Source organism: Mugil cephalus, chromosome 1 (genome assembly GCF_022458985.1).
Source record: "Mugil cephalus isolate CIBA_MC_2020 chromosome 1, CIBA_Mcephalus_1.1, whole genome shotgun sequence".
Lineage (NCBI taxonomy): Eukaryota > Metazoa > Chordata > Actinopteri > Mugiliformes > Mugilidae > Mugil > Mugil cephalus.
The window spans coordinates 18,961,636-19,104,748 of record NC_061770.1 but is presented as its reverse complement, the minus strand read 5'-3'; the positions used below and the strand labels follow the sequence as shown (position 1 = coordinate 19,104,748).

At 42.1% G+C, this 143,113-nt stretch overlaps 3 protein-coding genes across 9 annotated transcripts in view; 2 read left to right on the top strand and 1 right to left on the bottom strand.

The window, feature by feature from the left end:
• Positions 1-34,243: 34,243 nt before the first annotated feature.
• LOC125021372 (neural cell adhesion molecule L1-like protein) lies at positions 34,244-82,678 on the bottom strand. 7 transcript variants are annotated; one of them, XM_047607439.1, is made up of 28 exons: positions 66,765-67,048; positions 64,726-64,896; positions 64,318-64,426; positions 63,993-64,180; positions 63,771-63,893; positions 61,576-61,746; positions 60,980-61,091; positions 60,719-60,900; positions 60,455-60,589; positions 59,361-59,501; positions 56,734-56,845; positions 55,776-55,942; positions 55,041-55,206; positions 54,605-54,729; positions 54,380-54,484; positions 53,415-53,612; positions 52,985-53,055; positions 52,382-52,604; positions 51,591-51,706; positions 50,186-50,390; positions 49,880-50,002; positions 48,147-48,329; positions 41,079-41,192; positions 40,684-40,845; positions 40,182-40,361; positions 39,320-39,392; positions 39,033-39,102; positions 34,912-35,044 (listed from the first exon to the last, which is right to left on the bottom strand). In XM_047607439.1, the coding sequence occupies exons 2-27, from the start codon at positions 64,856-64,858 to the stop codon at positions 39,033-39,035; spliced, it is 3,687 nt and encodes a 1,228-aa protein (XP_047463395.1). In that variant the 5' UTR covers positions 64,859-64,896; positions 66,765-67,048; the 3' UTR covers positions 34,912-35,044. The 7 variants fall into 7 exon arrangements, with proteins under 7 accessions (XP_047463377.1, XP_047463367.1, XP_047463386.1 ...); XM_047607448.1 differs by having other exon boundaries at positions 40,230-40,361; XM_047607421.1 differs by lacking the exons at positions 39,033-39,102; positions 66,765-67,048 and adding an exon at positions 82,442-82,678 and having other exon boundaries at positions 34,244-35,044.
• Positions 82,679-99,428: 16,750 nt separating this feature from the next.
• Positions 99,429-136,217, top strand: LOC125003441 (contactin-3-like). Its single transcript, XM_047577398.1, has 24 exons — positions 99,429-100,336; positions 100,566-100,686; positions 102,923-103,040; positions 103,541-103,676; positions 106,358-106,533; positions 107,944-108,039; positions 109,306-109,509; positions 110,361-110,463; positions 110,834-111,018; positions 113,015-113,151; positions 114,747-114,876; positions 115,368-115,518; positions 116,465-116,592; positions 118,013-118,182; positions 119,329-119,446; positions 123,764-123,922; positions 127,253-127,402; positions 127,511-127,581; positions 128,237-128,471; positions 128,946-129,055; positions 130,420-130,606; positions 131,662-131,774; positions 131,932-132,100; positions 135,013-136,217. Exons 3-24 carry the CDS (start codon positions 102,986-102,988, stop codon positions 135,108-135,110), a joined length of 3,081 nt encoding a protein of 1,026 aa, XP_047433354.1. The 5' UTR covers positions 99,429-100,336; positions 100,566-100,686; positions 102,923-102,985; the 3' UTR covers positions 135,111-136,217.
• A 4,851-nt stretch (positions 136,218-141,068) lies between these two features.
• Positions 141,069-143,113, top strand: part of exosc10 (exosome component 10) — a 10,079-nt gene continuing 8,034 nt past the window's right edge. The window contains exons 1-4 of the mRNA XM_047571778.1: positions 141,069-141,253; positions 142,212-142,348; positions 142,721-142,844; positions 142,930-143,034. Of these exons, the coding sequence (XP_047427734.1) occupies positions 141,131-141,253; positions 142,212-142,348; positions 142,721-142,844; positions 142,930-143,034 (489 nt within the window). The 5' untranslated portion in view covers positions 141,069-141,130. The remainder of the gene's footprint in view (positions 141,254-142,211; positions 142,349-142,720; positions 142,845-142,929; positions 143,035-143,113) is intronic.

Here is a 143,113-nt window from a genome sequence, read left to right as displayed (position 1 = left end):
TGCTATCTGGGAGATGGTATAAGACTAGTGAACAGTTTGCTGCCGGGCATGGTTTTGGCCCTGTCAGTTAGATTCAGCCCAGTTGTAATAATAGATAGTGATGCAGCGGATGCAGCCTATGAGGTAACAGAAGAATGTATAAAAGTTGCCAAGTATAGCCTGTGTTGAGCATCCTTAGCCAGTATGGGAAAATCAGCCTGTTAATTAGCTGCCTTGATGGCAGTGCTCAAGAAAGGCACCAAACCAAACTAGCTTCTATCACTTCAGTCCTATTGATCGATTTCAGAGTGCGTTCTGCTCCTTGCTACTTTTGTGATCCTTGATTTTGACAATTTAAAGATGATCGTTGTCACAACACTTGGTCACGTAGCACGGGAGATTCAGTGTGGAGGAAGTGATGGTGTCCATGTGCACAGCATGGCATTTTTAACCAGTTATGAACTCCAGGATCGAGCTGCACAAGGAGTTGAGTTCCAGCAGTTTTGTGCTCATATCCCAACACATGAAAACGTACTATAAGGTGTTTAAGTACAAGAGGCAGGCTAACCGCTCCTGTGAGCTATGTTTTTATTTTTTAAGTGACTCAGAGTGAAATGGCTGTTCAGTTATTAATCATTCAAGGCAAAGCGGGCTGACAAAGGAAGAAAATGAAAAAGAAGAAAAATTTGTGTGAAACATTTATAGAAAATAGATCACACGTCTCACCACTTTACTGAGAATGCCATTAATAATAATAGGTTAGACTGTGCAGAAGTCTTCATTTTCCTTCTTATATAATTAGACATAAAGCTAGCAAAATCATCCATTTCCGATCATTTTTCCACAAAACGTGTTAAAAATATATTTTAACTAAACCAAAAATCTGCCCCTAAATTTGACATACACTCAACAACAGTTTCTGCAACAAAGGAAATTATATACTGTTATAAAAAGTATATATTTTTTAAATGTCATTATTTAAGGATAAAAAGAATTTGTTATATGGTTTCAGAGTGTGAAAGTGTGAAAGTCTCACCAAAACAGTAATGAACAGCAGTTCTACATGTCCTGAAATAAGTCTGGATAATAGCATTAATTGGATTGGAAGCATTATGCATAAACAGATAAATAAAATACTCCCCCAAACTATGGCGAGTACCTTGCAGTGAACTTATCGCCGCGCTTTTAGCATGTTTATGAGCTTCTGAATCAAGTGGAGGCTAAAGCTTCGAAAAGGGAATGTTTTATGCCGGATTACGGAGGGGAGGAGGCGGTGGCGCAGAAGTGTGAAAAGTTATGTTGTCGGTGAGGAGAACAATGGGAAAGGACGAGGGAGGCACGGAATAGAAGAAGGAGGGGTGAAAAGCCTCATCTGTTTGTCAGGATGCCTTGCTGTAATACAAATCGGTGAACACAAATTTTCTTCTACACAGAACCGGTTCTTTCTCTCTTTCTATCCGGACATTCACAGCAATGTCAAAAAGAAAAAAAAATGCTAATTATTGCTTATTGAAAGCTAGACTGTAAATGTGCACAACGCTGATTTAGTACCCAGGTCAGCCTAAGCTTTACCCACAACAGCCATCATTAAAACCTCCGACCAGCCCCACATGAGACCACTTGGGCTGGATTGAAGTGGTGATGTCAGTTTTGGTTTCAAGGGAGGATGTCTTGACTTCGTAGAGGGCAAATTGATGTCAGGAATGGTAGGGAGTAGGACGGAGGAGGTGGGGGGGGGGGGGGGGGGGGGTCTCCAGATGCATGCTAAAGTGGCAGTGAGTGGACTGGCATCAATTATTTATCTCCCCTACCCACCATTAAGCCTGTAATGAGCAGGTTTAATTCACTGGGCAAACAGGCTTACAGCAGTCATGTATCAATAAATGTTAATTATCCCGGCTCCTGGTCGTGTCTCGGAGTGCCCCAAACACTCCCGTCCTGGTCTGATTGCTCCAGCGTGGAATCCAATATGTTAGATGTCAGTGCTGCATCCACCGAGGAATGTGTGCGTTGTTTAGACAATTAGGGCCGTCCTCCCCTGGTCTTGGGCTTTGCATAATGGAGCACGCCCTCAGTTGCTCATCTGAATGCTCCGTCAGTAAAACGTACGATACAGATGTTTTTTGTCCCATATAATGAATGCAAGTGAAACAATTGGGAAAATGTGTAAACCCATGCACGTGAGCGTTTCTAAAAATTGGGGAATCTTGGGAGTTTGGTTCATCTACAGTGTCCGGAGTCGTGACATACAGTAGTAGATGTGTGGATTACATTAACAAGTGCTTCTGACAAAATCACATTATGAGTGGACCACTGATTAGTAGATTTAAGCAGAGCAGCGCCCCCCATGCTGATCAAACAACAGTTCAACCAGTGTCAGACATGGAGCAGATTCTTCTGAGAATTTGACTCTCTTTGTCAGAAATGAAAATAAATTAAATGATACAGCTGTTTTAATTCAATTCAACTGAGCTGCTAAAAAAAAAAAAAAGAGAGAGAGAGAGAGAGGGAATGAGTTAGAAAGCGCACGCGTGGGCGGTTGAGAGATTGAGCGTGCAGGAGCACAAACAGAGGGGGGTGAAACTAAACTTTTATCTGTTAAATTCTTTCATGTATTTCCATGTGATACTGCGGTTTATCAATGAAGTGTGGTGAACTACAGCATAGAGTCTCTGATAACACGCAGGGCGGCAGATCCATTAAAGTATTAATCTTGAAGATTTTAATTAAATTAATCGTCTAAGTTACTATCGCAGATGAGTTACACAAAAGTGACTGAGCCTGTGGACTGCTAATGGCCCTGTATTTATATATTCACATTTTTATGACGCATTCCTGGAACAAATATATACATATTGCGTTGCTGCTAATTTAATAAAATAGAATGATATCTGAATATTAAAGCAGAAGGCGAAAATGTCACCATCAGAAAAAGAATCAAGTGTGTTGTTAAGAAATACAATTTTTCCACTGTTACAGATGCACATTAAAAGCATTTAAATGTCAAAGCAGAAGCTGACTTATTGTGAAGTCTCTCAGCAAACACAGTTTGGTTGTCAGTGAGCTTAGTGAAGACTACATTAAGGAATATTTGTCTTATTTTGATGACGGATTAGTTTGAAATATAGCAGGGAGTGAACAAAAAACAGAGCAGCCACAGTGAGCTGTTAGATGAAGAGCTGCAGGCAACAGACCGCAAACCTCCAACTTCTCAGCAAGGTAACCAGCGCCTCTCAGTGCGTCCTGCCCTCTGCAGACTCATGCTGTGTTCAAGCACAAAATCAGATCATTGTTACATACAGAATGATGGAGGAAGCTCAATCATTGCCTGATTGTTTATTAAAATGACAAGATTTCGTTTGTTGTCACATCTGGTATTAAAATGTATTTTCTGTTACCAACTCTGGGAGTTTAGAGCCAGAGAATGCGCAGTACAGTCTGGATTCGACCACACTTCCTCCAGACTCTCGTACTTTGCTCATCTTAGTTTAATTAATACTACGCTTTGCTCTACCTCCACCACTTACAGGGATTTTTTTTTGTTTTACCCCACCTCTCGCCTGATGACAGCTGGAATAGGCTCCAGCCCCCCCAAGAAAATTCCTCAACCTTCAAAATCAGAAATTTGCAAATACAAATACACATAAGATGAGCAGCCCGATAAGATGATGCTTTTGATTTCTACATCTAACGCTCAGAAAGTATGTGTATTGTCTCAGATGATAAACCAGTCCTTTAATACGTACGATACAGGCCCTACAATCTACAGTCCAGGCCCTACAATCTTTCTCACTTTTTAAACTGATCAAAAGACCAAGTAGACAGTTTGTAATTTTCTTCTGTCCATAAAACAACACCACGGAGAGACAGAACAATAACCTCAAGTGTGGAAACCAATAAATCTACCTCCCACTATAGTCCAGGGAGAGGACTCAGCTCTAAAGATTTACAGCTCAGGCCCCCACAGATCACATGCCTCCAATTGATTCTGGTGCATGTCATTCAGTTGAAAAAGAACAATGTCTTCTGTGATTTTTCTCACTTTTCTGTTTCCGAATAGAAAACAGAATGTGATGTATCTGCGCCCACCTTGCCGCTGTCGATTTGAATCAGCGAGGCTGGCTGCGGAGAACGACAGCACGCGCACAAAATAAAACGTCTGGGATTAAGCGTACACATCAGAGGGAATAACATTACTGAAAGGCGAACATATCCTTTCGGACAGCATTGCCGGTTGAGCCACCAGCACTCCACTTTGCTGTAATCGCTCTCTCTTTTGCACACACGCATGCAAACGCACGCACGATTTTCTTAAGACTGGATTTGATTCAACTGCTCCGGCTGCTTTCTTTCCAGTTCAGCTGCAGTTCAGTTCTCTGATCCTCCTCAGCGATCTCTGGGGTTCATCCAGTGGGGGACACAAGTTATGATTAATGGGACACAGAGGTGGCTGATGGGAGAAAAGGACGAGGTGAAACCAGAAACATAAGGATTTTTTTTTTTTTTTTTTACTGAGGGCAGTGTTATAGAATAGCCAAACTGGATCGGCAGGTGCATCCTGTTTTGAAAGTGAATGATGTCTGAACAAGCTGCAGGATGAGTTTGGAGATGCTCTCCACTATTGTGACAAGTTGAGAGCTTTGTTGTTTTCGCACCTTTATGTTGTAAAGTGTTGCTGCAATGTAACCCTCTAGCTCCAGTATGTTAAAGGGGACACAGAGGTGGCTGATGGGAGAAAACGAGGTGAAACCACAAACATTAGGAGTTTTTTTTGTGTTTTTTTACTGAGGGTGCAATGTAAATGAACAGACAGAAAGTCAGCATAGGTGAAAAGCGTCTCTCAGTATATTCAGTGTGATCGCCTGTGGGAACGACAGCTTGAGGCTACATTTGCCTCTACTAACACAACACACTCTAATCTCCAACTGTCTGCATTTTATCTGTGTTGTGGGCAACGTAGGTGCCAAAATTATGTCTCAGGTTCTGCTGCATGGACTTCTATCATTTTAAACATTGGCAGTGTTATAGAATAGCCCTACTGGATCTTCAGGTGGATTAGGGCTGAGCTACGAATGTTTGTTGAGGCAGGGATAAGTGAACTTAGATTCTTGCAGGTCAGTGATGACGGGTTGGGTCTATAGGATGAGTTTGGAGATGCTCTCTGCCTTTAAGAGAAGTTGAAAGCCATTGTTGGTTTGGACTTTTCTCTTTTATGATGTTGCTACAGTTTGACTTTTATCATTGTATGCACCTAACCCTAAGCATAACCCTAACCCTAAATTGTCAGCATTATAGAATTGCCCAAGTTCACCTGGCACCTGGCAGGTGGATTAGAGCTGAGGTATAAAAGATAGATTCTTGCAGGTCAATGATGACGGGTTCAACTCTAGTTTTCTGCAGGAAAATTCAGAGACGCAGTGCTGTCAACGCGATGCAATGTGTCAAACCGGGGCACACTGCATCCTGTTTTGAAACTGAATGATGTTTGAATAGGCTATGGAGATACCCTCTGCCATTAAGAGAAGTTGAAAGCTTCGCTGGTTTGCGACCTTTCTCTTCTATAATGTTGCTGCAATTTGACTTCTATCATTTTAAACTTTGACTGTGTTACAGAATAGCCCAACTTGATGGGCAGTGTTTAGGGCTGAGCTACGAATGTTGATTGAGGCAGGGAAAAGCTTGCATTTATGTGAACATAGATTCTTTCAGGTCAACGATAACGGGTTCAACACTGGTCTTCTGCAGGAAAAGTCAGACACGCAACACTGTCAGCACGATGCAATATGTCAAACTCAGACACATTGCATCCTGTTTTGAAAGTGAATGATGTCTGAACAGGCTGCAGGATGAGTTTGGAGATGCTCTCCGCTATTGTGACAAGTTGAGAGCTTTGTTGTTTTTGCACCTTTATGTTGTAAAGTGTTGCTGCAATGTAACCCTGTAGCTCCAATACACATTAGTAGCACTCACATTGACAAAGTTAGGGAAATGCAATGCTAAATTGGTAGAGGAAGGTACAATTGTGCTGAGCTATGAATGTCGGTTGAGGCAGGGAAAACTGTGCATTTACGTGAACATAGATTCTTCCAGGTCAGTGATGACAGGGTGGACTCTGATTTTCTGTACTGTCTTACACCAAACTCAGGCACATTGCAACCCTTTTTGAAACTGCATGATGTCTGAACAGGCTACATGATGACCTTTCTGTTCTTATAATCTTGCTGCCGTCTAACACCATTGCTCCAGCACATAGTAGTAGGTCTATTAACAGTGAACCTTGATGTATATTCGTTGTCAGGAATACCATGAAATGTCATATTGTATCCGAGTCTCCTGTAACAGGCCAAACCAAACAACAACAGGCAGGTATAATGGTGGAACTGAAGTTATAGGTAATTTCACCTACCTGTCGATGCTGCATTGCTCACACTGATGTGTCACCGCTGTGTTATGTGTGTGCGCGCTGGTGTGTGTTATATGACAGGGAGAAGGAGACAAGGGTAGACAAAATGTGCCCCTCTAGCCTTTGTAATTATCTGCCAATTTTCTCCCCGTCAGTTGCCTTTATCATCCCTTTCAGATCTCACCTAGGGGTCGGAGCCTGTCACACCGCGGCACCTCCATCTCTCAACATGTGCCGGATGAAATGTAGAAGTCCTCCCGTTGACCTCTGCCTGCCAGCTCCCGCTTCCCTCTCCCCTTATTTGTTTCCTTGTAACAGGAGACATTTGGAGATAAGGATAATTATCAATCAGCAATCTCGGCAGCTATTTATGCAGCCGCCACAGAGGAGGCGGTGGATGGGTGTTACTTTCTGATGCACTCTCAAGAACAGAGTGCTGGATATTTAGATTGTACTTACTTTTCACGTTAAAATATGCGCTGTAATTGCAAGTTGAAGTGACTGAACTGGTGTGAAACGTGCAAATCTTTGGCTAATGCTTTTCAAAACAGTTTCACAGCAGTCTGTGAAATAGTCACGGAACAGATTCTGTTTATTTGTACATGTGTACAAGAGGCAGACAGTCAACTGGCAGTGAAATAACCACAATCTGTCATCAAATCATTTATGTAAAGGCACACAAATGTCCTCTTTTGTTTCCATAGTGCTGACCATGCGTGACGTTTCAGGGCCGACAGGTAAAAAGATCAAGAAAAGTCCTTCTGCAGGACTTTGTGTCGCACGCGTTTTTCTTTTTTTTTAATTTCTTTTTTGTGTCAGTCTTTTCTCTTGATTGGTGAGATTTAGGTTTAGTCTACAAATGCCCGTTATGGGTATAGATAAAAGTTACCAGCTTGGGCTAAAATACATCCTTTCAAATACCTTGTGAAGACAAAAAAAAAAGTTAATACAGATTCAAATATGTTGCACAAAATATAATTATTATAATTATTTTTATATCTCAGTTTTCAAGGTGTATTCTTTATATCTCCAGTAAACCTTTAGTAGGCAAAACCTTGGGTCAAAATTGATGTCAGCTGCATGGTGCGCACTCACATGACCAACTTTCTTAAACACTTCTTAACAAATGAAATACTAATCTATCTAACGTTCTGGCAAAGCGAAATATGACATGTGAGACGAGAATCTGGAGCATATTACTGGTCTTTCCAACGTTTCCAACGTCCATCCAAGTTAAGGTCACACACAAGGAGGTAGTCCCACTGCAGGCCTTAATTGTCTAACATCCCTCATCTGAAAATGTCACAACTTTGTCGCTCATAGAGCCTTTCTGGTGGCCTGAGGTGATCCGGCATAATTAGAAAATATGTTCAAGCCCAGGAAAACATGACTGAGCTAAGATCCCCCTCAAGATTTAGAGCATCTTTTTCTCTGAGATGCATTACAAGGAACATTATGCTTGAAACTGCAGGGACTTTCAGCAAGGCACGCTGTTATCTCAGCTGGTTTATGTATATATATATGTACCTTTTAAACATGCAGGCAATTCATAACCCAGAGGCTTTGTCTCAGGTTGAAAAGGACCAAATACCAGTTTCCCCACTTACGGACACTGACGCACTATTTAAATCAACCTCACTTAATGGTCAACAAAATGGATCCCAGCTGTCCCTCTGAAACAGATTGATTCCTGTTTTAGCTGAGTAGAATAACCAGCTGTTTTACACATTGTTGTTTCACTCTAAAGGCAGTGATTAACGTCTGCTGTAACCCACCATTCTAATCGCTTTAAATCTAGCAGAGTAAAATATCCTAAATAGTAAAACTGTCTGTTTTGATCTTTTGATTCGGCGGCGTGGAAAAGCGGCTATTTACTTGTGCCTACAGTATTTATCACGCAGCGAAATGTCAGCTGATCTCTGCGACGCCTGGCATTTAATAAACTTTCAAACAAAGTGTCGCGCTTCTGACAGTTTTGTTTTGTTGTCGTCTAACTTTGTGAATTTTCCCCCCAGCCCCGACCCTCCAACTTCCCCCGTACGAGTCAAATGCTTGAATAGCCAGGCTTAAATGGAAGAGGTTATTAAAAAGCTCGGTGCCTTTCAGGTAGAAATGCCGCTCTTGTCAGCGAATCTCAGCCTGCAGGACTTCTGACAGTTTGGATTACAACGGGTAGGAGTAGTCCGTGCACAGAGAGGTGTTATTACAGCCAAAGTTGGAGCCACATCCACCTACTGCATTTCAAGTCAAACTGGCAATAGGCTCAGCCCCGACGCCAGAATTCTGCTTTTTAATTTAGAGTGCATGTATAGGTAATTGAGGGAAAACTGCTTCCTCATTTTTGTAGCTTCGGTAACTTAGATTTTATTAATTTTGCAAGGACACACAAGAGCTGTCTGAACGTCTTGTTATTCCTTTGTTGTTCCATGAATAAATAAAAAGAATAAAACAGAAATATGCCACTGCCTTAATTGCTGTTTCAATGTGCTCTATGGCATTTTATTGAGTTTGCTTTTATTTTCTGAACAACTAGTAAACAATCATCAAATTCCACAATTTTAGTCTGCATCTCAAAATGAAATAAATCAGTGAAGTAAAGCTGTTGTTAAACTACAACTACAAGCCTGAACTCAGCGTGTCCGTTTTAATCGTAATGCTGTGAACCTGTTGCATAGCTACAGCTTAAAGACCTCTGTTGTCTCCGCATTGTGTCACCACCATCTGCTTTTGCATCTGGATCCCCAACTCCCCGCAGAAAAGCTGTCGAACATTATCTCATCTATATTTAGCGGGGCTAATATCAACTGGTGTTGACATTCCCTTCTCTCATTACACTGTTATCGCAACCTTGCAACCTCTGAATTAATTAGTTGCTGCAAGTCAATTAGCCTCCCCGGCAAATGCACCCTGCCTGTCAAAACAGCCTTCAAACCTCCAGTCTCCGAAGAGTTTAAAATAAGGAGGGTCGTTTTTTAAGACTAGAAATTGTTTGAAATTGTCAGCTGAGCCCACAACAAATAAAGTATTTACAGTTTGTTGGCGTTTGATTAAACCACGGAGGAAATCGACATTGAATATGATTTAAATAGAAAATCAGAATCAACATTGGTGTTGCTGTGCCGGCTGTATTTTGGTGGACCTTGCCTTTAAAATTCTCCCACCGCTACAGCGTGATATCATCCCAAACAGAGCACGAGAGCGAATGCTTTATTACTCGCAGTTCTGGCGGGGATCAGCAGGGTGCTGCATACATGGTGCAGCTTCATATGTTGATATGCATCCACGGGTTTCCGAGAAAGCTCCTGCAGTGACCATTCCACCTCATTGTGCAGCTGCTCCTTCGGTGAACTTTCACCCGAGGGGGACTCCGTTTCAGGTTTTCCGTCTGCATTTCAAGTCACTCAGAATGAAAACAGAGCACTGCGTTGACACGATTTCTACAGCAGGAATGAAAAAAATAAAGTGAGGTTTATTCCTTCCCCCAACAACTGTGATTTACAGTGCGCGTAAACAGTGAATATCTTTGAGAAGGTTTCCGGTGAGAGATGGCATCATTTATAAATATAACTGTGTCAAGGACATGCTTCCTTTGTGCTTGGCTTTTTTTTTTTTTTTCCTTTGAACAGTTCTTATTTATTATTTATTTCGTACATGGGTGTTTTAAAAATCTCTAACTGGGTCGTAAGAGTCATGAGGTGACTTCTGTGCAGTGAACCTGCACTCGCTTGAATTAAATGGTTTCTATGCAATTAGCAAGCGGCAAACACTGGGACTGAAAAATTAAGTCAAAGCAGAAGCTCATCTTAGGAAAACGCATGTGAAAAGATAACACACATGCAAAGTAAGGACACGTCCTAATCAACTCAGTGGTGACTTGACGCTAATACAGCAACCCGCTGCAAGTAGCACAAACAACAAGTGGACCCCCAAAACAATGAAAAGGGTCAGAATAAAAGTAAAGCATCATTAATGTAGCCAACCTGCGAATAAAGTGTGTGCTGAGATTATTTAAATTGACAAGCTACTAAAAAAAGCTCAAAAAGGTTTGGCCTTATGACCGTTAGTCAGGAGGATTCAGGCTGAGGCAAACTGGTGACGGCCCGAGACACTGACGCTGAACTATAAAATCCCTCTTTAGAACTCCGTTTTGTGACGAGCTCGCAGGGTTTGTCCATCCTCATGTGCGATCAATGGCAATTTGTGATCAGAATCCTTAAAGCTTGTGCTTATGGTGTGTGAAAAACAAACCCAAGCAGAGAAGTGAAACTCATACAGTAAGCTCCAAAAGCAAGTTCCTCCCAGATCTTTTTTTTTTTTTTTTTGTAGGGGCAGTGAATGGCTGCTCTGGGTTTCAGGTCATGCATGGAATGGATTTTCCCGGCTGTTACAGTCACGAAGAACACGTCTTTGCTGCCGAGAGGTGGATGAGAAATGGTGCCGTTAGACCTACCACGGCATAAAACAACTATTTATATCACCTCTGGTTTCACGGCTGGGATTTATGATTCTTTTAACCTGTCTCTCCAAAAGGCAGCGCTGTCTGAAGCTCAGACGTTGTAAAAACATGCTACTGGGTTCTCTAAAGTCAGGGGTGAGATCACAAAAAACTGTATATACGGCAGCTGTCCTTATCAGTCCACTTTTGTACTGTATATTACTGGATAATTCAGGGCGAATTCATTATCAGATTTATATTTATGAAAAACTTATAACATTTTAATGTCACTAAGAACTCCTGGACTTCGTGGGAGTCTTTTAATGTCTTTTTTTTTATTGAGCTCTGCAAATCTCATTAACAAGAACCTGATTTATATTGAGTCCTTTAACCCCGCAACATATCATATATTTGATGCCATAAATATTAATTTCTCTTCTCTGACTCTTTGCTGTTTTATATTCCATTTTATTATATGCCATTGTTTGAATTTTGTTTGAGTTTCAAAGCTTTAAAGCGCTTTAATTTCCCTCTGTGCTAGAGGTGTTCCACTAACAAAGCTGCCTTGATGAATATGTAGTTTTTCCACTTAGAGTGAGGAGAAAATATAGCGTGCAAACAGTTAGAGGTATTGATACACTTTCCAGCAAGAGCTGCAATAAATCTTGACCCGGTGTCTAGTTGTCTTTCCTCTGACATGCACTTTCGCTGAGATTCATAGCGATAAAGACATGGAATTCAATTTAAGCCAAACTGTTGGCTTTTGTTTGAGCAAATTCAGTTTTTGTGTGATGTTCTACTTGGGGGGGCTTTTCATCAGTTAGCTCCCCGGCCCGACTGGAGTTGCCCATGGTGCGTGTGTGTAGGTTGCATTTTTGTTCTCGAGCGCACACCTCACACTGCTTTTAATCAAACACATTGTCGTATACAGGATTCATATCCACACTACACCACTGGGTGCAAACGTCTCCTTTGTATAAACAGCAAATCTTTATCCTGGAATGTAGATGAAAATGGGGGGAAATGCAAAAGCGCGTGGATGAAAGAAATGGCAGGGGGAAGAGATAGATTTAGCCATGAATTTGAATAAGTGTAAAGGGGGAATGGCACAGGTTAATAACAGGGATAAATCATATCTTTGTCACAGCTTGAGGCAGCGGCTTGTCGATCCTTTTGTGTCGTTAGTCATCCGGTCTCAAAGACCTGACGGAAATACAAATGCATAAACAGAGGCGACGGAAATCTCTGGCAGCGGTTCTGACCTTGCTTCTCGGGAAAATCAAACGAACAAAGCGACTTACATTCAAATGCAGGCAGAGCAAAGGCATTCGTGCTCGTATCTTCAGACCAGTTTTATCTATTCTCGGAACATATTTTCTGTATAGCTGTTTCAAAACGGCAGAGTAATAGTACTCACAATAAATATAAGACGCTCTGTATTTTAAAGATAAAAGTCATATTCATGAGAGATTTCTATTTTTGTGACACAAATTGAGCCTGATACACACTGATCAGGCATAACATTATGACCACATTCCTAATATTGTCTAAGTCTCCCTTGTGCCTCCAAAACATTTGTGACTCATTGGAGAATGGACATGAACCTTCTGAGGGTGTCCTGTGGTGTCTGGTAACAGGATGTTGTCAGCAGGGGCCTTTGGGTCCTATGTGTTGAGGGGAGTGTTCACTAAGGGGTGGGGGTGTCTGGTCTGGTCTCAGTGGGTGGTACGTGTCTGAGTAACATCCACATGAATGCCATAAGTTTCCCAGCAGAACACTGTATGGTCACAATACGGTCAATGTTATTTACTTCTTCAGTCAGTGGTTTTAATGTTGTGGCTGAACGGTGTGCCTACAAATATACCTGTAGATGTAAACACATGTTTACATTCAGTGTGATTTCATTTCATGTTCCAAAGTACTGCTGCCTACTGTAGGTCAATACTCGACTCGCCTATTAATTTTTCATGGCCAACGATTCACAGGTAGCAAATTTCACAGCTCATCATTGCAAAGATTGTGTTTCAAGGCGTTCGCTGGAAACACAATATCTCTGAGGACACGCGATCTCCTCTGGGGTAAGCCGAGGTTAATAATGATGATAGGCAGCGGCTTTCTTGGGTCCTGGGGTCAGGCTTTGCGTTCTCACGTTGGCACAATTCTGCTAAACAGATTCATAACCCAGATGAAAGCTGCATGATTTATGCGGGCATCTAGCCAATAACTCTCCCATGACTGAGGATCGTGTGCTGTTGCGCAAAAAGCTTGATTTGCCAATAAACATCCAGGCACCCTATGGGCAATATATAAGACCGCCTAACGATTTTTGGTTTGGCTTGATTCAGCGTCAGACACATCAGAGTGCTCCAACCATTGAGGTTTCTTTGCCCTGCAGTGAGCAGAAAACTTTCCAGCACTCTATATGTCAGGTTTTTTTTCCCCACACAAGGATGAGATGTTGTTATCTGTAAATGTGTTAGATAGCATTAAAAGGCTGCATCCACACTCATCCATGTTTCACAACTGTGTTATAAAACAACAGCAAACCTCAGCCGGTCCAGAGGTGTCACATTGTTTCAGATCTCTTTATATAACATCCCTGACAACACAGTGGACAGCAATGGCAAACAGTAAGTGCCATTATTCAGCGTAATGCATGAGCATAAGGTGGCACTGGTGGCAAGTGTGGAAAAATGCTGTGAACTAAGAATGTTTTCAAAAATAGACATAATGATTGTTTATTTTTATCAGTTCACGAAATGCAAAGTGAGCGAACAAAATAAAAATAAAAAATCACATCAATATAAGGTGTTACTACCCTTTGCCCTTTGCCCAGCATATATATATATATATATGTACACTTGCATAAAGCCAGGGATTATTTCCCTTTGAAATTGTAAGATGTCCAGAAGAGCCATCAGCTCAGAACTGGCAGAAACCAGTGGGACCCAGGTATGTCCATCTACTGTCTGGAGACGTCTGGCCAGAAATGGTCTTCATGGAAGATTTGCAGTCAAAAATCCATCTTCTGACATGGAAACGAGGGCAAGCAACTCAACTATGCACGAAAACATAAGAACTGGGGTCAGAAAGATGGCAGCAGGTGCTCTGGACTGATGAGTCAAAATTTGAAATATCTGGCTGTAGCAGAAGGCAGTTTGTTCACTGAAGGGCTGGAGAGCGCTGCAATAATGAGTGTCTGCAGGAAACAGTGAAGCATGGTGGAGGTTCCCTACAAGTCTTCGGCTGCATTTCTGCAAATGGAGTTAGGCATTTGGTCAGGATTAATGGTGCCCTTAATGTTGAGAAATACAGACAGATACTTATCCATCATGCAATACCATCAGGGAGGAGTATGAGTGGCCCCTAATTTATTCTGCAGAAGGACAAAGACCCCAAACATACAGCTAAGATCATCTGCAGTGTAAAGAAGAACAAGAAGTCCTGGAATTGATGGCATGGCCCCCACAGAGCCCTGATCTCATCGTTATTGAGTGTGTCTGGGATTATATGAAGAGACAGAAGGATTTGAGGAAGCCTACATCCACAGAAGATCATCTGAACGACCTACCACCTGAGTTCCTTCAAAAACAAGTGCAAATGTACCTATTTAAGGGATCCTAAAAGACCAGAGTGGTGTGGACACTTAGCTTAAAAGTAGTTAAAGGAAAGATGTTTTAAAATTAATATGTGTCAGTGTGACCTAAATCAAAGCACTCAGAGTGATTTTTGAAGCGCTGATTTGCAAAATGTTTCACGCGAGTAAGTTGACATATTCAACCATTTACATTATAGGCAGAGGATCAGCAAACACTTCCAGCAAGCGCAGCATTAAATCAAGTGTTTTTAAGTAAACAGCTAAACAGAGTGAAACATAAGTGGCACACCCTTGGTCAGTGTCATCTGAGATAATGCAGCAAGGATGTCATGTTCATTTATTGAAACATTTTCCATTGCACAAAAAAAAAAAAAAAGTATGTCAATAGCTCCACTCCAGTTAAGAAGTAATGTCAGGCGCACTGATTGGAAGTGAGAGGAAGAATGAGATGAGGCACAAAAGTAACTAAGAAACTTTTAACAAGCGAAAAGTGTGATAAGATGTGACTCGGGAATGGTGTTTGAGCCATCATGCCTGCGAGACAGGCTTTCAGTCACACGCACTGGTGTGCACAGTTTCCATAGCAACACGTCTTTGATTTTTGTGGTGAATATATGGCTTTTCTTTTCCTTTTCCCCCCACATGAAATAAAGTGTAAAACTTCAATCAATGGGAGAAGTGGTTGAAATTTAAATGCCGAATGTCTTTTTAATCTTTCCTCACAGATGCATGTGACGGAGCGACTTCAGATAGATTTCCCAGATGAGTTACTTTGTCAGTGTGTATGTTTGTTATTGTGCATAAAGAACAGAACACATCACATCGTATCAAAGATACCGAGTGATGCAGCATGTATGTATCACATGCAGTGTCTCGCTGCATGTGAGTTGTTTTCATATGCACATATAATCATGCCGTTCTAACCTCGTCAGCCCTCTATCGTGTGATTAAATTATTAACCGTGCGTATGACCCAAGTTCGCGGCTGGTGTAAATTAACACTAACTCCGCAAATAAACACTGAGCAAAAGTGGAACCTTTAATGAGCCACACATCACAGGTGTGACCTCTGCCACACCACCTGCTTTATGACCAGGCACTGTATTTCTTTTATATCCCCTGGTTGTCATCTCCAACAAATAAACACGCTGAGCCCCAATTCACCAGATGTCTCTCCTGAGCAGCCACTCTTCAGTTTGCACGGCGCAAATATTTAGTGCGGAGCCTGACAGCCACTGTCAGCATCCACTGTTACACACAAAAACAGTTTCATCTGATGACTTCGGGCTTTGTTTCATTACTGGTAATTAATATTTTTTTTCGTAAACCATCGTCATTTTACCAGGTTAAGGTGATGGTGATGAGATGAGAGGAGAATATCTGGGAATATTATCCAGGGATTATTAGTTATGAACCAATTATTATAAGGCACTGAGGTTCATTATGCAAATAGGCAGGAGACATGGTTCCATCCATAAAAACTGGTTTTGATACAAAATATTAAAAGGTGTCTCCAAGTGTTTCACACACACATGCATTAAAAGTTGTTTCAGAGCTTATCAGGCTTACCAGCGGACTACTACCACTGTAGGCCCTCAGCTTCTGAAATACAAGATACAATAGTTATTTGGAGTCCAAAAAAAAGAATGATAAGAATCTAAAGAATACTCACGTCAATTAATTAAGCATAATTCTCCAAAGGCACCTTCATACAATGTAAATCAACAAAAACACATAAAAGTATTAACTTTTCAACAAAATATAAAGGAACCAAATACAAATTCAAACCACCGCACCAATGGTGGTCTGGAGGCCAAGCAGTACAGCTAATGTGGCATCATAAGTTGGCCTGGGTCAGGAAATAGACAACTATGCCCAACATGTCTCTTAATGTAAGTGCTCCAAAAGGAACACACACACACACACACACACACACAGGGAAAGCAGTTAAAAGGCTCAGAGATCCACAGTCAAATGGATCCCAGAGACAAATAGGTTCTGAAGGCAGGTCAGGTAAAAAGACAGATAGGGAAGGCAGAGTCAAAGCAAAAAGGACAACGGCCAAGCAGAAAAGGAGGTATGTACAAAGACAACAATGAGCATCCCATAAGGCCACAGTGTGTGGAAACGTATCAGTCACACAGCATAGCTTCCAGCATGGCTAGTAGGCCCCACAACTCTGACAGGCAGTATTTGGACTCAGGGGTGGGGAGGCACACAGGAAGCGGCACAGTCACCAGTACAGGGGAATAATGAAGTTCCACAACACTGGACTTGCATAGAAAACCTGTACCACTCATGGACGTCAGGCAACCTGGAACAAGGAACAAGTCTTTATAGCGACTCTGCAGCTAATTGGTTGGCAACAGCCCAATCAAGACTAGACGGAGGGAGGCATCCCGTCTGCTACACACATTTCAATACAATTTTAAACCACAATCATAAAAATGAATTGCAATCCATTTTTTATCTTGCAGTGGTGAGGTTACACGCTCCCAGAAAATCTGTGGTTCAAGGAGAAGGGCCTTTATCAGAACTACAGATGTCACTTTTCTGCTTAGTGCACGATGAAATAACATTTTCCACATTAACATGCACCTTGTATATGACACGGGAATGAAATATTCTCCCTGAGTCACTGGTGTAACTCAATGACTTGTTCATAACCTGCAGGAAGAATTTGAAAATATGGTAGGAATGTATTTGCAAAAATGAAACACCTTATTAAACAGTTGAATGATGTGATATAAAGGTGCTAACAGGTGGATTATTTTGGACAGGGTACGTCCGGCAGTCATCTGCTGTCGTCTGATGATGTAGGAGGCAACAGTCAATGTCCGTGAAACCGTTGGACAGAAGGACGTATGCAGTTTGACTAGCAGTTGAGCAATGACATCTATGACAAGGCTCCTGGATGTGTTAGCTCGCTGGCTGACAGGATATGACAGGCTTATTTTCATGCCTGTTAACGTGTATACAACAATGCCTACTTGACTGTGAAAGCTTCTAATAACAAAATTTGGTCCATTGCCTTAAGGAGTTTCCCTTTCCTCTTGTCTTTGTGGAACATCTCATCAATCTGGTTTCTAGTTCTGTTCCTCTGATCTTGTTCTTCTTTAAGTTCCAGCTTATTTATTTATTTATTTTTTAACTTATCTGCTCCTGCATCCTTTCATTCCACCTTCTGACTTGTGTTTTTTTTTTTTTGTGTGTGTGTTTTTTTTTTTTTTTTCCCATGGTCGGAATCCTTATACTTTCTATCTCTTGCCAGATTTTCTTTCTTCTCCGTACGGGGCTCAGAAGTTAAATCTGGTATCAGATTTGCCCATGAACCCGCAGATTCACACATGTGCCTCAGTGTAAATGTGCGTGTGGCTGTGTGAATGACTTTAAAGAGCTTTTAGTACCCGTGGTAAAAGTGTGAAAGTGACATATAAATACCATTTACTCTTGTGTTCATAGCCTTCTAGAGTTTTAACCAAGTGTTATTCTTATTATCAACAGGAAGTTTGTATTACATATTGGACTACAGCCCTATTCGCACGGGATTAGTTTTACCTGGGGTATCCTGGGATTCTGATACTCCCTTACGTCTGTGTTTTATGTGGCGCATTCGTACAGGGATAAATAAACCCTGTGTTTTACTCAAATTTACGATCCGTCGTAATGGCTCTGCTACTTTCCGTCTCACTCCACTGCATGCCAGAGACAGTTTAATTACTTTGCAAATTATAATGGATGATAAAATATATTTTTGATACTATTTATCCCGGGGAAGAAATTACCAACGACCTAATGGTTGATTGAATGATTTCATCCGTCTGAATGGGTGAATAGTTCAGCGACATCCCAACTTTGGGCTCTAACATCTGTACAAACTTTGAATTACAGCACATCCTTCATAATTCTTAAATGACAAGAGGCAGAAAAAAGCCACAAATCAAACAAAAGTCTCAAAAAAAATAAAACATCACTCCTATATCACAGAGATGTTCACACTGGATTCACACTGGATTAATATTATCAGAGGATCTCTGTGTTACGGGAATTATTGTAGGTAATTTGCGGTGTAATTTTTTCTTTACAAATCATGGACATGGACGTTTCGCATGGGATTAAGATCATAGACGAGCTCCATCGTCCCCAGGTAAAACTAGTCCTGTGCGAATAGGGCTTAAGAGTAAAGACGTTATATATATGTATAATATAATAGCATTTGAGCCCTATTACTTTTTATAACTATATGCATGTGGTCCTTTTCAGAAAAAGCTTGTACATTGTCCAGCATGAATAAAAGTAGGATCAGGAGAATGACAAGAATGTGACCGATGTTTGATTAAACAAATGAGACGAGTAAGACTGCAAACAGAGCGATCGTTCTTTCCTGCGCTGCTATTTCACCTCATGAATGTCAATGAGGAGGTGGTGGTAGGAGGTTATTTATAGTTGAAGACTGAATGCGGGGTCTATCCCTCTGCCTGATAATGCCCCCATGTTTGTCTTCGTGCTGAGATGGAGAGATGTTTACGCTTACAGCTACAGAGCCCGAGCATCACACACCCAGCGCCCCAACACAGACAGAGGCAGAGAGGATAAAGAGAGCAAGAGGAAGGCTCGGAAAACAGAAGGACAGAGAGCTCGAGTTATATTTGTAGGGAATGCCTGCAGCAGGGGCACGTAGACACTCACATGCAGACAACACAGCGCGTTAATGCAGGCCACGGTGTGTGGGCCATGCCCTTCCTGTGGACACACTGTACGCAGGAGTCATCGTTGGCTGCCACGGATAATTACCATAATGAATATAAGGGCCCAAAATTACAGATACCGCAGCAAATAATAACCCGCAAGCATATCTACGAAACAATATTGACTCCGTCTTCTTGAAATAAATATTGGACAACTCAGGTATTTGATGTTTGGCATTTTATTGACATTTTGTATGTTTTTCATGGTCAACGGCCAGAAGTAATGATCACAGAATCACATATATAAAATAAACTGAAAAAGAAATACTGAAAAAACTGCAACAACAACAACATAACACTGGAATAAAAAAAAACAATCCAAATTACCAAAAAAAGCACGTTATATAAAGATTACCTGGTGAATACATATTCCCCAAATGACATGTTGGCTCAACTTTACAAAACTTGTATTCCTTTTAAAATGCTGAGATATTACCTCTGTGCTTTAGAGGACATGTCTGCAATTGCGCTGCCAGTGCTTTTCAAAGCGTAAATAACGCTGGAGCCTCACAGATCATACGGCCGCCGTTGAATAATGCATGCTTGAAATTACAGTTACTGTGATAGCCGCCGCCACCACCACTGTTGCATCAGTGTGTCCTCTCCTCTCCTGTTCTCCTATTGATCACAACCTGTAATTCCCCCCGTCTAGAAAGTGGGACACCACAGAGAAGACTCCAATAAGACGCTTTGCTTTGTCATCGTTTGGAAGAAGGTCCCTCTGTCTGTAATCACACACTCTAACAGACACACAAAAGTAGCAGCTTTGCAAATAATGCCTGGGGACGAGCCTGAAATGAGCACTCGACATATACATGTACTGTTGCTGCAGACGGTTTCCTCTCTATTTGGCTAACCCTTCTGCCTCATTTGCAATAGACGTATCTGTAGGTAATTCAACATTTTCCTGCAGGATATAGTCCACAAACGAAGCCATCTCTAATATAATTCATTATAGGAAGGATACCGGAAAAAGAGATGGCCGCATTGCTTGAAACTAATCAATCCTAATGACGTATTATGGGTAAACTCCATTATATTACTGTATTCATTTTTAATTGCTTTGCCAGCACATGTCCTTGAAAGGTCCTTGCCTTTGGTAGTATCAGACAAACTGATGACTATTTCTCTTTTAGCTCTGTCTCCCACCCAAATCTGAGAAACAGCTTTATATTAGTTCTACATTCGTGACATTTGGAAAGCCTGCTTTATAGATAGCAGGTTCACCTTTAAGACTTGTTTGACAGTATTCGTAGTTGGCATTTTTTTTTTTTTTTTTTTTTTTTACAGTGGTTATTCATTTAATTTACATCCTGATATTTGTTCTGTACGTTCCCGCCTGCTACTTCACATTCAAACCACTGAATTCCTGAAATGAAGGCTTTCAGTTTTTTCTATGAAGCAGTCACTGGAAATACAATGTAATTGTCACAAAGCTCTTCCATCGGTCCATCGGAATACTTGCCATTGTGCGCAAAATGTGGGTAATTTTAGGGAGTTATTTTTAAATAATTTCTGCCGTAGCGTGAAAAACTTCCAAATCCTCTGGAAGGCGAGCAACTCCTGTTACTGTGGTCTGCTGCGTGGTGGAAAACAATTTGCACAGTGTGCCAGTTATTGATTGAATTCTACCCCAATGCTTTGCGAGTCTGGCTGCAACGGATACACTTGTTGTTCTTCTGTTGTATTTCTGTCAAACTAGCTGCTCAAGAAGCGTTTACTGTCTCCAGAACTTTGTGACCTGTCGTATTAAATTACTTCTGCTGTCTCGACCACAGGTGCTACCAAATTAACCAGTACTCACACCTTAGAACTGTGGAAACACTATATAAAAAAACGCCATGATTTTCATTCCTCTAGGGCATGTTCTTTGTTGCTAACTGCTACTACAGGAAGCTTCTTTATGTGTTCTGGTAGATACGTAACTCAGGGGTCTCCAACCTAAACAGTGCATCGTACCATTTGAGTAATGTTTGGATAAGAACACAGAGCACGTTTTCCTCTAATGAACATATTGCAACCCACCAGTATCGCTGAATCAGTGGGAGCCCTGAGTTTGCTTCCCTGAAACAAGACCTCCCACCGTGGGGTGATGGGAGATAGGAACACCTGAAGAGCATTCCTGATGTCCAGTCTGTTCTGCAATTTCGCTCTTGTTGCAATTACTGCAGAAACCAGTGCTTTCACAGACACATAATGTTGGACTTTTCAGGGAATTTGTGGCTATTACATAACATTCAGCCTTGATTTTGGACCAAAATGCCGTCAGAGATTATGTCGCCATCATTTGCTGTCTTGAGGGAGCCTATCTTAGACATAGTCACTATGGACTGATCTGTTACTTTGCATTACACTAACAAAGTCCACACCTTGACTTGAGTTCATTGGTCGACTTGTTGTTAGACAACTGGAAGAAGGGATGAAAAGGGTCAAAGGGTATGGGATGAAAGGGGGTTCAGGAGATGGGATGAAAAGAGGTGAAAGGGGTTAAGAAGATGGGATAAAACAGTGGAGGAGAGGATCAGATGAGAAGGGGTCGATATAGGATGGTCCTCGGAAAAATGGTTGTAGGTGCTTGCAATAAGCAAATGCAACCAGAAAAAAAAATAATTGTTTTCAGACACAACAATTAAATTTAATGATTAAAATTCTCTCTCCATTTGTTAACCATGGCAAACTGTTTCACACGTATCAGTTTTCAGTTCTACAGTATGCGCTGCAAAACATGACTGCTCTCTGACCAAAGTACCGATGCCGCTTTGTAACTGTGTTGAAGGCTCTGTAAAGTTTTCCCTTTACTCTGCAGAACAGAAGTGAGCATAACAGAGCAGGCAACAAATTTCTCTCGCAGCAGTGTAGGTTTTTACGATCCGCTGTGTTGTTTTCTGATTATCGTCCACTCTGTGGCATGGATGCTTTCCAAAAACAGTATATACCGCTGAGCTACCTACTGTCTGGGGAGAGGAAAACACATGGTCCTTCAATAAAAGATAATAGAAATGACAATAAGATTTACCATCTTCATTCATCTTTTTCATTACCATCTTCAAGATGCCGGGAACAAGCCAACCCGCAAGCCTCAAAGCCCACCAGGTCGCCTGGAATTCTAGCTTTGTTAGGCAGCTGGTACTTCATTACATTTAATAGGATGCTACGCTGCAGTTGTGCTTCGGGGCTACTACTTATTCAGTCTTTTGATAAGAGTTATAAAATCTACTCTTTATAAGCATCTCTGTGGAAAAGTCTTGCAGCAAAACCTCTCAAGAACTCACCTGGTATGCAGCTCTTCTATAACGCATGTACCCGATGTGCAATAAATCCAAACCCCCATGCTTAGACAATAAAATAAAAATACACACTTCTATATATATTTGGCAAACAGAGCTTATTTTTCTCTATTTGTGTGTGGTGGCAGTGAGCGGTGTCAGTGCTGCAGCCCTTCTTCTCCCCTGCAGCACTCGGCGGCAGGGAGGAGAAAATTGGTCTCTGAAGACAAAAGCGCCGTTAATGTTCTGTAACTTAAAAAAAAAAAAAAAAAAAAGGAGTGGAGGGAAGTCACTTTCTGAAGACGTGACCCCGTTGAGGTGTTAACAGCCAGATAAAGTGCCTCATCCTGAAGCTGAATGATGTCTGAACATGCTGCCTCCATCCAGGAATCATTACAAATTAATGATTACGCTCCGTAGGTGTGAGAGTGGAGCTCTTCGCCGGAGTGAGAAGAGGTCAGGAGGCAACGAGGTCAATGAAGATGTGAGAACGCTTTCCCCCCGTTTTGATGTTACAGTGTCTTGATGAGGTCTGTTGGCGTAGCATCCTCGTTTCGTGCGCTGTAATCAATGCAGTGCCACCAAACCATCATGTTCAGTAACTGCTTAAACATACATGGTCCTTATTTCTATGCAACGACAAATAAAACGCGGGAGAAAATGACTGACTGACTGATTATTGTTGTCTCGACGAGCAAACATCCTTCCCTATACCGAAGATGACATATAGAGAAGACTGAATTTCACACTCCACCTTCTATAGAGGCGATTTAGGCTCCATCACAGCAGAATAAGTATGATGGGAAAGGACAGTTAGAGGCTTTCTAGTAATCGTGCATGTCAGGAGAGATTTCTCTCAGGCGGAAAATGTGGAGCTAAGGAGACGAGTGGAGCTAAGGAGACGAGTGGAGTGCGCGCAAACGAGGCAGGCAGGGCTTGATGGATTCCAGCGGAGGATGACTGACCACTAATTGAGGAAGAGGCGCCCCTGTTGTTCCTCGCTGTATGTCGCCGAGACAATGGAGGGCAAATTAGGTTTTCTTGAAGTCATACAGGAGGTATAAAGCGTGATGGAGTATAATGGAGGCAAATGAAATGAGGTGATTTGGACTGAAAGATGCGGAGGACGTGGCTTCTTAGGGGAGCTTGCGAGCACTGGAGTGTGAAAAGTTATAAGAACTCAGGTATTATGAGCCCAGACAAGTCAAACTCTGTGTCCCCAACTCCTTATCACGGACGGCGGAGATGTTGAATCCAGCGTTGCAGCTAAAATTTGACTAGGAGGCAATTTCCATCTAATGCTAATGCGGAGATTTGAGGGTGATCCAAGAAGGAAATTGCCTGGTCAGGGTAGTTCAGTTGCATTAAAATAGCAAAATACAAATTACTCCTACAGTCGTGTACATCTTCCTTGGACAGTTTTAATAGTTAAAACATTTATGGTGTATTTTTATTATACATGCTTTGTATTGTTTAAGTAGTAATAACTGAAGATATTCCTTCAAATTACTTCCATCATTTATATCCTCCTTCCAACACTGCTATGTAAATACAAATCAATGTTGTACACATACACATACATTCTGGTCACAGAGTCATTATTTTTGTAAAAGTAACAAACCACGTGCCCCCAGTGGTGTGAAGCATTAGTTCAGACAGGCCACAGAGTTTGACAGCTCAGTTTTTCCACCAGGCCACTCTGGAACCCACCTCCGCCCCGACTCTTCCTAATGCTGTGTCTGTCCGTCTGTCCGTCACTGTCAAACCTCAGTCTGATCTGTATCTGAGTCTTTCATGCTGCCGCTCAGCCTGTCTTGGGGTTTCTGCGCAGCCTTGCAGAAGGGCAGAGAAGTCCCAGAACCATACTGCCAAAAATACTGCAAATGCAACATGTTTCTCTGACTGAAGAGGTCCTGATTGAAGTGGTATTAAACGCTTTCGTTCATTTTAGGATTGCTCTTTTTTTTTTATTTCTCCACACAGATATGAAATGACCAGGTAAAACCAGAGGGATCATATCACTCCAGTTTAAGCCGGTCTCCGTTGTCCTGTTGTATTTTTGACATTTGACTTCAAATGTCTAACTAGTCTCACTAATTAATTTTACAGCTCTTCATGCTGTGTAACTCAGGCTAATGTCACGGATTGTTTTAGGACAATAGGTTCAGGTTTACATACTTCAAATACAGGAAATCAGGTCAGCCAAGGCAAAGGTCTCTTTTTTTGTTTCTTTTTTCTATTTGATCTGAAATCTATGGAGCCAAATCTGGGCCAAAAAGACAAAAATTTGTCTAAAATACAACATTGTACTCCAACTAAAAGTAAAAGTAGGGAGCAGCAATTAAATAAATATCAAGTATGTTTGCATTAGGGGTGGAGCCGAACCCAAATACCGTATTCAGACAGGCACAAATAACATGTTTTTTTTTGTTTTTTTTTTGAATACTGATTCAGAACAAATAGTTTAAAAATGATTTATAGGTGGCTGCCTGGATTGAGTTACATTGAGGAGTCAGGGTGAAAAGTCTCGACTCTATAACAGGAGACACTGACTGGAGGAAACATGACGTAGCTGCATCATTACTTTTGTTGAATAGATTTTTTTTTGTCTTAACTGGGTTGTGGAGGCAGCAAGCAACTTTTGGGAAGCAAAGTTTGACCAGGAGATTATTCCATTACTTCTGCAGTTGCAGTCACGTCCCTTTCAGGTCAGTCTAAATCACCTATATTAGCTGCATTTAATGCAAAACTAATATTGCATATACATCCCTAACTACTTATAATGTCAGGGATGGTGAGTGTTGAGGTGAGGACCCAAGTGCAGGACTAAAGATGAGGCTGGGTTTCAAACAAAAAGTAAGAAGTAAGGAAACGAACAAAAATCCAACAGAAGGTGCTGCAGACAGACAGATAAACCTAAAATACAAAAACCAAAAGAATCAAGGCATGGAGCAAAGAAAACAAGGGCCGCGGCATGAAGACAAAGACCGTGGACAAGGTAACATTAGAAGTAACATTAACGACACAAAGGCACAAAGGGAAGGCAGGGCTATAAATACACAAGAGGGCTCAGGGATGACAAGACACAGGTGAAACTAGCGAGGGCAATCAAACCAGGTGAGACCAATGAACAATCAACATACAAGGAGGCACAAGAGACAGGAAACCCAGAAACTTAACAAAATGAAACAGGAAACACAGAGGCAGACATACATCAAAACAGAAACATGAGGCATGACAGACAGAAAATTACGAAACTAAACAAAATAAAACAGGGAACTCAAAACCATGATCGCAAAATAAAAGACAGAACCATGACATATAATGGCTAATTAACAAAAATTTATTTTTACACTTACATATACTATTTTGAATTTTATTCAAATACAAACATTTTTCCCCTCAACAAATACCTGCTTTGCACACACCTAGTATGTATGAGGCAATTGGAAAATATCAAAATATAAATGAAAGGGAAAGATTTAAATGACCAATTTTACCAAAATACTTGAAATAAGTCTTACCTACACTTTAGTTTTAGTTCAATGTTGCATTTTTTAAAGTTCCAAATCAAAATTTGACACTCTTTTTTTTTTTAAGTAATGAAACCTTTGGCCTAGATTCGACTCCATAAAAGTTAATATGGTCCCGTTGGCTCAAGAACAGGAAATTGGGAAGCTGGTTTGAAATCTTTCAACACATTTCAAAACGCGCACAAAAGGAAAACATGGACGCTCTCTAAGCACTTTGGACAAAGAGAAAATTAGTATAGAACCCTGACAGCAGAATATGCAGCAGCTCTGAAGGTCAATTATCTCACAGGACTTTAATTTCCCTCATAATTTACACATAATAATTGTGAATTCATGACTGGGCTGCATGAGAAAAAAGTGCCTAGATGTTGCCGGTCTCCGGCGGATTTGAGCTAAAAACAGGATCTATAAATGTAGCAGAACGTTTCCGCGGCCAGCTTGTGTCCCCCGCAGATCCCCGGACGTGTGTCGCTGAACAATAAATCCTCACTGAATCACTGGAGACATCAGATGGTGTCTTTTGTTCTAACTCCCAGTCAACTGTTGCCTGTTGCTGCCGTTTAGTTGGAGCATTGTTATTTCAGTTGGTGCCAAGACATCACAAATTACCCGCAAGCAGCAAGAGAAACGGAGAAAGCAGCCGAGGACGCGAGTTCGCCCGAGCGATAATACGCATGCATTAGCACCACAACATACCGCAACGCAACCATGCTTCCTGCTACCTCTGTGAGCCTTGAGCTTTCATGCAATGGAGGTGTTTGAACCCTGCCTCGAAGGGACATCGCATCACTGTAATGAACGCTGTAATAAAGAAAGACAGTGAGAGATGAAAAACCCAACTAAACACATAATACCCATCTGCGCTCATTGCTCCAGTATGTGCATGCAATTGTGTGTGTGTGTTTGAACGCTCTGCAGTAATGACACACACCGTGTAAAAGGATCAAGCATTTTCATGGTGCAGCGTGGGACAAAGCCATTACAGTAATCAGTCTGGGTTGAACGGAACTGAAAAAACCAAACATGCAGGCTTTCGTATTAGCGTTCCACCAGGATGTAAAAGTCGATTGTGTGATTGCATGTGGCCGGATGACGCCTTTCGCAGTTTTTTATGCAGTTTTCATTCATTATTCTTAGGGTTGAGGGGGTGTTGAGGTTCTCACACAGCCTCGCGTCAGTTGTTATCAATGACATTTCACATTTCTGCTTTGCAAAAGGCCCCAAATTGGACAGCTCACAGAGGAGGAAATAAGTCTACTTGAGGTATCAAGAAAGAAGTGCTGCAGTGAGACCTCGCCGCAGGTGAAAAGCAGCGTTGACCTTTTCAGACGAGATCTGGTCCTAAATGGCAGAAATTTTAGTTATGGAACTTATGTTCAGGGTTGTTATGCTCACCCTGATTGTTCAAGAAGGTCAGCGCTGTGTTTGACCACTTAATCATGTTTAATTTCACTCCAAACAAGCCTTTTATCTGTGTGCTTTTGGAGGGACCGTGATTGGACTCTTGTGCTGCAGCTGACTTCTACCAGGTGCATGCAAATTTAGATTAATTTATGACGCAGTGAGTGGGACATAACAGTTTTTTTGGGGTATTTTCAGTTTGGTTTCTGTTGTGTTTCCTGATTTTTTCTTGTCTTGTTTTACTTCCTGTGTTTACCCCCCTTTGATTGTTGGATTGGTTCCTCCTCGTGTGCTCCACCCTCATTGATTTCACCTGTGTCCCGTAAACCTTGTTAACCTCTCTGTCCATGTGTTTATATAGCCCTGCCTTTCCGCTTTGTTCTTGGTCAAGTCATCTGTGATGTTATCCTGTGTCGAGGTTCAGTTCCTTTTGTTTTCGTGTCCTTGTCTTGGTTTTTGATCAGTTTCTCTTGGATTTGTGTGTTTGGGTTACCATGCCATCCCCTGCAGAGCCTTAAGTTCTGGTCCTGGAGTTTTTATTAAAGTAATTCTGTTGCCTGCTCCTACCTCCACTTCGCGTCTCCGACTTCGGTCTTTCCTCCCTCGTTACTATTCATGACAAGTTGTTCTGCTGAGCCCTATTTCAGTTATACCCTGACAACACCGTGAGGTGGGCATTTATAAGCAAACCGTCTCATCAGCTTTTCCAGGCAACTAGTACAGTAACCAGTACATTGGGTTGCGCCATCTGCCAAACACAAAGCTAAAAACAATGCTAATGGTCACCAGTGTTAAATTTAATCATGTGAAATGGTAGTTCTTTGTATTTGGTGCTGAGTAGCAAATGCCAAAATGGGGCCACTAAACATCAGCTTATTGTACTGATGGTATTGATTGGCAGGACGTGATGCACATTTTCACACTGATGTACGGCGTATTGACATGGTCACAGATTCTCATGACTAACCTCATTAGCCACCCATGTTCAGAAGGGAAAGTCTTAATAATATGAACTGGCCTGAGAGGGGACACTTCCAAAAAGAGCTCTGAAGAATAGAGGAGCACATTTTTCCATGAGGCAACGGAGCCCCACAGGTGTTTTAGGTCCAACCTCCTTTATTTGTTCAATACCGGCCCAAGGCATAAGTCAGTCGCCGGTACAGACTACAAATCATTCTGCCACTACTAGCTGTGCAGCAGCCGTGTTTTACAAAATACCCCCAACTGTGATTTGTGGTAGCCTTCAGTTTCTTTTTGTCAACCCCTTCTTCCCAGGTATTACTTTGCTAAGAGAGAGCTTTAATTGTTACGAAGAAGTTTGTTGGTAGATAAAGGATGCGAGGGAAATAGATGGAGGGATGAGATGGGGTCAGATTCGGAGGAGAAGCTAAGGCTCTTTGCCACCCCTGGTTTCTGTGATTTAGAAGGTGAAAGAGATAACAGCTTAATTTATTAGCAACACTGAGCACAAAATCCTCAGGTCAGGGTCAGCTGAGGCCCTGCATGCTTCACTAGTATTTTTTTTTATTTATTTTTTTTTTTAATTTTAGCTTTCATGTAAACTATGTCACATTAGTATCAGGAAACCTATTACATCCACATGTGATACTGCTATCAGCAATATTTGCCCACTGATGAGAGCGTGCCCAATGAACCACAGAGCCTACACTAATGGATGCGCTGCAAGTAGAATCCGTCTCAAACGCTACATTACACAGACTGTTGGACACACGCAGATGAAACGTCCAAACATGGCCAGGCCGTTGTGCAGTTGTGTTTGTATGCATGTAGCAGGTGGCAGTCTGAGTCACCAGTTCAGCTTTTTGGACACAAAAAAAGCAGCGGCTACACCTGCCTTCTCTGCAGCCTGCGCTCATTAGGCTGATTGCTGCAGCCCGGGAGGAACAGCCAGCAAAGCATTTAAAGTCTGACGGATGTGCAGATATGCGTCGGTGGGGTTAGAGCCGTTTGGTGTGACTGAAATAGGGATGTAAACCAAATTTGCTCTGCGATTATAGTTACATCTGGAAAACCACATTTGACAAACAGCTGCCATTGCCTCCTTCAAAGTAATCATCATGGTAAATCATTGCCACAGCTTCTCTAGGGACGCGCTAACGTCCTCACGAACCGCGGCTCCCCTATCATACTTTATTTACGTCTTCAAGTGGGTTGCTGCGCTGAAGGGGTCCGCGCTGACCCACTTACATCTGCGCGTGATAATTTCTCTTTTCAAACTTTCCGGCGAATAATAAGGTTTATTACCGGCGAGGCATTCAAAGTGTCCCGTGTTACTTTGGTAGTTCCGGGGTCTGCGTTAAATGATTTGACATGTACACCAGGATCAAACCGGCTAATGCACCTCATGCGGCTCGTGTGTGTTATTCAAATGGAGGGGTGTTTTTAATGAAGGCGATATGAATAATTCAGGAGTGGTGTTCCACAACAAAACACACGGTAGGAACACATTTGCAGAAAAAGAATTGCTTTTGGAAAAAGAAAAAAGAAAAAGGAGAAAAAAAAAGGTCGATGTTGATGTTGTGTCTGAGCCTCCTGTTTGATATCCGGCGCTGCTCATCACTTGCTCATTAACAAACCGTGGGCAGACTGAAGTAACCCATTTAATTAGTTTGGAAAATACAGGAGATGCACTCACTGTGTCCACTCAGATGCTCTCTTGCCGCCCGCAGCCTTTTGAACTTTAATAAAAACCGAACATGAGAACAAGGTTTCAAACTCAATTTGTCTTTGCAGCGGGGTTGCTCGGACGATGCCGGGGTCTTATTACTCCCCTACAAAAGCGAGGGAAAAGGGAACATGCGGCATATCAAACGTATCATTATTAACACGCATTTTGTTGCACTAAAAATAAGATTAAAAACATCACCGCTGGCGGGGCAGGCGGAGTATTCCAAAAAAAGAAGTAATCTTTGCGTAAAGGGTGCCGTGTTTCACTCGGCTCTGTCTCAGAGTTTGAGCAGACTATTATGTATGGATTGTGGTTTGGGCCAAGTTGTTGCTTTGACAGCCCTGAGCCGAGCAAGGAAGGTGAGAATTATTCTCCACCCACGCAGCACTTACAAGTCTCTCATCTAATCCTACAGCAGCAGTGGAGATGAAATAGTTTGCTGGATCAAACTCAGGACATGTCGACCTCAAAGAGAGAAAAGAACTGACTTCTTTAATGACGCTCACACCCAAACAGTTTCAGACTCATCATCTGTCGAATGCCATTTCCTCCAGGCAACAGTATGTTATAGTATCTCCACCCGCCGCTGTCGCTCACTCACAGGCGTAGTGCAGGCCCAGTATCCACCTTGTCCTGTGCAGATGTCTCCGCCAAAGCGCCCCGTCGCTCCGCGACACAGCCAGGCCGACTTTGTAATCATATTACCAACGCATGTCTCATTAGTTTCCGCCATGGCTGAGTGTCCCTGCTTCCTCTCCTCTCTGCTCATCCCATTCCTATCGCACGCGTGCACAAAAGGACGCACACACACCCACAAACATCCACTCTGTCGCTGGCTGGCATTTCAGAGCGTCTGGGCTTGCATCTAAAGCAGTTTACTGCTGGAAATAATGGCCCTCTAAAAGGATTCTCTGTATGCAGAATCATCCAATTCCATTTGAATTCTAGTGAGACAAATTCAATTTGAGCAGAAGGTGAGTACAACGGCGCATTGAGATGACAGCGTAAACGTGGGGGGAGCCTAAATTAGGTGAGAATTGGCCGAAGCAACAGGTTTGGGAAGTTTTAATGAAAGGCCGAAAGTGACAGACGGGATGCTTTTTGTTCCATTAGCATTTGTCTCTTGAACGCGTGTGCAAACAAGAATGTTCAGGCTCCACAGATGAATCTTTTTCCCTTGTTAGTTTCTTTTGGGTTTCACATCCACTTTCATAAATAAAAAGAAATAAGAAAAAATGCAATAAAGAGGAAAAGGCCACTGGGAGTCTACTGAAAAGAATGGGCTGTCCTTCTGACCACGTGTCAAGGTTGTCGAAACATGATTCAGTGATAAGCCTGCTGTCAAAAAAAAATAAGAAAATACAAAACCCCCTCAATACTCAGATCACGCTTTTCTCATCCAGCCATAACCCCTTTCTATGGCGAGTCGCTCACAGATGGAACATGGGAGTGTTTTTGTGTGTTGCTCTAAATAGGTCTGTCTGGAAGTTTTGTCCCCTTAAAAAGCAGCGGGCGTGATGTCGCTCTGACTCCTGGTATTGATTCTTCTGCGAATGCTTTAACTGCATTCTTTCAAAAGCCGCCCAAGAGAAGAAGGTCTTCCTTAAGAGCATCTCTACAAACACCTGTCACAGTTCCCCTCTCCGTGAACCCGACTGTATTCAAAATTGATGAGATCTCCGTGGCCCTCGAACATTCTCCTTTCGCCCGTCTATTTGTGGCGCAGAGGGGTTACGTGGCAACCCGAGAAAACTGCAAATCCTCCGCGCTGCTTTTTTCACAGCGTCCCTTCCTTGCAGCTCCGATCGGGTTTAAAGTTACTACAACTCCGGCTCAAACTCACAGCATGCCCGAGCGGGAGATCGATTTCCTCCCACTAGGTGACTTTCAGGGCACTTGGCCTAAATATCAGCTTCGATCAAAACCGTCTGAAAGGGAGCGATCTGCTTTGAGCTCGACTGCACGGGTTTGTGTGCGGCGGTGGGGTGACGGGAGCTGCGCATTGAGCGGGGCCACTCAGTTCAACATGGATTCGGGCGACGTCAGTGCCCTGACCTGTAATCGTTCCAGAATAGATTAAGTGGAGCAAAAAAAGAAGAAAAAAAAAAGAAAGAATGTTGGACAGGCTGTGACTAATGTAATCTTTTTTTGTCGTTTAGAGGTTTTAGCGTTTCACAGAGGCAGAAATTTCAGACTGGACTAGGGAGTAATCCTTACAATAGTGGGATTATCTCTTTAAATGACCTCTATCTTGAGCCATGATACCAGGAGTGCTTTTCAACTGCCTTGTGCCAACTTCAATTAAAGTCAGAATGCTTGTTTATTATCAGCAGGCTGTAATAAACTATATGGATGCACGGAACCTATGCATTCAGATTCAGTCGGTTCAATATAAAAGCACAAAAGAACACCATAGTTTTTAAATGGCTTGCCCATTGTTAAAAACCAACCATCTATCTGTCGTTGAACCCATGACAAGTTGTCACATATTCTCGCTTCTGGATTAAAACTTTCAAACAAACAGGAAGAAAGAAAAACTCACGTTTAACTGAAAGGCTCAAAAATAATGGAGCAAAAGCGAAGAGTGTTTGCACTGTTTTAGCGGGATTAAAACAGGCGCCCGCTGAACGACGGATGAGTGGATCGTCTCCCACCATCGTTAGTCGGTATTTCTGCCTCATCAAAGGTGCTACATTTGCCCCTCAGAACTCGGGAGTGGAGAGCAAGTGTCGCTTTGGTTCAGATAATTGGAGCCATGGGATCTGGTTGCAGTAATGGGAAAGGGGATTGACTACAAAGTTGACTTTATTTCATCGCTAAACTTCCACATGACCACTTCTGTTCTTTTTTTTGTTTTTTGTTTTTTTTTTTGGTGGGAAGTTGAGACTCTCTTGTCAGCTATTATTTCTCAGATCTTCTGTACTGTGTGGGACAAGTTTTTTTTGCTTTCAATATCTTCAGAGGAACAACTACAACATGCAATTATTTAAGTTGCTCTTATTTGCATTTCTGTCGAGGGCTGCCTCCAGCAAGTGTGAAATAACAGTATGTTAGGGGGATTTTTTTTTCTTTGTATCATAAAAGAAGCCCAGCCTGGAGTCTGATATAATAAAAAAATAAAATAATAAATCCTGTAGCCAATGATACAGTTTGTAGGCAGCCCCACTGAATATATTCTATTGCAGCTGCTTAAGCAAGATTGTTGAGCAGGTCAGCCCTCAACTTTATTTGAGTTAAACCCTTGATGAATATTAGAGCAACATGCATTATGCATGTGAAAATGCACTGCATGCATTGCACAAATAACAGGAGCAATGTGTTCAGAGAAAGTCGAGCCTAAACCGACGAATTCTTTCCACAAAGTGAGCACAAACGGGACCGTTTGAAAGAGCTGTGCAGCGAGGAAGGAAACGCTTCTTGCAGTGCATTCAAGCTTTGTGCTCAGCGGAAGGACATCTCAGCTTTAAAGTGATCTTACCAAATAAGTGGGAGATTTTGTTTTTTTGTTCATTCAAATCATAGAAAACGAGCAGCAAAGAGAAACCGATGGATATTTTAACCGAACGTGAAGAAAGTACCTGATGTTAAGAGTTTAAGAGATAATAAAAAGCCCGGTTGCCCGGTAATTGTAAGTGGATGTGAAGTGATTCATCCTGTGATATCTGTCAGAATAAAGGCACGTGTTTAAAAAAAAAAGTCCAAATAAGTAGGAGTGTGACAAATTGCTGTGCTTTAAGAACCTTTACTTCAGGGCCGCGGAGAACCTAGGTGAAGGTTTCACTCAGTAATTATAGTTCCTTAAAAGTATTTATCACAATCTGGAGATGAAAGCGGGAATATCCTCATCTTATATCATAGTTATCGTCCTTGCTAAAAATAGGTTCAAATTCCTGCCACGATCTCCCCAATCAGCTAGACAGTTGGGAGAATTAGACTTGAATTTATATATTGCTCTTACATTCACTCTGATCAAGCATAACATTACGACCACCTTCCTAATATTGTGTAGGTTTCCCTTGTGTCTCCAAAACAGTGACTCATCGGCCTGGTAACATCCACACAAATACATTTCTCAGCAGAACATTGAATTGTCACAAGATGGTCCAATGTTATTAATGTCTCCTGTCAGTGGTTTTAATGTTGTGGCTGATCAGTATATGTTTGATATAAAAAGCTAGAAAACAAGCAAGTGTTTGATATATTGAGATTTAAAAGGACATCAACAGTGTAACTGGAAAAAAATACAAACGGTTTGCTTTGAGGGATTTGCATCTAAAAGAACAAATGAAAGGTAAAAACAGAATATCACCTATGAGCACATATAAAATCATGAGCGTGATTCTGCCTTCAATAAACGAATGATCATACGCCTGCTGTATGCGTCATTGTCATCTACTCCTGTGTAAAAAATAATAATAATAATAATAATAATAAAATACATAATCAATGAATAGTACATTGTTGCAATTTGTGACTGAAAGGTAGAAAAACACTTTTATTAATAAAAACATGAAACACTAAAATGATATATTTCATTCTCTTACAATATTTACAAAGACTTGTGTTCTTCACACTGATTTGTTTGGTGCATGTATTGTTTCCTTTCCAGGCCGAGGGGGGGAAAAAAACCTGCTGTAAAACTTTCTTCCTATTCTCGTCATTTATAACCCCCCCTCCCCTCTGTTTGGCTGCTCAAGCTCTATTTAATGCGAGGGAAGCGGAATTTCAAATGTGCTCTTGGAAGGATTTGAAGCAGACAGTCTCAATTGGAGCTTGGCCTTATGCGCTGACAGGGCCGGGTCGAGCGGTCTCGCTGACGGAGCCTCGCTGCCTGCGTCCGGAATACTCTCCGATGAACGAGCCATCCTCGCTGAACTCCCCGTCGCCCTCCGCGTAGTCGACCAGGCTGTCTCTGCTGATGCCTTCTCCGGCCGCGTCGTCTGCGCTCAGGGAACACGAGCTCCTGCCCTTCAGCGGCTTCTCGTCGCCGTCACTGCCGTAGACAAGGACACAGAAGGATGACGGGGGGTGGGGTCAGCGGTGCGGCGCGTAAGCAAACACGTGTAGCAGATGTTTAATATGCCTTTCACACATATTAAAAACACACACGGAACATGCCACCGCACAGAGAATGTATAGACTATTAAATGCTTGGCTACACTAATTGACACACGGGCTCCCACTCACTAAGCAAATTCTTATGGTTTCAATGCATCACTACAGGCGGGAGGCAGGGGTGGATGCGGCGTCTGCACAGCAGGAAGGGAACACAAGGGAGACGGGGAGGGCTTGCTACAATCACTTCACTAATTGCTAATTGCCAAGGCTTCAGGACCAAAGGCAATTTCAAATCTCTCCAGAGCCAGCGATGGAAATTGCCAGAGTGCAGTGAGAAAGAAGCCGAGTGGGAGGTGTGTGTGTGCGCATTTGTGTGTGTGTGTGTGTGTGTGTGTGTGTGTGTGTGTGTGTGTGTGTGTGTGTGTGTGTGTGTGTGTGTGTGTGTGTGTGTCAGGGAGGCTGAGATTGAGAAAGGGAGAAGAAGGAAAAAACGGCAGAAGAGGTGGGGCATATGCAATCCCAGACAAACAGCCTGTCATTCCTGGTATTCCCAGGGGCCCCACACGCGGGTTGAGGAGATTAGATGCCAATTTGGGGCTGGGCAAGTGGCCAACTCGCAGGTGTCTCACAACAAGACGCGGGGTCACCTCAAAGCACTGAGGATATTTCTCCTCCCTGTCCTCTTTTTGTAATTCCCTAAACTACCTGTGTTTGGTAACAACGCCCTCCCTCCCAACCTACCTCTCTCCTTCGGTTTTTGTATTCATAACACAGAGCGTCTGCATTCACATACACTCAGGTGGCTCATATATGATAGCGCCATTTGAGGCGTATTGTAGCCGACACCTGTGTCAAATACAAGCTGGACATTTTAAGCAGGACTTCAGCGCAGGGCCTCCACTTCAAGCGCAGATTACAAATTGGGTCTCCTTCGCTGAGGACTTTTAATAACCAATCTTATCTGTCCTATTTCATGAGGCCATTTACGATGCAAGCCACACAAGGTCCGCATTTCGGCTCTTATCAAAACCCTTTCTCTACGGCTCGGCTCTACATAACTTGCTTTTCTAGACGGGGAAACCTCGGGCGCACAGTGATTTTAATTGAATTCCGAGCGACTGATTTTAAATAAAATGGGGCTGAGTGCTTTTGAGCCCCAGCTCACAAGGGAACCTTGTTCAGGATCCAGCTCAGTCTCAGCTCCTCCCCGTGAACGGGGGGCCTTCCTTCAGCCTTCCAGAGCAGGTAAGAGACAGAGGCGCATCAGTCGGCGGAAAGTAATTACATTTGTCTCACCACTGACCCGTGCTGACTGGGTTTGGGGGCAGCGGGAAAACTTCAGCGCCCGAACTTGTGTTCATTCTACTTGAAGTCTATCTGGAGGAAAAACTCGCAGGCATCTGCTGCCTTCTCCCAAACTGCTCATAAAAATATGTGGAGATGAGAGCTGCGAAATGAAACATAAACTTGCTGAGGAAAATATTGCATCACTGCCACTGGTGGCTAACAGCCTCCTCCGTCTATAGCACCTGCTGTTCTTGCACTGGACAGAGGAGGCAAAGCCACACAGGCCTGTCTCTGAGGAGAAATTCATCGGAGGCATAATTACCACTTGTCAGCTCCCCCGACACGTGGCACACCAGTGGGTGGTCTATTGCCTTCAGAGATTCAAAGGGCACAAAAGGGCCCTGAATCTGGCTCTAAAGCCAGGAAAACAACATCATAGTGGGGCTGAGGGCACTCTGGGGGGACAGCACTCAGAACAGCCTCATGAAACCAACCATGAGAAGCATTCTAAACAGATAGCAGCAGACAAACATCTGCACTGACTCAAAATCACACACCAAGACTCCTCCTGCCTGGGGAAGCGAAAAGTCAACTTGATATCAGAATTAAAGCCACTATAAAAATTGTTTCCTTCCTCCCATAGCATCGATCTTTCATCAGGCATGCTAATCGATTTAGCTGTGTCTAAAATCACAGATTCCCTGGTATTGATCGGCATAACCTTTAGCAAGAGTCATTTTGAGCTTCGTGCGTCCGCATAAGCCATGGAAACTACAAACAGTGTCGTAGCCACTGTAGACAATAGATTCTTTCCTGTTCAACAGAATTCTAGTCTTGGCAAGAAGCACAGGAACGCAATTGGCAGCGGGCGCGGGATTGTGAGTAATCATGTTCTGAATAATGTGATGACGAGCAGAATCAAAGCAGACAGAAGAGGCTATTTTAGGTGAATATCCTCACAAACAAACGCGCAATTGTCACACAATTGCTGCAGCGCTGTCAAGCAAAATAGGATTCAGAAGATTTGCCTAAACTGTCACCGTGGCGGCTAAACAATGCGAACAATGGGAATTCAACGGCTATTACGGAAGTACAACAGCTGTCTGCTTTAGGCCCACAGGCTCACATTTGAGCTTACTTCACTATGTGCAATTACTGTACATCTAAAAATTTTCCATTTTTAGTGCGAAACCTTTGCAAAATCATGGCCTCTGCTTATGGTCATCCACAGAATACATGAATTAGCATTTAAAGGGTACAGGTAGAGAAGCACTACAGGAACATTTAACGTTTCAATAACCTTTAGCGTGGGAACACATTCTACATTAACGGCGGCTTAACTATGAGTGGTAATTGTTCAGGAGGCGCCTGAATTGAGCAATTACAGTCAAATGAAAACTAATTTTGGCCCCAGACTGTATTTATTTTTAATGCCGGTGAAGGCATTAATGTCTGTGTGAATTTAGATGCCAAATGATCAAGGACGAGCAAAGCAGGTTGACTTGTTTCAGCTTTCAGAGAGGAATGCAAATTTTCAGTTTTTCAAACTCTCCAATATAAAGAACAAAAACGGTATAAAGATGGTGTTGAAACAGCTCCTCGAAAAGTGAAGCCAAGACCAGTAGAGCTCCCCCTGGTGAGTGGCTGCAGTACGGGTCATAACATTCACTTCCTCCATGTTAGTGGATGGGACTTGGGCCAGACTAAAACAAAAGATTTTTCAAGTATGTCATTTTAGGTAGTTAATATAACATTGATACATGATCCATGATTCTTTGGATAAGTTTTGTTTTCTTTGAAGCTATAGAAACATCATGTGGCATAATGGCGACTACCAGTTGCCACAGAAACCACTAAGCGGTCCTGTAGGGCCGTGAGAGTTATAAGAATAAATAAATAAGCACGCTGTATAGTCCAATATTTCTTTGTAATTGGTGGGGGTAGAGCAGAGTGCAGCATTAATTAAATAAAAACTCAAGTGAGTTTGGAGGAATTCAAAGGAAGTGGAGACAAGTTTTCCATATTTAGACATTGATAGAACAGATGCTTTTACAGGTTATAAAGGAGGACTTTTCTGCACGCTTACAGAAATTGAGACTGAAGACTTAATTTCACTTTTACAAGTCATTGCAGCTGTTATCTAAGAAATAGCACATTTGTAAAATCTGGCCACAATCTCACATAACGCCATCCAGGAAGCTGTTTGATTTCGACTGTGAATCTGCATTAAGGGGCAATAGAAACAGCAATGCATTGAGGAGCCGAGGTGTCGTTACACAATAATTAGGATGATTAGACGTAAACCTGCAGTATTGCCAGGTTGCTTACACCGTGTAAGTCAGCTGTAATTACATTACGCAGGGAGACAACAAGCATGGAGTGATTTTCAAGCTCTAGTAATTTTTGATGAAACGGGAAACGCCGCGCACACGCTCAATTAAATACAGGCATAAAAGGAGATGAGCAGCACACATGACGCAGACGCACACAACTAACGCACAGCTACACGCGTGCAGGAACAGGGAGACACACACTAGGAATCTGGCAACAAAATAACAGCACATAATTCCGACTAAAAGGGGAACAAGGCTTAAGCTGAGTGTTTCCCACTAGTCTTAACTACGCCGTGTGATTACCTAGCCCATTAAATGATGAGAACAGTGGCTTCTGGGTCGGTCCTGGTAAATCTCATGAATGTGAGGTTTGCTTTTTGAGTGGGAAGGAAAAACATTACTGCGATACATGACAAATAAAAACAAAAATTAAAAAATCTGCCAAAATCATCAGTATTTTTTTAATAAATGGTCGTTAATTACTGATACTATGACATGATGCATCGGAAGGTGATTTAAAAAAATATCCATTTCCTTATCACACCTCTGCACTGCAGCTTTTGTCCCTGCTGAGCGGGCGAATGTCTCACCTGTATTCATAGAAGGTGTCATCATTCATTGCTTGTGACTCCACGTCAGGCTGGAGGTCTTCTTTCTCTTTCACTGCAGGACACACAGTTCAGGTAGCGTTGTTAAAAGGCGGCACGTTAATACGCAGACACGGTATATATTAATTCTACAGTCCAAAACAACCAAAATGAACAGATATGAACGATCTGAACCTTTACATTAACTGAGTGCATATGAGACTTGAAATTCAACAGCCGCGACCAAGAAGCCTTTGTGAACTGTGTAAACATTACATCAGGAAAGCCTCTCTTTTATGTGTTTGCACAAAAGGCTACATGTCAGGGCTGAGCGTAAATACGCTTAAAAAAAAAACAGCTGCTTCTGAGAAAGACAAAAGAGGTTTCATGAAAAGAGCTAGCTGGGCAGAAGGGAAAATCCAAAGGAGCTGATGAAATATTCAGGCCTCCGTGTTAAAAGCTACTGCAGGAAAGGAGGAGAAGTGCGGTGGCGAGAGGATGGGAAAATGAGCTGAGAGGAGAGAAACAGATTAAAGAGGTGCTTTGCAGGTACAAACCATCGTGTGACGGAATCTGGCTCTGACACAAGGCAACACACAGATGCAGGGAAAAGACCCCGGGACGGTCTGCACAGGTGAGTGGTGCGGAGCAGACGAACAAAGCCGGCTGATTGTCACTTGTGTGGCTCGACAAGGTGCGCAATCAGCGGTGGACTGATTGCGCACCTTGTCAAGCCACACAAGGCAGGCACGCTGCTCAGATTATGTCATGAGCAGATCCTCCCGGGCTTCAGAAGGGACGGCATGCATAGGTGTCGCACATGCATTGGGTCAATGCGGAATGACGAAGGGACCCACTAACTGACCTTTTTCCATGGAGGACATGTCTTGGCGCTGGGGCGGCGGCGGCGTACCTGCATACTTGCCGCCTTTGTTCTTCCGCACAAAGCAGACCATGAGTGCGACAAGGGTGAGCAGCGCCACGGCGCACATGGTCCCGATGAACCAGCCCTGAGTCGAGAAGTCGCTCCCCTGAGTCGCCACACCTGAGAAGAGAAACGTCAGAGACCTAGGCTTTACACTTTTAACAGATCTATTTGAGTAAGAACTTTCTCTTTGGTCGAAAAACATGAATGATTCAAGCTATGTCATCACGCTGTGTTTGATTCCCTCCAACTATAGCGCTCGGTCTCTACTGCAGGAATATTACAAAGAAATGATCAGAGATTTAAAAGAAAACGATTCACCTTGTCACAGTCAGTCAATCACTGAGCCAGTGTGTCATCGATACTGCTGATACTGTCACCGGCATCTGTGAGCTCAGATCACTAAACTCTACAGGCAGTGACGCCTTTTCTGTCCTCTCACCTTTGACACGCGTCTGGATAACGTCTTCGTAAATGCTAGCGTTATCGAGCAGCCCCTTGGCCATGAGGCGCACGGTGTACACGGCCCCGGGTTTGAGCCCGTCGATAACGTGGAAACTCCGAGAGGCGCTTACGGCCTCCGAAATCCGCCAGTTACCATCACCTGCAGCCAAGCACAAGGAGTGCACAAGCAGCAAGTCACGCTATCGAAAAGAAGGATGCACTCTTGCCAAGTAATAATGAATAAAAAAAAAAAAAAAATGATTAAGGCTGCCATGGGGGCTTATGACATATTTTTAGATGCTAATATAAACCATTCGCAGGTGTACATAAACATGACTCCGCGTAAAATCACGATGAAGTTTTAGCAAAGCTGAGACAGGAAAAGCGTCTTACGGTTATTCATATAAGCCACGTAAAGCTGCGAGTCACGCTGCTCTTCTCTGGCAGTCCAGCTGATTTTGGCAAAGGTGTCACTCACATAGGAGCTTATGTTCAACAGGGCTGGAACTGATAAAGAGAGAAGAAGTAGGAGGGAGGAAAAAATAAGGAGGAAAGCAAAACACAGGCAGGCAGAGAGAGAGAGAGAGAAGCGGGGAAAAAAAGGGGGGGGAATAAGAAGAAGACAGCAAAAGAGGATTAGTAGAGGAAAACAGGATCCCCCGCAGTTTGAGAACAGTGAAAAACCCTCCAAGGCGACGGTTCAAAAGGCAATTCAGGGCTCCAGACTTAATTGAGTGCAGCTGGATTTTGCCTCATAAGAAGCAGGGAGATGTGGAGATTGTGGGCGGGAGTGACATCCAGTCTTCACTCTGTGTTAAGCAAACACGCCACCGCCATGGGGAGCGCATATCAGAATAGATTGAAACGTTCCCGAAATCCCATTGTTACTTGGAAGTTCAGGTACATCAAGATGAGATCACAGGGGTGTCACGGGCTGTGCGAGTGTGGGTGGGAGCCAAGCTATATAACTGGAGGAGGATGAGCAGAATTGCCTGGGACAGAGGTGGGAACAGAAAGGGGAGCAGCAGTTGTGGCCCAGAATGAAAGAGAAGCTGAAGATGTTAGATTTCCACTACAATGCTGTCAGGTCTAATAATCTATATTGTGCAACAAGGGAGCTCTATAGACTACATAAAGGAAAGATTGTTAGAGTGAGAGGGAAAACTATATTAATGGTGGGAACCGTGGGAGTACGGTGCAATTTATACTGCAGTAGACCGACTGAAACTGTAAGAGGGATTGCACAACACATCTGAACAAAAGATTTCAAACCGGAGCCGTCACTTACGATTCGGCGTTTCCACAAAACAGCGTTCCTGCCTTTTCTGAACTGCTGTTTAGAAATCACACATGTGCACGAGTGCACGAATATGCTGCACAAGCTACGGCTGGCTACTCGCTACACCAACACACCGACACACCTACAACCTCGTCTATCTCTAGCTCCCCTTCTATTTTGTCTACAGCAGCTGCTGCCGGTGATGATACGTACTGCTCTGAACAGGGGCCACAGCTGGAGTCGGGGACAAATCTTCAGGGGGATAAAAAAGAAAATGAAATACAGCAGAAGATTAAAGATATATGGAAAGCCAGCTTTAGGGTTTATAGACCAGGCACCCAAACACAAACACACACGCAAACGCATGGTCCTACTTTTGTGGGGACCTTCTGCGGACATGATGCATTCCCAGGCCCCTCACCCTCACCCTCACCCTCACCCTGACAGTCTCAACCAAGAGCCTGATCCTAACTCTAACTTAACTATAACCATACTCTAAAACCAAGACTTAAAAAACTTATTACAAACACACACACACACACACACACACACACACACACACACACAGATGCTTTGTTTCACATGCTTTGGATCCTTATTAAGAATCTGTCTGAAACCTGGAGGAGGACTCCACCACTAGGGGGCAGACTATTAGTTCTAACCAGGAACAGAGAATGTAGCATATATGCAAATGTTGGTGATTTGACAAACAATTAAAGTTAAATGAAAACCAAGAATATTCATCTGGCATGAGTAAATAATGTATGATAACACATTGAATAAAGTTAACTGTTAAATAATTTTCTTGCAAACTAACTGTCAAACAGTGTGATAAGATTTGTACGTGAGGGGTTTCTAGATAAACGCACAGCCACTCTCGCTAGCCACTTCGAAGGGCTGAATTTTATATGCATTTTTTAAGTGTAGTTTTCTCAAACGGCATCTGAAATAATAAACAAAATGCAAAGTGAGACTGTGACACTACAACTCCCATGAGTGTTTGCTCATTGGTCCATTCGTGACATACGTCACTGCAGTCAGGTGTGCTCTTAATAACCGCGAACACGGTTGTGAAGCGGTGAAGTGATAACGTGGAGGCCGTGGGCATACTGAAGGTGTCAGAAAACCCGGGGAGAGGACAAACAAAAGAAAAGCTGAGGATGGAACCCAGGATGGGAAGACAAAGACAAAAAAAAAAAAAAAAGCTGAACATGAATGTCTTGAATACTCAATTCTGATTGGCGAATCGCCAATATTCAACGGCGATTATTTCTCGATGCACCTCTGCTGCCCCTGACACTGTTGCCCCTGGCAACCAACAACATCCAGCTTTAACTCACTGAATAACTAGGAAAAATGGAGTAATTTCCGAATAAAAAATTTAATTTATTTGGAGAGGACAAAACCACTGGATACGTGACTGGAGAATAACATGTCCCTGGCAAGGAAGAATAAAAGAAAAGAAAAGAGCGCAGAATGGGTAAGAGAGGCGAAAATAACTAGAAAGCTAATTTTACACAAATAAAATCTCCTTGAATCATTATTTTGAGTCACATTATTGAATAATTTAGGTGTAAGCTGCGTTCTAAGTGGGCTTTCAGTATGTGATAAGAAACCACACTTTTTATTACGATAGACTGGATGTTTTCATATAAAAGGAGCTTTAGGCCTAGGCAGAACCTTATCGGAGCTGAATCCTTGATAATGACCTGCGGTGTTAAACATTTCTTTATATGTGTGTGCAAGGGTACATTTAAAAAGTTTGTTAAAAAAGATAAATATCTTTGGGACTTTTGCATTTGTACTAGATAGGGGGGACAACTGACGAAAGGCAAGAATCAAACCCATGAAGTTAATGTCAAGCCCTGCTGAGTTTCATCCACTGGAGGTGAAAACCAACGCAGAAGTTACAAAGCATGCAGTTCCTTATATGGCCACTTCCCCCGAAAGCGAGTTATTATCCTAAGTTATACATTCAACTGTCCACATTGGGCTCTAGCTGTCTTGGATAATTTTGTCATGGTGTTGAATTGTTAAGGTTTTCTGGGACACTGTTTGGTTTTCCTTGTGTTTCCTGGTTTTATGTTGTAAACGTTGGATTGGTTGGGTATATATAGCTCTGCCTTTCCCTTAAGTTCCAGCGCCTGCTCTTGTCTTGTCCGTTAATGTGATACATTTGGGTCCTACCTCACAAGAAACGTGACATTAGTCAAGGCAAACTTGCGTCACAAGCGGTTCAAATTCTATTGAGAATTTACACTATAGTTTAGGTTAAAGACAGATTTGGATGATATGTCTTTCCTTTCTAATCTAGTCCAGTGATTCTGGCCGGTATCTGCTTGACACGTGTCTGGTTTCACTTTCAAGTCAGATCTTGATTATTATGTTTCCACCTACACTTTTTCCAAACATCAAATACACGCCATTAGCAAAAATGCTGGCGTTACCGACCTGGGTGTTAAAACGCTGTGCCAGGGAGCGAATCGTTTAATCTCTGGCAGGGCTGGATGTTTTCGTGTGACTTTAGTGGTATATGCTCCACTGAGCCTTCTGTCTAGTTTGCAGCCGGCTTTATCTCTGCTGCTTTTTTATCTCATGAGACCTGATGGAGAAAAATAGATATTTTTTTTTCTCCGTTTGCTGTGAGCTGTTTTCTCTCAGTTTTTCTCACTGATGTTTTCTCGTGTTTTTGTTTTTTTGTATCTTTTTATTCCTGTCTTTTAAAACAAAGACATGAGGACACACACACACACACACACACACATATCTGATGATATCTAGACGGTTATTTTTCTTGTGACAGGCCAGTGTGTAATTGGTCCGGACTATTTTAGAGCTAAGCAACTGAGTATCCTTGGATGAATAGTGAAAAGCTCATTCAGCCACAAATCTAAAAGGAACACTTCAGGCTCTCCAAATCACGTTCATCCCCCCCTTTTTTTTTTTTTTTTTTTTTTTCAGTGTCGCTCCATCACTCCCCATTAACGTTTCTAAATTGAGGCTGCCCATTCTCTGCACTATTGGCATCCATAAATCTACTCGGCTGCATTGTGACTAACGTGCCCCGAGGACAGCTCCCTGGAACAGAACTATTTTATCTTCCCATTGAGCCTCTACTCAACCATATTTACAAACAATGCGTCTAATGGCTCTCGGGCTGGACGTCCACCCACAGAACAAGAGGCAGAGGCCCTCAAAAGACACGTAAAAGCTGGGAGGGGATGGCTGACTTTGAGAAACGCTGCATCTGAATGTTTCATTCAGACATTTCTATGTTTTGTCAATTTGGCACAATTTAAGGCTATTATGAGTCATTGCATTTATTTGAGAAGTGTTTGTAGGAATTTGATTTTTAATTTTTTTTTTTTTTTTTATTGGCTTTGGTACTGATACAATGACAAAATCTAGAGGCCAAACGCAGGACGTACCACCTACCACAGAACCAAAAGTATGAGTCAAATCAGATTTTTCACTAGATCCTAAACTGATCAAGTATCTGTGGGATGATCCACATAAAGGCCCCTCCCCTCAGCCCTCAGGACACCACTAACAGCATCCTGTTACCAGATACCACACGTCCATTAGCTGATGATTCCCAACCTTTTGACAAGGGGACACCTACACAACATTAGGACGGTGATCATAATGTATTTGCCAGTGTCTCAGATAATTTCAGAAACACTGTCAGGGTACACAAAGCTAAGGTTATGCTTTCATCCACGGAGTCTGTTTCATCGCGTTATTCTAATTTCTCGCCGGTCTTTGCCAAAAGAGCATTTAAAGGACAAAAAATATTTTTTAAAAATCAAAAAGAGGAAGCACCGCGTGCCAGGTTTTAGATGAGCAATCCCCACTCCCTGTGTCCTTTGAAAAGTCAATTTACTTTTTTTGTGTAAAACTCTAAATGGATCACAGCTGAATTAAACTGCCGACTCTCTGTGTTTTATGTGTCTTCGGGTTCGCTTGAATTCCCCGCTGCAGGTTTGCTGACTGTTCACAACCATTGTAACGCCAAATCTAGGGGATGCACCTTTTTATATGCAAACCGCGGAAGACATTCACAAGGATGTTAGGGAGGCAATTTCATTGAGCATTCCAAAACTTGACGGAGCCCATTTCGGTTTCGGTTATTTCGTGCTAATAACACTCTGGGGCTGCTAGGCTGGATTCTCCTAGTTTTCAAATTTAACACTGTCATTTGATAGATATTAATACTTCTGACTACACGTATTAATGTCAGTTATGTAACTTGAGTGACATCTTTGAGAAATCTTCATGAATTTTCGAGTATCCATTTAGTCTTCCGTCCTTTTGCTTTAATGGCAGCATTACTGGAGCTACACGCACTCCACAACTTCACTGTAACAGATATCCTATGATCTGTAAATGCGCCAAAGAGCTCCTTGGTCTTCTTTGGTCTTCAAGTAGTTCTCGCCAAGCTTTGAGGTGCATTTGGGCTCATTATCCCGCTGCAGCGCGAGTGCTTCTCCGCAGAGGAGGAAAAACTGAGGGTGTAGCTCGTCTCTGAAGAATGAAGTGCTACCTCTGCTCGGTCAGGGCGGAGCCTCATTTGGTACATGTGTCCAAATCCGAAACAGCAACAAAAGCAAAATATGCTGTGTTTGTCTCCTCACATGCAGCTCCCTGTCGGTGCTGTAAATGTTAAACTTGGATTTATCAGTAAATGCAACTTTTTATTTTTTTTTTCTCCAGCCACCCACTGCGAAATTATGTTTGCACTTTTTAGCACATCTTAGCACACCCCAAGCATTTGGCGGATTGAAGTGGATTATAGAAGCTTCTCATCCTCTGAGACTCTTCCAGGCTGCCTCCTTTGACAAGGCTTTTGCTGTTTGGAGTCATGTGTTCTTTATGTATTAAACTCTGTATCTGTGAGGAAGTTGCTTTTCTGTTTAACAAGGCTTGGTGTATTGAGCTGATGGGAGGGCTAATGTTGCCAGGGTCCCTGAAACCTTAAGCTTAGCCGTGACTTTATACTGACAGAAACCTCCTTTGATTAATGTAAAAACTTCACCTTATCGGCATTCGTTGCCATTTATTTGTTTTCTTGTTTTGCTCTCATGCCACGTTTTGCTTTTGTTTCATCACAATGCTACTTGCTACACAATGCTGCAAACCACAGCCACACATGAATGAATATACCCAGAGAAATCAGGTCTATTATATAATAATGATAATAAAAAATAAAAAATAAAAAAAAGTTCACGGTCAACGGCAAAAATTTTCGCAACCACTGTAATAGAGAATCTGGAGACACATCTTGCATTAGCAAACTGTGAAAGCATTCACAAGGGCATTAGGGAGACAATACTGAACATTTTAAAGCAGTCACTTGACACATGATTCACTCGTTGCTGTCACTCAGCCAATGCCAGATACAGAATTTGAAAATAGGAGTATTCAGAATTTTTTGGGAAGTTTTCTGTACGAGAACTTATTAATAACTCTTTTAAACATTTCTAAATCGTCAAACTGTGTCATTATTTACAGCAGATGACGTGATACTTCACTGATGTATGGGCACAGACTTTTGGGCATCACATGCCAAAAGATTAGGTACACTAGTGAAAACTAATGTGTCTAATATAGCAATCCGACACTAAATCTTACCTTCCTGACTGTTAACAATGACGCTATGTCAGAAAGGTGGTAATCCAACTGGATCAAAGTGTTTATGTTATTTTGCCCAGCCCACTGGATAAAATGGGGTTGTCAAAATATTAGGAACAAGTTTTCGTACAACATAATACAGTTGGGTAGTGCTACAAACCAACAGCTCTCCCAGTTATTACAAACAGCTGCTGAATATTGTAACCTTAATGAAGATGCACACAGGCTACAACACCAAACTGAAAAAAGTGTCTGTGCTTGTTTTGCATTATAGAGCTAACCCGGTGACATTTCCAGGAAAGTTTTCTTCCTCCAAACTTTGTGTTGAAAGTTTGTGACAGGCTTTACGAGAATAAAAGTATCGTAGCAACTGTTGTGTCTGTTTTGTAATGCTAATTGACATTTTTATTGTACAAATTTAATTCACACGAGAATTAACGAGTATCACATCCCACTGCAACTCTACTGTGTTATCAAGTTTCAAAAACACCGGTGGGCCTTTTACACCCGATCCTACACTAGCTACAACCACACTGACTTCGTGTGCTCACCTGCTGCAGTCACTGTTCTGCCTTCCTCGGCCCGTGGAGGTCCACAACCTGCCCGGGTGCAAGCGCTGAGGTTGAAGGTGTAGAGGCTGTCCTGCTCCAATCCCTCAATCTGCCACTTGGTGGTGTCTGCCTCAGCGATTTTAACCTCTCGGGACTGAATCACCTCCATTGCAGTCTCATTAACTATCGACGAAAGAGAAATATGTCAGGTCAGTTCACGCACCGTGAGTGAACACGGCTGTAATGAGGTTCAACGGTTGAGGGGGGGTTGGTGGGGGGGTGAAGAGATGTCGGGCTAGCTCATGCGGAGAGTGGATACAGAAGATACCGGTCGTGACAGGTGAGCAGGAGAGTAATACATTATGAGGAACGGACGGGAGAAGATGAAAGGGTAAATAGAGAGCTCAAGAGGATGGGAGGAGAGTCAACAAGAGGGAGAGGACTGAAAAAGTGATGGTGGATGATATGAGGGAAAGAAGAGCGGGAGGAAGTGGAAACTGAGCGCTGAAAAGAAGTGCAGGGGGAAGAAAACAAATACGAGAACAGGTGACAGGAAGGAAGACAATGAGGGAAAAGAAATCACAAGGAGGCAGGAGAAGATGATCAGAAAAGAAGCAATCACAAGTAGCATAACCTCATCATCAGACGTGCATTATAGATCAAAGTACAGTATGTGTACAGACTATTGAAAGCCACACACACGAACACACACACACCACTACAGGTAGGAGAAGATGTGTCAGATCTGTTGTGACACTTTGGGACTTTGCAGCACATAATGCTGCACACAGTACAGATTATTCATTAACCAACTGGTTATGCTATATATATTTTATTCATAGAATTAGCAGCAAACAAGATTGGAGATGTGCTCGAGTTACGCTGTGAATCAATGCAACCAAGAAAAAAAAAAAACACCCACAGATTGTACTGTGTGGGAATAACTGTGTAAAGTCTGACATCTGATATGGAAAAAAAAAAAAAAAGCAGAGAGGAGAAGGGGGACTGAGTGTATTGAAGAGCTAGCCAGACTCCGTGGGTGCGGGCGGAGGCGGCAGAGGGCTGTCTCTGCCTTCACATTTCACACAAAAGACTTCAGAAATGTCAGCCAACAAGGGTGTAGGCTTTGAAAACAGAGAGAGAGAGCACCTTAGTCACATGTTCACGCTAACTGTACGCACGCATAAAGGTGCTTTTTTTTTTAAGAAGAAGAAGAAGAAGATATGTTTCTGAGCGATACATGCCAAAGAAATATGCACAAAAGGCACAAACGATCCTTTTGGAAGGAAAACCCACAGTCCGGGAGGACAAGAGATAAGAAAGACTGAAGGAACAGGCGACCCACTATCTACAGCAGCATGCACCAATAGCCTGTTGGGGACCACGGTGAGGAGTTCAGTGTTAAACAGTGCCACCTACTGACTGATGTGATAACTCACAAGAAGAGAGGAAAATGGCCAAAGGTGAGACAGTAGTGTGTGCTGCATGTTTTCAGTTTTTTTCCTGTATGTGTAAATCATAGTATCACAGATCCACCTCCTCCACACTTACACCTCTACTCTGACCTGATCTTACGTTTCCTCATCTCCGATCTACTAATGCTCCAGCTACACTCCTGTTTACACTTCGCCTACAGCGCCTCGCACCACGGATCTGTTAATGAAAAACCTTGGACGGGCACAGAGGAGTAACTCAATTAGCACGTAGTTATACAACACAGTGCGTGCACGTACTGAGGTGGTATTGCAGGTGGTAACCAGAGAGGATCCCGTTTGCCTTCAGCGGTGGACCCCATACCAGCAAAATGGAGTCTTTCTGCATGTTAGAGGTGGTCAAGATGGGAACTTGCTCTGGAACTACACAAACAACAATAATGTTAAATCACTGAAAGTATTGCATCAAGTGGTCTGATTTAAATTACTTTTACACTGCTTGAATCAAACATACAAAAGCCTATTTTAAGCAACTTTCTTTTTTACTTAAGAGCATCGCCATAAATTCATGAACTTCACACACTGGACGCGTTCACGTTGACTCACCTCCCTCTGGAGTGCTAAAGGTGACCGGATCGCTCTTGGGACCATTGCCCTTCTTGTTGAATACGTGGACAGTGAGTTTGTACTCGGAGAAAGGTTCCAGGCCGGGCACAATGGCGTGCTGCCTCTTCCCAGTGAAAGACATGGAGTGGTGCTCATCTAAAATCTTGTTGGGATTCAGCAGATAACTTTGCCTCACCCAGTGCACCTAAGAGAAGATGGTAGAGAGCAGGAGGGACAGAGAGAATGAAATTGCCGCTTCACACACATCTCTTTGTAACAATCCTCCACCTACTCTCCTTTTAATGACAACACCTATACAGAGTACAACATGCAAAGCATCAGCAGCTCATTGTCTTTTTCTACTATAGTAAATAAGTATAAGTGTGGTACTGGTAGCTTCTGTACTGGCCAGTAAAGATAGAATTCTTGGCTCTTTGAAGGGAGCCGGATCCTGTGGATACGTTCCTTTCAAAGAGGTGTTCAAAAGGCTCATTTTGATATTTATTTATTTTTAAGATGACAGCCGAAGTATTTCATCCTCGAAAAAAGCACTGTGAGGGTAAGATCTGGATCGGAATCACTCAAACCAAGACATTCCACCAATACAGATTCTCTTGGTGGGATATCTGGGTGTATCTTTATCTAAAATATACATTTTATGGACAGATGCTTTATTTATCATGCAGAAATTCGGTAAATGCCTCACCACTACACCAGCTCCGTCATCGACACCGAGCTTTTGCGTGCATCTGCATAAACGACTCAATACTCGGTTCCTATTTGTTTTAAAGATCTGGTCAATAGATTTGGTTTCATTTGTGGGTCATGCCCATGAAGACTTAGACTAGGGTCTGTTAACCCTTGGCCAAAAATTCCAGATTCAAGATGTCAATAGGGATGAAAGTTTGTTTTGGGATAAACTTTAAAAGAGAGAGTATTTCCAGTTTTGACTGAGAATTTTCAAAGATTTAGACAGTTCACTATATTTTTGCATTATTCCACAGTATTAAAACTTTTTTTTTTTAAGAGTTCTTGTATTCGTGTGGAAAGTCCACAGTTAATATGAGTTTGTGCGATGTCTGAATAACCAGATAAAATTTGGCAACAGCTTGAAAAGTCAAAAAGAAATTTCGGTACACCGCACACTGAATCATCTCATAGTTAACATCTGGTAACCTGTGATTTGTCATTTGTTAACTGAATGTCCATCTCTAACAAGAGCACAACATTATACTTCTGAGAAGCTGCAGATGTTTTAATGGGTTTTGAAACTAAGCATATGTCATGCCTCCTCTGATCTGTTTCCTGTGGCCTGTGAAGAATACGCACCAAAGTCATCCCAGAACAACTGAAGCCGTCTGAAATAGTCAAGAAAGAAATCATGTAAGGGATCATGGACACTTACACTGTAGCCACCAAGATGACCTCGCACTGTAGGAGGTGGAGGGGGGGTCCAGCTGACTCTCAGAACGGTGCTGTTGATCACCTCCACTGCTACGTCCCGCGGTGCTGCAGTGGGAACTATAGACAGGAGAGGAAGTTTTGAACCATGCAGATGTACTGTACGCATTTTAACACCAATAAACATGGATAAAAAAGCAAAAAACTAACAGAAATTTGGTTTGAACAAATGGAGCAGATGAGCTATTGAAAGCAGGGGAACTATAACACAAACTAGGTCCTGGTCTATTCTGGTGGGAGTAGGAACAAATACAATTAAGGCAGACTCTAGAGAGAGAAGCGGCCATCGTGCTTTAGCAGGCCTACGGCGCAAACTGTGTTCTGATCTGTCAAATCTCCAACAGCTTCTGAGACAGAAGCGGAAATTTGACATCCCACTTCCTCTACAAAGGTTATCTGCCACCTGCTCAGAGATGGTGTTTTCCTTTTTTCTCTTTCTTCAGAGGGGAGGAAAAGTGACTACTGAACACCTGCACGGGGTTAAAACGGCGGGCAAGGGGAAAACAAAAAGGAAAAAGAAAAGAACTTAACCTGACACATTTTCCCGCAGACAATGCCAAAAGACCACTGAGGGCACAGTGGGAAACGAGTGAGTCACAAGCTAAACAACAGCCAAAGCTGCCACTTCAGCTTCAGGGTATGTTGTAATGAAGCAGCAGAACCGAACTGAGGTGCTTGTGAACATGTCATATGGTGAAATTCAGAATTAAATATACATGAAGGCATGCGGCTTACCATCTTCTCCAGAGTAACCCGTAACAACTTTAGGCTCTGGTCCCCAGCCGTGGCTGTTCCTGCTCTGAATTTTGATCTCGTAGGGAACAAAAGTGGACGTGTTCCTCACGACGAAGGAGTGTCTTTGGACCAGGTGATCCGTCCAGATATCGTCCACCCCAAGTTTCCGGTAACTCACCCTGTACTCAAGGCCTGGGCCATTGTATTCAATGGGCAACAATGGCTGCAACACGAAAGTGAAGAAAGATGTCCGTAATATACAAAGGTTTCTGGCACACGGTGTTATAGATCAGGGCAATGATTTTCAGGTCAAGGACCTCCAAACTGATGGAGACATTAGTATATGTGTGTACTGTTTATAATATACATTATTATTATCATTTTGCATTCAGTACTAAGCTATTCACATAATAAACAGGTTCAAATATTCATTTTTTTTTTTTATTTCAAGCATGTGCAACAGTAAGGTGGGCGTGCAACTGCTGTAAGAAATTTAAATTTGTGGCTGGAAAATTACAAAAATATTTAAAAAATGTCTAATCAACCAAAGATTTTACAATAGATGGAGAAGCTTTATTAAAAAGAAGCAAAAAATTTTCTTACCTGCCAGCTAATGTCCATCTGATGAGGCAGAGGGCCTTGAATTTTGATGTTTTCTGGGTTCCTATAAGGAGCTTTGGAGAGACATATGGACTTATTGGACAGGAAAGAGCACATTTTCACTGCTAAACTGCAAATACATGTCCCTGCGCTTGCTAAAACGGACAGCATTGTGAATTTGGGTGAGTATCCAGATTTCATGGTGCTCATACTGTAATAAGGTTAAGCAGCAACATGTGCTGGAAATAAAACTCGGAGACTTAAAGGGCCGCTTAGCCCCAAAAATATCCACACCCCCTGCCGCTTCAATTTTCTGTGGCTAAAAAGGCAGGATTTTCCACACGGCAAAAGAAAAGAAACGTTCAAACGTGCCTGTCGCAATCAACAGATAACCGCGAGAAGAATGTATTAATAGTTAAGGAGCGAGTCTCACCACAAGGGGATGTTTTGTGTCGCGGCGTGGGCTCACTGGGGGGCCCGGGTCCGACGCCGTTGACAGCGTACACTCTGAACTGGTACTCAAGATGTCCATGTAGAGCCAGCTCGGCTGTTGCCTGGTTACCGACGACTTTCTGTTGCTCCTTCCATCTTCCGGGCTCCCATTGGCTCTCCTCATACTCCACCACAAATTCTGAGAGGAGAGAGGAGATGACACATTTAGTCATGATAATCACAACTGATGAAAAAGCACGGTATGGGCATGACGCATCTCAGTCTTCCTGGACTTATAAATGCATAGTTCAACACTCCTTTGCTCTTTGACAATTTCCGCATGTATCTATCTGTGAGTGTCAACCAGGGAGAATCAGTTTAACTTAGTCAGAAGTGGTATCGCAATTATCATTTACCACCCTTCCTGCACACCATGGATCTACCACTGCAGGGGTCTTCAACGTTTTTCAGGCCAAGGACCCAAACTGATGGAGACATGAAGTAGGGACCCCCTACCTACTATATGTGTTCTACATTAAACTCGGCTAGTGCAGATATTAAATATACATGATTATTATCATTTAGCATTCAATATTAATCTGTATTCAGCTGCACTGTTTGCTTTTGTTCTGCTAATATTGCAACATGCCACAGGGATTTCACCTGGGGACTGAATAGGCTCTCGGAAGCTGACAGAGTCAACGTGTAATAAACGGCCTTGAGTGAAAACCAGTGGCGTCACAGTGTTTAACAGACCAACAGGTGGCAAAATGTGCACAGAAACGCAACAAAGGAACAAGACAAAGCAGAAAAAAAGAATAAACCTGCTCACTTTTAAACATAGATGTAAGCAATGGACTATTCGGAAATCTGAAATCTGTGCAAGTGCTCTTTGAGAAAATTGTATCCACCATGTTTTGTGCTTCTACAACATCATCATTTTAGGCTTTCTAAGGCAACCTTTACCTGTTACAGGACTGTTGTGATCGTTCCCTGGTATCCAAGACAGCAGGACATTCCTCGTACCATTGAGTTCACTAATCTCTAATGCGCTGGGAGCATCGGGAACGTCTGCAACACAAAACACATTTAACAACATCAGACAAGCAGAAGCAAAAACGTGCAAAAAATTAAAAATGGGACAATTACAGAACGACATTTTATAACACGTTTATCATAAATCAGCCTTACCCAGCACTGTGAGTAGTGCGCCGGCAGTGTCCTCGTCCAGGCTCGTCGTAGCGGTGCATGTGTATCTGCCCTCATCGCTCAGGTTTACATTCATGATCTGCAGCCCATCAGTGTCCATGGAGTATCTAAACACGTGAGGATGATTGACTTCAGTTTATCCAGGAGAAGCTATTCACTTGAGTGTGTAAAGGTTCGTGACAAGGCCTAACTTTTACAGCAACGGTACTGGAACACACAACCACACGAATGAAATGTAAACTCTCTGGCTAAAGTAATCAATCATTTTCTCGGTAACACCAACAAATCCATTGTCTCTCCCCCTCCTCTGAGCAGGATTAAACTTTGGGGACTTTTTTTTACTGAAGCATTGGTATGCAGACGGAGACGCTGGGGAAAAAAAGTCATTTTAACCACAAGCGCACCAGAAAACAAATACCTGGAGTCTCTGTCTGCGGAAAGTGGCATCTCCTCCCCGTCCTTCCTCCACACCACCTTAAAGGTGTCCTGCAAACTTTCATCATACTCTGTCTGGCACCTCAGCTGTGCTGTTGTCCCACTGACGATCTTCAGATGCTGAGGTGGACCTACTATTCTTGTTGGTTCTAAAAAATAAAACACAGTGTCACAGACGGCGCTACGTAAACAGATCCGATGATGATCTCTCAGAAAGCCAAATAACATAATCACCCGTAATTCCTTTAAATGTAAATCTGAAACTGAGCCAAGTCATTTACTTCGCAAATGAGTCGTTGCCGCAGTAACAGCGTCTTTGATGAGGGGAATGAGTAATCAAGATTCTAAAGGTAATTTGCGTCAATGATTTGACTATGAAAATAAATTTCTAAATATGTTCCATCGCATTATTATGTATGCAGCATCTTTTTGTATAACATCAGTGAAAAGATGAAATTAAAGTCATGCTTGTAGTTTTTCAGCACGTTTCAAACTACTGAACTGATCCACAGAAGGGCACATCAAAAAGAAATGACACCTTCTACATCTTAAACCCGCAGCTTTCATATAGACTTAAAAGAGTTAAATAAATAAGTCCGTATAAGCAAAACTCCTTTGGTTTAATGCAAGGCTTCTACTGATAAAAATTACCCAAAGATCCTATCCTCCAGTGAATACTACTTGCACAAAGGAAGCAGTTAATAACAGTACGACTTACCCTTCACGTCCAGCACAGCGGTGATGGATGATGATCCCTCCGTGTTGGTGGCGTCGCACACATATTTCCCACTGTCACCTTTCTGTGTGCTAATGATTTTCAGCGACTGTCCATCCTCAAGAGCCAGAAAACGGTCCGTCCCCTCGATGTTTTGCTCGTCTTTGGCCCTAAGACACAGAGATGTCAAACCTTTTAGCGTGTGCGCACAACTTTTCCAACGTTGTGTGGGCACCTCGGAAATTAGTGTTTTCTTTAACTCGCACGTTTGGTCATAATTTTCATTTCCTATAGATTAAATTCAGTTTAATTCAAATCACTTTATTTGTCCCCAAGGGGCAAAAAAACATAGACACAATCACAATCAGTAGACACAAACAGACATACAGCATTCCCACAAGTGTTTTGTGCATTGGTGCATTTTTTTTTTTTTTTTTTAACATTTAAATTGTTGTAAACTAATTAAAAGAAATGGACTAAAAATTTTAAGCGAAAGTCAGTCTTGATTGTCAATTAGGCTGAAGTGGAAGATAATTTAACCAAAATCAGGAGTGTTTTGGGTTATATTTCTTTTACACTTTTGTCAAGGACTGCCAGAGATCCCTTTTCTCTTTTGTGAAGCTGTAGCTAAGCTGCAGTGGTAGTTAACAGGATTTAATTAGGCCAATTTCAAGGAACGGAAGAGGATTATCTCATTAAAGAGACGTACGTGTCAAGATAGGCCCGTGTCATACAGACACCTGAAGCAGTGAGGGATTAATAGCGTGCCTCACTGCCGTGATACAGCATGTGTCAGGATCCTTTTTATTTTTTTATTTTTTTTAAAGAGTGTTGTATTTGGGCTGCTCCTAATGAATGCAGCAGAACAACCAGGGGTTTCATGTGAGAGGAAAATCAGCTCTACATGTGAAGTGACTATTGAAATTGTTGTTTAGGTCGAACTATCAGACACTCTACTCACCAAGAGATGGTGGATGGCGGAGAGCTGAAAACACTGCAGTTCAGGGTGATGTTCCCTCCGAGTACTACAGCGTACTCTTGGTAGGCCCTTGTCAGCATAAGTGGAGCCATGTCTGAAAGCACAGGGAAGAGGAGGCAAGATTCAACTGGCTTAAATGTCAAGTTATATCAGGCAGGAGAGATCTGCTGTAAGCACCGGCATCACAGTCTCTTGTAACGCCGCAAAATCACCCTGACATTTGTAACAGGGAATATCATTACACGTCCGCACGTTCCCCGCAGTAAGTCGTGAGTTAGCAAATCAAGCATAAAGGCTATAGATCCGGGACTTTAAATCGATTAGACAATTAACAGAGAAATAACTGGGCACAATTTTGTTACTCAATAAAAAAAACAAAAACAAATGCCGATGATAAGCTAACCCAGCTCCGCCCTAAAGTAGAAGTATATGAAAAATGCAGGCCTGGAGAAAATAACGAAATTATGAATTACTTGATGGTACATACAGAAAGTAAATGTTAGTTGCACAGCTGGGATGACAGCATGGCAGAGAGGAACGACGCCGTGGTGGTTTCAGACTGCAGAGATAACAGCTGGGGGTGGAAATTTTATATTTACCCTTCACTTCATATTTTCACATTTACCTCTCGCATATACATTATTCATATAATATCGTACTCTTTGTTTCATGTTATTTTACACCGGGATCCATCTCTTTTCCTCCCTCAGCAGGATTCAACTTGCAGGTTAGCTTGACTTTGTTGTTCGGGAAAAAAGAATTTGCTTCACTGGCAGACAAAGGAAAATACAATTTCCAAGCCGTCTGTCTTTCTCTGCTGGGAGCAGCATGATAGATAGAAATCCGTAACTATTGAAGAAAAACTCTTTTATTAAACAAGTCCGTTTGTGGTTGGAAGGCACAAGTGTGCGCGTGTAGGTTAGGATAATTGCATTAGGCAACAAAAGAAAAACATTTGTGCTTTTGAATTCAACTTAAAGAAAATTCCCCCAACAAACACAAAAGGATGAGACGAGAACGCGAGTCGGGGATGTTCTTATTAAAGAAATCATGTCGGGATGTCACGAGAGTGCACGCTGATGTGCTATTGTGCACACACAAATAATACTGAGTGACAGCCAGAATGGAAATAAAGGATTTAATCAACTTATTTGAATGCCGATGATTGCTCCATGTAAAATCATTTGAATGAAAGAGATTTTTGTCTACGAAAGTGGCTCCTGTGGCTCAACAGGTGGAGTCAGTCGCCCACCAGTCACAGAGTTGTAGAGGGACGTTTGACTGTGTGCAGTTAACAAAGACACTTAGTCCTGAAGTCACTCGCCATGGTGCGGCCTTGCTTTACGTTGTAGCATTTGAAAGGGAGAATGAGAGGTTGTGAAATATGTAAGTCCTTTGGATTGAAGCTCTGTTACAGTTTCTTAAGTACACTACAACAAACCAGTCAGACTTCAGCTGAGGTTGAGCTCCTCAGTCGTGCCAACAATAGTTTATTTGGTTAAATTTGATCTGAAGTGGGCTGGATGACAGAACATAACAGAATAATAAACCTACGAGTAGCGACAACTCCAGACTTTTTCCATTTGTTTGAGCGCAAAGAAGAACAAGTCAATTAGGAGAATGCTTATATTTATTAAATTACCCTTTAAAAAAATTAAATTTCCTAAGAGAAATAAATGCAATTTAGGAAGACTGCTGTCTTCTGTTCAGTCCTGGGTCTCAGCGTTGTGTTCTGCCCACTTCTCTTACACTAAAACAGTGGAAATAAGGAATAGCAGCTATTTTCATTGAAAATTACGGTCTTCAATATATTTTTCACACTTTGCAAATTCATGCTGCGGGCCAGATTAGACCCTCTGGTGCGTGAACTGTATCATAAGCAATGGACTATTCAACATTTTCTAAACATTTGGGGACTGCAGGGACTGCACTGAATATAGTATTTGATTTGTCATATTTTTATTCCACAATGCACCAAGTGTTTAGTAAAAGGCTGGATGCCGTTGAATGTTGTTGGGCAGTGCTAAAAAAAAATCTCACAAATAATTAGGTTAAACAGCAAATGGCCAGTAACATGAATGAGATGACGAGTCTTTCAGAAGTAAAAAAAAAGAGGTTCTAAAGATTTGCTCCTGTCTACGTATGATAGATTGCAATGCAATGAAGCCTCTGAAATACAACCTCAGGCTTAACACTAAAGAATAACCATACCATAATTCATATCCTGGTTCTAACCTCAATTGAAAGTCTTTTTCCTTGCACCAAGGTTTAAAGCGGGCCGTACGTTTGACAACTATGATCCAGTCAGCACAAGTCTTAAGGCTATGCAGTTGGTTTTTAACTGTCAGCCATATAAGAATATAAAAATAAATGAATCCTGGGATGCATTGCATAAGTCCCAGTTACTGTCTGTCAGGGGAATGAGCTAATTTAGGAAAACGCTTGCAATGTTTTTAAAATAAATGAAGCTCAGGATCTGAAAAACGCTTGCATCTCTGTAAGCGCTTCCAGAACCCAGCGTCTGTAGACGAGGATGTGGCCTCTGTGTTATTCGGTTATGACCAAAGCCCTGGCTGGGTGAGCAGATTTAAACGTCTTGCTATACTCACTCAGGACCAGGATGTTAACGTTGGCCAGAACTCTGCCGTGCTTGTTGGAGGCTTCGCACTGGTAGACAGCCGTGTCCTCTGGTCTGGCGCTACGGAGCACCACGGTGTCGTCAAGGACTTGCCTGTTGTTCTGGGGGTCGTCTGACAGGAGCACAAACAACACAAGCGGTAATTACTTAAAAAAAAAAAAAAGCTTCAAAGAATCATCTAATGTTACACAAACGCTCTTCATACAGAAAAACAAAGGAACATTTCTGTATACGCAGCCAGTAACATTAGTCCTCACCACACCACGTTTATAGTATTGTACTCTGTTTCCTGCTGATAAATATAACTTCATTGTCCATTTCCAATAATTTCTGCCCGCTAAGGACGGGCCAAACAGTTATCTTTTTAAACCCATTCACACATGTAGGTTTGGATTTTGTTTTCCCTTAATAATAATAACAACCTTCATTTACGTTTACTTGTGTTATCTTTAATTCATGTTTAAGTTAGTTTAATGATCTGAAGTGTTAAGGTGTGAAAGAGGTGTGAAAGGTTAAGGTGTGAAAAACCAACACTTTTTCTGTATGTACACTACAGGCAAGATCCAATTTGTACATAAAAGATCAATGGTATACTTTGCATCAAAATAAACATAATTATTATTTACAGAGTAACTTATCAGAAGACATTTTTACTATAATTATCAGGTATTTTAGTTTTTCTTGCTTAGACTTGATGGCATTGATGGCATACGAGGCATTCATTCCTCGAGGGATATTTGCATGCAGACTCTCAAAAGGCAAAAAGTTAAAGCGAATAATGTAAACTGTGACTGTTTTTTTCACTTTTACACGGAAGTTGTGACTCTTCCAAATCTTCTCGACCCTAAAACTGAGCCCCTCTTTTCTTTTTCTGACATTTATTCAGCAGTGTACACCTGAAGATAAACTGAGGAAAATAGTGCTATAAAATAATAAAAGCAAAGTCTGATCGCGCAGTAAACACATCCCAAAACACATAGACCTCATGCTGTTTTTTGTGAACTTTTAATCTATCCAGATATTTTAAAACTTCTCTGGTGGATGTTCTCTCTCTCTCTCGCTCACCTTCGAATATTTCTCCATTCCTCCGCCACGTTATGTCTGGTGATGGTTTTCCAGTGACTGAGCACTTGATGTGAACCTCAGATCCGATCACTGCCAGCTGGCTCTGAGGAGGCTCTGTCAGCCACTTCGGTGGCTCTGGGAGATGTTACAAAGAGCCACGTTAGTCTCAGTCAAAACAAATGGCATCCCTGTGACAAGCGCTTTCTTTTTGAAGCCGAAAACAAAGGCACCCACGCGCATAATTACCTCCTGATGTTGACTAACCTTCAACTATCACATCAAAGTAGTGGACTTCATTTCCAGCAGAGTTTTGGGCTGTGCACGTGTATTTCCCCTGATCCTTCTCTTCCACAGCAGGTAAGGTCAGAAGCCTGTTAAAGTTGCTCAGTTCTACCCGCTCATTCAGTTTGTCTCCCATTTTCATCCATGTAATGTTCGGAGTGGGACTGGAACATGAAATGATTACATGTTAGTATCCATAATAAGTTGGTGGCAACACAAGTGCGACACAGAGTGCACACGTACAATCCCTCTGGTATACATTCCAGCTGCATGTCGTCTCCTTTCAAGAACACCTTCAAAGTTTGAACACCAGAGGGCAGCAGCAGGCTGGGCTTTCTCTCCAGGGGGCCGTCGGCTGCATGAAACATAGAGAACAGTCTTCCTCATTCGTGTGAATCCTTTTATTCAATGGTAATCTAAAATGCACGCTCATAAAAACGCTCATAATCGCCAATGTTTGGAAATATGCAAATCAGCTGCATTGTGTTCTTTTCACATCATGTGAAACGTGTTTTGATGAGTGACTGTTATTTATCGGCAGTGCTGCCGTCAGAAGAGTTATCGTCAGGTTTCACTGGAACAAAAACAACATGCTGTGAGAATAACACTGGTTTTGATAGTTTGTTTTTCGCCAACATGCATCACTCAACCTGCTGTCAACAGGATTTCCAGGCGCCTGTACATGACAAGGCAGGCCCAACTTTCTTGTATCTTGTGGTTTAACGGCAAGCATTCCTTGAAATACACTCAAATATCTTCTGCACTAAGAGAAAATAAAGCAGACAGATGTGTCTTGTGTTTTTCGAGTTGAAGGCGGACAGGCTGTGTAATAAACCTACAGCTCTTGACCACGACTGCCATGGCTGTTTTCTGGACGATGGTGCGAATTTTGGAGAAGGAAGCAAAGCAACCGTAATCCGAGCGGCTGTCTTTCTGTAAGGCATTAGCGAAGTACAGGTTGCCATCAGTTCCCATGGTAACCCTCTCATCTTGCTCAATATGCTGGAGATCTGCAAAACATAACATATTTGTGTCAATAACAGGCAATCAGTGTAAAAAGAATGGCATCTCATACTAAAGCCACGATTTCTAGATTGGTTTGTGGCTGCTTGGAGAGCACGAAACTATAAGGAGAGAAAAGTAAAAATCCTTTCAAATGAGACTGCAAAATTTAGGTGCCGTGAGCAACACAATGTAGTGTAATATTCAATAATGTTAATAGAAATGCCCTGAAGAGTTTCCTTGTATAGATCTGGTGAACTCATAAGTGCAGCAGGACAGCATATTTGGTTTGTACTGAGCCATTATTTAAGTAATGGGTCAGTCCACGGTCAACCCATTCACTGTATTTAACTGGTTCATTTTAAACATAGCCTTAAGACATAGCTGGTTTTGTCCATGTCTACGGCAAAAAAAAAAAAAAAAAAAAAGCATATGTGATTCTGCCTTATGTCTTTATGACTCTTGTGAAAAGATGGGTCAGGACTATGAAGAGAGGTATATTTTTGTCATGTGAATAAACAGAAGAGAGTGAAAATAGAGAAGCTGACGCATATTACGAGCATGTGTTTGCATCTTTTTAAAGGACCAGAGTGAATGATTTACTGACATCTAGAGGTGACATTGCAAATTGCAACAAACTGAATATCCCTCAACCTGTAGCAGAACTTGAGGTGGATGACACAACAATGTAAAAATATCATTCATATTAATGGAAATGGTTATGGTTACTAGAATACATCATAGATCCATATAAATCCTACGTATAAAGGTTTAAGGCTAAAGTGAAAACGCTATCCCGTATTCCTTTTGATGTGTTTATTTTTGTGGCAGTACTTCAAAACATAAATGTGTGAAACGAGTATTTTCATTATTTTTGTGTCATGGCTCTGTGTTGTATTTCCTTTCCTTTGTGTTTCTTTTCTTGTGTTACTTCTTGTGTTTCTTGTGCTTCTTGTGTTCTTGTTACTTCTCCCCTTTGAGTGTGCTCCACCCTCACTCGTTTCACCTGTGTCTTCCTCTCAGAAGTAGCTCCTTTTGTTCTCATTTTTAAGTTTTCATTAAATTCATTTTGTTTCCTACTCCTACCTCCTCATCCCTGTCTCCTGCATTTGGGCCCAACTTCATCTGAAACGCTGACATTCTGCTCCTTGCCTGTGGACCCGTCCTCCTGAGTACCTAAAAGGCTCTTGCGTTTTTCTTTCTGACATCAGTCAGTTTTGTTTGAGGTGGTTTAGGACCTTCTGGGGGTTGGACAGAAAACTCAGCTGCCACTGAAAAAAGCACTTCAGACAGGACTGAGGTGACCTTTTCGCATTAAATCACTTTCTCGGAGGGGGGAAAAAGGAGCTTGAAGTGAGGTAAACTTGGCGGCCTCGAGTGTATACCTCCCCTTAACTTTCCCTATTGTCACTGCTAACTGATACCAAGTGGGTTGTGAGGAGAGCTGTGCGCCTTCTCTAGTACACAGGGGTGTCACTAGCCAAGACAAACCTTCAGTGTCTAAGCTATCCACCTTAGAAACCTTAGAAACCTGCACAGTGCAAGTCCAGTAAGAAGTAAATGAATCCCTTATGGATGGGGCATTCAAGAACTGTGCATGCATCTGTGTGGTTTACATAGCGCACTTGTCAGATTGTCTTGGCACCAACCTTTGACTCTAATCGATTCGACGAAAAGTAAAAGAATCTGTAAATCCAGGTGATAAATAAAACTACGGATGTGTTTTTTTTTTTTTTATCTATCCGCTCTGTGTGTGTGTGAGCTTCTCTCCCCATCTCCAAGGTTAGGCAATTTGAAGTATGAACACCTTCTTAGACATGGTTAGACAATGCGTTGAATAAATTAGTCATTTTTAGGCATAACTGGAGCCATGGTAACAGCATTAATTGGAACACATTAACAACTGCATCAACAATGTGACGCACAACTGTGGCACGAGCCTGACTACCATGCGATTTATTTTTTTATCAATAAACATACAGGCTTGCCAAAAATTAGAAACATAAACGTAACTGCCTGTGTCATGACTTACCAACAGACATCCAGTAGAGCTGACGTGGGGCCACACCTTCTGGTGGGTTACATTTCAGGGTGATTGGGTCTCCCTCCTTAACAACAATGGGCTCAATTGTTTCCTTTGGGAACTTGGGGATACCTAATCATATAAAATGGTATAAGATGAAACATTATCTTGATAAAACACCAAGGCACGAGTCAGCGGCTTAATGTTCTTGTGTGTCTCAGGCCTACTTACTGGAAACTGAGATTTCAATCTCCTCCGTCACGGCTGTTCCCAGCTTGTTAGAAGCGTAGCATCTGTATTTACCCTGGAACAGGAAGGGACGCTTGTTGTGAAGCACAATAGTGCCTCTCGTGCCGTCTGTTTTGATTAACGCAAATTCTGAAGGTGTAAATTCTCGTCCATCTTTCGTCCATCTGTATCTGTTGGTGCAAATTGTGCGTCAGGTTTCCATCAGTGAGGAATATGTTGTGCAGCTGATAATTTGTCACAGTTTATATGTATATATATATATATATATATATGTGTGTGTGTGTGTGTGTTTTTTTTTTTCACTTACTCAGGTGGTGGGTTTCCCCTGGCTTCACAACTGATATTAGTGATGTTGTCAAATGGAAGCACAATGATGGGACCTGATGTGTGAGTTATTATGGTTGGAAGCTGCTCCACTGTAAAAATAGATAAATAAAAAAATGAAGACATCAAAAATCATCAAAGAAATTCTAAATGTCAGCTGTAATGATTCCTCAAAAAAAAAACATCTTTACATTTTGCATTTATCGTTTCCTTCAGTTTTTCATTCTTTACTAAGACTCTGTACAAAGAGATTCACATTTGTGGGAGAATGGGGATATTACTCATCGTATATAGTTCCCATGTCAATTAAACGTATAATCAAATTTGCATATTAAAACAACACTGAACATGTAAGCACATGCAGGCACAGTTCATTTCAGGACGCTCCTACCTTCTGCAGGGATGTTGAGGCCTGAAGCTCCAGAGGTAAAGGCCAAAAGCAGAACAAGCTGCAGGCTCCCCACCAGCCTCATCACTCTCCACTGGTTAATGGAGACAACCGAGATCGGGGAAAATGTGGACATCAGCTGCCGTCACTTGGTATTTGTAAGGCACAGAGAGCCTAGAGGATTCAAAATAACAGCATTAAAACAGAAAAGAAAGACTTCCAAAGTGGGCAAATATGCACTTTCCGTGCGTCTGTTGTAATGACAGAAATGGAGCAATACAATAAACAGCACATGGGGGTTGCTTTTCTCTAAAAGCAGTGCAAATGATCACGCCTAAAGTAGCAATACTGAAAACAGGAAGTTAACATCGCTGACAGCTAAGTGAAAATCTTAAAACATAAAAAAAGCTTGTTAGACTCTCGCATGTGCTTTAGTGCCTTTCTATAATAAAACACAATCATTTCATTTCAAATGTGCCGAATTATTTAAATCTGTATGCCTAATTGATTCAAGGCGCCAGCCATTTAGCGTGAGCTGGCCCTTATTGTTGTGGTGTTGTAGTGCGACACGGCAGAGCACTTGTCTGGAGATTACCCTTTGAACTGTAAAGCCTGGCTGGTGGCATCACATGGCATGCTTACAGTAAACCCGACTGGCACAAAGGCTAAGCTGCTGTCTGCTACGATCACTAGATCCAAGGTGGCAGTCTATAAATTCGCCTAAGCCCGTCAGTGTTTCACAGCTCAGTTCTCACAGTGCTGAGGCCGCGGTGGCGGCAGCTCTGGCGATGCCAAACGCGTTCACCCTCCGGCTAATCCTGCTATCAGGACAATGAAGCTGGGGAACTCCAGCGGGCATACAGTGCGCAGCTTAACAATGGCTGAGAGCTACTCCGAGTTGCTCTGAGGACACACGATTGCATGTGCTGTCCCTCCTTAGCCATAGGTTAATGTTCTAATTGTTCTCGTCTTTATTTGGGATTAAACAGCTTGAATTTAGAATCAATTAAACTAATTGAGAGGACTTTGTGATTATCTTCCGTGCGCTGGAATGGTAAACGAAGCAGGTTCGATGTCTGTTCCAGTCGAGTAAACACGCACTTACTCCCTTCCACTGTTGCATTAAAGCTGTAAGCCACAACCACTCTTGTCTGCTGCTGAGGAGGTGTGCCACATCTCGCGCACAGAGGAACGTGCACACAGATCCAGCTTGGCATTAGAGACCACCCAGAGTGTGACTACTACACTTCCAGTACAGCACTATTATACAGGCGCACATTAAAAGCATAAGAGGCGGTGCCACGGTTTATACAACAAAAGTAAAACCACATCAGCCCGGCAGAACCTTTAAAGGCGCGAGGCCCGCAGCCCTCCTGTGCCATGGAAAGTGGGACCTCTTATCAGGATTTGTGCTGATCCTGACAGCGCAGCCAGAAAACCAACCAGTCACTTTCATTCAAGTGCAGCGAAACCGCTGCCTTGTGCACACACAGACAACTTTGTGGGTTAGACAAATTACTGAGCCTTGAATATGTGCGTAGACCTGCAAACGTGCCACTAATGACAACTCAAACAAGGCTGACAAAGTCGATTTTAAAGGCAAAGTCCTCACAACAACAAAAAAAAAGGGGGTGGAGTCGCAATGTAAACAGGTAACAAAGCGTTTGTTTTTGGAGCCAGGGGATCTATTACTTGAACACATGGCAGATCATGGCCACAAATCCGCAGGGATTGTCTTCACTAAGCCAAAAGTTGGCCAGGGCTGGGATAGTTTGAATACTACACAGTTAATCCTTGCAGAATACACTCCATATAATGACCCCCGTGGTCTCCTTCCACCCCACCCCCTTTCTTTAAAATCCAGTTTGGTACAACCTCCCTGCAGATCATGTATGTGTTGCTGCAAGGTACAGACTGAAAAGTATGGCAGGAATTAGCTTGTATACGCATGTCATTCTGCTCAAATACACACACAGCACGCACAGAAAACAGTTCTCAGGGTTCATTTAAGACAAACCTTTCATAAAGTAGCTAGTACTTACAGTCTTTTGAGTCATTTTACATCTTAAGTCCACTTCTAACATAGGCTCAAGGCAGCTGCGCTACAAGTCCGTATAAAAGTGAAGGACCGTCAGGGGATCATTCCAGCAACTCTCTCTGAACTAACATCCCTGACATGTCCTTCCTCCTCCACCTCACGTTGCTGCTCTCCTGCTGCAGGGACACGCCTCCCCGCCCGCCCCTCCACTCAAGCAGCTAAAGGAGCGACAGGAGACTCACTGAAGTGACATATGTCACCAAAGCCTCTCACTTGGCAAAGAGGCTCCCTAAGCCGGTGACAATGATTGGGACAAAGGCTGCACTGCAGGGCTACTCAGTGAGCATTAAGGAATGGGTGGAGAGGAAGTACAGGCATGCCTCTCCTCTCCCTCCTTCCCTCCCTCCATCTCGCTCTCTCACCCTTTTCCCTCCATCCATCCAGCCTGCCTTCCTCGAACTATGCACGCCCATTTACACCCAGCTCCATCTCAATGAGCCTAATGCAATGTGTCTTAGATCCATTGAAAAGGGAAACAGAGTCATCTTCTCTCAGAAGAACCAGATCTTTTGTGGACGTGTGCTTTTATTTCCAGGCAGTGCTCCGGGGTATTGATGGATGGAGGCTCAGAAAAGAAAAGAAAAAAAAAGAAAAAACATGACTGTAACAAACATGCTGGTAGTTCATCTCTTCTCGAGGTGTTTATCAAGAAAAGAGTTTCTTATCTGGAGTAAAGAAGGATAAGCATTCAGTAGAACCATATCTCTATCTCTATCTCTATCTTGTTCAACTTCTCAAACAACTTATATACATCCCTTTCATGTCGAGGTCAATGTTATCTACATTTATTTATTTATTTATTTTTTCAGTGCGAAAGGAAGGATTTGCAATATGGGCAGGAAAACAGACACTGTCCTGAGGTTCAGATTTGCATTGCACCGAGTCCTGCACGTTTCATTTGTTTAGTCTAATGGGGACATAATGACTGCACCAAGAGGGTAAGCAATGCTCACGCCAGCCCTGTGAGGTCATCTAAACAGGAAGAAGAGTGTTACTGTGTTAAAGACATTAACATTTTCAAAGCGAAAGCTCCTCGATACTCCAACTCATAGGTCTTCAACAGGGGGTCCGTGGCCCCCAACGGGTGTACGGAGGTACTGCGGGGGGGGTCGCAAAATCTTTGGTTGATTATACCTTTTTTATATATATTTAAATTTCTTTAAATACGCGTTAACACGCATCTAACATGTTTTAGTGAAGGGATGAATGGAGGCAGAAGATGTTATCTTTATGCTCATGTCAGTTATGTCAGGTATGTTTATCTTAATGTTTTAATTCAAAATAATGATAATAATGTATATTATATGTATATTTATCTATATACTAGGTAGAGGGGTCCCTACTTAATCTCTACATCAGTCTGGGGCCTGAAAAATCTTGAAGACCCCTGCTCTAACTCATCTATTCTGGAACATTTACAGTGGAAATGATGAGCAGAGGGAAAATGCGCCGCTGCATTTACGCTGAAATTATAAGTCTTCCTAAATTCTATCCTTTCTGTTTGTTTTATTTATTTATTTATTTATTTGTATAAGGATAGATGGGAAGCCTTTTCTTATATGCCACGTTCTTTTTACTTTCAAATCTGATTAAAGTCACTGTTGATGGAGAAGGGTGGGACGTAATTGCGCACTTCATTCAAGAGAGTTGTCATCACTTCAGCTGGAGCTGTTCCATGTTTAAGAGAGCATGGCTCCTGTAAACACAGAGCAAACCTCAGAGGCAAATTCCTCTGAATGACTTAGGGATTCAAAGCATCAAATAAGGCAGCCACATTTTGTCTAACTTGTTTGTGAGGAATACTATTTATAGCACGAGTAGTCCTTCAGCTTCCTTTATAACCTTTACAAACATTTCTTTTAAGAGATAAAATAACAGGAAGAGAAGCCCCCGTCCCTCCGCCAGACACTCACAGAGTAACACATCGATTAGCTCACACTACAACAAACGTGACTGATGTTTAATTGTACTAATTGAAAAAACATATAAGACTCAGAAACTCTGAGGGCACTACAGAATATTCCAAGAGAAACCACAGGGTGTTTTCAGGGTCTCTTCTCATGACCAGCCTAATTGTGTTTGTTAAATTAGTGCAACTTTTAAAACAAACCAGAGACACGCATCATTTGTGAATTACAACGTTTATCCCCCTCCGGTGACTAACTGATGGGCTGCCCTTCACCATGCCTTTGTTGTGATGCATTTCCTCCCCAACAGCCCACGGCTCCTGATAATTACAAGTCTCATCCTCTATGCAAAGCACACAAATGACATAGTGATCTCGAAACGTCTTAAACACAAAGGAGCAAAAAGGACACACCTATGTGTCTTTGTTTTTGTTTTCTTAAAAAATCTCACTGGTGACTGCGGTTGTAAACGTTCGCGATTCTGTCACTTCCTCACAAACTGAGTCACTACTGACGAGATTATTAACCCATGAGACGCAGCGATTAGTTACTTAACACGCACAAGCGCACAACACGTAAGATTTACTTTTACTGTAACCACACTGTAACAACAGACAAACCACAAACATTTTTTGTTTTTTTTTTCATCTGAAGCTGAGTAACCAGCCTCCAGACAAACTCCACTCTGGAATAAATACTAGAGTGGCTTTGCAGATACACACATTTTTGCCTGACTACTTTGTTTTAGCAGAGCACACAAAGGAGTTTAAAGTCAATGAGCCTACATGCCGCCTCAAGGCTCGTCCCTAATATTTAGGTTCAGAAAGTAAAGAATGACCAGTTAAATTAATTTTACATGTTGCTACAGAAAGCCTCTCATACACACGTGTTCATGCTCACCTAGTATGTTACGCTTTAATTTGCATTAATTTGTATGTTGAAAAGTTTATTCACAATGATGGTGGCTCCAGCTCCTGGATAAACTGAAAATGAGGCAAAAAACTATTGTTAGTGGGGGCCTTTTGAGTTCTATATATTGAGGGGAGGGGCCTCTGTGGATCATCCCACAGATTTGGGATCTAATTTGGAGGCCGGCTCAACACCTTGTGTTTTTTTTCAATGTTGTTTTGAGTTGTTCCTAAACCGTTTTTGTCAGGCTGCATCCTGCTGGGGATGGCTGCTGCCTTCCAGGAGTGTCATTGCTACGGGGTGGGGGTGCCTGATCTGGGCTAGGTGGATGGTACATGTCTAAGTAACATCCGCATGAACACTAGGTCTAAAAGTTTCCCAGAAGAACATAGTACTGTCACAAGATGGTCAGTGTTATTTACTTCTCCTGTCAGTGGTCATAATGGGATGCCCGATCGGTGTACACTTTGTAAAAATAAACTTGCCGGCCACAGCAGCACAACCACCGCATCTACAGAGAGAACATCTGGGGGCTTTCCAACTTCAAATTAACAACACCGGCGTTTGGATTATTACAGTTATTTCTGGGCAGATTCTTGGCTGGAGGTCCCTACAGCAGATGCTAAGCAGCTTCTTTATGTGCATATAGACCTTTTAACGTATGTTACGCTCTAAGTGGATGTTAGCAACCTCTGGTAGATTAAAATAAAAATGCAGCTGCATCCAATTACAATCAGCACAACCCACGGAGGTTAATATAGAATATAATAAACAATACCCTTTCGTGATTAGGTCTGCACTGAATTGAACTGATTGTACATCAGTACAATGAAATTATATATGCTACATCGGCACAGTGCATGCAAGATAAAAAATATAAAAGAGTCACCAATATCCACAATCAAACAGCCATGAGTGCGGTAAATAATATGTGGTTTAAAAATAATAGCTACTATGCTGTACTTATTAACTTTGCGATAAACAGTATAATTCAGTAAAGGTTAAAGTTCATTTGTGTTATAAAATAAGTTATTGGGAGAAAATGTTTGGACATAAGGTTGAAATATTAATGGTGGAAATGATTAAATAAAGGATTTACCATGGTAATAACACGAGTTTAAGCTACCTTGATTAATTGAAATTGATGGTAGTGTTAAAAAAACACACTTAAGTAAGGAGAGAAAATGTACAGTTTAGACTGACGTATCGACCTTAGTACCTTACAAAAGACAAAACCCCGTTTGAGCCAGGCTGGGTAACAATCAGGCTTCGTGTCTCTATGATGGCCACGTTTGAACCCTCCTCCAACCCACACCTCTGCACCTCCGCCTCACTTGTTGATGGCCGGCGCCTTTGTCCCTGACATTCTGTTTCGGTCCCCCGAGCCCTTCACCAAACTACTAATAAAGTGCGTCTGGAATTCGCGACAGCCCTGTGACACGCATCAAAAACATCCCCATCGAAACCTGCGCGTCAAGTATTATGTAAAGGAACAGGAGCGCGTTTACATTCTACACAAGCACAACAGGTTTAAAGCAAAAGTATGCAGCAGCTCGTGATTCAAGACACTCCAACAAAAACATAGCAAAGCATATGGGCGCGTGGCAAGCAAAATTATTAGCGTTTACAAGCTGCTCTGCTGTAAGATTCAATTTTCATCTTGTTTATCTACGGCTACCGCAGCTTTGGTGTTTACACACTATTTAAACATGGCCACTTAGTTCAATGCCAATTTTAATTCTGCCATTGTTCAACGTGAACGTTTTCTACAGGGCACATGTGCTGCCTGGAGGTAGCTCGATGTGTATCGCTCTCACCAAAGCTCTTTGAATTACTATCTGCTCTGGAACGCGGCGATGTGTGGAATGATACATGAAGAGCTGCCTCAATAGAGAAGGAGCTGGGCTGGCACGCAAACACATGGCACGCTAGGACGACCATAAATACCAGGTTAACAAAACATTGCTTAAGGTTGGGTATTTTCCTGCATACAAAGCTTCTCCCCTTCAGCTCGTTTCATCTGTGCTGGAAAGTACTCCATCCATCACAGACAATGCAAAGTTAAAATAGCTATTAGAAAAACTGAATTTCCATACATAACAAGAAAGTCAGAGTCCTCTCACAGACAACATGAATCACTATAGAAATATGTCCCTTGCAGCAGAGGAAGGACAAAGAATGGCATTCAGCAGCTTAATCAGTTTTCCACAGCCAGCGGTACAGACAGAGAGAGAGAGTCTGAAGACGGGCGGTCACACTCGGCTTGGTCCCTGCAGACGCAGAGGCCATGAGAAGATCTCCTCACACCTTCCCTCGCCCTCACACATTGTTCATCAGTGTTGCAGAGAGGCAGATAAGAGAGCAATGTTGTGCTCCGTGGTCTGGCAAAGCTGGTAATTAGTTTATGGGATAATCTTGAAGGCCTAAAGTGGTATTTAGCTGGGCTGTAAAGTCTTTCTGGACACATCAACAAGTGTGAGGATTCTTTTGTCCGTCTGTATTTTGGATAAATGTTTCTGAAAGAAAGAATACTCACTCCAGTATTTCATTGTTTACTTAGTTGTGCGTCTTTTTTAAAATAAATAAATAAATAATAAAATAATTGGTTGTTTGTAAATCATATTGTTAACACTTGGACCCACAGGTGGTTTATCCTACTCTGTCGGTTTGACAGCATAGTAGTATGGGATGGTATGTTTCCGATTTAGTATTTCCAGCTGCTTCTCCATCTCCACGATCTTTGAATTGATTGCTTTGGGTCAATAAAGATGGAGCACACTGAGGAAAGGTTAACTGAGGAGATATGGAGATACAAACATCGTAGTTTGGAGGAGTTTCGACGAAAAGTTTCAGTTGCCACCGTTGAAAGTGAAGCATGAAGTAGAAGCAAAAAGAAACTAACTCCAGAGCAAGTTGACTGCTGAGCGTGCAAGTGTAAATGGCTTGAATCATCGCAGGCTGCGTGCGTAAGTTGCGCCGTCTAAAAGAGCCTTTAGAGCTAGACGGACTTTATTCATCCACAAGGGAAATTGCTTGGTCACAGTAGCACAGTTTCACTTAGAAAAATACTAGTAAAATAAAATTAAATAGTGTGAGCAAAAATGTACAAAATTTGAATATGAACAAATGTACAAGAAATAGAGACAGAGGTAAATATATATTATATGCATATGAAGGATTAATAAGGTGTAATAAAACCTATGTTTTATCACTTTTTTATTTGAAGCAATGATTTCTGTCATAGTTTTGTAGTTGCTCAAGGAAGAAAGAAGAAATAAATACATTACTGACTTTGTGTGTGTGAGAATTCAGTCTTTAATTGCAATGCATTATTTTTAGAAATTGTTCAATTATGTTCAGATAATATGTAATGTCTATTTTCACAGTGTTTTTTATTTAAATATTTTTTTAGTTGAGTGGATCAGTGGAGTTATGATGTGTCTGCTGCATAGGTCTTCAACAAGGGGTCCAGTTTGGGGTCCTCGGCCTGAAAAACATTGAAGACCAATGGTCTACTGCAAAGAAATTCTTTAGGTTCATCAATGTTGTAAAGGAACTGTTCCAAAGTTACCTTGCGAGGGTAATTCTTGAGAAATTTGTGAGCATGAGATCACACGAAAATCTATTTTGCCAGGCTTCAAGCTGCGTACCTGTGCCTGTGATTCTAGGAAAAAGGCACGACGTGATGATCAGACTTGTCTACCAGCAGGCTAACTAGATGTGGCATGATAGTGATAGGCAGAGGATTCAGCCAATTATTATTGGAGAACATCTTCAGGTGATTCTGTGTAGGGATAAAAAGAAGTATGTAGTCTAGAAGTAGCCACACATTACTATAATCACGCTCAACTGCTCATCTGGCCTTTTAAACACTGAAGACCTAGACAGTGCAGGTCAAAAAAGTGATCTTTTTGTCACTTTGGAAAAAAACTAATTGGCACTTAAGTTCTAACGGCTTGTGCCTGCAGGCTTCTCAGTCAAGAGAAGAAAAGGATGAAAAGTAATCCCACCATATTCCACCTGTTTGGCTGCATGAAAGGAGCCTGAGACAGGACTACAGGCTTTATGTGTGACATAAATAGCTGCTAAGCAAGATCTGCATAGAAAAAGTTAATATATACGTGTCATCAATTAAAATGTTAAATTAGATCATTACACGTGTGAGAAACTTACATAAAAAAATAAAAAAATAAATCATCCACCTACTCTCAGCGATCAAACAGTTTCGAAGAATCTGCTGAAACATGTCAAGGGAATAAAGCTCATGAGTCACTTCAAAGTACACTCACAAAGCTCTTCCTCAAACATGATTACATCTGCAGCAAGCTTTGACAAGATCTCACGGCACGCCAGTCTAACACACTCCCCTTGACAAAACATAAGTGAAAACAAATGCATTCCAATATAACATCCCTGCACTTAATCCTCATAGATATCTGTTCTAATGTTCAGTTTATTTTGAAACAACAGGGGGGTGATTCAACCGGATGATCATATTTGGAAGATGCAGTTTGTGGAGCTGTTAAACTGGATTGACTTCAACACTGAAGTGTTTCTGTTGTTTAATAAAAATAAGAGGATCATGTGTTGGTACAACACAACACAATTCAATAGTACCACAAACCGCTGAAAATGAAAACCAACAGCTTTCTCAGTTATTCGAAACAAATGCTGAGTACCAGAACCATCATGGAGATAAAAAATTTGATGGAGGACTCTTATATAAGGATGCATTTGCTTTCACACTGTGTACCTAATGAACTGGCAAATAATTTAGTTTTTTTTGTGACAGAAAACTCATTTGACTCAAGCCTTATCTTTTCATAACAGTGCCACTTCAATTCACGTTATCATCTCGTACTGCATAATTGCGGTATATGCGGGACTGATAAAATAAATGTTTGACACTGACAGCAATAAAAGAAGCTGAGGAACTGTTTGTGTTGCTGAGTCACTACATTTTCTTGCTTGTTTTCACCTGGTATGCCCCTGATCTGTTACATACTGTAGATGCTGTGGCTCAGAGCCAGTGGCACTTGAGGAGATGAATCGCCTTGGTAGGTCTAAGGTTAACCTCAGGACAACTAACATAGGACTTGCTCCTTGCATCGCCCTGTGTGAGCAATAGCATCACTGCTGTCTAACGCAGCCCCATGACAGCAGCACCCCTGTGAAAGTGTCAGGACCTTGCCTCATTTGCATATTTGGAACATCATGAATGAGAGCGTTTGTTCTGGTTTGTGCGCTCAATTGAAAGGATCCATTAAAGAGTGTTTATGGGCCTCCACTGTGTTCGGTCGGAAGTTTGCGAGCTGGTGGACAGAGGAAAGCGCCAAAACAACAAAAAAAAAAAAAAAAAAAAATGAAAAAAAGGTGGCCCAGATCAATCCATATGCAGATGACACACCGCTGGACAACTTTAAGCATGTGAACAGGTGTGCCACATCACAAGTGGCAAGATGTGTCAGGTTAATAAATGTTTCAACAATGACAAGGAATGGCCCGAAGAAAGCTACTCAATTCTTTCAGTGCCAAGTATCAAGAGAAGCTTGTTTACTGGAAGTCAGAGATTGCAACATGTCCCGTGACTACTCTGCTGCTCACGAACAATTCGGAAATACCGGATTTCCCACACGAAGGTTGTGCTAAAAAGACCTCAGGTTGTTATAAGACTTCAGTAAAACCTATGATTAAGTGCACAGTCTTCTTTCCAGGGTTCCACCTAATTCTGGAGAAATTAAAATATTGCTAAACATAGTGTTGCACTTTCTGGGATGCTGTGGAATAATAATATGGAATAATACATGATGCATGTTTTCCATGCTTTTGTGGATGGATGTATGCAATAAATAGTTTTATTTGACTTATTAACTGACTCATTTCTATGCCCTTGAGATTGTACTACTACTGTTTCTGGTAATGCACCTTGAATTGTGTTGCATGTATGTCACACCTCTCCAGGGCTCTGTCTCAAATGTTCACATGCTGAGAGTGAGTGCATGGTCTGTGCAATATGTCCGCATTGGAATGACAATATAAAATTGTCTGTTATTGTCTCTGAAATCATGGAATTTGTCCACCAATTGTGAGATTTATTTGACCTTTTTCTTTGTTTTTCATTTACATACAAGTGCATAGTCTCCATCATAATATGGCCACTTCCACAGAAAAAGGATTTCCTCATTAAGCCTTGGGTCGTAACCTTAAAGCTATTTCATAATTTAATATAAGGGCTTTCTGCGCAGTAAAGTAGCGTAACTATTCAAATCACCTAAAAGCAGTTCTTATCTGACAAAATATCTTGACGGATGTCGACATGATTTGGCGGAAACTGAGATGCAAATCATTACCTGCTGCAACGGTAGCGCTGGGCTGCACCGCAAAACATGAGTTTGCTCAGAGTGAGGTTTTGACCCAAATGTTGAAAAAGAAAAGACAGAAAAGAAAAGAGACACGCCAATAGCAAGAGAGGGCCTGGAGAGCGTAGAGTTTTGGGGGCACATCTATCTATCTATGGCACAGGAGAGTGCAATTCATGGGAATTCATCTCATTAACATATGAATCAAATTCCAACAGCAGCAAAAAAAAAAAAAAAAAAAAGAAAGAAAAGAAAACAGAGAGTTCAGAGGCTCCTGTTAGGAATACCAGCAGTAGATGCTTAGAAAGTATTCCAATGAGCGATAGGATCAAAGTTAAAAAGAAAGTATGACAAATCTAAAACAACATCTTACCACCAGCAATAAAACAAGCTTTAAAACACTTTGGAAGTCAGCTTTACCGTGGGGTTAAACCTGAACCCAAACGTGAATGAATGAATGAATGAATGTTTATTTATTTTGAACAAAAATGTAAATAAAAAGTAAAAAAGATAAGAATATACAAAGGAGCAGGAAGAAGCATAAACTTCTTAACTCCGACTCCATCTTATCCTCTATGTTTCATTGCAATATTGCATGTCCCTATTTATAATGAATGGATTTAATAAGCAAAATGTATATTAATACACCATACACATCATCAATCAGTCAACTTCATTAGAATAAACATAATGCAAATTACTAATAAATAATAGTTATAGCAATGTATATTACTGCTATAAATATATTACAACAGCTCATTACATATATATATATGTATATTAAATCACATTTAATCATGTCCTTTGATAATACAGCTGCAATGTTTAGTCAATGAATTTGCACAATTTTTTTGCACAATGATCAACTGACTGATCAGCAATAAGAGAAAAGGAGAAAAGCTGCAGCACTTGTGCACAATCCAAGCTTACGACAATTTCATTCTTTTTTTTATAAGTAACTAAATACATTTACATTAATTATGCATGATTTGAGCTTATCGATCCTTGCTAACTCATACCTCAACCTCAGAAATAAGTAAACTTTTGGCATAATGCCACAAACGTACCTTCTACATTTTGTCCCACAAGTATAATCCAAACAACACATAATGCAGAGCAATAGTAATCCAACAATGCACAAACACAGTGTTATATATATATATATATATATATATATATATATAAGTGATCTAAATACTTAAAAACATGTTTTGCGTCTCTCATCAGTAGCTTAAACCTGTCTCAACTAATGCAGATCACCTCAGCCTTGGAGCAGGGTGAACATGTATGAACAAGGGACTCGTGCGTCATGGGAGAATTCTTTACTCCTCATAATGTTTGCACACACATGTGCCTGCCCTGCTCTACAGTCAGGTTTGGTTTTGGACACGGTTTCCGACATGCCCTGATTGTGATCGAGCCTAAACTTCATTCACAGAATTTGCCGATCTGATGATAAATCCTGTGGGAGGAGACCACACATAGAGAAGATGTTTACTTCACAGTCTGTCGGCGGGGACATGCTGTCATGGTCAACAAGGCCCTGCGCTGCAGATGTCACAACTTATTTCTGTGTTTCTGTCTCAAAGTGAGTGAGTGTCTTGAAAGAGGGCTTAACAGTGAGGGCACTGTTCAAAAGCAAGAGTCCACATGAATGCCGTGAAGAGCATTTTGAGTGCCAACAAACCATGTTCCTCACTCTCTAGGAGGAATGCAGCCTATTGTCAACTGAACTTGTCCAAAAGCTCCTGAAAGTGCAGCACACAGACGGGGGGATAGATGCAAGCTGGGGGCAGTATACGTGATCGCACTCAAAGCAAGATCATCCCACTAGTCTTGCGCTCCGCTGGAGAAACCTCAGTTGTTTCCAGTTCAGACGGGGTGCAAAGTTATTTGTGCCCCCTGTGTGAGGCGTTGATTTCACAAAACATTTGTCGGCTGGAGCGGTCGTGACCTTTGCTCTTGGTCGTTAGTAACTGCTCGGGAGGCAGAGAGCCAGACGCCATGGTAACGCTGGTATCTGCGCTGGAAATATTTGCTGGGAATTTTTAAGACATTTCCACAGAGTAAAAGCTTAATCTGTTTACAGGTTGATGCTAACAAATCTGTCGACAAACGTTTAAAAAGAAAAGAGAGGCTGAAAATGCCGTCGCTTCTTTACTATTTTAAACCGCACCGTTGAGCGGTGGTGAGTTCCCGAGTCAGTGTCTCCTGTAAATATTTCACAGGCATTCCAAATGTGGACTGGCTGTCCTCGGAGCAGGGCAATAAATTCCCTAACCAGATACACACATCAGACAGTTTAGGCTCTCTTTCACGGACATTCTCTATCAACGCCACCCGAGCATCATTAAATAATTGAGTTGGAAGTTTGGGAGGAAATCCCGCAAGTCCTTTTATGGCACAAAAGCAGAGAGTCACAACACAAAACTGATACTCCCAGCAGGAAAGGCCATGGGAACGACACAGCAGAGCCACCTGTCACTCTTTATCAAAACTTTCCCTTTAGATTCTTTTGATTCATTCAGTTAGGGGCCGTGTGCAGACCGCTGAGGCTATGATGGTACTAGATTCTAATTGCCCGAGCTGCAAAAAAGATTAGGACAAATCCAAAACAAATGTGGAGCTCAGGTTGTGGCGCTATCTTCCTGACAGCTGCTATCTTCACTCTCAAGAGCGGCACTTCTTAATTTATTCATGTATGCAGTATTCTCAGATTATAGGCTTAAACAGTATTTAAACAGTTAATCCACATGAACGCTTTCTCTGACACTACTCATATGTAAAGTATCTGACTGACATTCTTTCTTTTCTGCATGAGTAAGAGATCCTATAGACTTAGACTTAGACGGGCTTTAATGATCCACGGGGAAAATTATTTTGTCACAGTAGCTTAGTTGCACATAAAAGAAATAATCTTAAAAAACACAAGTAAAAACAAAGATAAAATTTGATTAAAATTAGATAAATATTATCTAGTAAAATAAAATAAAACAAAATAGAAAACAGTGTAGTCAAAACGTGTACCAAAAATTGTGATGTACAATTAAGAATATACTAGGCTACTACTGTTGTTAGCTGGTGCCTTCTTCTTGTTTGCTAGCTGGTAGCAGACGGCTAGCCTGCTGATTGTTTTTGTTATTGTTGTTGTTGCTTTGTTTTGTTTTTTTGTTGTTGTGTTTTTTTGTTTTTTTTTTAGTTGGACTGAGCTTCTAAATATGTTTAGTCTGAAAGGTTGGGAGAGGGGAGAAGCATTTGTTGACATGTAGTTGCATATTCCATCACTTCCTACCTACTGCTGTTGGCTAGGCTAGTTGGTTGATGTATTCTTGTTGATTGCTATTAGGTAGCTGACTACTAGCCTGCTGGTCATTTTTTTTTTCCCAGATTGGACTGGGCTTCCAAATCTTGACACAAGGGAGAAGTGTTGGTTGACATGTAATCGCATATCCTATCACTTCTTACCTACTCCGGTTGGCTAGACTAGGGAGCTGGTGTCTTCTTGTTGGTTGCTAGCTGGTAGCTGACGGCTAGCCTGCTGGTTGTTTTTTGGTTTTTGGACTGAGCTTCTAAATGTGTTTTGCTTCAGATCTTCCCACAAGGGATTGTTACATCTCATCCTGTGTAATAATGAATGAAAGTTTGTACTTGTTAGCGGCGCAGTTACAGTTTTGCACTTATTTGCATCTTATGCCTCACCTCGTAATCTTTTGCTAAACAGTGATAAAAACAGTGTAATTTAGCTACACCTAACTGCTGGTGTGATTTTGTTAATTGATTTTTGTCTTAATTTTCTGACCTTTCTGCTGCTCTAATCAAACGGATCTCCAGCTGCCATAATCAACAAAATTTCAACACATAAATTGTAGTGAGAACACCAAACAGGCACATTTGACCTCTTAAAATGTCTCTGGAAGCTACCGAAGAGTCACAAAAGTTTTGTTCTAATAATATATTCGATTATTAGGCTGCGTTATATTTTTCAAGCGGTGGATTCACGTCGATACCCTAATTTTGTTGACTATAAGCGAGTGGCCGGGAGTTTTATTCTTCCCAGTGCATCACTGATTAAGTGGCTGCGAAGCTCACCCCCTGCTTGGTAAGGCTCTTACATTGCTGCTCCTAATGGATAACAATGAGCCGCTCTGATGCTGACCGCAGCTAAACATGCTCTGTTCTGTCACGACACATTTGGCAGCAATTTAAATCCATACAATGCGCCGAGCAACAACAGGCTGCATCAATATGCTGCTTGCTATATAGAAAAATAAGAGTTTTTATATGGCGTTAAGAAGGCATATTTGATGGTTTTCCGTTTCTGTAGAGCCAGGATTTGACCTACAGCAGAAAGGTCCAATTATACAATTGCAGGGGTTGCTGAGCAGCAATTATCTTGTGTTTGTTCTTAAGAAGGCAGACTAGATAGGAGGAGACAGCATGCCTGACAAGTTGCAACACGCTGGATATACCTGTCGTGTTGACAGTGTGTACAAACCCTGAAAAAGTAGCAGAGAGTGATTTACAGGGACTCTGTTGCATTTATGTTCCCTCGTTGATGCCACCGGGGAGCTATTTGCTTTGGAAAGTTTTGATTTCCATTTCACGGTGTCAAAGCATAATGACATTTTCCTGCGAGGATCCAACGTCAGTTCACATTAAGTCGCTTGCTTGATAAGAAGTGCTCTCAGACAAACCACCTGCCATCTGACATTTACAATTTATCTTCCTTTCTGTGGTTTTAATGAACCAGAACATGCTGTAATGTCATGAATATGGAAGGTTCAGTTTATATTTGTGGGGATGCCAAGTTGTGAGGAGTTGTTTCTTCTCTGAAATAGTGAGTTTTGGACTGGCTCTGACAAAAAAAACATTTGAAGACAGAAACTGTGGTGGGTTGTTTCCACTGCTTTCCGTTTTAAAATGGGAACTCTTCCAGTGTCTTTCTTTGCTTGAGCCACACATTTCCAATTATGAATAGCACAAAAATCAGCAAGAATCCACTTATGAGAAGCTAGGACAAGCACATCTTTGTCAAATTTACATGTAAATTGAGAAACCTGTAAACAAAAAGAACTGAATCAAACTGAAGGCTGACAGAAAATCTGTTTTTAGTCTTCATCGTATCCAGCCATGAAGCTTTACTTCAGATCTTTCCTTCTTTGGAGACTGTGTGGGGTGCACCCCCAACGTCATAGCAATCACACTCCTTGATGGCAGCATCCATCCCCAGCAGGATGCAGCCTCCAAAATTCACTAGATCAGGCATCTGTGGGATGATGAACAGAGGCTCAACCCATACGACCCAAAGACCCCCACTAACAACATTGTGTTGCCAGACACCACAGGACCCGCTCAGAAGGTCCATGTCTGTCCTGTGATGAGTCACAACTGTTTTGGAGGCACAAAGGACAGCTTAGCAGGTGGTCATAATGTTATGCCTGATCAGTGTAAGTCTACACAAGTCGTTTTTTTTTTTTGGACCAAAGTCATAACCCAACACAGAGATCGATACCAGTCACAGCAGACATGAAGAGTATGTGAATGCACAATGTCACACGTGCTTCCACCAACACGAGAATCGAATTTGAGAAAGAGCTCAAAAAGAAACAAAACAGGAAGTTTAAATTAGAAGCTGACCCTGTTCTCATGTAGCAGCTCGGCATCCTGTAAATTCATTTACTGAAAGTTTCACCCAAACATCATCAAAGGGGTTGAGGGTCCCCCAATTACCACATTTCAGTCAAGTTGGGTCATACACTGAAAGGGACTCGACCCATTTTGCTGTGACAAAGCCGCGGAGCCCTGAATAGGACAGCGCTCACCCACTGCTGCTGATTTTCACCGTCTGAGTGGCCAGACATAGAAACAGAGAGGGAAAGACTCGGCTAATCTCACTATGACTGACTCGCAAATGTCACAAATCCAGGCCGTCACAAGCAATGCAATACTTTCCAAAACCTGAGTTCAAGCGAGACTTTCAAAAGAGGCTTATATCTCTTAAGTCTCATTTACTCATTTTCTTTATCTCCTACAGTGAGTTCATCCTGACTGCAGAGCCGAATGTCTGTTAGTTTAAATCTGAGGGCCACATCAGGTTTTAGACCAAAAGCCACCTTAACAGGTCAATTTTAATGAGAGGCCCCATGGTCTAATGCATGGGCCATTATTACTAATACAAAAAAAATTGTAATAAACACTAAAATTAAAACGTATTCGGCTTGTCTGGCACTGCACTTACCTGCATGAATACAGATTATTTTTGTCTCAACGATAAAAACACACAACTGGAAGTATATAGCTGGAACCAGCTGCTGATTTAAGCTGATAAACAAACCACTCGCCTCGTCATTTGATCAGTTGATAAGTTTCGACTTAAAAGTTTCGCCTAAAAAACGAAAACAAAAAAGCGTGGATAAGGTAACGCTGAGTTTCGTTGCGCAACTCACCCATGAGGAAGAGCGGCAGCAGAAGAGGGGTTCTCACTTCTCTCCGAAAAAGTGTGCGGTTCAGAATTTAAACGTCCACATTATGAGTGATGCTGAAGGCATGGCAAACATCTCCTACGGGAATACTTCACCACAAGTTAGGTGCGTGCAGTTGAATGACGGCCAAAACTGTGCAGCGCAACAACTATAAGTATGACTCAAGCCCCCGCAAGGTCGTCTCTCTATTTTGGAGGCTGCAGAGGTCAAAGGACGGTGGTGTGTGTGTGTATGTGTGTGGGAACGGCTGCTGTCATATGCTATAATCGGCTATAGGCTGTCTTGGAGTCAAATATGCGCGTAAACGTGGGTACATATTTCAGTCCGCGTGTGCGTGCGCGCACACACTTGACTTGTCAGTCAATTGAGGTAAAGAAACGAAAGTCATCGTCTTATTTTTTTTTCTTTCTTTATTTTTTTTCTTTATTTCTTTCAGAACAGAGCCCCCCTTGTAAAGCTCAGTTACATTTATTATTCCCGAATTCAAAGTGTAATCACCCCTCATCCGTGCACATAATTACCCGCTCCCTTTATATCTTTAATGCAGGAAAAATAACTCCTGAGTGTAACTTTCTCCCATTCCATATATCTGCCATGTGCCTGCTGGAAATTCAAGTTGACGGCGCTGGAGAACATAATCATAATTTGCCTCGACAAGTGCTGCTTATACTCTGCTTCCATGCTGTGCACATTGTACACTATTTTTTTTAAAGGCACTGTTTGTACAGTATTAGTCCACACCCTTATAAGTTCACTCCGTGCCCCAGCTGCAGCCCACATATCAGATTTATGACTAGATAAACCCCATTTGCACACACAAAAGATGAATGGAGGAAAGAGTGTCGTGTGAATTGCTGCACAGAGACTGCTTTTTCATGTGTTTAAAATAATGTGTGAAGTGCAGATGTGTGGCCAAAGAGCAACCTGAGAACTGAACATGAGAGGATTTTCAGTTCTGTGTTCAGAGCTTTTGAGTGTTTTGCCGTCTTTAAACGTCCAGAAGCTAAAGCCAGACATGATCACTCATGTTGAAATGCAATGTCGCGCCCAACGCCGATTAACCAGTCATCAGAAAATGACTCAGCAACCGTTCTCATATACTTTTAACCATTTAAACATTAGGTAACAGTATTGTTGTTGCTGCCTCCCTGTGAATTTTACCTCATCAGACCAAAGTAAACGGGAGGTGCCTAGGAGCGTTAACTTAAGTGTACTGTGATATTTAAGAACAAGAGATACTTTTGACATACTTTTTCCAAAATAGTTGTTGCTTCTGCATGTCAGCGGTGCTTCCTTGGAAATCATACAGACTGAATTTCACTTGCTTAATATAGGCCTACACTCACTAATATACACTTTATTAGGTACACCTGTTCAGTTGCTTGTAAACATAAATAGCCAATCAGCCAATCATATGGCTGCAAATCAACACATTTAGGCATGTAGAGGTGATCAAGACAACTGGCTGAAGTTCAAACTGAGCATCAGAATGAGGAAGAAAGGGGATTTAAGTGAAATGAACGTGGTACGGTTGTTGGTGCCAGACGGGCTGGTCTGAGTATTTCAGAAACTGCTGATCTACTGGGATTTTCACACACAACTATCTCTAGAGTTTACAGAGAATGGTCTGAAAAAGAGAAAATATCCAGTGAGTGGCAGTTATGTGGATGAAAATGTCTTGTGGATGTGAGAGGTCAGAGGAGAATGAGCAGACTGGTTGGAGATGATAGAAAGGCAACAGTAACTCAAATAACCACTCGCTACAACCAAGGAATGTAGAATACCATCTCTGAACGCACAACATGTCCAACCTTGAAGAAGATGGGCTACAGCAGCAGAAGACCACACCAGGTACCACTCCTGTCAGCTAAGAACAGGAAACTGAGACTACAGTTCACACAGACTCACCAACACTGGACAATAGCAGATTGGAAAAATGTTGCCCGGTCTGATGAGTCTCGATTTCGGCTGTGACAGATGTCAGGGTCACAATTTGGTGTAAACAGCATAAAGCATGGATCCATCCTGCCTTGTATCAACGGTTCAGGCTGGTGGTGGTGGTGTAATGGTGTGGGCGATATTTTCTTGGCACACTTTGGGCCCCTTAGTACAAACTGAGCATGGTTTAAATGCCACAGCCTACCTGAGTATTGTTGCTGACCATGTCCATCCCTTTATGACCACAGTGGACCCATCTTCTGACAGCTACTTCCAGCGGATAATGCACCATGTCACAAAGCTCATATCATCTCAAACTGGTTTTCTTGAACATGACAATGAGTTCACTGTACTCCAATGGCCTCCACAGTCTCATGTTCAGCCGACAAATTTGCAGCAACTGCGTGATGCTGTCATGTCAACATGGACCAAAACGTCTGAGGAATGTTTCCGACACCTTGTGGAAAGTATGCCACGAAGAATTAAGGCAGTTTTGAAGGAAAAAGGGGTCCAAGCTTTTACTAGCAAGGTGTACCTAATAAAGTGGTCAGTTGGTGTATAGTCACCTGGTGTTGTGTCACCTTGTGGATATGCTGAATGTCTAAGACTGGCTGATTACATAATGTATGGCCAGTGGCTCTCACCGTGTCATCAAGGCATCAAACAACATAATAAGCAAATCCTCTTTCTCATGTGAAAACACCCGCGTGAAAAAGAGAATTGCTGTCAATAAATTCTCCTTACATATCTATACTTTAGATTTGAGATTTTCAGGATATACACCGGCAGTTAAGGTCAGGCCTCGTATTCTTGTGGCAAAGCCCTTCAACATCCAGCTCCATTGTGTACCGCTGTTTAAACTGTGAATTATCCCACGGGTTCAAATCTTATAAAACTTTCATGTGACTTTTGTGCTTTTTCATCGATTGCGCACTAAAAAAAAAAAAAAAAGAAAAAAAGAAAAAAAAGAAAAATACTTTACTTCCATCATGCAAGCACGCACCAAAAAATAAAGGTCTTCACTGTCAAGTTGTGCACGCCTCGTCCTATTCAGCTCCCACAAGGTCCGAACTTAATTGTAGAGCTACAGAGAAGAAGCTTACATTCCAATTACCACTCGAACCCGGCTGTGAATACTGAGTCCTGAACTCTGACATCGCCACCCATTGAGCGAGACACCAGAGCACTGCTTGGAGATCACACATTTTCCTCCATTATGAGGCCATTGTGCTGCATTGACCTGTAATCTTGACCTTGAGTTGTCTTTCTCTACGGCTCAAAGCACTCGGCGAGGGAGTATCTGTGGATTCCTCGTCACATCGTGTATGTATTGACAGAAGTAATTCAGTAAAATAAAATCTCACCTCAATTGGAAGCTCATTATTTGAGCGTGGAGCATTTAATTTTTTGTTTATATCAGTTAGTACACTTCCAGTGTTAGTTCATGCTGACCCCTGTCATGCAAAACATGCAAAATGCAGAGGAAAGAGTTTAGAAAATGTAGTTGCCATGGTAATGGATGTATATTTTAATGGACCTTTCTTCCTGTGGTGTAACAATGCCCCCTAGTGATATCTCAAATGGATGTGCACAACGGGGGAGGCCGCAGAAATAGTGTTTTCACAGTCAGATAGCTTTGAAATATTGTTTATTAAATTTCTGTAACTGCAGAAGTTATTCAAACCTTACCCTTTGAAGTCATGTGTTTCCAGGTAATCTGCTATATTAAGCTCCAAAGTCTCAATTGGAGACTTCAGATTTATGTTATTAGAGTTCACTGTACATGCACATGCAGAGGATGAGCTTTAAAATGGGCTACTAACCCCAGAAACACCACGACACGACCACTCCCCCCCATGCAGGATTATGTGTTCAGATTTTGTTGTTCATTTGGTTAAACCAGAAAGATTCTTCTGTTTTTCTGCTCTGGATATATGTTATTTATAGGAGTTAAGCACTAGATAAATCATTCTCCATACTCTCATGTCTGCGCATTCATTCATTCATTGTGTCATGTTGTAAAATGAAGCATAGTGCCACATTGTATAGCAAGACAATTCTCCTTTTTCTTTATTTGCAATCAAGAAAAATGCAACAATAGAGTCAATTCAGTCTCACAAGCTGCAGATTTTTTTTTATAGGACTGGAATTCCTGCGTGGCTTAGTGGACAAGGACAAATAAAAATAATGAACACAGGGGAAATATTTGGAAAACTATTACCAGCCTTATCATTTTAGCCTTGACCCTGACCTTAAAACAACTGATAGGGAAGTAGCAAAGTGAATTAATGCAACAAAGAAGAATATTGTCTTAAATCTTAAATGGTAATGATAAGAGTGTTTAAAACATCTGAAAATAGTTTTGGACATAAATTTGTCACTTACACTGGAGCTCTTTGTGTCTAATTGATAGATTCAGTCGCCAATAATCCAGGATTATTACTGGTGCAGTAATAATGTTCAATGATAAATAACAGCAGCTGTAGAATGTGTAGAATAAAAGTGTGAAAGTAGTTCAGATGAAGTCTGAATTATAGATCACCGAATTGCCAAGTAACTAGAATGTCAGAGGGCTCCGGTGCTGCCAGCTGCGTCTGACTGATAGTCTTTTTGCCTCTGCAAGGCTATCATTCAGTAAATCTTAACAGCGCTTCAAGGATTATCCACGGAACAAGCCGAGCTATTGTGCAAGGTATCAAATCATCCAATTATGCATTTCTTAGCATTGTATGCATTAACCTGAAGATGTCAGGGATGTTTCTGTGTGTCCTTTCTCTTTGATACATTTTTTATCAGCCTGTGGGAACAGGTGTTCCTCAGGTGCAGCATCAGATTGTGATAAAAAAAAAAAAACTGCCACAATGGAAGGCAAGGGTGTGGAGAGAAAGGAGATGGCACTGTACAGAACAATGCTGCCTCTGATGGGGAATGCTACAGAGCATACAGAGCATGTGTCGAGAGGGTTGCTCATGCGTGCGTTAATGACTTGCCCCTATTGCGTATATTACGCTGAGAACATGAAGCCTCATGCGAAAGTTTCTCACATTTGTGGAACCAACAAGATAACGGCCTGGCGACTGGGACTTAACAGAGACGAACGGGGGAATAAATGTTGATTGATAAGTGTAATCAAAGGGTGGCCGCTTTCATTTATTGACTCAAGACCCAGGGGTGTCAACGCGTGTGAGAATGTGTGTAGTATCAGCGTTGCAGTGTAGTACGAGAAGTTACATCATCACCACTTAACGGTATTACAGGCAGCTCGCAACGACTATTGGTGCCCAGGGGAAAAATTTAAATTGAAATGTTAAATTGCTTTAATGCGTGTGCACATTGGGAATATGTGAGTAAGGGTTGCATTTAAGTGTTGTTATGGTATTCTTGACTTCTTTACATGCAGTGTTTATACACACCGATGAGACATAACAATATGATCATTATGACCAGCCTAATATTGTGTAGGTCTCCCTTGAGCCTCCAAAGCAATTCTAAATCATCAGAGAATTGACGAGGACCTTCTGAGGGTATCCTGTTGCGCCTGAATTGCACAAAGTTAAAGAGGTTTTTATAGACCCCTTCACAGTTTGTAAACAAAATGATGTTTTCTGAGGGGTGGGGCTTAACTGGATGTAACACATCTCAGACACTATAGCCTGTGAAGTGTAAGTGGCATATTTCAATGGACAGATTTTGCCATGAATGGATGAGGAAAACACATATATTAGAGAATATACTAATACACTAACTCCCTGAGATCACGAGTGTTATTTTAAAAAGTTGACTGACTGATGGGACTATATTCACCGACCTCTACAACCTCACTCACCAGATGGATGATGGATTGACCAAAGGACACAGAGAGGACGAAGTCTGGTCTGTCTTTATCAAGTGAACCCTATCTCCAAGAAAGATATTACAAGAGGTAAGTGGAACCACTGTGGAGGGTAACGTAGTAAATGCAACTTCTGCTTGGACACCCCTGAAACATACAACTAATGTTGCGTTAGCTCACGGTTAGCATTAGCATCAATGCAAGAATCAAGAATCCCCCCTAATAGTGATTAACTTAACGTAACTTTCAGTCACGATTTAGTCTAACCCATAATGTTATCTAGGCTGAAACTAATGATGCATTACATACTAATCTGACCTGATATGAAATGTGCGTGTTGCTGATTCTATCACTCCAATCCTTTCTTTTAGTCGCCAAAGCCAAACCAGTTATCTACGACTGGCCGTGGCTGGTTTGTGATAAAACTTCAAGTTAGATTTTTTAATTTTTTTGGTTTTAGCCACCAAAATTACAGGCGAGGGGGCATTTTCATGGTTGAAAGTGACAGTGTTCACCTCAAGCTTCCCTCTGTTTTGCCTCCAACTAATACTGTGACATCACAGTGACGAAGTACGACCATATATAGCAGGTACATTACACAGTGAGATGAGAGGACATTCCTTCAGGACACGTGGGCTTATGCAGATGATACAAAACAGTGCAAACAGCAGAATTCTGTTAGTGGGGAGTTTTGTGTCCTATGGATTGAGGGGAGGGGTCTCTGTGTATCAGGCTTATTCCCGTGCATACCACATGCTGTTCTTCATGTTTTTTGAGTCGTTCCTAAACCATTTTTGTGTGTGTGCCTGTGTCAGACTGTATCCTGTGGGGATGGCTGCTGCAATCAGGCAGTGTCATTGCTATGGGGTGGGGGTGCCTGGTCTGGTCTAGGTGGGTGGTGCATGTCTAGGTAGCATCCAAAGTTTCCCAGCAGAACATTGTACTATCACAAGATGATTAATAGTATTTACTTCTTTTGTCAGTGGACATAATGTTGTGGCTGATCGGAGTAGATACTCTTTATACTGCATTCTGCACGTCCGTGGGTTACTCATGCAGAGACAGAGAGAAAGTCAGACCCCGTAGTGTAAATCATTGAATTTTCAAGACATTAGAGCTTAAGCTTAGATTCAGGTTCATATGATACAATGAGGCAAGAAGAGGTTATGATTAGGTGAAGGCTCCGGGACCAACCTCTGATCTCTAGGAAATGAATGCTAATCAATGGAATGTCCTCTGTAGTGATGGAAACACAGAGCTGTGTACGTGTGCGTAAGAGACAAACAGATCAATAGAGCCTGCACTTGTGTGAACGCTTGCGCGCACACACTTAAAGCAATGCTGAAAGAAGGAAGTGGCTGATTTCATGTAGCAAGACGATTCGTGGCGCAGACAGTTTGCTGCATTTAAGCGGCTAGAGAACCATATTCATTTCTAACTCGCGCTTTGAAATGCTACTATATCGGTTGATGCAGTCCAAATCAAAGCCCAACTGTCGTCTCTGGATCGACCACTTTGTCCAGATTGATGCAAACTCAAGTCCTATTGAACTGTTTATCGTTTGCTTTAGGTCCAAATCCACTTGGAAAGACAGCAAGGATTCCTTTTTAGTTATCTAAGTTATTTTAGTAAGGCAGCAGACAGGAGAAAATCTTTACAAAAACATGTAAATATTAATGTAGTGCACTGGGATTACTTTTATATACGAGGGCATATATTATTTACTTAAGAAATCATGTCCAAAGTGTTAGATCTTGTAACTGCTGCGAGCAATTATTTAGAGATTGAAAGTACAATAAAAGATATAGTACATGATGGTAACAATAATACACAATCCAAGCAACCAGTACTTGTCCAGTGCACCAAAGTTTTATCTTCATACACTTGTAATATAGATTTTCTGTTTAATTTACACTTGCAAGTCAGCATGTTGACCATTAAAGGATCCTTTATGTTAATCGAGATGTTTGAATAATTCATGGCTTTGACATCCTGATGCTAAGCTAGGCAGAGGCATCAGGAAACAGATGTGGTTCACCCTTAACCAGCAAATGATCATCCATAAAAACTGAGAGCCAAGCATATCCGCCGCAAAACCTTGCCTTCTCACTCCGTTTCTGCATCATTTGTCACCTAAAAATGTGCAACTTAACGCTGGGGAACTGCAGCGTAGTTGCTCCTTACCAGCTGTTTGGGGTTAATTGTGTTTTTTTTTTTTTTTTGTCATTTCCCTCAGCGTGCTGAAGGGACTCTTTTGTGTACGCCGCGTTGTGGGTTGTTGTTAATTGCAGCTCAAGCCCATTTTTAAAAATCAACTGAGATAATTTCTTTTTCGTTTTTGTACCCGAGCTAACATTCTTGTAGCTTTTAATGCATGCTAAGTGCATGGGATCGTTGTGTCATTGGCAGGTTAGAGAGTGAAAACATTAATTAGGAAGAGACTATTGAAAATCCATGTATCGTCCTGCACCTTGGCCCTAAACATATTTGAATCACAATCACCTATAGGATAGCTCTTCTCATTGAGGCCTGGAGACAATGTGCAAAAAAACAAATGCCAGTAGCATCGGGGCGTACGTCTTAGCGTACGGAGCCTTCCACGGAAGGGAAAAGTATGTGAGATAACACACGAGGGGCTACATCCCCAATGTTTGTTCAGTTATACTGCAGGGTTCGCACATATATAAGCCTCTAATACTCTCACAATGAAAGCAAACACATCTTCCAAGTGCCTCGTTTTCTCATGAAGCAGGCAAACATTTAATTTAAGGAGGTGCGCCATGGGGGCCAGGCAGTCAAGCACTTGTTGGGTCAAGCAAGTTGGATGAAGCAACCAGCTTGCTTGCTCGAACATTTTTCTTTTTCTGCTAATAGTATTTGTTGATGTGTCTTTCAAGATCTCTGTAGTAACTAGTGCAGTGATATATACTCGTACTAAAAAATTATTGGCCAATTATTTATTTTTTTCAGTAAATTGTCTACGTGTGGTCACCAGGAACATGAAGGGAAAGAAAACGTGATCCTGCGGGATTGTATAAATTCAAGCAGCAAATTGCCAATTTCACTTAGGCTAGGCTAACCTTGTGGGTTCAGTAGCTTCATTGATTGCAGATGTCAGACAACCGAAGACCAGGCAGCGGGACTGAACGCCGAAAACAACACACTCGCCCTCATGCACACACACATGGGATGAGTCAATGGAGAGGTGGTGAAATGAAAGCTAAAATATTTATAGGTGATGAATATTCAGCTGAGAGTACTTTCGTATCGTCGCCCATAACAGTTTTACCGTTTTAAATATTTATGGCTGCTTAAATAAATGGAACGCCCACACGGCCTAAACATTAGGCATGTATAGGTGAGTACAAACACGGCCCATGCAAGAGTGAAAGTGTGATTTAAATCCGTGCGCCTCACGTCAAATAAAGTATCCCTAAATGTGAGACGGTCTTCTCGAAAATTCATAACGCAAGTTGCTCCATTTGACAATCTCCTCTTGCCACATTTTGCAGCACTTAACTCATCCCCTCCTCTCCTCCCAGCTGAAACAAAAACATTTAAGCAATTTTGGTTATCACTTTATGTTTTGCCAGAAGCTAAATTTATATCCAGATTGACCGCACTGGAAAATGTCTGTTCGGACTGGCACCAGGACGTGGGCAGTAACGTCTGCTGCCACCTGCTCCTTTCCCAATGCTTTCCCGCTCAGCAGTGCAAGGCTACAGGCGGTCTAGCAGTGTCTGCACTGCTTGTTTAGGATTTAGGGACCTTTTACCAGGCCCGTAAAGGCTGCGAGAGATGATGATGTCAGTGCAATTTAATCCTGTCAAAATTTCAAGGTTGGCCTAGAAGCTAGAGATACTGACAATCAACAAAGTACTGTATCCGCAGGGTTGATTTCTGGCACCGGATGAGAAGCGAAGGCTATTAAATTTGCACACTATCAAGTGCAAGGTGTCTGTTGTCACAGGCCACAAACACTGCTAAAGGGCCCCTGAGTAAGGCACTAAACCCCAAATTACTGCAAGGGTAATGTACTTCTTAAGAGGCTTTTTGGCCTCTTTGTGCCTCTTTAAGTTGCCTTATGTTGACTTGAAAAGTCACTGTACTAACCGTGATTCCCAGACCTCTGGTACAGTACAGCTGGCACTCGCTGCTAGTTGGTGTTCAACTGGATTCACTTGTGTGAAGATGCCTCTCTGTTTTTAAATCTCTGGCGCATCGGTCACGCTGTGGAATTACATAAAGGGAACTTCTCAACAAAGATTCCCCACATGCGGGAAAACTGCTTCAGTAAAGCGTTCCAGTGGTCACAAGTAGACCCTCGCCAACACCGACGGAAAAACACTCAACGGGACAGTTGCTCAATAACACTACAAACGATGTTCTCTGAATGACCATCGAGATTAAACAACACTTCTGACATTCTCTGGCACAACTGCATTACGGAATTAACGCGGCCCGTTATGTTTAAATGGGAACATGAATTTTGTTTATAGATGACAGTAAATAACATTGACTGTTTTGTGACAATACAATGCTCTGCAGGGAAACATTTGTATCAAGCATTTGTGTGCAGTCTGACATAGACACACACATGATCATGGTTTAGGAACAACTCAAAAAACATGAAGAACAGCACAAGGTGTTGACCTGGCCTCCAATTTCCCATGATCCCAAACTGATCAAGTATCTGTAGGATGATTCACAGAGGCCCCTCCCCTCAACCCATAGGGTCCAAAGGTCCCCCACTAACAACATCCTGTTGCCAGACAGCACAGGACACCCTCAGAAGACCCATGTCCATTATCTGATGAGTCATAGCTGTTTTAAATACAAAAGGTAGACCTACACAATATTAGGAGGTGGTCATAATGTTATGCCTCATCGGTATAAATCCTCCCAATGATGTTTAATGTGTCCTTAATGTCTGGTCTGAACTGGAAAAATGGCAAAAAAAAACCTACTTTCTCTCAAAGGAACTGGCTGCAAAATTTCAGAAAGACTCAGAAACTGTTTTAAATAGCAGGGGCACTCCCATCAGGCTGTTAGATTAGCCCCATTATCAGTGCTCCTGCACGCATTCCGGCGGGTTTTATTAAGCACATCGGTGTGGACGCAGGTAAAGAAATGCATCACTGATTGTGACGAACTCACTAGCAAACACTCACGCACGCACACCCTTCTCGGGGAAAGCATTACAGAGGTTTCTTTCAGATGAATATTTGATGATTCTGTTTATTTTCATATAAATTGTCACACTGGCCATTTGTGCTGCTGCCCGCCTCGGCCAGGCCACTCATGAAAAAGACATTCTCCTCATAAAATAAAGGTTATAAGCATAACAGCAACGACTTGGATAATATTAAAAGGAAGAAGACCACGAAGACAATGGATCGTCCACATCTACTGTATATCATGACCACGTTTCTGAATGTTATTTCCTCTTGTTGTAGACAGATATATGTTTCCTTGCTGAGCTCACAGCAAGTCAACCCAGGCCAGACCTCACAACCCGGGTTTCTACTTGCAGGTCTCTTCTGTAGCCGAGTGAATTTCTTATTGACCTAAAGGGGGATTTATCTCAAAGTGGAGATTTCCCTTCTCTGGCCCACAGCAATTGGCCTCCTAATCAGCAGCGGTGGGGAGTAAATTCTTGATCCTCCACTGCCATGGAAGTGCAGCATGCAATAAAAAGGTATGCTGGCCCATTAGTCTTGCAAGGCTGTTGAAAAGAGCCCAACTAATGAACTAAGGCTATGAGAAAGGTTCAAAAGCAAAACCCTGAGAGGGGAAAAGGAGAGAACGTCCCTATCTGATGTTTAAGTTAAGTGCAAATAAAGTAAAAAACAAAACAACAACAACAACAACAAAGACGATTTATGGTTTTCATGAAAAGTGATTACAATACATGAGAAGGTGATGCAGGTTTACATATTTGCTGCAACAGCTGTTAAATCTTTCATGAAATAATAAAGTAGGCTATACAGTGTTTCCTTCAGTCGTGGCAACCTGACAAATTGTCAAATTACGTTCCATTTACTAGCGCTGGTGTGTGCGCATGTGTGTGTGCTTTTCACACACAAAAAAAAAGCTTCTTCAGAAGCACAAATCCCCCACCATCCCCACCCCACTCCACCCCACCCCACCCCACCCTCTGCCGTCGGACGAATTTCTGTCAGGTGTGCAGTCAGGATTTGAGCAATGTTCCGTGATCAGGCAACATCATAATTAACATCTTAAATCCCATTTGAAGTGTGTGCATTGGAGATTTCCCCCTTCATTTTGCAGGAAATTGCTGTGTTTCGCTGTCTGTTAACCAACCTGCAGAGTGGGCAAATTAAGCGGCGGTGTTTTCCTCTCCAAAAAACTGGGTTAAACACGCGGGTCGCTGCATTGTGCGATAAGCGCACGTCTTGCAACCGTTTGCTCTTTTCTTTATGCTCTCCCAAAACAAGACAGGGGTAACGCAGTCGTCTGAATGGCTGAGGAATAAGACCTAATGACTTTTGCAGCTTAACACGTGCATTCGAGGCACAACGCTCGCTGCGCACACACACACACACACACACACACACACACACACACACACACACACACACACACACACACACACACACACATACCATAAGTGCACACACATTGACACAGTGAGGGAAGTAATACCTTTAGGGGATTGCTATTAAGATGGCTAATCCCTGAGCCTCGAGAGGAGCAGGATAAAATATTTCTGGAGGAAGCTTTTCACAACAAGCTCCAAGGATCAAGTGCATGAATAAATTACAGGCATAATTAAAGGATATGTCAAATGTCTGCTGTATGGAGCACTATTAACAATGTCCTGGGCATGTGTAAGAAACCTGGGCCTGAAATGAACATGATCAATGTAGGTTTAATGGGGTTCCTGTTAGACAGAGGGACTGAGGGACCTAAGATAATATAGTTGGGCTTAACTGAGGCCCAGCACAGATATTGACCTGCCTGTGTGGGGGATGTACACACATGGATAACGTGATTGTAGGGTTAAAGAAGTCCAATGTTTGCGTCTTGGGGAAGGAGACAGACGGACAGAGTAATGAAGAGGAGCCTGAAAAAGTTGGAGCGTGCGACTGGAAAGGGAAGAACTGGAAGCGAGAGCGGTTTCTCTCTGGTCTCGTCGTCTTTTCACAATGAACCAAAGCTGTCAGCCGATGCTTATCAAAAGCAGGGCAACGTCAGCCTTCTGCAAGTCAAACACCTATGCAGCAACCTAGTTTCTTCCAGTTAGCAGGCGCCGTCTTGAATCGTTGTGTTGAGTCAAGTTTTTCTTCACAACGGCCTCTTTTTCTTCGTCAACCAGACTAGAGCCTCAACTTTGGATGAGTGGATAAAATATACGTAAAAAAGGAAGAGCGGGATGGTCAGACGAGTAGCTTCTAATGTCTACATGAAGTAGACAGAAGCAACAGTCTTACATTAGTAGCAAAGACAGTTTTGGGAATTGTAGTAACTGGTGCAGATGAAGGAAATAATATTAATCTCTTATCATTCCAGCAATTCTGCAAAAAAAAAACAACACTTATTTACGGCATACCCAAAGTAAATTGAATCTTGGTCTCTTTTGAAAGCCAAGACTCTGAAGTTTCTACCACAAAGTCATAATCACTCTAAGTGGTATTGTTCTTGAGTAATCAACGTTGGCACACAGTTAAAAAATAAGAAGTTATTGGAGACACTTGAATTTATTTTTGCTTTGAAAACGTGTTGGTTGAATCCTATAACGACTCGTATACAGAGTTCTGATTAGTTCAAAAAGCTGCTGCCCTCCCATATGTCCGACCCAGCAGAAGGGATCTTGTTACGATGCAATGTTCTGCATGTAATTTAGACACGTACTGCCAACCCCATAGCAATAACACTCCATCCCGAGCAGCTTCCACGTACAGAAAAGAAATGCTTAAGAACAACTCAAAAAACATGAAAAATAGTCCAAGCTTCCAAACTCCCCATACCCCAAACTGACGAAGTATCTGTGGGATGCTCTGGAACAAGCGACCCCACCCCTCAGCCCATAGGGCTCAAAGTCTCAAACCAAATGTCTCAAATGTCCTGGTGCCAGGGAAGATAGGACACCTTCAGAAAGCCTTTGTGTGTTTCCTGATACTAAACAATATTAGGAAGGTGGTTTTAATGTTGTGGCTGATGAGAGTGTAGTTGGAAAATATAGACTATTAAAATCCAATGCAGCTGATGTTAAATATGGTATTCTGTACAATTTGGCATCTCTGTTTATTCTTATCATTTTTATGAAGTCACGGTTGCGATCAACCGTATATGACAAGCACAATAAACCGGAAAATCAACACCTGATGTCAAGTAAATGATATAAAACAGGGGTAGTCAATGTTTTTCAGGCCAAGGACCTCAAAACTGATGGAGTGATTAAGAAGATACCCCCCTACCTATTATATGTGTTCTATATTAAACTGGACCTTGTGCTATTTAGAAATATACATTATTATTATTATAATTTTGCATTAAATATTAAGCTATCCCTTTGCACAAATATATTTGTTGGATTCCTGTTAATGTGTATTTAAATACATTTAGAGTCGTCTAATCAACCAAAGTAAAGGATTTCTCTGGATCAATTAATATGTCTTCCTGCATTAGACAGCCTCTCTGCTCTTCTGCGTTAATTTGACATCGTAGCTACGCGCCACAAGAGCTGTGATTGGTCCGCTTGGTAGTAGCATGTTTCTGCTTTAGTATTTCCGGCTGCCTCTGTTGTCTCTGTAACATTTGAATTGATTGTTTTGGGTCGATGAAGGTGAAGCACGTTGAGGAAAGGTTAACTGAAGAGGTTCAGAGATGCAAACATTAGTATGACTCGTCTGTGGTGAAATTTTGGGAAAATTGCCGTGCAAGTTTCAGGCGCCGTTGTTGAAAGCGAAACAGGAAGTGGAAAGTGAAGACTACGTGCGTAAGTTACGGCGTCGGCCCCCTGCAGCAGCATCCTAAAAGAGGCTTTCATTTTTATTTATTTCTCCTCCTGGAGATTTGTGTGAATGCTTGAGTTCTATTTTTCAGATACATTTAAATGCAGTATGTTGTCCTTGGAATTGATAAGGACACCAGTTCAGCTAAAACATCACATCAGCAGGTTAGTTGCTCCTGTTTTTCAACAGCCTGGGTTCTTTGTCTGTGCAGCTTCTGAGTGGTATAGTGGAGACCTGGTTCAGTGGCACCCACACCACTCATCCGTAAACCAGTATGAGGCATGTCACTCGGCCCCCATGTACGCCCCAGCAGCACACAAAGGAGAAGCCACATTCACGCACTTTTGGTGTAATTTTAACACCCCGGCCTGCGGCTCTAGTTTATAGTTTAAATTTTTTTTCTTTTTTTACAGCCACTTGCAGCTCATTATATTGGTTTACTGGCGCATGTATACTTGAATCTAAATGGCTCTCACCGACCCCACAGATTATAAATGGGAGCCACTCCTACCTGAAAAGCTCGCATCCTGGATAGTGTGAAATGAAAGTTTGCTGGAGTAAACAAGCTGGGGAAAAAAATAATTAAAAATCTACCAAAGCAAGCCAGAACCAGTTTTCACAGAAATTTGTTTTGGAGACTTTTGCCACCCGGTGGTAAGGAATGACATGATGCTGCTTTAAAAAAATGCAAAGAAGTGTGCGGAATAAGAACAAGCATATGAGCAAACATGGTGAAATATCCAATGTCTTGGTAGGGTCTGTAAATCTTCAAGGAGAACATGAAAGTTTTTGCAAATTTGCCTTAAAGGGCTTTGATTCAACATCTTATATCTTTAGACTCCAGTTCTAGCAAGGGAAACAAAGTGGAAGAAACATCAGGAAGGACAACAGGGAAGTTAATCCTCTTCCAAGAAGGAGAGAGATGCAACATGATGTATACACAATAAACCAAATAATGAAATTCCAGATGAATCCAATCTGTCACGTCATCTTTTTCCAGGGAGTCTCTGAGGTATTATCCTGCACTTATATTGAAATACAATGAGGAGCACATTTTATATGAACACATTAAATCAAATGACAGGAGAAGCACTTGTGGAACTAATAACATTAATGAGTGTTAGTGCAATGAATCAGCCAGTGAGCCGTCAAGCAAAATAACTAAACTAAATGAAACGCAGCCATTACTTATTAACTACACCTGAGCTCCTCCTGTTGGAACGTGTCAAAACGTCAGCTGTGGGGGGAAAAAAATGTTTGCCCACTGTATATAATCACCACCACGAGAACAAAACACGCAGCTTCACGGGTCTTGGGTCACCGTTAAGGCAGTGGTTTTTAGAATCTCTTATCAGCTTTCTTGCCGCGAGTCAGATGACAAGACTGATGTCTCTCTTGTGTTCAGCACTTGAGTGCGTAGCCAGGAGCCTTTTAGCTTAGTTTAGCACAAAAAAACGGAACTCACGACTTTAATTAACACTTCGTTATCTCCTCGGCTTAATCTGCACAAAATCTGAAGTGTAAAAATGACGGCTCCCTGTCTTATGGTGGCAACAACTCTCGGATTTGTTATGTCTGAACCGAGGATAGTTTTAAATTCAATCTCCTTCTTATCTATCTACGAGCTGCTATTGCTTTGGTATAATAAGCCACGGCCAAGTGAAATTTAAAGAAAACACTTTGCTCAAGCTTTTAACGCTTATACATTCAGGCTGCTGTATCAGAATCTTTAAAAAATAATGATGTGATTTTGACTCAAGCGTCACTAAATCGAGTTTTTTGTCTCTCAAATCAAGAAAATAGTGTTCAGACTGATTATCTATTAGACTGTCTACAGACCTGTTCTGTGTGTTCATATAAGGGATTTTAAAATAACACAATGAATGTTAAGTGACATAAAATCAGCGTCCTAGCTACCACGTTACCAGGCGCCGAGAATTTAACAGATTTCTATAAATCTCATTAACTTCCAACAAACTCAGCAGACACTCCGTGCACTCTGTCTGAAACCCTCCGAGAGCAGCTGACCCCTGTTTCATAACCATGCCTCGTGTACACTAGTCTGTGCATTTTCATTTGAAATCAAATAACCAGATGGTGCTGTTTTTCATGCTGCGCACATGAGATCTTACTTGAGAAATTCCCGCGCACCTTTAATAACTCCGGCGTATAACTTTGGTGGTTGGTTCGGGGGAAGAGGAATTGAAAATGTAAGCGAATTCAAATAAAATTCTGCCGGCCTTGGCTGTGGACATACAGTCTTGGCTGACCGTGCACCATTAATTTTTTAGCTGTGTGTTTGTGCGTGTGTGCCTGGAGGACCTTACCAAAGACGTATGCTTGTGTTCACAAATTAGCTTTTGGCTGACTTGTTTTATAAATAAAAAAAAAAGAAGAAGAAGAAAAGAAAGAAAAAACACTTTCAAAATAAAATGCAAATGTGTCGTGCAGTGCAGCTCCTCCAGTTGCTGGTGACAAGGTGACAACCCTCGCAGTTTCGTGGCACCACCGTGGGTCTGACGCGAGGGGGCGCAGCTCTCCGCCAGGTGCGCCCTCGTCCCTCCTCCTCCTCCTCCTGCACCTTCCCCATCCCAGCGCTGCTGGTGCTGGCTGCTCCATCGCCTCCTCGCCGCCGCGCAGCCCACTCCTTCTCTCGCTGGGAGAAGCTGACTTGATGCGCATAATAAATCATCTCCGCAAGATTCCCCTCTCAAGCCCAGTTTCAGACCTGGATTTGAAAGCGTAAACAACAGGCGAGAGTCGAGCCTCGCAACTCGCGGATTGTTGCAAATGTGATTCAGCGCAGCAAACAACGTGGGTGTTGTGTCTTGTCGGTGTGTGTGCGTTTCTTTTTTTTTTCCTTTTTTTTTTTTTTTTTGGCTGGGGAGTGGAGGAGACGGAGGAGCGCAGCGATATGAAACGCGTGTGTTTGTGCCTGCTGCGTTACCCGTTATCTGTGACTGACCACCGGCTCAATTTCACCTGTATGAACGACCTTGCAATTGTGACCGAAATTTTCCTAACGAGGTTTCCATGGAGGATCAATCTGCCGATTTTTGGCTAAGGGCTGAATTTGTTTCCTTCTGGTCTCAACGCGTTTCAGGCTAAGAGGTAAGGCACTACACACATTTATATATTTATATATTAATGTGTATACACAGCTCATGGGCGCGCGTTGCAATTAATTAACGCGCGCACGCTAAATTATTGACGCTGACATTTATGTGCCAAAATATTTTGCTCCCTCCAACGGGCTCACATGTCGGCCTGCCTCGCTGTTCAGAATTGGCCCATCAGCTCCTAGTAATGCCACATATTTGCTAATGACTGTTTGTTTTAGAGTGGAGCAACGTGAAGAGCCCCCTCCCAGCTGCAGCCAATTCCTCCACACGTCTTGATTTTGATTTTTGGAGAAACGTGCGTCCAGAAATACGCACTTCTTCTTGCTGTTTTCTTTTGGGGTAAGGAGTTTTTTTCTCTCTCTCATTCACTCTCTCTCTCTCTCCCTCTCTCTGTGTGGCTCAGGCGTGCATTTTCTTTGTCAAAGTGGTGTAGGGGTGCAGTTCTGGTATTGTAGCCTCTGACTGCTCTCGTGATGCCACACTGCAGCTTCAGCTTCACATCAGTTCACCCTCTGAAATGTGAAGCTACACACCAGTACGTGTCAGGGCAGCTTTTGGATGGTCTTCCCTAATGCATGTGTGAACTGGCTGATTTAAAAGTAGCCAAACACGCGCTGGTGGGTAAATAAGCTCTCTTGAATTTATTTCAAGGCAGACGTTCCTCCAGAAAACCTTAAAAAGTGTCTCTCCGCTGACGGCCTTTATGGAGAGATACAGTAAGTGGAGGAGGCACACACACACACATACACACACACATACATACACTCAGCGTTTCCACCTTGCAACATTCACCAGGTAATTGCATGCTTGTATGCCACAATGACATCTGTGATGAATGCAGCTCGGGCCTTCAAACTAAGTACACTCCCACTCCTCCAGCTGGGCTATTTGTTCAACCAGCATGTTAGTTTGACGCTGACAGAGTGGGATGGAGGCGGTGGGTGTCACGTCTATACTTTTTTATTTTTTCGTGTCAGTTAAGCCAGTTTGTCTAGGAAGGCAGCGTCCTCGATTGAGAGTGATTCACGCTGCAAAGCTTTCTCACCGCCTCACATGGCCGTCATTACCGCCATTATCCGTGAGTGCGAGCCGAGGATGTCCACGTAGGAGGTCACCTGTGCTCGTATCTGCGCGTTTGCAGGAATGTGCGCGTACAGTATGCCCGTTGCCGCGCGCGCGTCGCTATAATCCTGTAACTCAGGAATTTGCATTAGCAAATTAGCCGTTCTCTCGGTTTGTTAAAAAAAAAGAGCACATGGCACGAGCTGTTACACGGTGCCATCCCTGACAGAACCCCATTACAAATGCAAACCATAACATGCAAAGTCGACAGTGGTGTAATACCCGCTGTACCTTTCTCACACCAATCCTGAGGTGCCAGCACTTTGCACACTGCGGCCCTATCACTGAGGTATGGCATGCAGGACTTTTCCTGAGAGGAAGCGTACCAATCCAATTTTGCAGACTTTGGGGGAGGGAAGAAGGACTGAGCAAACATGAAAGGTATGGAAGAAAACCCTGGCTCAGGCCCCACATGTCTGATTTGACATCCAGGCAGCTGACAAACAATTAGAACCTCCATAAGTCGCGCTGTGAACCAGGCTCGCCTCAGGATTAGGCCACAAATGAGCTGCACATCACGGCTTATGTCTTCCAAATGGAAAGTGAGCGTACTGTACGAGTGTGTGTGTGGAGGCTGGCTCTTCTGTGGCGAGAAAGCAAGTTTGGTGTGTAGGTGTGTGTGTGGGTTGTGTGACATTTAGCAGATTCCTGTTAGTGTCTGTCCCTGCCCTTAATATATCTTGAACACCTCTCGAAGGAAATTTGTATTTTCTCTGCGTTTCTGTGCAGGGTTTTTTTTTTTTTTTTCGAGCGCACGCCTTCGCCCAGGTGCAGGCTGATGTACAGATATCCGCGCGAGCACACGTGTATTAAACGTGCGACTCCTTCGCTTAACTGCTGCGTTATTGCCGCTTCGCAGTTGTGTGTGTGTTTGACATTTCATAATTGCATCATTACTCGCTCAGTCTCCTCCCGCAAGGAGCACATGCGCGCGTCGCGCCCTTGATTATGGACCTGGGTGGAATGGCTTCCTCATCAGGCTGTCTTGATTCACCCCAGCATGTGGGAAGACACATGCTGCTGTGGGTGAATCTAATTGATTGGATGGCACCCAATTCCCAGGTCCAAGTCTCCTCAGGCAGCCAGAGAGTGGATCCGTCCAAGTGAAGGATGAGCTTAGGCGTCGGTCGCTCCCCTAATAGATTGGCATGGTCTTTCTTCCATATGCCTCTGGTATCACCCTGAGGCATATCTGGGTGCAAGTTGGCTGCACCACGGGGCACAAAGTGACATTGCGTGGATCTTCACTGGACTGAAATGTGAGAATGGATCCATAAATAAGACAAATCCGCACCCGAGACACTTATTGGGGTTATATTCCCACTACCGGAAATTGTAACGCTTCCTGCTCCAGTTAAGAATGTGTGGTGTCGGGAAGTGGTATGAAAAGTTTGGTTTTTCACCACGTCCTTGTCTCAACAGGTGAATCTCCTCTTTCTCTTTCTCCCTCCAGAGAACACAAGTGCCATTTCAAAGCTTATTGGATGAAAGTCTCATTTACACTCGGCTGCCAAAGATGACGTTGCCATGGAAACAGCTTCTACTGTTATCAATCATTGACCGTCTGACAGGTGAGCCATCTTTTTTGTATGAGTGGTGATTTTTTTTCTCTTTTTTCACCACGTTTGGATATTTACCGTTGCCGGTTGATAGGTGAGGAGCCAAGAACCGTGTGTCAGGGATAAGCGGGCGGCCGGGGCTTATAAGAACACACCTCGGTATTGATTTCCATTCGCCGCGCGGAGGCGATATTCACGGTCTTCTTCACTCCACCCATAAAAAAAAAAAAAGGAAAAAGCCTTTCTTTTATATTGTTCATTTGTTTAAAATAATATTCCCGCTTAAGACAACAACAGGCACCAGTAATTGAGGTCCGGCACATTTAAAAAAAAAAACTATTCAAAAAAATTGCCAATAAAGATAAAAGAAACATTCTCACATAATGGCCAAAACTCCCATTTTGAAAGAGCTTATGACTGAATGCATCAGCACAACAAGGAATAATGAACGTCTGACTCAAAATGGACCTTTTGCCATCTTTGTGCTAAAGCTGTTGCCGTTTCTTTGACAGATTGCCTCGACAGCGGATCGTTCCACGGCCCAAGATGGAGGATGGAGCCGGGCGACTTGTTCATTCCCGTCGACTCCATAGAGGAGGAGGCTACTCTGACCTGCGACGCTAAGGGAACGCCTCCTCCGCAGTACAGGTAGGAGTGCGGCCAAGGGTTGGGAAACCTCATTTCGAGGTGCCATTGTCCGAAGAAAGCCCCGTTTAGTTTAAAGCACTGGGAGCTGTGGCTACGTGACGACTCAAGTGCGCAGCGACATTATCGCGATTAACGCAAAGATCTAATTTAAAGTTAAAAAAAATCTCATTTGCAAGTACGGATATGTTTCTTATGCTACAGTGTGCTTGCTTCCTCTCAGCGGCACAGAGCCTATTTTAGTCATTTATAGAACTGTAAATAAGCATTTGCAAATTGGAACATAACACGTTTCATGTGGAAAAGACGGTGCCTTCTCTTCCACTCAGCTCCTCCAAATTAGCCTGAAATGCATTGCAGGCACTCTGAGCTGTGGTTTCATTATACACTAATTCATATTGACTAACAGGCCGCCAATCTGCCTCTTGTCTCACCAGATAGTATCTTAGCGACACACGTGTAGCATCTTAATGATCGCCTCCTCTTGCAAAAACGCCACGAGGCCCCGACGCTAGACACCGGCTGGCAGCAACAGGCATTGATTACAAGTGTCTTTGGTTATTTGGAATTACAACGGCGCGGCCCGAGCGCGCATGAGCCGAATGATAGTGGTGTGCGGAGTGTTCGTTATTTCAGGCTTTTCACATTCCCTGCCTAAGACCAGGTATTTCCATGTACTGATTAAAGGTGAGATGAGCATGTTTAACCGTGGTGTCTTGTCAGGCTTCCTGCGCTTGGCTCTTCATGCCCTCGGCACATCTCTTGAAGTGTAAATGGGCTCTCGCTGCCCCCTCCCCCCCCCCTCTCCCTTTTCCCTCTTTTCCTTTTCCGTGTCACTCCTGTCACTCACCGAGATGTGAGACTTTCATAGCAAGCACGCAGCAGCGGCATAATAACTTAAGGGCCAGATCTCGCGCAGAAAGGCGTCCTCTCCACAGAGTCGTGCCGTATGAGTTTCTCAACGTCTAAACAGACACTGACTTGTTTAACCTTTGCCTGACCTGGAGCTTAAATCCGGGCGGCCCCCGGACGGCAAGGTCGTCCAGATCGCCGGAGTCGCTGTGTGGTCAGATCATCAGACAACAGGTGTTCACAAAATGAGTTTCAAGCAGGGTAATTCAGTTATCCGGTCGCTATTCAATCATTCACCTGCGCAGGCTGCACAGAACAGGAAAACGGCAGACGTACTTCAGAGCGGGTCAGAAGGAGGTGAAAATGTTCAGTCAGGGTAAAACAGCTGAGTGGACGCAAACGCACAAACTCACCGGCGACCCGCATCGCAGCAATATCTGACCCTTATTCGTTGAACGATCTAAAGAAATACTAGCGTTAATCTCTGTCTATACTGCGACGCCACTGTCAAGTTTAAGTGCGTGGCAGCAGACACTCATCCAGACTGAATGGCTCGGGTATATTCTGCGAGAAATTATTTTGAAGGTTAGAGTTGAAGGTGTTTCGGAAAGTTGGCTGTTGCGCCTTCCTCGTCTTTCATTTCCACTTAACGCAGAACAGAAGAATGTGGCAGGAGGAAATAAACAGTTCATATGCTTAAGAGAAAAAAGGAAGATTGAACATTTTTGAAAAGCGCTCCGTCCTTGAACCCATCAGTGCTTAGCTTCTGAATAGCATTTAAGAAGAAAGAAAGGGCTGCGGTGGCGCCGAATCAAAGGGAAGTATTTTCCCTGCAATAATGGGACTTGTTTAAATCTTTGAATTACCCTTGTGTTTTAAGTGTTCTTGGAGCACAATCTGAACCTGCTGTGCAAAGTTTTTAATATTTAAATTTTTTGTTTCTCAAATTTCCACGCCTGCTAAGTGAGTGATGGGTGTAATCGGGGGCGAAAAGCAGTTTAAAAGGTATCCTTTGTTGCATAAACCCACTGTCACCTCTTGCCAAGTGTTAATGTTAGGTCCTAATGAGAAGCCAAAGGTGGAATAATGTCACATTATGTAAATATAATGTGACAGAAGAGAGGTGATTGCGGTTAGATGGATGATAATATCGAGGATGGCTTCGAAAAGCTTTATCTTCTGCTCCCCTTAAATAGCAGAGGACAGCTTTGTGTATGATACTCTTAAGATGAAAATTTAATGATCCCTGTGGGGGAAATGGGATCTCTGCTGCAGCAAGCAACGTTAGAGCTAAATAAAGAAAAATAGAACAGGAGAAAAAAATAAATCTACATAAGTAAGAAATTTGCATTTCAAGGATTATACAAACACATAAGCAATAACTCCAGAACATCTGTTAGGGAAACAAATGATATGCAATGCAGCATTGTGGAATTAGATTGCAGGGCCTTAAAAAAAAAAACTATACGGCACCATAAAACATAAGCATGACTGACAGAAGCATGAAGCTATTAATCAGCGGAGGCCATTCTAATGATTAGCCGTAAATTTACTTTTAACTGAACTGCGCCCATTTATTAGCTTATTAGCCGCCTTGTCCACGCACAAAGTTTCACAGCTACAAAGCTCGCAGAGTTCCTTTCAACCTGCCGCTCTTTGAATTCCTCAACACACAGCGCAAATCACGGCGCATAAAGTATATTATTCTCTCTCCAAGTGAGTTACCACAGTGAGTTGTGTTCTCCACTCACCTCCTGTCAGATCACTTTGGTGGGTAGAAAGAAATGGACTGCGCGTTTTGCCAGGGACTGATGGTGTCTTTGCCCTCACAGATGGTCGCTGAATGGGACTCTCATAAATCTGGGCCTGGATCGTCGGCGGCGTCTGTCCGGGGGCAACCTCATTATAAGCAGTCTGGACCGCTACCAGGATGCAGGGATGTACCAGTGTATGGCCTACAACACTGTAGGAGCTATCCTCAGCAGGAGAGCCAGCCTGCAGTTTGCATGTAAGTCGCAGCCGGGTGTTTCGCTACGAAGAGGCGCTGACATGTTTGCAGCGCCCAACTGCCAATTGTGCACACCAAAAACTGGAGGGACTGTATTTGCAGTATTTATCAGCGTGTTGCCACTTTGGTGTTGGGGTTGCTGCATTAAATGTGAAGTCGCATGGGAGCAGTTCCAGTGCAATGATGTTTTTTTTTTCTTTTTTCTTTTTTTTTTCTTACGGTCATACATGCAAACTACGAACGATTACTTCACTCTGTGTTGTTTACCTGAATCAAAAGTCATTGCAGTCCTTTGGATTTCCTCTGGGGCAGAAGTCATCAACCCCAACAAGCGTTTGAAGAATATCTTAATAAGAAGTGAAGCCTGAAGTGAAAAAGATGGAACATAATGTAGCGCCTATAAAAAGGAGAAGAAAAAAAAAGAAAGGATGAGTGATGCCAGTGAATAAAAGCTGCAGCGGAGACACGGCCCTATATAACGGCCGCATTAGAGAGAATGCGACATTTCACATCGCGTACCTGGCGGTGAAACCAACAAACATCTCGAGCGAGAAACCGAATGAATGCTTATTATTTAGCATGTGCTGCTCATTAGGACTTCTTTTCATGCAGATCACAAACATCTTTTCACACCTTCGCTCAGTGGTGCTATTCGGCCGCGCGGATATTTTTGGGTCTTGTTGACGAGAGCGCGTGCTGCAGAAATTTGTTGGGAGGGGAAAAAAAAAAATAATGACATTTGAAAACCTCAGAAACAGTATGTCAGAAATAATTTAGTTGGATAATCCACAAACCTCGCCGATAAGAGTTGTGGCCATTTACATTTGGAAAACAGGCCCAGATTAAAAAATATTTGCACAAAAACCTGTGGGCGATACATTGGAGTGAAACAATTTCCGATCCTGACCCTGAAAACATATGTAATAATAATTAGAATATTTTAGTTTCTGGTTAGTTTTTTGTCTCGTCTCATTATTTGTATGTGATTCTGCGGAATAATAATATGTTTAAACCGCTGTAGCTTAAATGAGATTTATTCCAAATGCGATTTTAGTGTTTTCTCATGGCCAAGTGTTATGAGCTCTTCCAGCCTATGTGATTACACGGCTTTCATAAACACGCACAAGATTGGAGTCTGTTAAAAGAAAAAAAAAAAAAAAAAAAAAGCCAAATCTCTGTGTCACAAAATTAATTTCTAACAGCTCATTTCTTCCCAAACTCTCTTCTGGCTTTCCTTCTCCTTCTCCTCCTCCTCCTCTCAATCATGGCGGAAGTGCACTTCTCATTACAGTTTTCTTATGGGTTTGCGTCAGTGTCTTGCTGAAAGCTTTCGCTCTCTCCCCCTGTCCCACTTCCTTGATATGTGAGATCCTGCGGTGATCTTTTCTTTTCATTTTCCTCTCCCCTCAGACTTGGATCATTTCAAAGTTCACATCAGAAGCTCAGTGTCAGTCCGAGAGGGACAAGGAGTGGTGTTGCTTTGTGGAACGCCCACTTCCTCTGGAGGTAAACTCTCTGGCCTTCATCTGAAAGGTCCAGTGTGTAGGATTTCAAAGGGCGTTCTGTCGGTGCGTGTGCTCGTCAGCGTATAATCAACTAGACATGAGAATAATTGTGTTTGGGATATGTTAAAATGAGATCTTTATAGCCGCGTAGGAAGCAGTTATTTCAGTAAAGAGCCCACCATATTGTGCTTTCATGTTTCTGACAGAACAAATCAAACACTTGCTCTAAAAGAATGTGTTTTTAACTGCTGTTGTAGTTTCTCCTAAACGGTTTAAGTATTCAGATGGTTGCACTAATTCTGTATCCTGCACACTGGATCTTACATTGGAGGCACTACAGTTATGTCCAATTCTGTTGAGATTACAATATAATCGTGCTGCCACTAATTAGCCTTCGCGTAACTACACTGTAAAAACAATAGCTTGAATAAGTTTGACATAGTCTTAACTTTACATTAACTGAACTAAAAATGTTTAGTATTTTTGCAGAATATGAAAATGTATCAGCTTCTGCTAATTTTTTTAAGTTTATTGTGTGAAGTTGATCTCGCTACATAATGTATGTTTGCCAAACTCAGTTTTTTAAGTTTGAGCGTGTGACCCCTGGTGGCGGCTCGATGCAGCTCTCTGAGCATGCGCTGCTTAACGAGAGGAGGCTTCCCGCTCAGTTTCCTTCGTCTACTTGCCAAGCCTGCCGGTAGCGATGTGCGAAACCACTATTTTTCCTTTTTTTTTCGATCTGATACCACATATTCGAGTCGAGTTAAATATCCCAATACCGATACCTCTTTTAGATGTCTACTTGCGTGCAAGAAAATTATGACTTTTCCAATGAACATTTGTGAATTTAATTATGAAAAATATATTTTATACCTCTGTAAAAGAATGAAACAAGCCGCCAAATATCGGACTTCTCTTCAATCAGAGCAATTAAAGACAATCAACGAGTCGACTAAAAATCTGAGGTCTTTACTTTTTTAGACTTGGTATTTATATGTAGAAATCAACATTTTAAGTTCTTATTTACAAGAAAATCAAGTTATCTGAACACAACGTAATTAGTTAGAAGAATTATATGTAATTTTCTTCATGACCAAAGATTTTGAGTTAGCCTTCAAAACTTAAAAATCTATTGCAGACAGCTGCCTTCTTTTTTTGAGTTTTGGTGGCCTTTTCAGTTAAACAGTCCATATGTAATTCTCTTAATCACATTTAATGTCATACGTCGTCCACATTATGCTCACGTGCCTCCTTGTTTGTCTCCTAGACCTCACTTACGCGTGGGTCTTCAACGAGTACCCGTACTTCGTACAGCAAGACAATCGGCGCTTCGTCTCCCAGCAGACAGGAAACCTTTACATCGCCAAGGTGGAGCCCTCCGACGTGGGCAACTACACCTGCGTGGTGATGAACAGCGTCACCAAAGGCAAGGTCCAGAGCTCTCCGACGCCTCTGATCCTCAGGACAGACGGTAAGACGCTGCTTACGGATGTGACGCAACAAGTGAGCCTTCCTAGCCTTAGCATTAGGGACCTCTCGTTTTGAGGCGGCTTTAATCATCACTCCATTCTTTGTGCCATCGTGACTCGCTGTCGTTCAGTCACTGAGTGCTAATGCTTCGGAGTAAATAGTGGCTCCTCAATGTAGGCCAGCCAACAAAGCACCCCGATCTCGTCTTTGCTGACTTTGCTTTCTTATAATTCGCATTCCCTTTAAAAGCTTTCCCCTAACGCTCTCACATGAGTTCTCCGGCCCGTTCTCAGTTGTTGTTCTATTCTCTTTTACGCTTTCATAGAAAGATTGAATAAAGATTGCCTTTGAAATGAATTAAACATAAGTCGTACGTCACTGGACCATTACATTGAGTGTTCTGGTGGCTCAACCAGTTAGTTTCCACTCAGTGTACTGTACATGTCGCTGCATACATTTAAATCCCATTGCATTACTTTCTGATCCTGTTCTTGACTGTCTTCTCTGAATACTGATACAAACAACGAAACACCAGGGGATGGGAACTGCCCACTCAAGCTTTGAAATAATAGATAAAAAAAAAAAACACAAGATTTCTCATATGCCGCGTGTATTCCACCAAGAAAAGTTTTAAGTTATTCCTGGCTGGGATTTCACTGCACCCTGGTGGCTATACACTTAAGTGATGTGCTGCTTTGAGCTCACCCATGAGAGAATGTTTGCTCGCGTGTCTTTTATTTCTCCTCTGTTAGTTTTACAGTGCTGTTGTTGTGGCCCGTAATGCCCACCATATTGCGTGTAAAGTCATGAATAATGGAAGCCCGAGCGTGTTCTTGTGCTTGCTCTTCATAGGAGTGATGGGTGAATACGAGCCGAAAATAGAAGTTCATTTCCCAGACAATGTGCCCGCCGCAAAAGGATCAACAGTTACGCTGGAGTGTTTCGCCCTGGGGAAGTAAGCTGAATTCCTTGAAGCATGTTTTCAATCTTGCAGACTTTCATTTCAGAAAAGAAGCCTCCGCATTTCTATATAGTAAAGTTGCTGTTGCAATTATATTTCTTACAGTGTGGTATTACACCTTGATTGGTCTTGAAAGCCATGTGAGACAGCCTTTTTTTTTTCTTCTTTTTTGTCGGATTGGGTTAAGTCTGAAGCATTCATCCGAGAGAAATATAGTATAGGCTTTAGCACTCCATCTAGCACTTTATTGCCGGATTGTTACAGACACCTGCAACCTGAGCGGCAAGCGGCGGTTTCGGATAAAGGTTTAACGTGAGCTTGAATCAGAATCTCCCCTGAGGTCTGCTTTGTCTGTCTCTTCCAGCCCTGTCCCAGAAATCACCTGGAGGAGGGCTAACGGCATTCCCTTCCCCAGCAAAGTCAAAATGAAGTACTCAAACGCTGTGATGGAGATCCCCAGCTTCCAGCAGGATGATACGGGAGGATACGAGTGTGTGGCTGAGAACAAGATGGGGAAGAACACAGCCACTGGTCGCCTGGCCTTTTATGGTACTGTCAGTTTTTGTTTTGCCTCGCTGAGAACTCATTCTGGTTGCTATAAGCAACAGCATTAAAGGGATTCTGTTATGTTTTCCCTCGGTATCTGAACAGTAATTTGTTCCAGACAATCGCCCTATTAAATGCATAAACATGTTCTCACAGAACAGTCTACTTTATTATTATTATTATTATTATTATTATTATTGTTGTTACTGGCATTTGCAATAGGCGTATTATTTTGTACACATAAACTTTACCACTGTAATCTTTGTTGCAGTGGATGGTCGCATTTTCCACTCTCATACACTGAAAAAACAGTCTGTTCAATTTACATGAAAAAATATGTACATTGGTTGCACACATTTAAGTTATGTTTACGAAATTATTTTTGTATACTGAATTCTTATTTATTCAAATACATTTTTACATGTTTCCTTTATTTCATGTATGCAAAACTAACAACAGTTGCGTAGCCAATGCAATTTAAGCTAACTTTGGCATTGAAATTGACTTATTCATGTTGCTCGTTGCTAATAGCAACACCTTGGCACAGTGAAATTAGTGCATAAAGTCACTACCTGTAATTCTGACCGACGTTTTATAAGATTTAATTCATCCTTACCTTGTAGAAAGCTGTCCAAAGCCACATAATCCATCCAACCCTTGCGAAAAGATGGCCGCCAGCAAATTTAGCTTTCCCGCCTAAAGCACGACCCCAGGGAGGCAGAGTTTCCACTACTATTTCCTTCTTTTTTTTAACATGACTGAAACTTGCTTGAAAATGACTGTGCTGAAGTATTTTAGAAAATTTCCAAAAATGAAATATTAGATATTAATTAATGGGTTTACAGCTTGCTTTATGAACATCTGGTAAGAGGACGAGGCACTGCTAACAAGCAAGAATTGAGCTTTCATGCTGCATTCACAGTAGCTACGACAGAGCTTCGAGATACTGTCTATTTTTAATTGAGGTTGGCATAGGGTCAAACCCCCCCCACCCCATGACTCAGGCACTGCACGTCAAAACTCAGCTAGCTTCAACTTCTGGCATCAACTCCGATGATGCAATCATGGGTCAGAGCTAGTTATTGTCGTCCATTTTTAGCTAGGAGATGAACTGAAAGTCTGCATAACAAGCAATATGAGATAAATAAGCATTTTTTATCTATGAATCATGCAAAAATACTCTAGTGGATTCCCAGTATAAAAATGTGGAGATGGAAATAAGCATGATATAAAGACTTACATAAGCTTTGTTTTATTTTCTACTAACACCATTATTGGGACAAGAGTTAGTTTGAGCATCACAATATTTAAAAAAAAATATATAATGATAATTGTGATAATTTTAACAGCCCGTTGTTTTACACGCAGCCGTCTTCATATTCTCCCCCATATAATAAGCGCTGTTGGTTTTAATTCAAGTGCAGTTATTACATTTTGGCTTCTTGGCTTGCTTCAGCTGCTGTGTTTCACTGTGAATTTGTGAAAAATGACACCTGTGAAATTGGAATTGACAGTATGTACAGTGCCTGCGAAGTGAACTGTGCTTATTATGAGCACAGCACTCTGCCCATGAAAATTCCTGAAAGGCTGTAAATATGTAGGAGATGTGTGGAGCTGTGTGCCGGATGGGGTGATGTTTATTATACACACAATTAAGGTGACAGGTTGGGGTGAGCGTGGATGTCAGGTGCTCTTCGCCAGGAGCGGGATCCTCCTGCTCTGCGGCTCAGTGTTTTAATGTTAAGCTTGATTTGCCACAGGCTGCCGACACGTTAAAGTGATGAAACTGAGCCCGCATTCACTCTCCTCTCCTCTAGCCTCATAAAGACAAGCCCAATCTCCTTAAGTTTTATGATTCCCACTGATTGGAGCTGCCAGTCTACTCATGCGTTTCCTTTGAACTTCTTTGGATGCAGCATATTTAATGAGATAATGCTGCTCCCTCGAAACCTGTCCTCTGGTTCATTTTTTTCACTGGAGGATATTTCTTTGTCCTCAGCCAAGCCTCAGTGGATCCAGACCATGAAGGACACGGCCCTGGCCATCGAGGAGAGACTGCACTGGGAGTGTCGAGCCAACGGCAAGCCCAAACCCTCCTACATGTGGCTGAAGAACGGCCAGCAGCTTCTCTCTGAGGTAAATCACCGCCTGTCTTTTGCCACCTACAAGTGTTTCATTTTAAAGACTTAATCTCATCCTTTCGTTTGAGAGAGGCTGGCACAAAGCACGCTGCAGTTTCTCCAAGTGTAATTCAGAGCGAGATGAGAGAAGAGTGTAAACATCTTGCCGGGGTGCGCCAGTGAAGAGACACGGATGTAACTGTCTCCGTTTCTGCTTTACCTTGGCAGATTACACAGTCTTAGAGAGTGGATCAGCGTAGTTCCCGGGAGATTGCTCCATTTCATGTGAATGGAGCTGGTGGTTGTTTTTCATTATTCATGGTGCATGTTTAAGCTTCTTCAGATTTAAGAACAACGGGCTTAATCTGCTGTGAAATATACTGTATACAGCAGCACACCTTACCTCAGACCACTAGAGAAATACACAGACTTGCATTTTTTAAGATACTTGGCTAAATCGAAAGCTATGGTGCAAGACTCAGTTGTCTGCGGTGACATTCCTGTTTTCCAGAACTGAAGAGAGGAGCAATTGTAGAAACTGAGAGTATGGAGGAGAAATTTATGAATGTGACTACTACAGTCAACCAAAAACTGGTGCGGGTATTTAGATATTTAGTCTGGGTTAAAGGCTAAAGAATCTCTGGTGGTCAGGAAGAATGTAGATATAACTTTTGGAGGATACAGCTCAAACACCTTTTACCATTTGTGTGGCTTTATCTCAAGGGGACTTAGGAGTTGTAGAGTGTAAACATACGCTATATGCACATTGACAATATTTGTGCAATTTGTTTTAGTGCCACAAGGGGGCGACGTAGGCTCCACGCTGTACCTTTAAGATTCTGCTTAAATTTATTTTCTTAGAAATACGTCATGCTCAGGATGTGGTATGTCTCTTCTGACTAAAAGAACTACTGCAAAAATAAGCATCCATCCATACATACATCCATCCATACATACATCCATCCATCATCTATAACTGCTTACCTTGTGGAGGGTCACAGGGGGCTGAAGCGTGTCCCTGCTAGTGGCATCATGCGAGAGGCAAAGTACACCCTGGACTAGGAACAAGTAAAAGTATAATGCCATGATTAAAATATTTAAGAATATGTATCCTGATGCAAAATTTAGAATACGACGGCTAGAGTGCAATAAATGGTCACTGATAAAAAAACAAAAAAACAGCACTGTACAGCATTGTATATGATGGAGTTTATTTCTATTGCAATAAATTTACATGTACCGCCTCAATAACACCTTTTTTGTGACATAAAACCAAATGTTATAAGGTGAAACCGTTGCAGAATTGCAGACACAAATCATGCAAGCTCAGTTTTCACAAGAGTGGATCCTTAAATGGCACCAGCCGACGAGTTAAGACAGGTTTATGTGGTGGTAAAAACAAAAAAACAAGCAAGGAGAACAAAATGTGGTTTGTGGTCTGACTGATTAATTAAGTACAACATACAGTAACCTTGATTTGATCTATGCCTATTGACAATGTCTCTAATCCAACTCTGTGTTTACTGAGCTTTGTCTGACTGTGCTGCTGAAAGCAAAGGCTACCTTTAAGTCCGCAGCAGTAATTGCTGTCTTTCGTCCCATTCTCCACAGGACAGGATCCGTGTGGACGACGGAGTCCTGTCAGTGTCAGTGCTGACATTATCTGATGCTGGCATGTACCAGTGTGTGGCCGAGAATAAACACGGACTCATATATTTTGCCGCTGAACTAATGGTTTTAGGTAGGTTGGCATTTATCGCTCTCTCTTAAATCCTAAAATCATTGTTGCCAAAGAATCTTAAAGGTCATCTTACTGTCATTCTTAAAGGTTGTCTGGATTAGCGGATAATGGGGTCACGTGGGGTGGTTTTGTGAGGTCAAAACATTTAAATAAATCTTTTGCTTTGATGCTGTGATGAAGACCGCGCGATGGATACGCGATTCCCGGCTGTAACAGTAAACATGATCTTTTACAGCAAAGCCAATTATAAGTTACAATATTCCATGCTCAGAGAGGTTTACTTTGTAAGTCTCTTTTATACAAACAAAATAATCTAAAACTCACCAGAAGTGCTTTGATTTTCTGTGTATTTTCACTCCCGCAACACGTGTTTAAAATGTCTGTCTTCATTACTTCACAATTTGATGGTTTAGCAGATCAAACAGCAGGATGCTTTCGAATGCCCGGTGGACTTTCCTGCAGTTTAAAGTCAGTTTACTCTTTCCTTTCAGCCTCTCCTCCAGACTTCACAGGGAACGTCCTTAGAGCTTTGCTCAAAGCCAAGGCAGGAACTATAGTGACTTTAGAGTGCAAACCCCAGGCCTATCCCATCGCCAGCATTTTATGGAAGAAAGGAAACCTGCCTATCCACACCAATGACAGGTAGTTACTGTACTGAAGGTCATTGTAAGTGTAGAGCTGTCTGTCTATCTATCTATCTATCTATCTATACAGTATATATATACACCTATCAGCCACAACATTAAAACCACTGCCAGGAGAAGTGAATAACATTGACCATCTTGTGACAATACAATGTTCTCCAAACTCAAACTCCAAGCAGTATAATAAAGGCGGTCATATTGTTGTGCCTGATCGATGTATATATGCTGGCGTCTCTCCAACGTATTCCTTCACGCTTGACATTTCCCTCCGAGCTGCTCCTTAAAGATTTACATTTTATTTAACAGTTGTCAAATATATAATAACAGCAAAGAAACTAAAAGTACATTGGCACAGGTTGGATGGTTTCCACAAAATAAATGACCTGCTGACAAACTCGAATATCTTTAGGAATGGCTCTGTGGTGTACGTCTTAGCTCGAACATTAACTCTGCCCCAGTAAATCCCATATCACAGTTCTGCTTAGACCGGCATAAATACCGAACGGAAATCTCTTCCCGGTTCCGTTAAGAAGCATTATCTTTTTAAATGAAAAACACAAATAAGTCACGGCACAATCCGTACAGCATAAAAACCACTGTACATATTTTATATTGTTCCCAAAATACGGTCCTATGGTGGACCAGCTGAAAGGTGCAGGACTTGCGCACACATGAACGGATTCCTTTTTTTTTCAATAGCAACAGTATCCGGCTAGGTTTGTTGTTTATCCCTGTTCTGCTCATTTTAAGCCTTGTCTGGGCTAAACAACATTCAGTCCACACACAACACACACACGCACAAACCCGCTTAACTACAAGACGTCTGTGATTATGTAGAATTCTGGGAAAAATCCAGCAGCTCGCGTTTATCTGATGATAAGACGAGTCTTTGTTCCTGGAAGTCGGACTGTAAACGTCCGTCTCTGTGTGTACACTCCCTATAGGATCACGCTCTCTCCAGATGGAACGCTGAGGCTTGCCAACGTGAGCAAGTCGGACGCGGGCAGCTATACATGCTTCGCTAGGAATAGATTTGGCATGTCAAGTACAACTGGAAGGCTCCTTGTCACCGGTAAGCTCTGCTGTTTAATTGCAGACTGTGCACTCCACTTAGTAAGCAGAATTTATTACTCAGTATGGATTAACGCACGAGAGAGAGTTACTGTACCGCAAAGACTCGGGTCAATAACCAGTGGGTAGGAAATATAAACAAACTCGAGGCTTTGCTTTGAGTCGCGTGTCAAAACTTTGGAAAGTCTTTATTTATGAGAGACTAAGCACAGAGTCTTTGCATAGGACTAAAAGAATAAATGATTTTATTTATTCAAATGGAATAGCTGTATTAAATGTCCTTTACTGATACTGGATGTGTATATGAACTACACTGAATGCAATGAGATCTAGTGAGAGCGCAAAATCCATATTTATTTCCAGTTATTTTGGTGAAAATACCTTAAAAGTAATTCAAAGGCAGTAATATTATAATGGAACTAATTGCTTTGAAACTACAGTAACAATTTATAAGTAGTGCATTACGTCTATGAAGTAACGTACTGTTTGTCTGGCTGCAGTTTTTCTTTTTCTTTTTTTTTTTTTAAGTGTTTGACAAAATACTTCATCATCGTTTTCCCTCAAAGCAACTGAAATTGTTTACCACAGCAAATGAAAATGCCCTGAGTGGAAGCAGTGAAAATCATTAGCGAGGTGGTGACCAGATGCTGCTATTGTTGAAGGCGTGTCTGGAGTGAAACTTGAAAAATAATTCTATTAATGTGCCGAACTGATATTGTTGCAACGTTTTAACTGTCACTATTTTAGTATTTTTCATAATACAGTCCGTTATACAGAAGAACTGAAGAGAGTTTTTATAAAGGTGTTTTTTTTTTTTTTAAATTCCTCTATGTAAGGTAAGATGTTACAGCAAAAACCCTCTTCCTTTGTGTTGCACCTTCTTTATTTGAACCCTGCAGATTCATTACCGCGACTTTTGAAGCACAGAAGGCTTAGCCAAATGTCTGCTCTGGAAGACTCTAAAGCACTGCTCCACTTTTTTCCCTCACTCTCTTTTTTTTTTTTTTGGTAACTGGATGCACAGAGCAGCCCCATTACGTGAAGTTTTTATCTGATCCGAAGTGTATTGTAATTGCTATCAGGATTTCAGAAGATTAGGCGAGCCGTGTCATCCTGGAGCATTACGCCATTTGAGCGGTGGCGGGCCGCGTGTTATCACACATTATTTGACTGAGACTTTCATGAGACCCTCCTTTATAAGTCGGCTCTGCCTGTGTCTCACTGTAATACTGAGCGTGCTCTTGTGTCGCGACCAGCATTGTATTAGGTTTCTTTTTCAGACAATCAACAAAAGGACTGCTCATCCTCTTAAAATGAAACGTCTCATGTTCTATATGAGATGAGATTGGCACCTTCCAATTCGAAAATATGACACCCTCTCTTTTTTTTTTTCTTTTTTTTTTTTTTTTAATCTCGCCCAGATCCAACCAGAATCATCCAGGGCCCGGTGGACATGGAGATCATTGTGGGCGAGAGCATTGTGCTGCCTTGCCAGGTTTCCAGTGACCCCGTCCTCGATGTGTCTTTCTCCTGGGCCTTCAACGGACAGCTCATCGCCAAGGGAGACGGTCACTTTGAGCTAGTGGGAGGGGTGAGTGACCTGCAGTCGTACTTGGTGAGGACGTGCGAATGGGCGCTTGGCACCTTTTTCCATCTTTCTTCGCTCCATCCCTGCTATTAGTTTGAAAAGGATGATTCGCTCGACATGATGTGATTTCTAGAAGAGCCTTACAGTTTCTGCTGCTGATGATGCCGTCCTTTTTGCAATCCTAAAAGGATCCTCAAAGACACAATAAAAAGAAAACCAAGTGGTGCACTCTTCCTACACTTACACTTCCTGCCTAGAAGTAAACGTAGGTAATACACGAGTTGTTTAGCCATTGTGACAGGTTGTCATCTTTCTGAGTACACTTCCCCTAACTCGAGCTCAGCCTTCTGAAGAAATCCATTTTTTTTAATGCCGCGGCTGGTCTCGGATTCACTTTAAATTCTGCCTTGACATGGCCTGCTGCACAGCCCCTCATAACGGGAAGGCGGATAAACATTGTTAGAGACGTCTTTTTGAAGGAATCAAAGCATGGCGGGGACCCAAATGACAAAACACTTCCAGAACATCCTCAACCCCCATCGAGATTACTCCTTCTTCTTGTGTGCGTGTTTGACTGACAACGCTCTTATCTGAAAGGAAGAGGCTCCTTACCCAGAAATGCTAGAATGTCCCCAGTCCAAAGAGATTATCAACCCAACTTTGCTGCTTCAGGGAAATTAATTTCCATAATTAAACCACATTGGCTCTGCTGCTACGTTTCCCTGCCAACGCCAAGAGAACGATTTCACCACTAATTTACTATTTGCTGCTTACGGGTGTCCTTTCAGATGAGGACTGAAAGGGTGTTTTTTTTCTCCTCTCCGATCAAAAGCAAAAACTGAACTCGGCTGTAATAGCTTAGTGCTGAAGGTCACAGTGATGATAAGATTAGAAAAAAAAAACATTTACTGCAGACAAGTTTTGGGAATTCTTGCCTTGATCCTTTTAATCCGATGTTGATCAGCTGTTTGGTTGATGATATTTACCGATATTTAGCCTTTCTCCTGCAAAATGACGACACCTGAATGACAAACGCTTTCAGGACAGCTATTTCATGCACCTTGAATATGCCTCACTACATTCTTTAATAAGCTGTCACAGGGGCTGTTATCTTTCATGCTACATAAAGCTTTCTTTCCTCCCTGGTAGAGAACAGCAGGGGATCTGATGATCAGGAACATTCAGCTTTACCACGCCGGCAAATATATCTGTGTGGTGGACACGGATGTGGAGAGCCTGTCGGCCGTGGCTGTATTGATTGTGAAAGGTAAGAAAACCTCCTCTCTCCTCCGCAGTCCCTAATTAAAACAGCCAGGATTGTTTAATGGTTCCTTTTTAAAGAGGAGATATAAAAAAAAAAAAAAAAAAAAAAAATCCAGTCTTTGCCGTAGAGTGGGTTTAAAACGACATCTGCAGTCTTTAAGAGCTGCGTTCAAGATATTTGGAGGCATTATACGTTACTGATAAGATAAAGTGTGCTGACTTTCGGGGTGGGTAATGTTTGCCTTGGCTTTTAAACTCAAATGGGTGCATTTTAGACGGTTATTGCAGTGCGACTAAAATGCCCATATTCTCATGAAACTCATTCTGGATGTCATCAGAATCTGCAGTTTTTATGGCCGGATTATTTCCTGCAGCAGTTGCTTGATTACATCAAACAGGGGAGGCTTGCTCTCATTTTATATTTCATTCAAGGGCATTTGTGCAAAGCGGGAAACGTGACAAAATTGTGTGAAATTCAAGGAATACCAGCTATGAATCTTTTAGGAGGTGTGTTTTTTCTCCCTTCCTCTCCCTTTAATGATCATTTTTCAATACAGTTGCGATGCGCTTGACAGTGGGATGTTTAGATGCCTGTCTGTGTTCACTCATGCAGTATATATAGCTCCGGAGAGACACAGTTGTTGAGAGCGACGGTGGGCAGAGCAAAATAACTTTTGTTCTGCATTTCGGGGAGTGGCAGGTTTGCATTGCGTTGCAGGGTGCGAGCGAGGGAATGTTTCTGGCTTAGATCAATACGCCAAATAGCCCAGCAAATTGACACTACGCAAATATGTTAAATGTCAGAGGAGGTGAGGGATGATTTTGGTGTCAAGTTTTGAAAAGGTTGGATCCATATCTTTATCTCGTAAGGATACCCACCAGTGATTCAACTTTGCTCGTTGAAGATCTTCAGCTCCAAAACGTCTCGAGGACAGTGTTGAAATAACGCCGAGCGCGATATCAAGGCCAGAGAGATGGATTGCCTGTGTGCTGACGGGAGACAAACTTGACTGTGACTCAGATTGTGCATTATTTACACTTCCTGCTCACGGCAGCTGTCATGGGTGTCTCATTGTTTGGATCAAATGGCTTCGAATGCTGGGTGGCAAGGCATGAAGCTGGGTAGAAAACCAGTCATGGAGGGTAAAATGAGTCTTTTCTTGATCACCGCAGACTTTTAACAAACAGGGATCACACGTTGATTATTTTCCAATTGGGGCTGTCATTGTCCTGTTGGAACTCCACTTTCTTTATACCTGTGACCCATAAAGGACAAAAGAAGTGCTTTCAACCAATGTGGAGCAGCATACTAAGCACTAGGCACATTGATGTATGTCAGGGTCGGACGTTCTGCCTCGTCCACCCTCTGGCTTATATTATATTCTTAATATTTATATTATATTCTTATTTAAAATGCTATTCTTAGTCTGCTTCCATCCATAACTATGGAGCTACATCATTCAAAAAAGTATTAAAAGACTTTTCCCTATTATCCGTCCCTAAAGTCTGACCCAAATCATTTTAATACACTTTAGATACACTCAAATGGTGTCTTTGTCTGGAATCCGTTTCAAAATTCCTTAAATTCTCAGGGAGCTGTCCCCACTGAATGGATTCATTTTAAATGACTTGGAAGCATGCACATTTGGCTGATGTTTTGGCTGACTCATTATCTTGCTGTTTGAGCTTTGAAATGACAACTTGCGTTGAACAATCACTGAATATTTTTTGTAATTCAGTTATTTTTATGTACTGTAATTCTCTCTGCAGCCCTGTCATTTGTGTTACTGCCAGGACTCTGTTCAAAGCAAAATTTGCAAAGTGAGATTTATCCTGGTAAAATGAAAAAGTCAACTTGCAAGCACATTACGAAAAAACACGTTTCATGCTTAATTTCTCGTGTTCATAGTTTTAGCTGTGACACCTTTTCCTCCATAATGGCTGCTGCCACCTACCCTGGAAGCCAAATAAAGTTCCCGCCCATAATTGTTTTTGTGGCAAAACGTTGGTCTAGAATCTCTCCATTGGGAACTGATTACACTCCAGCTAAGATCTGCAGGGTCAATCGAATCATTTAGGAGGGTCTTTATGCAGCTCTGATTTGTTCATATTGACTCTGAGAAAGGCTCATTTAAGACGACCTAACCTATGCACGCAGCAACAGTTTGATTTTATGCTGCAGGGCCTGCAGAACTGATTCTGAAGGCCTCCAGGCAGATTTCTTTGAACCTAGCAACAAATCGTGGCTGAAATATGATTGGATAGGAGCTTTAATATGAAAATACACATTTGGTAGCAGCGGAACCAGGGAAAAAGCTATGAACGGAAACAAGCCGAACATTTGGAATTATTTAATAGGTATTCATGGAAAATATAATTAAGTCTTATTCAGATATGTTTTAGGCCTGCAGAGAAGGCCTTGCAGTCCCTCACCGCCCGCAACTGTTTAAAGGAATCATTTTAGTTTTTGTCATTAAAGCACACCTTGATTGGGTAACATGTTTCTGCTGCTTGAAGCATAAAAAAAACTGATATAGTAAATGCCTTTCCTAATCTAAACCAAAACTATCTTGCTGTATACTGTGAAAGATAAGGAATGCTGCTATAGGGCCAATATTGCATCAGTGTGTCAGCAGCAGCAGCAGCAGCAGCTCGTGTAGACATTTATGATCACAGTCTTAATAATTGTGAATATTGGTGTTATTGGCAATAGGCACAGTCTTGCAATCGTGTATATTAGCCAACTCAATAATTTTTGCAGGCTTTTATTTCCGATCCTGCTTGGCTCCTCTCTTCTCACAGCGCTGAAGGTCAATGATAATCGCTCCTGACACAAAGACTCTTGAGTGATCATCTAGGTTCTTGTTTTTTTTTTTTTTTTCACAATGGCAGTGGAAAATGTTGTAGATGCCACTCCATGATTTCTCACAAACACTCCACTGGTGGTGTTGGTGGTTATGGAGAAGGTCACGGTGCGAGGATAACATCACGCTCATTAGCATGCACACCACTTGGCGAGCACTCGTGGTTGTTTGACAGTTGCAGCATCGCCATTATCCTCGGATATAGCGCGAAGCATCTCGCTTCAATCAGAACAACTCTGTTCAATTCCTTATTATTATTTCATCCCTTTTTGCCACATGCTGATTGTTGGATTCACTCCAGGTGCACATGTTTCACAAGTCTGGGTCATATTCCGCTCAGATCAAAATAATGTTGCTGTAAATACAGCCAGATATTAATTTTCCCTACGGCAAGTTCACTACAAAAGCCCAGATAGTCTGTCCATATTAATAACAGATTATTTGAACACCCTCGAGACACTGACAGCACCCTCTTGCCTCTGCCAATGAAATATAATTAAGAGGATAAAGAATTGATCCTTGATTGTGTGTGCCATTAATATGTATTAATGAGGCCAGTGTATTAAAGTTTGTTTTTTTAATCAAGAGCTGCTAATGAGTTTCACAAAGATCAATATCTCTGAAGCTTGGGCTCTAAGGCCAGATATACGAGGGCAGCGCTTTCAAGGCTTCTGGAGACAAAAAGATGTACTTCAGCAGTTACTTGTGCTCACTGAGTGCAGCCTGATAAATCCTCATGTGCATGCATTAATCATAAAGCACATGCATGCTGCATGATCGTAAACAAGGAATCGTTTGTTTGTGCTTCCCGAGCATTGATTGTTTACTGAAATGATAATTTAACGCTTAAATAATTCGAATATTTCGCTTCAGATTAGGAGGCACTTCAGAGCCGGGTTGAGCTAGGGGCGTTGTTATTCTGCGGTCTGTCTCACAGCTCTCCAGTGGTCCATTATTTCTGATGAGCCGACACGTTCATTAGAACAGGAAACAGTAGATGAGGCTAAAGTAAAACATCACACCGCTTAATTGGTGGGATAATGAAAATTAATGATAAAACTCCGGGTTGTTTGGGGCTGCGAGGTGCTGTTTCATCTTTTACCTTTTAATTTGACTCCCTGCATCTACTTACGTCTGCGGTTCCATCGATCAATTACCAGGAGGACCGTGAAAGGGAAGGATTACAAGTTGGGTGAATATTGGAAAATAAATCTTGAATTAACTTTTAATTCCTTGTGAAGGGTGTTGCTTCTTCCAAACCAGAGGCTTTTTAAAATGTTCACCTAGCTCGATGTTGATTTCAGGATATGGAGGCGGTAGGCCGTGTAATTTTCGGAGGAAGTTGTTTTTCATGCAAATGTATGTGCCGGTCGCGTTTCCCCTGCACTCTGTAGTGTCGTCTCCGCCTCTGCAATGTTGCGAATACCTCACAGTGCCTGTTCCTGTGATTGAACCAGGCCCCCCCAGCCCTCCAGACTCTGTGACGGTGGAGGAAGTGACAGACAGCACAGCCCAGCTGGCGTGGAGCCCCGGCAGAGACAACGGCAGCCCCATCACCAATTACCTCATTCAGACCAGAACTCCCTTCACCGTGGGATGGCAGAAGGTTAACACAGGTACGCGGCTCGTCTCGTGCTCGGAGATGAATTTTCCTGTTGAAGCTCATGTGACGTTACTCAGATAATTCCCCCGCCGGGAAGAGAGGTTCTGTGATTTCTCCTCCTCCTCCCTTTGACAGGAGGTCAGATTGTAGGGTCAGCTATAGAACGAAGACTCCTGAGATGGTTGGCATTCAGGGTCTTCACCCGAGAGACCTCGAGGTCAATGCAAAAGTTTGCTGCTTTTATATTATTTCAATTAAACCACTTTGTGCTATTCTTGTTGTGTAAAAAAATGCATATTTATTTCATCAATGCATTTGGCAATGCAATTGAGTTAACCTGATGCATCAGTTTGGGGGTCCTTGGTCTGAAAAACATTGAAGATCCCAGCTCTACCTTTACTTAACAGTCTCTTCCAAACATATAACTGATGGAATATATAGGAATAAAAAGAGGAATATGTCTGAAAACAAAATTGTTCCAACTGTAAGGGCAGCAGTGTACATAAAAACATTATTTAAATGCCACAAATTGTTCAATACTAGACACGAAGTTAGCATAAAAAATATCAAGGGAAAAAGTTTAGGCAAGTTAAAGCAACAGCAATCATTTTTTTTTTATAGATTTATACCTCACAACGTTGTGTAGTGGTAAAGAGGTCGCCTGAATTGATGAACTTGAGCACACATAACTTAATGCAATTCCCCCGAGCCCTGCAGAGCCCGTTTGCGTGATTTAGCTCCGTGTTTTCGGGTTTTCCGACATGTGCACCCCTGCGTTGGTTCGCTCTCATTAGTGTCGGTTACATCTGCAACACTCGGGTCGCTTCATCAAAGGGAGGTCTGAAGGCGGATAGCGCACCCGCATCCCTATTTTTCACTATAATATCAAAATCACCAGGTGAACCTCGTGGAACATTTAGCATCCAAAGAGCCGGGGATTTCCCTCAAGAATAAACGCAGGGCAAAAGGTAAAAGGAGAGGAAATATTGGACTCCATCAGTTACACGACTCCAAATGACTGCTCTGTAGCTGCAGGGCGTGTGCACAGGCCGCTGTTTGCCAACACGTTGCCCGCATGTAAGTTTAAAGGTGATAGATAATTTAATTCGATTCATGTATATAGCATGAATAAAAGACCGTCTCAAAGTCTGAAACCCCTGGAGGAAACACAAGGGCAACCCTGGCAGAGCAAAATGTTGTTTATAAGAGTAAGAAACCTTGAGACAGAAAAAGAAAACGAGGGAGATGTGGCTGAACGGAAGGGAGTGGAGGAGGACGCAGAAGAAGCAGAACTCATTTATCTAGATAGAGCATACATGCAGCGTATGTGCATAATACAAACAAGGGTACATGATGCTAAGTGATGCATTAAGATGAGATGAGATAATGGATAAAAAGTGCGAATAAAGCCTGCATTCAAAAGCTTTCATTGTAGAAAAGCTTGGTGGCTATACAGTGGGCTCATAAAGTTAGTGTTACAAGAAGGAAGAGGAGTGCGGAGGCAGAAAACAGTGAGAGCTGTTAAATTACACTTGAGTTGTCTGGGATAATGCACAAATATACGAGGTATTATAAGAAGGTTGGAGAATTATGCGTGGCATTAAGTTTGCAATGGATAACTGTAAGCGATGAACGCTAATCAGGTTGGTGGGGCCAGGACCTTAAAAAAATGCAGAAACATGCAGGTCTGCAGATCGGATGATTCAGTGTTGCCTTAATCGCTCCGTTTCTGCTGCAGCCAAATTGAATAAATGATGTTAAGGCAAGGTACGAGTCAATGTAATTTGAAAGTTGTCTTTGTCACCCGTAGCGTTAGTGGCTAAGACTGGTGCAGACAGCGTACACCTAACCTCTTTACAGCCTTAACTTACTTTAATTTAACCTCCAGAACCGAAGGGCCAGCTGTGCCAAAGTAGCCGAAGTGGAAAGAATACCAAGACAGGCCTCTGCTAAAACTTCTCTGCTTTAACCGCATCTGAACTTGTAGACTTTCTTGAAGATGTTACTCCACTCGTCCAAGAAATTTCATCCAAAGATGTTCCTGTTAAAACCTCAACTCCTGACCAGCCTTCATTAACTGAAGAAGCTACGTGTTAGTGTCCAGAACATCTTCAAGAAACTCTACAAACTGCGGTCGGCCCTTGTTTTCAGCTTTTTATACAGTCACCTGGATGACTGAGGACCTTCTCAGACGTTCACCTGCTCTGACCCGTCTAACAGATGGTCCGATCATTGCACTTCTGCAGTGAACTTACGTTTGTTGGGAGAGAAAAAGCAGACAAACGAACCCCGTAGCTGCTCAGATAGATTCCATTTATTTTGGTCGGCTTGTTTTTTTACCAGCAGGAGTCTGAGAAAGTGGCCTGTTGGTTTCACCCGAGCTTTTACTGTTTTAGAGCAACGCCTCAGACAGTCACAACTCAAAACCAAAGCTCAGATCACATTGAACATTAATTTAATTATTGACCAGTCTACGCTGCATACTTGGTTGGGGGATCACTCCTAGTTGCTCCTATTGACCAAATTCTAATAAAATTCTTAAAATCGTGATGTTTTCTTAAGAATTTCCCCTCAAAGCTAAGAGTAGATCCTGGTAAAGATGAAAGTATTCCTGAAAAATCTTCTCAAGAGCAAAGAGGTGGACTTTTAAGAGGGTTAAGAGTTTCTTAAGCAAAGGAGAAAATAGCAGAAAGAAGAGGCACCAAAGACATTCTTCCAACACCGAATAACAGTGAATTAATTAAACACTACAGATTGGATCGTGCAGGAATCCGACCGGTTAGCAATCGCAGAAATCGATGAAAACTGAGACATTTTACCCACGTTGATAGCGTGTGGACGATGTGCAAAAATTACCAGCGTGGTAAATTAATGTAAGCAAATCAATAAAACGATCAGCATGTGAACACTGTGCAAGGGGGCCTGAGTTTTCACACATGTTGATGGATAATTAAAAAGCATAGCTTACTGTTTATTTCACAGAGATTTTCTTTTCTTTTTAATATTTTAAAATATTATTATAATTACACAGTCTTCATAGAGTCTGTGGTTAAGTCTGTTCATTTGACGGTCCATTCCCATTATCAGCAAAAGTGTGTTTTTATTTAGCTTTTAGGATGAACCATTCACACTTATTGAAGTGGTGACTCAACAAAGCAGTGGGGGTCAACCACACCTCCTCACCAACAGATGATATAAGAGTTTGTGTCCATGCTGAGAATCCTCACAAGGAAGTTTTAGGCTTCTCAGAATATTGAAGAGTACGGGCCCATGTGTTTATTACTCCCTCTACTTTATATGTGCAATATGCCTCATATGTGTAATGATTTCCTTCTCTTTCTAGTCCCAGAGGTAATCGATGGTAACACGTTGACTGCCACAGTTGTGGACCTCAATGCCTGGGTCGAGTACGAGTTTCGAGTATTGGCCAAAAACAGCGTTGGGGTTGGGGAACCCAGCCCTGTGTCAGTCAAGACGAGGACAGAGGATGCAGGTATTTATCAACCTTAAATATATTTCACTTTTATCCCACAATACCTTTGTGTGCAGTTTTTGAAAGCATTTTATTTTTTAATGGAGAAGTGAGCCTGTTTTTTTGTAGTTCCAGACGCAGCGCCAGGTGATGTGGGCGGAGGAGGTGGAAGCAGATCTGAACTGGTCATCACGTGGGAGGTAAGCCATCGGTCTTATGTTCCAGCCTGTTACTCACAGCGCCTGCGGTCGGCCCTTTTCATCCGCCCAGCGAGGTGCTGGATGTGTCTTTTCTAAATCAAAACACCTGCTCCGTTTAGATTTGCGTGTCATACATTTGGGTTCAATCGACGTCTGCTGCTGCTGCTGCAGCCGCCGTAATTTCTTCGAGTCTGCGTGTATGGCAGCAGCTGTCTGTACAAAAGAGGAACACTCAGTCTGACAGCTATTGTCGTCTATTAGGCTTTGATCTGTGATGAATTGCTGCTGTTCAACCATATCTGTAATGTCAAAAAGAATCACAAGAAACTGAGGCATTCATGTAGCTGAAAAATTACGTTGATACTAAAGCAGTCATTAGGCGCCGGGCTAATCTCTTTGCTTCCGTGTTCTCGTTTCATTAAATGCAAAACGACGTTTCATTTTAAAAGCTGCGCCAAAGGTTCTGTAATGATCTTTTATTTTTTAAATATGTTTTACTGCTCGTCTCTTTTCACCAGGTGGGTTGCTAAAGCAATTTGCGGGCCGTGCTCTTCTCGCGGGCGCCCCGCGGTGAATGTCTGAGCCCAGCGGTGGCGTGAACGAGAGTGGTTTGTATATGTTTTAATATCACTATAGTTTTGTGTTTCACTCTCAGCCTGTCCCCGAAGAACTGCAGAATGGTGAAAGCTTTGGCTACATCATCGCCTTCCGCGCCTTCGGGGAAGTCAGCTGGACGCACGTGGCCACCTCCGCCCCTGGGGCGTCGCGCTACGTGTACCGCAACGACAGCATCGCGCCCTTCTCCCCGTTCCACGTTAAGGTTGGCACTTACAACATCAAAGGACAGGGTCCCTTCAGCCCCGTGGTCACCATCTACTCCGCAGAGATAGGTAAAAGAATGAATGGGATCTCGGCAACACTGCACACCTTGTTGCCCTTTTAGAAGGGGACAAAGCTCATGGAAGTGGTTTTGGCGCATCTTCTGTATCGGCCTCAGAGAGCTTGATTACCAGCGGTACGCAGGAAAATAAACCTGTAGAAACCTTTTCAGAAGTTAGAAAAAGGAGGCAGAAAATAGGAGGAAATTGCAGCACATGTATGTTAAAGCCCCCTTTTGAGTAGATGTGCCAAAGTGAAAATCGGTTGGCATTTAGATCTATGCTGCCTCTCAGAATCCCGAGAGGGGGTCATTGTGTAGTGTTAGTTTATTTACCAGCAGCACCTGTGTGTGATGACTCATCTGAGAGGAGATCAACAAGAATGCCGCGCAGTTATAAATGTAAAAATCCAAGAGATTTGTTCTGCTCATCTGTGTGCGGCCGGGAGACGGCGGCGGGGCTCAGTCTCTTGTTGTCTGTTTTCAGAGCCAAGTGGGATGCCAGCGGGAGTTTGGGCCAGAAGTGTCTCAGCCTCTGAGATTGAGGTGAATTGGCAGGCTGTCTCCCTCACCCCTGAAAGGGTTCTGGGCTATGAGGTACATTTTACTCTCGCAAATGGAAACAGAAATCACACACAAGGCACAAATCGAATGCTTGTCATCACCCATGTTGTACCTTGAAGCCGCCGCTTCCAAACTCCGCGTCGTCATGGCGATGGCTGTTTCCGTCAGGCGACCGAAATTATACAGTTCTTTGTGGCCACACGACAAGAAAATACGTTGGAGTGTTTTTTTTTTTTTTTCCCAGAGAACAAAAGAAAATTTCCCGTCCGTGGGCATTTTCATGTAACCGTCGTTTATGGGATATCGTGATACAAAAGCTTCATGATTGTGCACCAGACCTTGTGTCGGAAAATACCAAGAAATCATATTTTTTCCTCACATGGCAAATAATGAAAGCTGGGAAAAAAAAAATAAAAAAAACTTACAGCAGCGCCACAGGAATTAAGCGGCTGTTTTGTTCTCGGCCTCTAAATAAAATAGAAATATTAAACTGGGACATTTAAACTCAAAACAGCTGATTGCACCTTCAGAAACTGGGACATCCTGATTGCCTCGTCTGCATGCATCTGACTGAATAATCGCAGCGATCAAAGGGCTGAGTTGTAAGATGTGGTTGTTCTTTTTAATATTTCTTTCCGGGAGAGTACGCCTCTGTGGCATTATACATCTGAGCTACCTCTGTGATGTAAGAATAATGATGCCAGAAAAGTAAATAAATGAGGCCTGCATGTCCTCTGGGATCTCATATTTTTCAGCTAATTATTATTATTATTATTATTATTTTGTTTAATCACTTATTTTCGTGATTGATAACTTTAATTGCAGCTTGATCTTTAGAATAAGAATTTTGAAGCAGATTTTAATCAAATTTATGTTAGAGGGAACATAAATTTTTGATGCTATATTACATAAACACATCCTGATTATTTAATTCGATGATTGATGAACTGATGCAGTTGTTAAGATTAAAAGCTTCGTCCTAACTTCTGGCAATTTTCTCCTTTTTTTCTATTTTTTAGAGCTCTTTGGGCAAAATTAGACATTTTATCATTATTTTTGACTTCATATTAATTAATTATGAATCAGTGGTTCAGTAGAGGAATTCATTTCTGGTGTGAAACAATTGAAAGAAAAGTTGTAGAAGTACATTAAAGGAGGATTTGTAATGCCAGATCAAATATCTTGCTGGAAAGCTGAAAGAAAACTATGATCTCTCTTCAGAGGATACATCCAGAGGCCATCATTTAAAATCAGCACATTACTCACACAAAGACTAACAACTACAAACACTGCGCTGCTTGCGTTAATAAAAACACCAATGTGCTCATTTTGCTTCGATTAAGAGCCATATATCGCGGGTCCTTACATGACTTTGCCCTCTCTCGTGTTTCAAACAGGTGGTTTACTGGGAGGATGACACTAAGCCAGAGACCATGGGGAAAGTCAGAGTGCCTTGGAACCAAACCTCGGCCACGGTGGCCGGCCTGGCAGGAAACACTCAGTATTTCCTGACCGTCAGCGCCTTCAACACGGCTGGCACCAGCCCGTTCCTCCCCGCGATCAATGTCACGACGAAAAAGCCACGTAAGTTGCGTCGCACACGACCCTTAGCTTTTGCAGAAGAAAGTTAGCATATTAGATTCAGATTCAGAAACCTTTATTTGTCCCCGGGGTCTGATTGGAGGAGGCATATGCGAGTAGCATGACATGCAAAAACACTTTTTAATAAACAAAAAAAAAATAGAACAATACACATTATATACCAGGGGTCATCCGCTGCATGTGTCCAAGGGCCAGACATTGTGAGGGCCAGATAAAATAAAACAAAAAAGTAATATAATAATATATTATAAGTAATATATTATTATGTCAGATGTTAATTTTCCTTCCAGATGTATGTTATTTTTTTAGCGTTTGTCAGTTACCTGTACTGCCACTAGGGGGCAATTGCGATGTTTTAGGCTTCATAATCGTGAGGTGATCAGTCGGTTCATGCACCTGCCACGTCGCATTTTTTGGGCTTGTCCTCAAGAATAAAATGCACTGAAACACTTACCACTTATGTGCTCATCGTATTCAGATCAACATACACCCGAAAAGCTGTTTTCTCAGAGAGTAACAAAAAAAAAATGCACAAGAGGAACCAGTCTTTGGAGGACTGCTTACACATTACACACTCTGGATGTTGGTCAGCTGACGTTGACTGATATATACAAAATCTGTGCCATTAATAATTAACTTTTCCAAAGCGTCTATGGAGGGTGTAAACGGGACTATATGAATAAAATGAATACAGTGGGTAAAGGGTAGACAGGGTAAGTGTGAACACAAGTTACAGGGAGTTTATATTTGCAGAGGTATTATAGATAATAGATGATAAGTAACAGGAGACACTTGCAAACAAAGGCATGTGAAAGGTGCTTTAAGTGGTGTGAGAAAAAAAAAAATAAAGAGCAGTCACTAGAGGAGTTTCCTTGAGCTGCTTGTTGATAGAAAGTCTGTGTGCTCATATGATGACAGTGGAAATATCTCATTCTTATCCAATAGGAGAAATGTGATAATTGTAGTATATTGATGTGAAACTAAAAGATATATTTCTGTGCTGACATGTAGGAATTAATTATTTTTCTCTCACGCAGCGCCAGCTCAACCTCCGCTGAATGTCGAATGGACCCTAATTGGCTCTCAGCTGTCTCTTTACTGGGAACCTGTGGTGGCAGTGGAATCGGAGTCAGAAGTTACAGGCTATCAAGTGAGCTTTACTTCCCCAATGTGCTTTGCATGTGTAACGTGCATATTGCTATTATGTATCAGCCCGAGGAAGAGCGCGGACCTCACTTCAAAGCTGTCAGGCTGCAAGAATACATATTTACAATGTGTCATGCCGCTCGTTTCTCTCCCCCAATCAGCTGTCATACAGGAGACAGAGGCACAAAGAGGTAAACACGCTCACAACAGCCAATTCAACAGCAGAGCTGACCCTCCCCGAGGACGATGATGACTATATCATCCGCATTCAGACACTGAGCGAAGGAGGACTGGGACCCGCCTCTGACCCCATACGGATCCATCAGCTAAGTAAGCTCCTGTTTTATCAAACCGTTGTGGTTATGTGATTAAAAATACAAAGTTCGGGGAGTAATCAGATGAAACGCGCTGATGGCCTGGCGCTCCAGAGGAACTAAGACAGCTGACAAAACCTTGACGTATAAATTCACTGGGAGCTCAGCCTCTCAGAGCTTCCATTTTTTTATTTTTTTTTTATTTTATTATTTACCTACCTTCTGCAAATGAAGTCACTTAACACTTTTTAAATCTGACAGGGAAATTTTGTCCTCCGTTGACTTGCCATTACTCACGTCCCCAGCCGCCCCCATCGGGCTCTTCTGGGTTTATACTTTGCTGAAATATGCAGCGTAATCCATCTCTGTCGCCGGCTCGCTCTTTTTCGAGATGCTATTACCGTCCTGTGGGACTCCGGGGGGGTGGGGTGGGGTGCGGGGTGGGGGTTCTTCTTCTGCTCTTAATGCTTCTTTGCATTGTCGAGGCTCTGTGTTGAATCCCAGAAAACAGCGGCGGAGAGAAATAGAATTCCTGGTCGGCTCCTCTTTTATGTTTCCCTCAGAACGGTTTGCTTTTTGGTTGTCTCAAATTGAGAGACGTGGGGGACACAGTTGTAGACACAGTGAAACATCAGAAGTTTCTTTCTTCTCTGTTTTTGTATATATTTTTTTTTTTTTATCTAGGAAAGGGTTACAGGAAAAATGTGAATTATTCCTACGAACTAACCCTCTCATGTAGATCATGTCATGAATGAGCGCAAACTGCATCAGGGTCCTGGTCCCTCTAGTTCCCTTGATAAATGATTTAAACTCAGTCATAAGCCAGCACATAAATATGTTTTTACCACATTTTAAGTACCCCTGTGACACAGCAGTATGCATATTTTATGATTTGAAAAGCCAAGCATGTTATTTTGAACTAAAAGGATTTTCAGCTTATCTGTTTTGGCTTTTATACATAAAAAAATAGTCGGTGTGACACCACACGGTGCAGTTTTCACCCGCACTTCAGTCACAATATAACATTGTCTCAAGAGTTATTATAAGTGCAGCTCAGTTCAGTTATTTATTTATTTATTTATTTTTGCTTTTGCTGCAAAACGGGATTGGCGCGCAGACAGATTGACCAACCAACGCTGTCATCAATGTTGCATGCACCTTACAAATTGAACTGTCTGCCGTGTTCGCCCCCGTGTGACAGCCTCGGAGAACATGAGACAGCAGCAGTCCTCAGGGAGATAATGAGTTGTCACAGTCATACAGCGTTCACGCAACCCTTTCTGATGTACTCGATAAAAAAAAGAAAAAAAACTTTCCTCGAAACTTCGGCCTTCACCTCTCGGCCCGTGAGTTGCTAAGCGTCGCAGCCGAGTCTCGTTCTCTTTGAAAAATGTGATGAAAGCCCGTTAGGAGTTAGATGAGATGTGCGTGTCCAGTCTCGGTTTCTTCGGTAGAGCTGATTTCCTTTCAGCTTCATATCCGTTCCTCGTCCAGAAACTCTTAAAACTAAATCTAAACATTTGATACTAACTCACACTGGGCTTGAGTCTTAGTTTACAAATGCAGTCTAGGAAAAGAAAAAGAGATTCGATGTGACACGCGGGAACTATGGGACACTTCAAATCAGCTTATCGAGATGACGCGCGGAGGGAAATCACAGGAGAGCCGCGGCAGACACCCACTAAAACAGATTCATAGCTCTTCAGTCTGCGCGAGACACGACCTTCCACAATTGAATGCAGTACATCATCCGCACTGGTCTAAACACAAGCCCAGCAAAATATTCCAACGCGTTCATCACTCATGGAGGCGTTTGCGGGCTCGCACCGGCATCATTAAGTCATATGTTCTGGAGCTGTCAGAGGATATCAGATTATTAGAGAAATATTCTTTTGACTTTCGAGACCAGTGATTTAGATCCTTTGATGGCAATTCCGCGAGTTACAGACTCTAACATAATAGGAAACGGTGCCGTGTCATTTGTCAGCCTGCTAGCGCTAATGATTGATCTCGCTCGACCGGAAACCGAGAACTGCACCTGAACGTTGACACCTGATGAAATACCTGGAATTAGTGAAGATTAAGTTCTGGTTCACACTAAAGTTGAGATCCCATTAGCTCGAGGAACATGAAATTACAGAATAAGAGTTGAAATACATGTGACGTCACAGCAAATGGAAGTCTCTGTGGTTACAGACAGTTGGGCATGGAGATTAGCAGCATTCGTTTGAATAGGCTTTAATAGCGTCTTAATTGTAAAATGAATTAAAACATGGGGAAGAGCTGTTGTGCGATTGATTGTGCCAACATGTTTCAAAAGCAGTCGGAGACGAAGAACAAATGTGTCACTGCATTATGAAGAAACAGCTGGAATAAAGGCACCGAAACTTGGTGTTGTGGTTCACATTTATTTTTGGTGAAGTCATACCTTAAGTTACTTCTTAAGTTACGTTCTGGAGGGCCGTTAGATAAGTTTGTCCATGTTGTTGTTTTGGCGTAGTCAAGGCTGACAGTTACGGCCAACAATAAATACCAATAAAACAATAAACGGAATATTTGTGATCACTCCTCGTCATCCTTTTAACGTCGTTTGGATGCTACAGTATTGTATGGCTAACATTACTTCTCAGTAAAGCTCTTAGCATTAGCATCTTTTATTTAACTACATTTATCATAACTGAAATGAACTAAAACTAAATCCAAATCCATAGTAGTTCGTATGGATCATTGTCTAATTGTCCTTAATTTGATCTGGTAATTTACATTTTTCCCAGTCTCGCTGTATTTACTGATACATCTCACCATGTTTTTGCCACACAGGGGGGGCGTAGCCCAAGGCAGGAGTGACGTCAGTGCATACCCTCTATAGAGGCTCTACAATCGCACAATGGTCACTTTTGTCACGTTTTTTTTGTGTGTTTGTTTCAGGTATGAGTGCCCGTGGCTCCCGAGCCTGGAGTGTGGACATGTCCCCCTTCACCCTGTCCCTTACCATCGCAATATCTACATTCAGGTCAACTTTGTGACACAATGACAGACTCTCTTTGGTTTTTCAACGTTCAGTATTGTTTTTTGTTTTTTTTGGTTTGTTTCGTTTTTTATGGCCGCGCATTACTTTGCTGTCTCATTTTGCCAGTATGAAGCACGGCCAGAGTGCAGCGTGCTGTCGGGCTCTTTTTTCCTTTTTCTTTAATTTTTTTTATAAAGCGAAGGTCTCTTTTGACATTTTTCACCGGTTGGGAACGATGCTCCATTTCAACCATTTTTTCTAGAATGATACAGATGCCTTACTTCCATCCATGTGCCAAAGTAGTTTCAGCCTTCTTGTTGTTATTGCTAAGATAGCTACGGGCTTTCCTCAGCGTTTTATTCCTCACAGTTTCTTATTGTTAAGGCCTCGGCGTGCGTCGCAGAGTAGGCAGTTGCGGGAAAAAAAAAGTTTTCTTTTCCAAAATCTTTCCTCCTCACAGCTAAATCAGAGGGGATGAACGCGTTCATTCACCCGTGCCCGTGCCTTTGGAGATTCCTGTAACGGCTTTACTTGGGAGACACCGATCAGCGATACTTAATGTTTCAGAACATACTGCGGCCGTTCTCATCTTTACGTGCTCCATTAAAAGTTGGTTTGGGTCCCAGATGAAACTCATAAAACACCTCATGTTGTCAGAGTTGGCCGTTTACCTTTTATCATTTGATTGTGGAGAAGAGCTGAATGTGCCGTGAAGGCATCGAACGGTTTTTAAAGCCTCGGACCAGTTATTGTAATGGCCCTCTGATTGATGGATAGGACTTTGCTCGGCATTTACAAAGATTACATTTGCTTGTATTTCAGCGGTTTCAGTCGACTGCCAATGTGTTTCCCTTTTACTTTTCAGATAGTCACTTGAAAATTATCAGCAGCAATCACTGAAGTCATACATCGAGGGGAAAAAGAGCCAAAAACTCCGCCACCACCTCCTGAGAATTTGTTGCTTCTCCGTATTTGAAGTTTAAGGTAAAAACCCAATGAGGCGCACATTTAATCACAATGTAGTTGCCTCCGAGGGTGTAATCGTTGAATCTAAATAATAATATCAGTCATTCATTTACACCATTGGTCTTCAACAGGGGGTCCATGACTCCTAAGGGGCGGGGCTCAGCAGGGGGTCGCAAAATCTTTGGTTGATTAGACATTTGTTATATATATATATATATTTTTTTTTTTTTTAATTTTCCCCCACAAATTTAAATTTATTTAAATGCACATTAACATGAATCCAACATATTTTAGTAAAGGGATGAGGGGTAGCTTAATATTAAATGCAAAATGATAATAATACTGTATATTTATAAATAGCACTAGGCTGAATTTAATGTAGAACACATATAATAGGGGGTGCCTATTTAATCTCTCCATCAGTTTGGGGTCCTTGGCCTGAAAAATGTTGAAGACCTCTGAAGTATTTTGAGATATTCAGCACTTCCTGTATTTAGGGGTTATGTTGCATGTGTTGCTAGGCAGTAACCAGCCGATCATAGGACGTGGTATATTTCACCATTCTGAGCGGAGAGTTGACAGACTTTCCTCAGGATGAGGTGAACCAAATTATAATTAAGTCTAATTATCAGGCCAAACCTCAAACAAATGAGAAGGTTGGTAATGATCTGATCTTCATAACAACAGAGAAAGAGCTAGGAGATGATTAGCATAGCTTAGCATGAACACTGGTGAAAATTCACAAACATTTTTTTTATTATTATTAATATTATCATTTTTTATTTTATTTTTTTTTAAAACCTACACATATCTAGTATTCATTTACAGCAGAGGGGCCCCGCACCCGTTTCAATTTCTCTAATTATCTGAAACTGACGACCCAACGTTCACTTCACACATTTCACACCTAGGGTTTACAAGCGCGTGGAGGTGAGAAAGTAAGCTGGATTTGAACTTCTCTCTCTCTCGAAGTTAATTCATTCTCTAGACATCTGTGCATTTACAACCGTGTGAAATCCTACAAATGCCTTCGGTGAAGGACTGAAAAAAGGTGCTGTTACCCCCGCGTTTGGAAAACTTATTGCATCTCGCCCCTTCGCTCCCGTGACTGGCTGAATACGGTTGTAAGAAATAGTTTCTCTCAGCATAATCTGGCACTGGCTCCATAGTAGAAGCATGAGCATAGAAGGAATTAATTCTCGTTTCAAGTGTGAGAATGCAAATACTAGGATTTCTCCACTGTTCCTTTGATACATATTTTGCTCATTTTCGAAACAAAAAAGAACAAAGTCCAAAGAAGAAAAAAAACAGAATAATAGCTGGAGACTGGATTAGTTTGTTTGGGAACTTTCTTTTTGTGCACTTTCACAATCTTCACTTCCTGTTTTAACTATGAGTTTCAGTTGAAAGCTCCACAAAATCTAGTAAGTGGTTCTTTTGCAAAGATAAAGGGTCAAGCAACCAAATGCAAAGGAACATCCGCGAGCCAATCAGAATCTAGACTTCAGTGTCCGTGGTGTATTGTAAAATGTCGCATTCGATATCTCCGGGTGTCGGACACTTGGTCGGGCAAATGAATCAATCAGGAAATATCACCTCGTGCTCTCGGAAACGGCGATAGTCACTTTTCTTTTGTTTTCTGACATTTTGGGAACCGAGCGATTAATAGTAAATGCAACTGAATGATTCGTCAATAGAGAAATAATCATTACTTCCAGCCCAGAGTCTGCGTCCATCTGGGCTACACACAGCCAGCGCCAATCAGCGTGCATTATCAGCCACCACAGTCGGGACAAGAGGTTTAAAGTGCTGCCAACTGTGCCAGTCTGATCATTGAAACCCAGCCACCAGCTTAGACATTGTTTGGCTAAATGTATCGTCAGCTGTGTTTTAATACTCTGTGAATCTGTCCTTTGTCGTCAGTCATATTGGCTTCTTTTTCTTTTTTTCGGCGGTTTTCATGTGTTGTCATTGTTTATTTATGTGTTAGAGCGAAACCCCGCTGCTCAGGTATTCAGACCTGCTTCACTCTGTCATTCAACCGCTCCGAAACGGCAGGAGAGGATAGATCAGATACGCGTCGGCACCGAACACAGGGGTCTATTTAACGGTCTGACGTGATGAATGGAACGCCTGATATGTGCCGTGATTTAGCAGACATTAAAAGATCTTTATAAATTAGAGCTAGCCCGAAGGGTTTCAGTTGGAAAGGGCAAACGAGTAATGGTACTAATCACCCACGCAAGACTAATATATCAGGATTTAGGGACGACTAAATCAGGACAATCCCATCAAGATGACACCGGGAAGGATGTATGTGTGAGAGCTGGATTGTGTGTTGTTAATTCCTCAGCCTGCGATGCCATGGACAATTGGTTTCAAGGATACCGTTCCGCTTTTTTGGAGAAAATATAGTTTCAGCTCGTTTCTTGTATTTAACCACGGACCAAGGCTCTGGGCAACCGAAGCATCGAGGACATTCAAGTAAAATAATGCAAGGTCAATATAGGGGGTAGATAAAGAAAAAAAAATGAGTGACAGTGTTACAATTTCTTCTGTGCTTTTTTTTTTTCTCTCAAATTAACATGGAGTGCCAGAACAAAGGAACAAGTGGGGGGAGGAAAAGCTGCAGAATCCAAGGCCGTTTCAGGTGCACCTCACAATGTGAAGATTTTTCTCCCCCTTAACTCCCCATAAGTGTTGATAACTACCTGAAAGCCGTCTTTGGATCCTGTTTCATTGTTTCTGTGGTTTTACTGTATGTGTGGTTAATCTGTAGTCATTCTCTCATCACAGAATGTCATTGTTAAGCTAACGGATGTTTACACGGAGACTTGCATCTTTCTGGCTGATTTCATTTATTTATTATATGAACTGAGAAAAAAAAAGTGACAGTTACATTACATTGCAAAATTCCTGTCTTGGGTACTTAGAAGCATTGCCAACCTCTTTGTTTTGTATCGTATCAGTACTGTGGAGATGTTTGGATTTTGATTTCCTCTTTTTTTTGTAATGTTTGATATAGTTCCTTATTGTTCTTTTGTTCTCCTTCTGCACAAAGGTCAAGTGTTGTTTGAAACTAACAATTAAGAGCGGTTGCACTGAGATCTCTCATGCCTTCATGCAGTACACTGCATGCATTTTGTTGTGATTTGAAGCTACAGCCCCCCCACAGGGAGAAACGAGCTGTAGTGTCCCACTTCCAATTGTAATTCTCTGTCCAACCCAGAATCTGAAAAATACATGAGCAGAGAGTAACATTTCTTAGCAGCTGCTACCACAATCTGCCTTTTGGTTCAGTGACACAAACACTACCTGTTACAAGGTAGCCAACCAGTGCATGGTGGACAATCCACGTCGCACTATCAACTTTTTGTCTTTTTATACCAAAACAGCTTTACACTTTTCAAAAAAACAAAACAAAACCAACAAAAAAAGAGAAAGAAACGTGACATTGATCAGAAATAAGCGTCCTTAAATTTGCAAAAGACTGACGATTGGAGCTCTGGGTGACAATGCTTGGCCTTTCTGTTGCGACTCCTCAGTATTTTCAATGCCCAGGTGATCTCCGTGAGATCGTGGCAGTAACGTTTTCACATTGAAAAGTCATCAGCTGATCTTGATACGCTGAACCTGTGCATGTATGATATCGTTTGGTGCATTCGTGTTTTCTAAATGAGGGAGTTAATAAAAACAATTCACTGAGGATTTGCTCTGGGATTTTTTTTGTTTTTGAATTATGTGTGGGATGGTGTCATTTTCGGCATCAGCAGTTTTAGTGTCTTTTACTGCAGGAAGGATTTGAGCAGTGCCTGGGGGCACCATCAAAGCTGTAAAATGCATAATATTATGAAAAGGCATATAAATGGTAGTAAATGGCAGCAGTAATGTCCTATTCGGTGGATAAAGGACACACACATAAAGGTTTTCGCTGCATTTACTAATTTTATTTTTACAAGGATTATCATGACAGATATCTGAAATAAAATAAAATAAAATACACCGTCGGAAACTAAGCCATCAAGCTGCAGCTTTGGGGTTGTAGCTTTTGCAAAGAATACTGATCCCTGTCCTTGGGTTACTGGAGCGTGTGTCTTATGAAGTTTAGATACCTTCCTCTGAAACAACAGAATGACATGGAAAGATACTGTGAAATATTGATTGAGTCAGTGTTGCAGAGATGCTTTTAAGATAATAAGAAGGAGAGGACCCTGTGAAGAGATCAATACGAAGGGGAAGTGAAGAAAGAAGAGGTTTCTTCCTACACACCACAGATCATCCATAATGAGCTGGTGTGTCAATACTCTGACCATGGTTCTTCACATGCTATTGACTACAGCACACTGAATCACAGCACAGCGGGTACCGTAACTTCTTTTTAGAGCAAATAAAAGGTATTCATCTATGATCAGTATAGACCCAATTGCCTCGCATGTAGCTTGTAAATGCTCAATGCTTTTGCATTCAGGTATGGTTTAAATAGCCCTTATAGGGATATTGGCTGAGGCATGATTCGTGTGTATGGCTTGCCTCAATGCAGCAGATGCTGTTGGAGTGCTTCCTTGCAGGTTGCAAATGTCAATACTGCCCCCTCATGGTACCAACATTTTGGTGCATCGCTGCTCGGGATGAAGGGGTGAGGCAGTTCATGGGAGATAAGGCTGCGTCTGCAGTGTGGCTGCAGTGAAATGGGGACACTGGCGACAAATGGCCTGGCCATGCAGGCCACGCAGTGTTACAAATGCCAGACCCAGTGTTTATTCAGATTTCTGCTTCAGTAGTTGTCAGCATTTACAATAAACAAAAAAATATGTCAAATAATAAATTTTGGATCAAACTATATAAAGCTACACTCATATATTCTAGGTTAATATTTCACACATGGCACACGCGTGTAGAAATTATTCCATTATAAATGCAGTGCATTCCTACGCCGCTATTCTACTCCACACCATGAGGGGGCGCTGCTCCTCCCTCTGCTTTTGTCATCGGCGGCTGAGAAGAAAACAGTGAGGCCACGGTCCGTTTCCTGTGGCACACATGTACACACACACAGCAACCAAGTAGAAGATGAAACCCTCTAAGAGTGAAGATTCCACGAGGAGTGGGCTCCAAGAGGGGAATTCAGACACGAACGACGAGGACAAAAGTGAACTGTGTCCCGGATTTAAAGACGTGGACTCATTTGTTAAAGTAAGTGAAGCACACAGGTTATACAGAGATTTCAGGCTAGCTATCAGGGGTGCAACGTGGGAGCTTGTTGGCTACGAGCTATGAGCTTAATCCTATTATAAGACAGTTAACCGATGACAGAACACCTAGTTTAAACTTTATTTATTTATGGTTCATATTAAAGTATCTGGGATATTACGAGAGCGGAGCTAAGTGCTAGTTAGCTGAAATGTTGCAGTTTAAAGCTTCAAGTAACTGTAGAACAGGGTAGAAGAGTATTTGACTCTAATCTATTTAACTTACTTGATATAATAATAGCTATTATATGAAGAAACCCGATCAGTTCTAATGTATTTGCCAAGGCAAGTTCATACACAAAGCAATTTAAAGTGCTTCACAAAGGCTATAGCATTAAAATAATGGAAATATATTCAAGGTATTAAGAAATTAAAAGCATTTTAAAAAATGCACTAAATCCTCTCATGTTCGGATTGTGAGCATTAGAAGTATGATAATTCAGATGAACGATCATTTTGGAGGAAGTAGTAGTTTGTGGTGCTGTCAAACTGGATTGAATTAAACACAAGTGTTACAGTTATTTAGCCCAGTGGGTCTTCAGAATAGTAGGAACATGCCTCGGTACAACATCATACAGATCAAGAGTACTACAAACCACCGCCTGCAAAATGAAAACATAGTTGAAGAAGCAGCTCCCTGTTATTATTATGGAATTGAAAAATGAAGACCAAAACTTTAATGTCACATTATAAGGCATTCATTTTCACTAGTGTACCTAATAAACCCCCAAGTGAGTGTATTTATCTGCTGTATTTGACTAAAGAGGCTTTAAACATACTAATATATTTAAGGGTTGGATAACAGTGTTTTATCTCCCCTAACTTCATATTTACTCCACTTGATTGTGCTGAAAACATATATTTTTTAAAGTAGTAACTAACAGGCCGTCTCTCCCCTGCAGTATGGACTGGGTGCTGTGTTATCAGCCACCAAAGCATCCGCTGGCTTACCTCAACCCGGGGATGAATACGACTTCTACAGAAGCTTCCCGGGCTTCCAGGAGTTCTGTGAAAGTCAAGGAGATAGGCTCTTACACTGGTGAGTATGCTTTTGTATTTTGTTGTGTTGTTGCTCCCTTTTGCTCGATTACCCGGAAGGCCATGAAACTGGCAAGTGCATGAAAATTCACCTTTATCGAGCTTATACATTATACATTGGTTCAGGTGTTGCTTTGGCGTGTCTCGTCGAGAGCCGCAAGATTGATGCGAGCAACGGCAAGTCGGCCACAGTTTTCTGCGTTGCCGAACTACATCACTCTCTGCTTACGGGCGAGAGTGAAAAGTAATTTTGCAGGAATGAAAGCAAATCTGACTGAACCCTAGCCATGTACGCGTATGAGTTTGTTTGACGAGTAACCTGTCACTTGCCGTGTCTCAGTAATAATTCTTTCCCCGTGTGTCTCTGTGTTAGCATGAGCCAGATAATGCAGCATCACGGCTGCAGGTCCCACACGAGAGACAGGAACAAGCTGACGGGGCTGGAGGAGAGGTTCGACTTGATTGTCGACTCAAATGACGTCATCCTGGAACGCGCGGTATGACCAGCAGCCTCGGTGTTAAACAGGTTAACTCAGGACAAAGTCACTGCAAACCAACCACGCTCTTGTATCCCATTTTCAGGGCATTCTCCTCGATGAAGCCGATGGGGTGAACAGGAGCCAGCAGCCTGTCATGCCCGCAGGGTTTCAACCTCCAAAAATTGTCGTTTCCAGCTGGAATCGCAAGGTTGGTAAATTAGCCTTTCAGCTCTTTTACTGCAGATGCCCATCACTGTTTTGGGCCGCGGTCAAGTTGAAGCATTATT

Coding starts and splice junctions, on each gene's coding strand:
- LOC125003441 (XM_047577398.1), top strand. CDS start 102,986: ATGACGTTGCCATGGAAACAGCTTCTACTGTTATCAATCATTGACCGT. Junction 109,510..110,360: donor TCTGATCCTCAGGACAGACG/GTAAGACGCTGC, acceptor TGCTCTTCATAG/GAGTGATGGGTGAATACGAG. Junction 127,582..128,236: donor AACTGGTCATCACGTGGGAG/GTAAGCCATCGG, acceptor TTTCACTCTCAG/CCTGTCCCCGAAGAACTGCA.
- LOC125021372 (XM_047607421.1), bottom strand. CDS start 64,858: ATGTCCACATTTTCCCCGATCTCGGTTGTCTCCATTAACCAGTGGAGA. Junction 48,330..49,879: donor CCACCTGCAATACCACCTCA/GTACGTGCACGC, acceptor TTTCGTCGATAG/TTAATGAGACTGCAATGGAG. Junction 40,846..41,078: donor CGTGGCTTATATGAATAACC/GTAAGACGCTTT, acceptor GCTTGGCTGCAG/GTGATGGTAACTGGCGGATT.